Consider the following 144,179-nt stretch of genomic DNA (forward strand, 5'->3'; position numbering starts at 1 on the left):
GCGTGCAGAAAACTTCCGTCTGCAAAACAGGCCCCGAAATGGCCTCAAATCAAAAAAACAAGGTCGCCAAGGGCTAAAGCCCTTCCCGCAGCATATACTGCCCTCTTGCTTCACCGCGAAGGGCGTCTCAACCTGAGACAATGCACTCCTGCAATTTCCGGCTGTGCTACCTGCAGAGATCTGCTCCCAAAACAGGAAATGAAAGCAACACTGCTCCTCTTACCAGACCACCGCGAGCTTGGCTTGCTTTCTTGAGCTCCTTACCACGAACAAGGCTCTGATACCATGTCAAGATTATGGGAGAGAAGGAAGGAGTCTCGCTTGAAGCTTTCTTGCTTGCACAATGGGGGAAGACACACAAGGGTGGAGGCTGAAAACAGTTTTCCTCTTCTTAGTTGTGTAAGCCAAAAGAACTCAAGTACAAAGAAATAGAAGAACCCTATATATGGGTCTCAAACCAAACTCAACTAACTAAGGTGGCATACTAACTGAGCCACGAACTAGAGTAGATAAGGATAGCTATCATGTAGCTATTATTCATGGGCGGTGTACCAACCGCGTCTGCAACTGACAAGTCGGTGACATAAATATACAACGGTCACCCTGGCGTATCACGAGTGGAGCTCGATATCTCAACATCTATGCCCATCTTCTAACAGGAGAGATCTCTCGCAGGGGTTAGGTCCATATACCCGGCGTGGCTAACAACCCCCTTGGATAGGGCCAGATAGTCGGAGGTAACTATTCCTGCCTCTCCCTCTAGGCTTTCAATGTGAAGAATTAAGTGTTTTCCTTGAATTAGTTCCTTTAGCAAAGAGAAAATAATGTACCTAAGTACAAGCACGAACATTTCAGAGGTCGTTTGTGCGACCGACTACTAAGGTGTGACTCCTTTTTTCCCGGATGCTCCCAACACCCGATCTTGGGTCTTTTCGCGACTTGACGAGATCTCAATAATTTCAATAAGATACGCAAGCAAATGTTCTTGGTAAGTTGACTTATACTTACCCCTTTTCCTTGGGTTTTACCTTAGGATATCTTAGTCCCTAACTCACGCATTAGCTGGTCAGTCAAGGCAACGGACATGCCTTATTTGCAACCCAACCAAGGGTCTTTTAACCTCTAATTCCAACCAAGCTCAGTTAACACACATGGCAACACATGATTCCTCATTTGAACTTTCAAGATGCAGTCTAGATGCATGCGATCCTTCCAATTTTCTCAGTGTGATTCTATGCAGGATTTCCCAACCATCATGCACGTTGTGCATTTAGTATAGTTGTACCCCTAAACGACTTTTATCCCTCTTTATTCCTAGCAATGAGTACTTATTTCTAATGCACCGGATCACATGTGACTTGCGTCTATGAAAGTCTAGGGTTTTGTCTAATGATGCAAGTGTATCTTATGGACAGAAATTAACATTTCATGTGTTTCTTTTAACTCTAAAATCATTAAATAGATAAGATCTCGAGCAAAAAAAAAAATCGAGGATCATAACTCAACTTTTTTTTTTGGATTAACAAGGACTGTAGACACCCGTCACGAAAGTTACCACATGAACAAGAGTTATGAGCCATATTAATCATTAGTGTTAGTGTCTATAGTATGGATGGTCCAAAAATACTAGATTTTTGGAAAAAACTAGCATATTTTTTATATTATTTATTGTAAATATGCTAAAAAGATATGAAAACTTCTAGAACATGATGTCACGTAAAAACACAGTTTTAAAGATTTAATGCAAAAAGAAGGATTGGTGAAATCACGCGCATTGTCGTGATTGCAGTTTATAAGCAGCAAACAATACTCCAAACGGGGAGAAGAATAAGGAGTGATCTGGAAGATTTCTAACAGGTATCCTCGAGTTTTACCCCCCCCCCCCCTTCAGAGCCAACAAAACCATCAAATTTGCAATTTGAGCATCAGATTGCATCTTGGAAGCTTCAGATTGCTGATTTTGCTAAGATGCCTTCCATAAAGAGCTCTTCTTCTTAGTCACAACCCTTATTCTCTAATTTAGCTATAAATAAGAGTCATGGGGAGCATTTGAGAGAGGTTCTAGCAAGAGGGAAGAGGCCTTCTCAGGAGTATAGAGTGAGAGGAAGGAAAAGAGAGGGAGGTAGAAGGATACTCCCCCGCCAAGAGGCTACAAGAGGAAGCTAGAGAGGGAGAGAGTTAGAAAAATAGAGAGAGAAGAAGAGGATCCCAAGAGGCTATAAGTAAGGGAATTAGAGAGAGAGTTAGAGAGGAAAAGAATTACCTCAGCCTCCCTTTGCCTCGATCTTCATCTTGGCAATCTTCTCTCATGATCTCCCATCCGAAATTCATTCCACCTTCTCTATCTCTCGAACCTGCTCACGAATGATGGCCCCAAAGCAATGAGGTCGAAAGACTGTGAAATCCACTACAACTGATCAAAGAACCACTATTGCTAGAGATACGAAAATGCTTGAGGTTGCCAAAATTGCCACTACCAATGGAACATCGAGTGTGGCGAATGCATACACAAGAAAATATGAAATTTCCAATGACGACGTGCCAAACAGGTTGTTCACAACTCAAAAATAGGCTATTATTTTCATATCATCACATAAAATAATAAGGTTTTTTTCTGAAATTAAGTACATAAAATGTTAGATTTTGCATTTATACTTATACAAGATGTTAGTGTCATCTAGAGAGTGTATTAATACATGCACAAATGGTTGACTGCTACCTATGATTTGTAGATAGATTAATTGAGATTATAATTCGTAGAATCATGATGGAAATAGTTGTAGGAGGTTATTGCATAAAATGAGTAAAGGATGTTATGCGCACTCGACATTAGTAAAATAACTCGGTATATTTATTGCCAAACATGACAATGGTTAGGAGTTGATTAACACTTAAAAAGTGAAAGTTTATTCAAAGAATCTTGTAAATCATCTTATTAAATTATTATCGTAATATTTTTCTAAGTACCAACTAAAGGAAATTTACTTATGTTGGGTAAGTTAGCCCAAAATAGGAAATTCATGTCTTGCTTAACAACATTGAAACATTTGTACTCAACAGTTCTTTATGGGAAGAAGAATCCTCATCAGAATGTAAGGTTACCTTGGGTTAAGGATCTACCTTGGCTATGTGAAGCTCTGAACTGCACAATGGTGTGATTGTCATTGTTTGCATGGATTGTTGTGTTTACTAGAATCTAGATCTCTAATTAAAAACATTGACAAATAGGATAAAAGGAAAGATCACATTAGGCTACCCCCAAGCTATCTACAAGACCCTACTCCAAGGGGGTCATGATTATCACTTCGAGATCACTCCGTAACGGAAAGGTCTATCTATAGGGATAGTCTCAAGCAGTAGGAAATGTGGATGCCAAGGGGGGCTTTGGCATAAAATTCCGCATCACTCCTAGAATTTGACAAGCCCCTTCATGACCCAGGATGGGATCTTGGAACCCTAATACTAGTTACAAGGGAGGAATCTTGGTGGACAGAATACCCTCATGAAATTTTGTATATCTTTCACAAGATCAAAAAGATGAAAATCATAAATAAACTTCCAATATAATAAAGGAATTTATTTTTTATTGAAGGGTTGTTTGAATTGTATGCGTGTTCGTGAAATAAATTACGTGAAGGAACTTGTGATTTAATGAACTAATCAAGGAAGTTGCTTGTATATGTTTCAATAAATGTGTTGTAGGTAATTAAAAAACTAAAGATGATACCATCATCAAAGGAAAGTGGGTGGGCGTGACTCCCAACGATTCTGCCGTCCAATAGTAGGGTAGTCCTGGTTAGTTGGGAGCTTTTTTAAATTGGCGATAGAAATAGGAAGACAATAATTTGACTAACTAGTCACTAGATAGAACCAACTTACATTGTTTTAGGGGGCTAGAATGGGATTTTGCCTTATGGACAGGAGGGTTGGCATAATGCACTCCCTTCTGTCTCCCATTCTCTTTGAACCAAGTGCAATGGCAAGTCTACTTCAGTTCGACTCATCTTGTAGGAAGTGGAAACTCGAAATTGCTGACACTAGCTGGCTGTTAGGAGGCCCATTTGATTATAGGAACCCAGAAATTTAGGTCTATCCTAGCGGGTTCGTCTTCCATTGCGATATAGACTCAGTAGGGCCAAGTGGCAAACCCCATGTTACTCTAAGGGAGCGTCGGGGTGGTGTCATTTTGGAAAATCTACTGATGGACTACTAAAAGATGTACCTTGGATTGAGACTCGCAGACACCTCACATACTAGTACTTCCTCCTAGCGGACTACGCATCGAGCTAGGGTTACTAAGACCCCGCCCTCATAAGGATATTGGACACTTCTTTGCAGAGAATATCCTCTAATTATTTTGGCTATCCATCTAGCCCATTGTTCAACTCTTTCTTACTTCTAAAGCTCAGCTTGATGGTCTTCTGACTTTATCTCATTGTCTTTTGGCATACACTAATGAATTGGTCCCTATTGACCGAGATTCAGAAACCCCCACTTATTAGCGGCTCCCGGCAAAACACCACCTGTCCGAACCTAAAACGGTCTTAGCATTGCCTCTAAGGCACTAGCCAGGCCTCACACGAGCTCGTAGCTAGGAGCATCTAAGAACTTTGCATTTGTAGCATTTTTCGTAATCCAACGAATAACTCCTTCCCCCACTCCTCAAAGGGAGTCCCTAAACATGCTGGTGTTATACACCATGTAGCACGCACATAGGCATCACCCCTCCCTTGATCACCAAGGCTCCACTATGGCTCTCCTAGACCTCGAGGATTGGCCCCAAGCTGCATCATGAACATGAAGCTCTTTCAAAACAAGTCCACTCTTTTGATAAATCAATCAAAGAGATGATATATAAACCTCAACAAATAAATCCCAAGGAATCAAATATCTAGCTCTACAGCTCGAGATACCTCACACTCTCAGTGTTGGGTCATCACTTACACAAACAGGTGCTATGCATCCAGGATATGATACCATGTGGTGCATTAATGCAAGTGTGAATATGACCATCATGCTCAAACAATTATTCAATGAAAATCAGTAAAATGAAAGTGTCAAGATAATTATTTTCATGATTTCATTTTCTATTCGTAAATACTTTGTTGCTTAGGACTAGCACCAAGTTTCCTCGTGCTACTAGTCCCTTTAGCTTCAAACAACCGCAAACTCTATATAAAATGCAACATCAAAACATCAGTTTTTAACATACTTCAACCACTCAACAAACCCCTTATCCCCTACCGTTTAAATTTTTACATGAGTTAATAGGTGTAGTATGGTTTTTTTATGTATTTTTCTTTATTAAAAGTGGTAAAAACTCACTCTATCAAAGAAATGGGGCTGAACTGAGACTAAACATCATGCTTTAGCTCCATTATATGATTACACACATTAATCTTTTGTTTAAATTTTTATGATGTAAAAAATCTAAATTTTTTCATTTTATTTAATTATATATATATTTTTAAATAGAAAATTAGTGATTTTCAAGTGTAGACTAATTACTCTTGTAGAAAATTATTTTCTAAGAATATTTCATTCCATGGGAATGGCAAATACACACCAAAACCCCAAAAATCACATATTTTCTCTTACACCACATAGTCTCGGGTTTTGCATGTTTTGCATACAATTATTATACGACTCATTTTTTATGATTCTTTCAACGTGACTGATCAAATAGAGTATTGCCAATCAAATCCAAGCATTACTAACCATTTCAAACAAGAATTCATCATAAGATGGTAAAATCTACATTTTTCTCATAAAATCACTCATTATGATGCTTGTATTTCGACGTTGGAGGCCCATTGACACTCTTCCACGGCCCTTGACAATCTATCCAACTCCAATTCATGTCTCTTTCCACTCTTGCTTCATTGTTTGTCCAAGAACATCCATCTCAATCCATCCCCCTCTCTTTTACATTGATCCATAAGAACAATCCACAAGAGGAGAGAAGAGAGAGGAGAGAGAAATACTAGAATGAGATCTTGCTGAATAGTGCATCAAATTCAATCATTTTTGGAGCGATGACAAGTGAAAAAATGGAGCATCTCATAGCCAAGATGGTTTCTCTAATGGTTGCATGCTCAGAAAATAAATTTTTAATGATTGGAGAGGGCACCGAAAAAAATGGTGCTCCCCCAACCCCCGTGCAAAAAAAAAGTTTTGAAGGAAACATTTTGACCAAATGTTGGAGTGTACCATTTCCAAAGGATAAGTTTTCACTCTCCCCCCCTTTGTTCCACAAGCTTAAACCAAGCTTAAAACCCAAAAAAACTGGTTCACTTTGGAGGTTTCACACTATAAGGAAAGTGGTTTTTTCACTTTTGAGGGGCAAACGTGCTCAGAATTGAGGTCTCGTCTGGATGACTGACTTTGTGACTTCAAAATCTATAAACCTGGCACCCGCTACACACTTTTTGGCTTCCACATCATATAGCCACTTCATAACGTGAAGCCTTATGGGGATTAAATGGGGTGTCAAATGGACTCCAATTGACGAACCAAAACTTGCGTTGGCTTCCTAGCATTGAACTCAATCTAAGAAAACTCTAGCTTATCGACCCACAACTGTTTCATTTTGCATGAAAATTTGGTCTTTAACAGCCTCCTAGGCTCTTTTCCCGCATAAAAAATGGTCTTTAAAATCCACTCTCACTGTTAAGATTTGTATGGCTTGATGGGATATTAAGGTTGGTTGTGCCATCCCTACAAGTATAGAAATAGTATTAAGAGGGACAACTATGGTATTGATAATGGTACCACTAAATGGTGGTGTTGATCCACCACTTCAGCTAGTCCTAAAAGGAGATGACTGCCACTTTAGGTATCAAGGGTAAACTACCACTTTTGAGGGTACTAGGACTATTCTTACTATGAGGAGCTATAAGGCCCTAACTTTAAGGGATATAAACTAGTACTATCCAAAGAGTATTTGCAAAAAAAAGAGAGCATATTTTATTAGCCATTCTTCACATTGCTTCCATTGAATTTGAGAGATCTCTAGTGTGCACTCATGTTCTTGCCTTAATAGCTTTTTCTTTGTTGTTTTGCGAAGCGTCATACACTCAAGAATCAAGTCGTACACCCTTACAGAAATCCTAAAGAATCTTGAAAAATGCACCACCTATTTGGACCTAAAATGGGCCCAATACTAGCTCTGATGGCTCTAGCCCAAGCTCCTAAACACACTAAACAACCCCACATGACCTTATGGCCAGGAGTGTCTGGGTACTATAAATGATTCTTCTAGCTATTGAATTTGTAAATGCACTTTTGGTTGTAGTCTAAGTAATTACCCCTCTTGACTCTGAGCAAAGAAGTTTCCCACACGTAGATGACTATCTCGCCTCAAATCACATACACAAAGGGACCTCCCAGCCGACTGGTGTGGCTTCTATGGCTCTCCTACACCCCAAGGATTAATCCTAGGATGCATCATCTAAAACCTATGAAGCATCATAGCATACATCTCTCTTGATATTTATTTTTCCAAGATAATTTTCATAACCTCAAATAATATTTTCCAAAGAATAAACGTGCTAACCTATGTCTAAGGATCCTGTTCCATTCCACATGGATCAACAAGTTTTTTTCAAGTAATTGCTATCATCTAGGAGGTTTATTCCAATATCATGATCTTTCCATTTAAGGTGGAATGCTCTAAAGTACACAAACAAATGAAATAAAGCATCGTATTTGATGTGCACAATCATATCTTTTCATGCTTTTCACCATACATATTGCAGTGATGTAGAAGATAGCACTGAGAAAACATGTGCTACTCTCTTCCTTACACAAAAAAACCAACCTATATGCATATGAAAAAGATAAAAAAATATGCACATTTAATCTCATTTTCCCCTTCTCACCACCTCCTATCGACAAATTTTGCAAGTATTGTCATATTCTTAGCTATATAGTGAATTGAGAAAAACCACATAGAAACACATCTTAACACGCAATATGAGGCCATGTCAAAATAGTCTCCATGCCATGGAATCCATACAAAATTTGCACAAATATATATTTATTATTTTACAACATCAAGTTTGATCTAATCATTCAATTCTCCTCAAAACCTCAATTTTCACCATTTAACTCATATGAATGCCTTTTAAAAACCAATCATTATTATAGAAAACACGTTGATCAAGCATTTAGAAAACATTTTTCTAATTTTTTCTCAGAGTAAGAATGCTTTGTATACATAAACACCATTTTTTTCTTTTAATTTTCAAATAAAACGAGACTTAATGAAAGATATTCTATAAAACCACATTATTTTTTATTATTTCGAGATCACTTAGGCAGCTCATTAATACTTCACACAGCTGGTAACACTCCTTTTATGTTCTTCTCTCCATTGCTTGCATCATATCACATTTCACCATCCATTTTCCCTCTCTTTTGTCAACCCATATGAACACCCACTATGGCAAGAGAGAAAGAGGAGAGAGAAAGACTAAAAACAAATCTTTTCATAGAATGCATCATTTCAGGCACTTCTTGTGGCAATTGAGAGCAAAGAAAATCAAGAACTCATAAGTAGCAATACTCCTGATAGATATGATGGCTGCAAAATCAAGATTTCATGGGACGTAAGGGAGCACCCAAAAAAAAAAGTCCCCTTCCCTCCCCCAATCACGAAGAATTTTGGAGTTTTTAGCCATCTTAGTCACTAATTAAGACTTATCTAGTTCATCTCATGCACATTCACATTTCCAAAAAGTGGTTTTTTTTAAATCAGAGGGGAAAACAAACTCAGATTCGAGATTTGAAGGTACATCTATATTCCTAGTGTCATTTTGTACTGACTTGACCTCCTAAACACTATTTTTAGCCTCTAGATCAAGTAGATTGTAATGCTAAAGTTGCACCTCTTTAAATAGGCAATCTAACAAACTCCAATTGATAAAATAAATGCTTCCAATGCATTTTAGGCCACTTGCTTTTGCTTTGAAAACTCTAGTATGTCTTCATTTTTACCACAAATGCTTCATTTTCTACTTCAATTTTGGCACTTAGTTTCATCTCTCAACATATAAGTACCTGAGGATGAGAAATAAATGTCATTTCATCCTATTCCCATAATTTTTCTAAGGAAGGAATAATGTTCCACTAAGAGAGTTTTAGTGACTAGAACTACAGGATTATTGTCCGTCAAGATATTGATAAGCTCTATTTGCTTATCTATAATCACCTCTCTAAAGTAATAAAGAAACTCAATGTGTTTGATCTTCATATGAAAGTCCGGATTATGTGCTAACTAGACGGCACTCGTAAAGTATGAATGCAACATAGGATTCATAGTCATACCAAGGTCTGCAACCATATAGCCTAACTATATGGTGTTGATCCGGGTTTTTTACAATCCGGATTACTACCACAAAATTTGGCCAAAACCCCTATCAAGAGCTTACCATATCACTTTGGGTTTACTCTTCAAGCACTAGGTATGCTACATTGCTTCTCAATTATGATAACTCTAGTAAATGGGGGGAACAAGTTCTTAGGAGGCATGCCAATGTAAAGGGTAAAAGGGATGGTTATCTTAGTGAAGATGGAAATGGATTACACCTAGGAGTTGAGTGAGTGCATAGATTTTTCAAAGGACTAGCCTCCAACTACACATGGGCTCTGCCTGCATCACTAAGATTTGGAATCTATCACCATCATTAGAGGACACCTCACCCTAGCACACAAGTCAATATCCACATCATGGTGTCATTTGGATCTTACATAAAAGCTTACAAGCATGGACCCCTTCTGTCACATGCTTATATGTATTTATATATATATGGGGGACTAAAGTCAAAGCAGCTTTTGGAAGTTGTTTTTTATAATCTCGATAACTCCCAAGAAAAAGCGAATTTCAAGAAAATTCCCGCGTTGCCGGATCGGTTTCAACCTGTCTACAAAGTTGCAGAAGAAACTTTTTTCAGATTCTTCACAGATTTGAAGTTACGAAGGCGGAGACTGCTGGCTACATGCAATTTGCTTCTCTCTTTCACCACACCAACTTTCCATTCTATCCTTCTTGTAAATATATTATAATAATGTGCTTTGGACACCCACCTCTTGTAATCTAGCTCCATTTCTCTATTTTGTCTACCACCACCCTTGGCTTCTTGCATGATGACCAAGGCGGGGACTTGTCCCATCCACTATTCTCCATATTTTCAAAGATGCCATACATCATCTAGGATTATGTTAATCAAGAGATTAGCTTAATCTAATCCCTCATGGAGGCTATATAAAGAGCCCATGGAGAATGAAGGGGGAAGAAGGACAATGACAAGCCCATGAGAGCACTCTAGAATACCCTCATCTCTTTGAGGTAAGCTATGAGTAAGTTCTTTATTATGTAGTATAATGGCAAGCTTCCTCTACCTCTTCTCCTATTATTTTCCTGTCTTCTCATCTTCTCATTCCATGTAGCATAATGGCAAGCTTCCTCTACCTCTTCTCCTCTTGTCTCCCTCTCCTCTCCTCTCTCTCTCTCATATTCCAATATGGTGTCTAGTACATATATTCTCTCTTGTAAATTTGTGTCTTGGTTCTCTTGATTCTCTTTGAGAAAAGGGATGTCCTAGCCCATCCTCCCTTTGGCTAGGTGGTGCCCCTCTTTAGTTATCTTAGTGAGGATTGGAGGATGGATGGGTAAGAGGCAACCCATTCATCATTTTAGCCCTCATTTTTGGTGCCCCCGCTGAGGACATTCTCAACCACAATTCTCTACCTCCTTATGTGGGATGATACAACACATGGTGGTGCATCCTCTACAACAAGTGCCCCAAGTGGCTCTTCTCCAACGCATTCACCAACTTTTTTTTAAGCTGCTCAAATTCCACGACTCCCACAATGGCCTCCCAAGGAAGCCCAAGAAAGGAAGTATGCCTATTGGATGACGACACGTATGCGAGTAAAAGGTGTTCACCTTAGAAATTCCATTCTCTCACAACGGAAAAAATCATGTTGCCATCAATTGCTAGGTTCTCATAATTGTGGTGAGTGTTTTGCAAACAAAGTGAAGGCCCTTCCGAGAGGTCCTCGTCTCCAAATCATCAAATCCCTCTCTCTCTCTGGCCTAATCCACATCAAAGGAGGACAACTATGCATGAACGGTGTGGAGTTTTGTAGAAGTGCAAAGTATAGAGACTACCTTCAACTGTTGTTAGCTCGAAGGTTGGGTGTGGTTGAAAAGGTGGCCATCACACCTTATGAAATATATGTCGTCGAGGATGGACACACTAAGGCAAGAACAATCACTGGTGAGCAAATTCTCTGTATAGCAAAGTTGGTGGGTTCCAGAAAGAAACACTCTGGAAAAAATCCTTCATAATTCAAGAAAGTGCATTCTCTCTACTCCCTTAAGTAGTCTCCACTCATGAATAATAATAATGGCCCGAATTTCTACACCTTCCACTCTGTACAAAACATCTGAGTTAATGTATGCATCAGTAGGAAGATTTTCTTCCAGCAGTGTCTTGTCATGTACTTTGGGGCTGAAAGATTAAGGGAGATTCTTGTATCACCAGAACCTATAATCTTCCCAATGCTAGACTACAATGCATTCTTCAATGTACATGTCTTTATCTTATTATAATAGTTTCTCATGAATCACCACAAGTTGTATGGACCTATCCGTCCACTTGCTATGCAAACTGTGCATATTGTAGCCAGCACAAAGCTTAGATTCCAAGGCATTATTAGAAGCATACTGGGGCCTAGACGTCTTGCTGAAATCAATGCATCTATGAACCCATTCATCCTTCCCCTCATAAAATACAACTTAAGTCTAGACGTGTTAATCTTCGTACTCTACTAAGGCAACATGGCATTTCTAAGTTTTTTTGGGCACAAAGGGGAGAAAGCTCTAGATTTTTTGGATGACTTAGAAATGGTCTTCCTAGTCACAGGCCGGGATGATGAAGCAATCAAAGTACGGGCCTTCTCTTTAGTTCTAAAGGGTGATGCTCGAGTGTGGTATCAAGCTCTCCCAGAGGCTACAAGGGGTAATTGGGAGGATCTCAAGACCGCATTCATGCACAAGTACCAGGATATAGAGCCACCTGAAGATATTTGGAGATAGCTCTTAGATCTTCACCAAACCGTACCAGGGGAGTACCAAGCCTACGAAGGCATGTTTATAAAATTGTGGGATAAATGGACAACCTCCTTAGCCGAGGGAGAAAGAGTACCTGATTGCCTTAAGAAAGATTGTTTTCTAGCCGGACTTCATCCTCTACTAAGGGAGAAGGTCAAAGGAAAGTTTCCCACATCCTATGAAGAATCAGTCACTTATGTCAGGGAGAAAGATAGAAAATTGAAGTATCAAGCCCAGTTGAAGGGGGAAGTTGAGCCCATGCAGGTTTTACCAACCATGTCAAGGCCTAGAGAAATGGCAGAGGCCCCACCTGAACCAGAGATGCCACAGCAAGAGCTCCTACAACGCATTACTAATCAACTTGAAAGCCTTTTGTTAAATTTGGTGCAAGGAGTACGGCCCCCTCCCCTCATAAATGAAGGCAATCGAGGTCCAAGGAGACAAGAAAGAGAGTATGTTTGCTATAATTGTGGGGAGACTGGCCATGGTATGTACTTTTGCCCTCATCCTAGGTGTTTTCCAGGAAATGGGTTCCAACCAAGGAGGGGACAACAAGTGACACCACCTAGGGAAAGGTTTGTTCCACCGAATCTAGGGCCTCCACCACCGGTTCAAGTTCTCCAGCATCTCTACCACTTGCAGAGGTGCCGCCCTTGCCTGTCCAGCCGCCAGAGAATCATGATGTCAGGATAATTAGTTTAGATGAGAGTGATGTCAAAGGGAAGGCCAAAGTAGTAGAGGTTGAAGCAATGGCGGTGAAGAAAGCCCGTAGAATTGAGAGAATGGAGCCTACACCACCAAAGGAGGTTGAAAATATGGAAGAGGAGGCAGGGTCATCAATGGCTGCAAAGACATGCAACAGTAAAAAGAGGAGGGCTCGCTCACGCCGACACATTGAGCCAGATGATTTTTCCATGGGTAAAGGTACTAGAGCTTATGATTTGCTTTTGCTGATGTGAGGAATCAAGGGCCAAAAATTTCATGGCCTCAATTACTACATCTATCTCCAACAGTGCGACGACAATGGTCAAAGATGGTAAGCATTAGATCCATGAAGAATAGACATGTGAATGCAATCCAGACTAGAAAGATGAAAGATATTGTGCCTCTAGTGGAAGCCGAAATCAATGGGCAGAGAGTGTCAAAGACATATATGGATGGAGGTGTAGAGATTTGTGTCATGATGGAAAAGTTGATGCATCATTTGGGATTAGAGGTAAATGAAACTACTAAATTTGGGGCCAAAATGGCTAACAATGTAGTAGTAAATTGTTTGGGAGTTATAAAGAAAGTCAAGGTAAAGGTGTGTGGAGTGCAATTGGAGCTTGACATGTATGTGATGCCAGTGAAGGGGGACGGCTATCTGCTCATTCTCGGGCGACCATGGCTAATGGGAATGAAAGCCAGACAAGATTGGGAGACAGGGGCTTTAGAGCTAAGGCCACAAAAGGGGCTGCATAAAAAATGGAAGAGCACTATCTACAACATGAAGAAGGGCCGACAGGAGGATCTTGTGTTAGAGACCACCGCTAATAAATGGAGTTCCAGCGAGGGTTGGTCATCTATGACAGAGGGAGAGTCTTCTAATGAGGAGGAAGAAAGCTCTCTAGAAGTGATGGGGATTACATGAAAACGGCCTTCTAGTAGTGAAATTCTGCAGCAGCTTCCAAAGGTCGAGAAGGAGGGGTTAGAAAAAATGTTGGCTAAGGATCTATCAGTTGAGGAGAAGGCAGCCTACATGGAAGTGGTGATAAAACACTCTGCACTTTTTATTTCTGATTATGAACACATCACAGGTGTGACAGTAGTACAACATCACATTAATCTAAAAGAGGGAGCACGGCTAGTGGTGCAGCGACTACGACGATTAGGAGTAGTTCAACAAAACGCTCTACTCACTGAGGTGCAATAACTTTTGAAGGCAGGCTTCATCTATCCAATAGGGGACTCAGAGTGGGTTTCACTTGTGGTGGTGATACCCAAGAAGAATGGAAAATGGAGGATTTGTGTGGATTACAAGCCGCTAAATGCTGCAACTAAGAGAGATCACTTTCCTCTTCCCTTTCAGGATGAAATACTCAACGAGGTGGCCGGGGGCATGAGAGATACACTGTTTGTGATGGGTAGTCAGACGAAAAACCACCTTCATTACACCTTGGGGTTGTTTTGCTTACAAAGTAATGCCATTTGGATTAACAAATGCCCCAGCTACCTTCCAACGATTCATGAATTATGTCTTCCAGCCATATTTTGGGAAATCCATTAGGGTCTTTATTGATGATTTTTGTATTTATAGTTCTAAGGCTCTACATCTAGGGAAGGTGGATGAAGCTTTCAACCGCCTCACACAAATGGGGGGGGGGGGGGGGGGGGGGGCAGTTAAACCATGAGAAGTGTCGCATTGGCGAAAGCAGTGTAACTTTGTTAGGGCATGTCGTAAGTGAGAGGGGCATTGAAGCAGATCCAAACAAAGTTAAGGCTCTATTGGCGGTGCCATCACCATCTTTTGTGAAGCAACTAACCTCTTTCATTCAGAAGGTGCGATATATGGGGCGGTTCATTCATCTCCTCTCCCAATTAGTATTTCCACTGCAACAGTTAACCCACTCTGAGGAGCTCCCGTGGAGTGATGAAAGCGAAAAGTGCTTTCATGAGGTGAAGAAGGCTCTTAGCACCCTTCCTATAATTTTACAGCCTTGCTGGGATCAAGAGTTTTTGTCAACCCGAGTTTTGGGGAAGATGCTCTAGGTGCAGTACTAATACAAAAGGATGCTAAAACTGGCCTAATGAGGCCAGTTTACTTTTCTAGCAGATTAATGACATCATCAGAACGAGGGTACAAGATGGTGGAGGTGATGGTTTTGTCTCTAATGTTTGCTGTAAGAAAGTTTCGTCCTTATCTTCTCCCTAGGCCGTTCACAGTGATCACGACAGAAGAGCATTTTCCCTATGCCTTACAGCACATGGATGTTTCAGCCAGAATCACTAAGTGGGTGATACAACTCCAAGAGTTTGACTACACCTTCAAGGTGGAAGATTCTACTCGAGCTTGCCTAGCTGATTTGTTGATCCATAGATGCCATCAAAAGAAGGAAAAGGAGAAAATAAAGGTAAAAGAGAAGATACCTCCTCTTGAGGAGCCGCCATGGGTGGAGAATGCCCATGCCCTCTACTTTGATGGGGCCTACAAGCGTATTAAAGACAGAATGGCAGCAGGAATAGTGGTGTTCAGTTCCGAAGGTGACAAAATTTATGGAGAAGGTATCAGCTTGGAGGATGTCCATTCTAACAATGAGGCAGAATATCAAGCCTTGCTTTTAGGTTTGAGGTGGTGTCTCTCACACGGTGTCACTCGACTTAATGTTTTTGGGAATTCTATGCTAATTGTTAAGCAAATGAAAGGAATCTGGGCTTGTAAAAATGATAAATTAGCAGTGAAAATGAGAGAATCTAAAACTCTCATGAGAAAGCTGAAATCTATTTTGTGCCAAGGCACACAAATGGCGACGCAGATGCTCTAGCAGCTGAAAAATTGAAAGAGGTAATGGTGGGCATCATTGCAGTAAAGCTTCCCTTGTTTCAGGGTAAGTTTCAACTACAAGATGTGCTTTATTTTCTTGAGCATGGTGAGGCACCTACACATATGAGTAAGAGTGAGAAAAGGTGGCTGGCTACTAAGGCCACTAAATACCGCTTGATAAATGATGTGTTGTATTGCAAAGGAAAGGATGAGGTGCTTAGAAGGGTGCCAACAGCAAATGAGATTATGGATGTGATTAAGAGCTGCCATGAGGGGATTTGTGGCGGACATTTTGCTCAAGAAATAACCAGTAGGAAGATTCTCCAAGCCGGTTTTGTGTGGCCTAGTCTACATCGAGATGTGCAACATTGGTGCTGCACTTGTGACTATTGTCAAAAGGCCGGACCAAGGAAGCTAGTGCATGCGAAACAAAATCCCATAACTACATATGGCCCATTTGAGAAATGGGGGATTCATGCAATAGGGCCACTCCCACAAACTCAATCTGGCAAGGAATACATCATAATGGGTGTGGACTACATGATGAGGTGGGCAGAGGCTTCAGCAACTAGTAGGATCACAGCCCAAGAAGTGGGAAAATTTGTGTTTGAAAATATTTGTTGCAGGTTTGGCACACCTTTGGAAATTATCTCTGATCGCTAGTTTCAGGGCAAACCTAGTAGGGGAGCTAATGGAAAGGCTAAAAATCAAGCACAGGCATTCTACTCCCTACTACCCATAGTGTAATGGTTTGGTCGAAAAAGTGATTGGGCTGATTTGTAAGATAATTACCAAGCAAGTACACATGCACCCCAAGCAATGGGATAAAAATTTAAGTGCAACTCTTTGGGCCTATAGGACTTCATTCAGAACCTCACTTGGCTATACTCCATTTCACCTCGTCTATGGCCAAGAGGCTTTGCTTCCTATAGAGGTGGAACTGGCCAATTTGCGTGTTTTAGTAGCCAGTCAAGAGAATAATAAAGATAAGAAGTTAGAGGAAAGGATCTTGGATCTAGAGAGGCTGGAGTTAGACAGAGAAGCAGCAGTCCAACACTATTCCATGTAGGCTGAAGAGAGGAGGAAGACATTTAATAAGAAGCTAGCTAGCAAACACATAAGGGAAGGATCACTTGTGCTACACTATGATAACCGCTTTGATAACAGAAAGGATGCTAAACTTGTGTTCAAGTGGGAAGGGCCATTCATGGTCATAAGGAGATATCCAAATGGCAGCTATAAGCTAGGTGACATGGATGGGAAGGTTCACAAGACAAGGGTAAATGGATAGCGACTGAAGCCTTATTTTCAAAGAAATATGAACACTTTGGAGCAGTCATTCAATGAAGAGCCACCAATGAGGGGGTGCAGTCCTCCTTGCTCTATTGGACCATCATTAGCAAGCTAGAGGCATGAATGCCTCTAGCCTAAGGGGAGGGCTAATGATTCGGGTTTTTTACAACCCGGATTACTACCATAAAATTTGGCCAAAACCCCTATCAAGAGCTTACCATATCACTTTGGGTTTACTCTTCAAGCACTAGGTATGCTACATTGCTTCTCAATTATGATAACTCTAGTAAATGGGGAAAACAAGTTCTTAGGAGGCATGTCAAAGTAAAGGGTAAAAGGGATGGTTATCTTAGTGAAGATGGAAATGGATTACACCTAGGAGTTGAGTGAGTGCATAGATTTTTCAAAGGACTAGCCTCCAACTACACATGGGCTCACCTCACCCTAGCATACAAGTCAATATCCACATCATGGTGTCATTTGGATCTTACATAAAAGCTTACAAGCATGGACCCCTTCTGTCACATGCTTATATGTATTTATATATATATGGGGGACTAAAGTCAAAATAGCTTTTGGAAGCCGTTTTTTATAATCTCGATGACTCCCAAGAAAAAGCGAATTTCAAGAAAATTCTTGCGTTCCCGATCGGTTTTGATCTGGTCTACAAAGTTGCAGAAGAAACTTTTTTCAGATTCTTCAGGGATTTGAAGTTACGAAGGCGCAGACTGCTGGCTACATGCAATTTGCTTCTCTCTTTCACCACACCAACTTTCCATTCTATCCTTCTTGTAAATATATTATAATAATGTGCTTTGGGCACCCACCTCTTGTAATCTAGCTCCATTTCTCTATTTTGTCTACCACCACCCTTGGCTTCTTGCATGATGACCAAGGTGGGGACTTGTCCCATTCACTATTCTCCATATTTTCAAAGATGCCATACATCATCTAGGATTATGTTAATCAAGAAGATTAGCTTAATCTAATCCCTCATGGAGGCTATATAAAGAGCCCATGGAGAATGAAGGGGAAAGAAGGACAATGACAAGCCCATGAGAGCACTCTAGAATACCCTCATCTCTTTGAGGTAAGCTATGAGTAAGTTCTTTTATTATGTAGTATAATGGCAAGCTTCCTCTACCTCTTCTCCTATTATTTTCCTGTCTTCTCATCTTCTCATTCCATGTAGCATAATGGCAAGCTTCCTCTACCTCTTCTCCTCTTGTCTCCCTCTCCTCTCCTCTCTCTCTCTCTCTCATATTCCAATATGGTGTCTAGTACATATATTCTCTCTTGTAAATTTGTGTCTTGGTTCTCTTGATTCTCTTTGAGAAAAGGGATGTCCTAGCCCATCCTCCCTTTGGCTAGGTGGTGCCCCTCTTTAGTTCTCTTAGTGAGGATTGGAGGTTGGATGGGTAAGAGGAAACCCGTTCATGTTTGCAAGCCTTAATGTTGAATGCTGAAATTACCTATGTTTTTTGGTTGATTTTTGTTATTTTTAGGGCTAAATGGTTGATTTTTTATGGATTTTTTGTGATGATTGATTGTTTTGGAAGTATTTGAGAGTGTTTTGGATGAGGTTGATTATCTTTTGGAAGCTCATTATGATTTTAAGTAGAGATATGAGGCTTTGTGATGTTTTGATAGGTTTTGTTGATGTTCTCATAGCTTCTGTTTTGTTCTGTTTTTCCTCTATATGAAGCATGGAGTAATGATTGATGAAGTTTGAGATTGTTTAAAATCTCATTGAATGGTTTTTGATAGTTTGGAATGGTTTTAGTATGAGTTATGTGATTTTGATGTTTTCTGTTGACCTTCTGTTGAGCTTCTGTAGAGCCTCTGTTTTTGTTTTGTTTTGTATGCCTCTATAAATGTTCTATTGGATGAGGGTGTACTTTGGGAAAATTTTCTAGCCTTGGGAAGAGGTGAATGCAAGTTCAAAAGAGATCAAGGAAGTGGAAAGAAGTAGGTGCTGAAGACTCGAGAGAAGATTGAAGTGACAGTGATGAGCTGTGAGGAGTCCCTTTAGTGGCTCTGGTGACCTTTCATATCAGACACACCTTTTGGAAGGGGCATCAACCACGACCAAAGAAGGATTATGATGAGTGATTATTGACTATTGTAGTGAGGACATGATGTACTATTGAGAGAGAGAGAGAGAGAGAGAGAGAGAGAGAGAGAGAGAGAGAGAGAGAGAGAGAGAGAGAGAGAGAGAGAGAAAGAGAGAGAGAGAGAGAGAGAGAGTCAGAGATAGTCAATTCTGTGCAAAACAATGTATCTATCTATGAGAGATTGTGAGAGAAAGCTGTGGAAACTTTGAAGATGAATCATATGTGATATTTTTCCATTCAAAGTGGAGTATTATTTTGTGTTTCCTATGTCTATCAATGAATTCTATGAAGAATATGAAGAGTATGATGGATTTTGTTAAAGTTAAAGTCGTGGGAGAATTGTTTTTAAGAAGCTGCGTGAAGATTTCTTGTTCTTAGTGTTGTTTTCTTTGTTGAGATCATATAAAAGATGAAAGAGATGGTTGTTGATGTTACAAGATAGATTTTCTTGCAGTAGAAACCCTATTTCCTTGGTGTTCCTTTTGGGGCTCCATATTTTTTGTGTGCAGTCAGGGTAAACTGCCATCAACAAGCATCAGAAGAGGCTAAAATTGAAGGAAATGGCATTGCCAAGAAAAGAAGAATTCAATGGATGTTTGCAAAGTTCCTTCTACTGCTGAAGAATTGGAGATTCTCATTACCAAAGGCACATTTCACAAGAAGTTCATCCCACAATGGTGGAAACATATTACCATCATGATGCAGGCTCTATATGGTGGACTATTTCCTCTTTTAGTTAAAGTGCAAGAGACGTGCATCTTGGTGGAAAATTGTTTGGAAACCAACTGAAGTGCAGAAACACAGAGAATGACCATCCATGGAAGATCTGGCATTCATTGAGAAGTTTCCAGACATCATCAACAAGTGGGAGATCGTGAAGAAGCTTTAGGAGTCATGGTCAGTGGAGGCTCACAAAAACAAGAAAGAAAACAGTTGGAATTTGTTCATGGATGATCAACATCAGGACACGTGGGACACATGATGCACTAACAATCTCCTGTTTGTCCAATTAATAACCCACTCAAAGTTGGTGGATAGATTATTTTTCACAATATACACTATTGAAACCATTAGAAGCTAGCATTATTATGATGATAGAACAACAATGATCCTCAGACGAATGAGTTTTGATACCTTCAAAATGGAATACCTTCCTCTTTGTAGCGGTTTGAAAGCTGAATTAAGAGACATAGAAAAGCAAGAAGTAGAATAGATGTTGGCCAGAGAGTCCTCTAGAGACTAAAGCCCCCTTTGATTCTGTTTTGTTGAGTAAAAACCAACTAGTTAGAGCCAACCCTCTAAAGAATGACCATCCATGGAAGATCTGGCATTCATTGAGAAGTTTCCAGACATCATCAAGTGGGAGATCATGAAGAAGCTTTAGGAGTCATGGTCAGTGGAGGCTCACAAAAACAAGAAAGAAAACAGTTGGAATTTGTTCGTAGATGATCAACATCAGGACACGTGGGATGCATGATGCACTAATAATCTCGTGTTTGTCCAATTAACAACCCACTCAAGGTTGGTGGATAGATTATTTTTCACAATATACACTATTGAAACCATTAGAAGCTAGCATTATTATGATGATGGAACAACAACGATCCTCAGACGAATGAGTTTTGATACCTTCAAAATGGAATACCTTCCTCTTTGTAGAGGTTTGAAAGCTGAATTAAGAGACATAGAAAAGCAAGAAGTAGAATAGATGTTGGCCATAGAGTCCTCTAGAGACTGAAGCCCCCTCTGATTCTATTTTGTTGAGTATAGACTAACTAGTTGGAGCCAACCCCTTGAAGAATGACCATCCATGGAAGATCTTGCATTCGTTGAGAAGTTTCCAGACATCATCAAGTGGGAGATTGTGAGGAAGCTTTAGGAGTCATGATCATTGGAGGTTCACGAAAACAAGAAAGAAAAGAGTTGAAATTTGTTTGTGGATGCTCAATATTAGGACACATGGGATGCATGGTGCACTGATTGTCCAATTAGCAACCCACTGGAAGTTGGTGTGGATAAAGTATTTTTCACAATATAAACTATTGAAACCATAAGAAGTTGGCATTATTATGATGATGGCACAACAACGATCCTCAAAAGAATGAGTTTTGATACCTTCAAAATGGAATATCTTTCTCTTTGTAGCGGTTTGAAAGTTGAATTGAGAGATGTTGAAAAGCAAGAAGTAGAATAGATATTGGCCAGAAAGTCCTCTAGAGACTGAAGCCCCCTCTGATTCTGTTTTGTTGAGTACAAACCAACTAGTTGGAGCCAACCCCCTGAAGAATGACACAATCAAGAGGTAAGCACTAGAACAAGTCCAAAGGTATGTGAGAAGAGAGAAGGAAAAAATCAAGGCCAAGACTGAGCTTGCAACAGAAGCCTCCTTTGATGCTCTAAAAGCACTCTTTATAGAATCCCCCATGGCAACTCAAGGTCCCCTTCCTAGTCAAATCTGTCTCGGAAATATTGATGATAGGCCAGCAAATGTAGTCCCATTGCCCATTTTTAAGGGAGAGTACAATGAAGATCTTGATCTTCATGTAGCAGATTTTATGGTAGCATGTGTAGTTCACAATGCCAGAACCCCCAAGCATTGGTTAGCAATATTCCCCACCACATTCAAAGACACAGTGTTTTAGTGGTATGAGAGACAAGCAACATGAAATTTTGCCATTTCTCACTAAATTCAAGCGTGAAGGTTTTGAAGAGCGAATGCAAGAGGAGTTCATGAGTCCTCTGGTGAACGAGTAGAAGCTTATGTCTCATAAATGCAATCCATACTGAAGAGATGGACCAACCATCATTTGGATGAATGCATCCAAAATGGAGTTTTCCTTAGAGGCCTACAACCAGAAGTTCACAAGTTTATGGAATTTAAAAGACCAGTCAATCAACAAGCTGGAGTGGAAGGTGCAAGACTGTATGACGAAGTTGAAGCAAGGTTGTCAATGACCTCAAGAAGAGGAGTCTTATGTCCTCCCATGCCAGGAATGGTATACCCACCAAATGCAATCCCAAGGACAATTCCCTACCTCTACCCCTAGATGCAAACAGTGCCATAGTACAGTGTACATAATCCATAGTGGCTGTAGATGACAATGCCTCAAATGATGGTTCAATCACAACAACAATGGCCTCAAACAATTTCTCCAATGGTGACTCAACAATAGTGGAACCCTACCAACTAGAATAAAAAACCCCAAATCTCAATAGGAGCTCTAAATTAGAACCAGAACAGAGGACCCTCTAGATCTAACCCAAGCAATGTATGCAGTAATCATAGAAGCTTCCCAAAACCCTACTACAAGTACTCCAGGAGGTGAAAATCTAAAGGATTACCTATCCAACTCAGTCGCAAGTATCAAGAAAGAGCTTATGGATCTAATTACAAAACAAATACAGACACTGAAGGTGAATACTTCCAATATATCCACTCCTGCAGGGAATGGGAGAGATGGGATGCGTTCTAATACATGGTGTGAAAAGTGTCATCAAGCGGACATTTAGCCACTAAATGCACCTGAAAACCAACCATTCTTGGAGCTTTCTATTCATACTGTTTGAGGAAGAATCATACAGAGGATATTTGCTCTCTAAAAGAGATACACGAAAGAAGAAAGAAAGATGAGGATGCAAGATTCAACTTGCTGGGATCCAAAATGACAATGCAAGACATTGGACCAAAGCCTAGGGAGTTCGGTCCTAATTTTGGTCCAACGAGATTTTCCTCTTAGAGTTACAGAGGACAACAGTCTAGCAGTGGCTAGAGATTAGAAGTGGAGTGTTAGAGATGTGGAGAAAAGGGTCATATCTCACCTATTAGGTCTATGGATTACAAGCCCTTATTCAGTTGATGCAAAGGAGAAGGTCGCACTGCAACTCCTATGAAAGCTACTTCTGATACCCAACATAAGACCCAAGAACCTACTTCCAATTTGGTGGAATTGGAAGTGTCCCACAATAACATATGCAAAGAAAGGAGAAATCGTAGTTCCAAAAGAAAGCGTTCCCTTTGCCAAGACCATAAAGTTCAACCTTCCTAGGGAAAAACAAAACAATATAATACAAAACAATGTAGTACATAGTACTACAAAGCCACAAAGAGCCACAGAGAAAGTTGCAGAGGCAAGACCAGAGGTTCAGGAGATAGAGGATGTCGAAGTACCTCCTCATGGAGAAGAAGTGTAGATGTTGCTTCTCTTAGAAGAAAAAGGGAAGATAAAAGTGGGCATCGCTCCATTTTCCAGCCAAGTAGAAAACCCGATGGATCCTATCAAAGAATATGATTTGGTTAAAGACCTAGACACTTTTAAACCAAATGTAACATTCTGACAGTGATGTTGTCTCCTAGATGTGGAAAGAAATTCAAAGGCATACTGACAAAAAGAAGAGGCCTAAGGATTTCTCCCTCCGTGGCAACCAAGTCCAATAGAGCCTCAGAACCTGTGAAGAAAGTAGATGTGGCTAACGCCTTCTTGGATCTAGGGTCCCCAGAGATTGGCATATGGATTAAAGGATGCTTTATAACAGACACATTGATTGATGGAGGCTCATTAGTGAATATAATGATGGACATGACAATGAAATATCTAGGCTTGCAAGGAATACAACCTACACATTGGCTTATTAGATTGGCAGACCAAAGCAGAATGAAAAATAATAGTGATTATTTCAAATAAATGCTAAACAAATAAGGAAAAATAGGAGAAAAATAGAAATATGCTTCATAAAAATTAAAAAAAATATAATGAGTTTTTGTGAATGTATGGTAGTGGCGGAGCATGAGGTTTAGCCTCAGTTTGCCCTATCTTTTTATCAAAGTTTGTGCTTTATTGCTTTTCATACATCAAAACATGACAAAATGAACCCCTATATCTATGTAACAAAAGCACTACCTAAACGTAGGGGGTGGGGTGTTTGAATGATGCGATTTGAGTGCCGTTTATTGATGATTTTGCTTATGCATATCATGATATAGAGTTTGTAGTATTTTAATTAAGAGGATAGTAGCATGAGCATTGTCTCGATGCTATCCTTACATCGCCACAATGAGTTAGTAAATGAGCATTGGAAAGCCTGGTTGTACAAGACACATTTTTGATTGAAAATTATGTTTGAGCACATTAGGATAATCCAGATTTGCATGTGCATATCAACCATGGTATCAGAATATGAAGAACTGAATGCATAGCACCTGTTTTCCATTATGATAACCTATGCTTGAGAGTGTGAGATAACCGAATCTATAGGCTGGTTGATCGGTCTTTGGGAATTGTTTGGTAAGGACGCATGGTATCTCCTAGAATATATTCAAGATGAAAGAGTGGAGCTTGTATTGTGTGTACTTTATGTTGAAGCGATGCATCTTGGGGCCCATTCCTGAGGTGTAGGAGAATCGCAGTGGAGCCGCGGCAATCAGTCTCGACAGGTGCTTCCTTATGTTCGTGCTATGAGGTAGTATGCCTAAATGTTATGGGATATCCCTCTGAGGAGAAGGGATGGTAAACGTTGGACTATGACCTAATACAAACGTAGAATCGTCATTAGCATAGTGTAGAGTGAGTCTCAGACACTCTTGGCCTACGAGGCCGTGTGGTGGGGTTGTCTGTTGTGTGCATGAGGTCCGGCTAGTGCCGTAGCCAGTGCTGCCGGCACATTTTAGGTCCCATTAGAGGTGCATTTGCTAGGAGCTGCCAAAAGTGGTGGTTCCGAATCTAGGGTTTCTAGGGACCAAATAGTTGGTTTATGTCCTCTGACAAGAACTGTCAAGCCAAAATATAAAAAAGGGGAACGTGCTAAGAGGGCTAGACGGTGATCGGAGATTCTAAGGCACTATTCTTCTCAGAGGAGTAGCCCGTTACGCATAAGCAACAGTGGTTCTAATAACCTAAGTGTCATAAGTAGCCCTTTGAGTGCAAGTGGAAGTCTTAGTACTTCCTCTCTTCCAATCAATCAACCCACTTCAAGTGGGGGGTGTAGTTTTACCTACACAAACTCCTATTTTCAATCCGGTTGTAGCCATGGCACAATCCATCACAATTCCAGTAGGGACACTGGATTTACCAGCATTAGGAGCACCTTTGCCCATCTTCCATGGGTTAGCAGAAGAAGATGGAGAACTCTATATTAAGGAGTTTCAAATGCTCATGTTCAACTATCGAATCCAAGATGAAGGACACCTAATGATGTTCTTCAACATGACATTAAAAGGAAGGGTACTAGTATGGTATCACGGTCTAGAGGTCGGAACCATAACTAGCATTGACCAATTCTTCACGGCCTTCTGTAGAGAGTTTGCTCTTGAGAGGGGTGGACAGTATTGGTTGCATGTCTTGAATGCAACATGCCAAGAGCCAAATGAGAATGTCCAGGCCTATGCCAAGAAACTAAAGCAAGTTCTTTGCAAACTTAATACTTATATCCCATTCCACTATCTATTGCACAGTTGCAATATTTCCTACATGGATTAGATTTCAATATCCAGGTGCAGCTTAGTAGAGTTGCTTTGGCCGACATTGACATTGCTATTACCCAAGCAGAAGGAGTAGAGTCACGCTTGCAAGCCGCTTATGTAGCAATGATAAATTGGAATGACAATAATTTGGCACTAACCAACGGGAGTCAAGGGGACCCCATGTTAAATGCAAATGGAAGAGGGAGTATCATGCCAACTTTGCCTATGTTACCAGCTCCTCCCACTACAATTATGCCTATAGCTAGTTAGACGGCCCAGTGAGTGGTGGAGGCCAAGAAACAAACCCAAATATTGTCCTAATAGGTCAATGACCAATTCCTAATCAAGTGGTTAGGCCGATGGGACAACATACTGATGATCACAGCTATGAGTCGAGTGCCTCTAATGTCTTTGGCAAAGTTAAGGACATGATGAAGCACTACACCGATATAATTTCTGAGCAATATAGACAAAAAGCTGTGGACGTCAATTTTCTTAAGAAGTAGCAGAATTTGATAGGGAGTCAACGTCCTGAAGAGGGTGCCCCCTCAAGATTTAGTTGTAAGTGGTGTAGTGGCTAACATTTCCCTAGGAATTTTCTGAATGGCAAATGCGATATTTGCATAAAGTCTGGCCACTTAGATGCTACTTATTGGAGTAAGATCAATTCCCTCTAACAAGGAAGTAAACAACCAGGTCCAATTGATCATCGCACATAAGGGAATAATCTCCAGCAAGATGAGGGACCAAGACAAATATTGCAACAAGGAAAGGCTATTGTAGAGGAGTTGCCTCATGGCAGTGGAGTTAGTCTTATTGAGGACATACATGTCAATGACACCGAAACTTCTAACCTACGAGCTGTAACAAGAGATCAAAAGACTAGAGAGGGTGACAAAGGAAATGTAGAACCTGTCGAGGGACACCCTAAGCAAGATGCTAGGGGAAAGCAGTCCTGAATCGTGATATGGAAGGTGGACCTCTAAGGCCTACTATGAGAGTAAATTTGATCCCAAGAAGGATAGAGGATTGCCAAGAAAGAAGGCAAAAGTTAAAAAAGAGGCACCAAAGCCGGCCCAACGACCAAAGGAGAGTATGGTTTGGCGTGAGAAGAGAACTTGGCTAACTACCATGACTTTGACTTAGCAAGTTCTCTTTGCAAAGTGAAACTAGATGTGAATCTTCTACAATTGATTAAACTGTCTCCAGGAGTACACAAGGAATTCAAGAAAATCCTGCGTATTGGGTATATTGTAGAATCTTTGGGCATAGCTAGAGTGGAAGATGATTGGTTCAATCATGCTAAAAAGCATTGCCCTAGGGTTCTAGCATATGTGGATGGAATATTAGTAGAGCATGCCATCGTGGACATTGGATCCTCCATCAATATCATGAGTTCAGACTTGCTGGAGAGGCTAGGTCTAGAAATCCAAAAAGATAGCTCCACACTTCTTAGGATGGCTGATGACAGTTTAAGGCAACCAGAAGGTTGCATCACTAAAGTCCACATTACTGTTGCAAGCGTGGAATGATATCTGGACTTTAAGGTGATAAGGTTTGTAGGATGTCCTAGCTATCGAGTTTTGCTAGGCAGGCCATGGATTTTACGAATGGACTGTCAAGTCAATATACCTGTTGGTCGAGTGATTCTAGGTAGAGGTGCCAATCGTGTAATAGTGAATGCTTATCCTGAGTCTCCTCAGAGTGAGAGAGCTCCTTTATTCTCTATTGAACTAGAAACAGTAGATGATCCATTTGATAGTGAGATGCCATCGAGCGATGGATCTAAAAAAGGGTCCACTACAAAAGACATCTATCAGATAATATTGAATGAGCCAATAGAGCCTCAAGATTGAATAAGAGACACAGATGTTATTGAGTTGGACCTTGGTATGCTTAATGATTCGCAGCCAATCAATTTAGGTTCCATGCTCAGTTCGAAAGAGAGAGAGGACTATGTGTCCTTGATTCAGGAGTTACCTGACATCTTTGCTTGGAGCAATGATGAACTTGGAGGCATTCCTCCCAGCCTGGTTGTGCATACCATTCCTCTAAAGGAAGGAAGTCGGCCTGTACGTTAGAAAGTAAAGTACATGCCTTTTGAGCTAAGGGACGGGCTATTTGAGGAGCTACAAAAGTTGCGAAAAGCAGGTTTGATCTTTTGTGTTCAGCATACTGAATGGTGTTCACCAGTTGTGATCGGAAAGAAGAAGAATAATCAAATCAAGCTCTGTATAAACTTTAGAGAGTTGAATAAGCACACTATTAAAAACTACTACCCATTGCCCTTTATTGACCAAATTTTGGATCAATTAGCGGGTAGGGAAATATATTCGTTCATGGATTGCTTTGTGGGGTATAACCAAATGGCGATTGCTGAGCAAGACAAGTTGAAAATGACATTTATTATTGTCTTCGGTACCTTTGCATACCATGTGATGGCATTTGGTTTATGTAATGCACCTAGTTCGTGGCAAAGAATAGCCGACAAGACCTTTGGTGACATCTCCCCAGAGGAGTTGAAAGTATTTATTGATGATCTAGGGGCAGCCACTATAAGAGAAAGGTAATTGATTATTTGGCAAAAGTGTTTTGAGCATTGCAGACAATTTTGCATAGCTCTCAACCCATGGAAGTGCATCTTTGGAGTGCCTTATGGGCTATTGTTAGGTCATGTGGTTAGTTCAGTAGTAGGGATTGTGACTCTGACCCTGAAAAGATTAAGGTCATAGTAGCTATGAGTCTGCCACGTACTCCAAAGGAGGTGCATAGCTTTCTGTCATTGGTAGGGTATTATCGGAGGTTTATCAATGCCTTGGCAGAAAGAAGGTTGCCATTGATGAATCTATTGTCCTTTAATTGTCAGTTTGCAATGATGCTTGCAAAGTATCTTTTGACGATGTGAAGCAGGAGCTTGCCAAAGCACCTAAAAGGGGCAAAATGTTCTATATATTTTTAGGAGCCACCATGTATAGTATCAGCTCTGCTATTATCCCAAAATTGGGAGGAAAATTGGTACCATTTGATAGCTTTTTCTAGTTGGAAGTTGGGCATATCGGAAATTAACTATACCTATATGGAGAAGTTGTGCCTTGCAATGGTATTTGCGACCAAAAATTTTAGGCATTACATTCTTAATGAGAAGGTGGTTTTTTATACGAAGGCGAAAGGGCTTCGATTGTTGCTAAATAAATTATGGTCACCTAATCATTTAACAAAGTGGTTAATCACTTTGCAAGAGTTTCATTACGAGACTAAGAGCAAGCCGCCAAAGTTACAAGGCATTTAATGCCAGGAGGCATATTTCACGGTGGATTCCGTGAGGTTTTACGGTGGATTCCGTAAACTTTGATGACCGGGGCTCACACACAAAGTGGATTCTTTGTGCGAGAAGTTGATGGGGACGCCTATCCTTTTCGTGCGTTTCATTAATTTAGTGTGTACATGGGTGATTCCATAGCGGGTGATTCCGCAAAATGCATATTAAATTAATAAACGTTTATGAGTTTAGAGTACGCACTCGTAATAAATTAAGGTTAGGATTGATTTCTAACCAGTTGATTTATTTATGTAGCTGAAGGCTGCTAGGTATTCACTTTTGTCGGTTTAATTGTATTATTTTACTAACGATTGTGAATGCTTCAGTTGATGTGTAGAGATAGCAGCAGTGGCGGAGGAAAGCATTGGAGGATAGCGAGTATTCGATTTATCACTTATATTTTGATGGGCGCATACCTTAGGCATGGTGCCTATATTTTGTCGCGCCTATTTATTGAGGCGTTGGATATTTGTTTATTATTTTGTATGCGCATGGGTGCATGATTATGTTATTTGTACTTGGACATTGTAGAGATAGCAGTAGTGGCAGAGGAAAGCATTGGAGGATAGCGAGTATTCGATTTATCACTTATATTTTGATGGGCGCATACCTTAGGCATGGCGCCTATATTTTGTCGCGCCTATTTATTGAGGCGTTGGATATTTGTTTATTATTTTGTATGCGCATGGGCGCACGATTATGTTATTTGTACTTGGACATTGTATTGGGTACGCTTGACTCTTTGGGCACCGCCCATTAGCTTTATTTCTATTTTGTGCTAAAGCAAACTCAAAAGCTAAAAGCTTGCTATTTTGTAATTTGGGCTATTATTTGAGCTTGAAGATGATTAATACATAAAATACATGCTTTGTGGAGCGCTCACACAAGGCATGGGGGGAGATTGCACCCAATTGGTCTCCTGTTCATGTCGTGCATGCTTTTTACCTTGAGTTTTGTGCAAAAAGTAGAGTTCTTTTGTTCTTGGGGACCTTCCGACATTCACTACGCGAGTGTACAGCATCCAATCTGCGCACCAGCATTGTAGAGTGTTTTATGGATTTCGGAGAGCCAAAAGAGGTCTTGGCTGAAGGAAGTGATATGGAAATATTAATTAAGATTGATGCGATGTCTATTCCATCCTAGTATGCTGCTATAACACATTATCTATCTACAGGAGAGATTGGAGATACTCTATCAAAATCTGAGAAGAGGAAAATTAAATAGCAGGCATTGAAATTTTCCTTGATCGTAGAAACACTATATCGGTAGGATGTCGATGATATCTATCGTTGTTGTGTGATGCCTAATGAGGTTCCATTTATCTTGGAGGAGTGCCATGATTCTGCTTGTGGGGGGCACTTTGTTGGGTAGTTGACAGTACAAAAGGCTTTAAGAGCTAGATATTGGTATTCGTCCATCTTCCAGGATTCATTTGAGTATGTTAAGAGATGTGATACATGTCAAAGACATGACAATAGAGAGAATAGGAAGCGACCACTTACGCCAATTATGGCTACCCTCCCATTTGAGAAGTGGGGCATCGACTTTGTGGGTCCTATTACCCCATTGTCTACTACTTAGAAGAGACATTATAGTAGCCAGTGATTACTTTACAAAGTGGTCAGAAGCACGGGAGACGAGACAGGACAATGCAAAAGAGACTGCAAGTTTCCTACTTGAGCAGATCATTTTCCATTTCGGTCTGCCAAAAGGAAATAGTATCGGATCATGGAATCTATTATTTGAATAAGCTGATTAAAAGCCTGACTGAAGCTTGGAAAATTAAGCATAACAAGACAACCCCCTATAATCCGCAAGAAAATGGGCAAGTTGAAAGTACTAATAAGCAGCTTGTGGGTATCCTGTCCAAGATAGTGTCTGAAAAGAAGCATGAATGGGATACAAAATTGTATATGATAGTGTGGGCGTATAACACAACGTTTAACCAAGCCACTGGCCACACCCCATTCAAATTATTTTATGGGGAGGAGTGTGTCTTGCCCTTAGAAATTATTTTATGGACAAATGTTGACAAGTATCCCTATGGGATTTAATGACGAAGGTGGGATGGAGCCATCAATTCATCCTCTAAGTATGTTGAATTTTCATTATCATAATTACGAATAGGGGAGTTCTTGATGGCTGACTGTGTAAACCCATTGTGGATGTATACATTATACTTTGATGGAGCCCAAGGGCCCTAATAAAAAAAGGGAGTGTTGGAGCAGTTATCCGAGATCCCAGTATGTTGAATTTTGATTATCATAATTACGAATAGGGGAGTTCTTGATAGCTGACTGTGTAAACCCATTGTGGATGTATACATTATACTTTGATGGAGCCCAGGGGCCCTAATAAAAAAAGGGAGTGTTGGAGCAGTTATCCAAGATCCCCGACGTAGAGTTACAATGAAATTAGCTATTTATCTGGGGGTAGGATTCACTAACAACATGGCGAAGCATAAAGCCCTGATTATGGGACTGAATATTTCCAAGAAAGGTGGTATTCAACAATTGTTAGTAAAAGGGGATTCCCAGCTGATCTTAAATCAACTCAGTGAGACATACACAGTCCGGAATCCTATCCTTTGCATGTATTATCGAACTGCTATGACCCTACTTGATGACTTTGAGAGCGTCTCTCTTCAACTAATTCCACGTTCCTGGAATCAGTTTGCGGATTCCCTAGCAAATTTTTCTTATGAAGAGGACCTCTTCTTCAACTATGGTCCTAGTCCGGATGTTGTTATTGATAATGAGACATGACCTAGTTGTTTGTGGGGTATTTTATCATATCACGCATTATATGGCATGTGATAGTTGGTATGGGTAATGCGAAGAGTGGCCGTGACCCATCTATGACTATTATCTTGGACCCATAGGTTGAATCGATGACATGTTATGTGTACGCCTCTTGCCATATATACAGGATGGATGGGTCACAACTTGATGCATTTAGTTTAGGCCAGAGAGCCCTATTTTTCCCCTTGGAATGGAGTGTATTTTCATATATATGCTTTCTTCAAATGAGGGATATATATGCGCTAGCTTTCTTGATTTCTTTAGGCCAAGAGGGCCAATTTCTTTAAGGTTTTAATGTTTGATTTCTTTAGGCCAAGAGAGCCAGTTAGTTTGTAGTAAAATGTGCTATTTCTTTAGGCCACGAGGGCCATATGTCTGTTTGGTGTAGGTACGTTTAATGGATTTTTGTTTAGTGATTGCATCATACAGGTTGACGAAGTCGCTAGAGGGAGCCTTTACTGCGGAGGAGATTATTGTGGCAATTCCAGGTGGTTTCGTCCCCCTTCCCGAATCTTTTCCCTTAAGCAATTAATGATACATGTGTATGCACGGGTGCTTTCTTTTTGTTTGTTGGGGACTGGCAATCAAGGCATGAAGTCCCAAGTTTAGGTTCTGTATGTTTGTGGGAGGTCTGAGTAGTCATTACCTCCTGCAAAGGCATTGTCAAGCATTGAAAGACTTGTTTTTGAAGGGAGTTCTAGTGCCCTGTTCTACTGACCAACTAGGCGGCTCTTCTAGGAGTTCCTATTAGTGTGAGGCAGTTATAGAAGCCTGCTAAAAATAACCTGACAAAAAAATTAAATATATGAAGGAAATATATGAATATACAAAGGTGTGTAAAAAGGGGTTCTAACCCCTATAAAAATAAGAAAAGGAAAGAACGGCAATTTCTTGAGCAGTTGTTCATGGCCTTGCGAAGGCCTGGTAGGTTCTTGGGGAGACGAATCAGACCCGGGGCCAATGCCTTGTCTTCCTAAGGGTGGTATCTAGCTGAAAGCAAATAAAAATAAGGAAGGTTGGAGCGGAAATAAAAGTGAGTGTCAAAAAAGGGTTAAGTGCCGCCTTGCGAGGGCTTGATAGGTTCTTGGGTACCAAGATAGGACCTGAGACCGATGCCCTGCTCTCCTTGGGTCACTACACTCAGCTGTCTCCTTTTTACATGACCACGTATGGAAAAAAACAACCTAAAAGGAAAATGTGCTGCAAGATAATATTTCTTGATTAGGCTGCTATAGGAGTCCTCACCTAAGAGGAGCTCCTAGTTGAGTTGTCCTTCGTTAGGATGGTAGTTCAGACCACCACTTAGGATGACCTCCTTGATAGTTCTTTTTTCTAGTTTAGATGTGTTGGGACAGTTGGTTAGCGACTTGTTTCAGGCTTTTCTATCAGATTATGCTAGGCCTACTCCTCGTGGATTTCATGCCTCGGTTTTGACAGGGGGTAGGGTGAGAGCTGTGATGTGTTTTGTTGCATATTTTCTATATTAGCTTCATGCTCTTTGTGGTTGTGTTTATGTGCAGATCTATTCGTGGGATTCGAAGAGATGTCGCCATATCCCATGGTTGCTAATGAGTGGTGGATTTTGTCCGAGAAACATGCTCAAAATTAGCCAAAAAATCCAAATTTCAAGGGAATAATAAACTTCGTCAAAGGCGACAACTGCAGTTAGTTCAATTTTAAGTGGCAAGTTAGAGTCGAGTTCCTAAAGTGCTTTAAAGATACACCCACTGGCGGTTCCAGATTTTTCATAATTTTTCCATCTATGGGATTGGATCTCGAGAAGTGCGAGGCAGTGCGGGACCTCAAGACAGTTTAGTAGAAATTTATAGATTCAAAATTCGATGCCGGACACGAGAATTGCGGTGCCCGAAGTGGAGGACCAAGAAAGGGTCAAGTTTAAAGGGACTTAAGGTGCAAAAGGGTGTGACCCTTGGGGGATCCCCTTGAGGCCCCCTAAAAACTTGATTTCATGGGGGGGGGGGGGGGGGTTTCAACGTGGAGAAAAAAAAAACCATGAAACCACACGACGCTTTCTTGGAGGGGGAAGGGCTATGGAGCCTCAACACAAGCCTATAATTTGATCATATCAGCCTGATGCATCCTTCCTTCGCCCTCCATCGCCACTCTCTGCTCCGCCAATGGCTACCTGGACATGGAGATCAGAAATAGTCTTTCTCTCTCCTCCCTCTCTCTTCCCTCTATGGGCTGTTCATGTGCACTATCTTGAAGGAGAAATCGGGAAGGAGATTGAAGCAAATGATGATGGAGATTAATGGAGATGCTGAAGATTGATGTGCAGCATGGAATTGAGCACAATGGAGGCTTTGTCCACTGGTCACGCAGTCATTTAATGTGTCTCAGGTTTCGTAGAAACATGGTATGATTATTTTTTATGAAGGAAATGAAGGTTTTTTGATATTTTATGATGGAAATGATGTTCTTATGCGATGAAAAATTGTTTGAGTGCTAGTTGCATCATGTTTAATTGTTTTCTATTAAAAAATTTTGATTTCATAATGATTTACATGCGCTATTTAAATCTTGTAAAATTCGAAATGCGGTTTTTAAGAGTAAAATGATGGTTTTGTTGTTTCGGGTGGGTGAAATGTGTTCCTATGGGAAAAAATAGAAAATAAATTGAATTTTAGTATGTTGAAATGATTGTTTATAATGAAAATTAGAAAATAATAGTGATTATTTCAAATAAATGCTAAAAAAATAAAGAAAAATAGAGAAAAAATAGAAATATACTTCATAAAAGTAAGAAAAAATATAATGAGTTTTTGTGAATGTATGGTAGTGGTGGAGCATGAGGTTTAGCCTTAGTTTGCTCTATCTTTTTGTCAAAGTTTGTAATTTATTACTTTTCATACATCAAAACATGACAAAATGAACCCCTACACCTATGCAACAGAAGCACTACCTAAACGTAGGGGGTGGGGTGTTTGAATGATGCGATTTGAGTGCCATTTATTGCTGATTTTACTTATGCATATCATGATGTAGAGTTCATAGTATTTTAATTAAGAGGATAGTAGCATGAGTGTTGTCTTGATATTATCCTTACATCACCACAACGAGTTAGTAAATGAGCATTGGAAAGCCTGATTGTGCATGACATGTTTCTGATTGAAAATTATGTTTGAGCACATTAGGATCATCCACTTTTGCATGTGCATATCAACCATGGTATCAGAATATGAAGAATTGGATGCATAACACCTATTTTTCATTATGATGACCTACACTTGAGAGTGTGAGACAACCTAATATGTAGGCTAGTCGATTGGTCTTTGGGAATTTTTTGGTAAGGACACATGGTATCTCCTGGAATACGTTCAAGATGAAAGAGTGGAGATTGTATCGTTTGTACTTTATGTTGAAGTGATGCATCTTGGGGCCATTCCCCGAGGTGTAGGAGAGTCACAGTGGAGCCATGGCAATCAGCCGAGAGGTGCTTCCTTATGTTCACGCTACGAGATAGTATGCCTATATGTTATGGGATCTCCCTTTGAGGAGAAGGGATGGAAAACATTGGACTATGACCTAATACAAACATAGAATCGTCCTTAGCATTTAGTGCAGAGCAAGTCTCAAATGCTCCTAGCCCGTGAGGCCGTGTGGTGGGGTTGTCTATTGTGTGCATGAGGTCTAGCTAGTTGTTAGATATGCTCAATGTCCCACCCTCATAAGGTGGCACCAATGATCCATGGTGCTCAAAGTTGTAAGGCCCCCATTATGAGGAGAAGCCATATGTGAGCCCGGACATTGGTTGAGTCCTGACTTGTATGTTAGATGAGGTCTATGTGACCGGATGGCAAAAAGGTGACCCTTGTGGGTCTAATCTTTGGGTTAGATAGAGTAGTTAAGCTGGTAGCAACTCGAGGCACATTGCATCGAGTTGCAGGGTAAGAGAGTTATCAGGGGCCCTGGCCAATGGTAAAGGGAATATTCCCTAGAATATTCATTGGCCAAGTAGTGGAGGTGCACATGGAAGGTCAACAAACACATGGGCACATGGAAGGTCAATAGACACATGTGCATATGGAAGGTCAAAAGACACAGGTGCATATGGAAGGTCATCCATCATGACCCCCTTCACAAGCTATAAAAGCTAAACCCCTTCACAGCCATCTATTATCTATCTTTCACCCAGTTAGAGTTGCTCTTCACCTATCTTCTGTCTAGATCGCCATCTAAGCTTCACAGTGGAAGCGCACGGGTGGACAGAGCCATCTTTGTATCAGTTGTTTGGAGATAAAGAAATTTTGTTATTCTCTTCTTATTTGTTGTGTACTCTCTATCTCTTTCTCAGATTTTGTTCCGTGAAATTTTTTACATGGTATCAGAGCCAAGGGGGCTCTAGGGATCGAAGAGTGCGTAAGAGGCAAAGGCTTCAACAGCAAAGATGAACGATGTCGTCTTTTGCAAGTGGTTTTGGCGCATCAGGAAGAAGTGGTGCAGGAGGTGGTGCTGCTATACCAACTATTCAAACACTGAGGATTCGTCCACCAACCTTCAACGAAGGCAAGTTAGATGGTACAAACTACACCTTGTGGAAGTTCAAAATTACAACTATCCTTGATTCTTATGAGCTTTTGGAGACTGTGCTGGGGACTGACACAGAACCACAGCCTACCCCTGACCCATCAAATTCTAGTGTGATGATTCCTTCGAATGCAGATCTTCTACAAGCTTGGAAATGAAGGAATGCAGATGTAGTGTGTGCCTTAGTTACAAGCTGTTCTGACAGTGTTCTGACTTTGTTTCAACATACAACCAAAGCATCAGAGGCTTGGAATGTACTGAGGAGTCAATATGAAACACGAAACCAAACAAGGATTCAAAACTTGGAGAATCAACTAGCAGCAGAGAAGTTTGCTGAAGGAGAGACGGTTGAAGCATTCATCACTCCGATTAAGAATCTGCGTGACTAGATGGCTGGTACTGGGATACAAAAGACTAGCGAAGAGCTAGCTCAGAGGGGTCTTCAGATTTTTCCACAAAATTTTGATGGACTGGTAACTACCCTTAATACTCAAGTGAGACCTCAAGCTTTGAATTTTGAGGAGTTTTGTGCATTATTGATGGAGGAGGAGTTGAGGCTAAAAGCCCAAGAAGGAAGCAACAATGGAGATGTTGCATTCTCTGCCAATGCAAAAGGCAAAGGTGGTTCCTCCACCAAAAATGATGGGGAAAAAAAGAAGAAGGGCAGTAAGAAGAAGTTTAACAGAGAGTGCTTCTACTGCAAGAAGAAAGGACATGCAATCACAGATTGTCGTGTCAAGAAGGTAGATGAAAGGTTGGTAAAGGGAAAGAGATAGTCAATACGACTGAAGCAGAGTTGGAGTTATTCATGGCAACCATTGAGGAAGTGTGCTTCTTTATGCAAGAAGAATCTACCACTGACTAATGGGTGTTGGATAGTGAGGCCTCCCGTCACATGATCAACAAGAAAGGTATATATAGTTCTATGTAGCCTCTACAAGAATCCATCACTGTGAGGTTGGAAATGATGCAAAATGCCATGCTGCAGGCACACGTACTATTTCTTTTGTTGCTGCAAATGGTGAAGTCAAAAAGCTTTCAGATGTGTTGTATGTTCTTGAAATTAGGAGAAATCTATTATCAGTTTACTGCCATAACTGATCTTGGTCATGAAGTGAGGTTCAAGAAGACAGGTGTAGAAATTCTTGACAATGCTGCCAAAATTGTTGGCAAAGGAGAAAGAAAGAACAACCTGTATGAGCTAAGTGCTCTTATAGCCACCGATGGAGTGGGCACAAGTAAGCTTTGGCATGAAAGGTTTGGACACATTGGATTTGTAGTGTTGAAGGAGATGCAAAAGCAAGGTATGGTTGCTCACCTACCTACAGTGATTGAATTGAAGGAACCATGTGAAGCTTGTATGATGGGCAAGCAACAAAGAAAGGCATTTCCACAAAAGAAAGAATAGAGCACATGCTCCTCTAGAGTTGGTGCATGCTAACTTGTGTAGTAAGATGCCTACACTGGCCTTGGGGGGATCTTCTTATTTTATGTTGATTGTCAACGACTACAGTAGGAAGATGTGGGTGTACTTCCTTCGTGATAAGGCTCAAGCTTTTGATAAGTTTAAAGAATGGCTAAAACTTGTTGAGAATGAAGCAGGGAAAAGTGTGAAGAAATTTAGAACGGATGGTGGTGGTGAGTTCACTCAAAGGAGTTTGAAGACTTTTTGCAAGAGCAAAGGGATCAAGTGTCAATTGATGACGCCTCACACACCTTAGCAGAACGGTGTTGTGGAACATAGGAATCGCACCATTGTGGAGATGGCAAGATGCATGCTACAGGGCAAGGGATTGCCTAACCATTTTTGGGCTGAAGCTGTTAATACTGCAATCTACATTCTAAATCGGAGCTACAGAAAGGCTCTCAAGGAAAAACACCTCATGAGGCTTACACTGGTAAGAAACCATCTGTCTCACATTTCAGAACTTCGGATGTGAATGTTATGCACATGTTCTAGATGAGAAGAGAAACAAGTTAAAACCAAAAAGAAGAAAATGTATCTTCTTGGGTTATAGTGATGAGCAGAAGGCTTACAAATTATATGACCAAAAGGCAAAGAAGATCATCACGAGCCGTGATGTGGTGTTCAAGGAGGAGCCACATACAGTGGAGGAGGAGAAGGCAAGTTCTTCCACTTTATCGTCAAGCAAAGAAGTAGTCCACTATGAACCTGTCCCGAGAGCTGTCCTTATCCTTAAGGAGGAGGAAGCATCATCTTCAGATTATGAGGAAAAATTTCACCAACCTGACATCACCTCAACGGAAAAGCCATTTCCGCGTTGGGTGAAGTTGCTCTATGACCACAATAATCCTATGCCTGCATCTGTTGAGGAGAAGGTAGATGGACCAAGGAGGTCTCAGAGAGAATAGAAGAGCAAAGGAGGGCTTCTGCTCACATAGTCAATATGGCCTTGATGGCTGAGATTATGAGAGAAGTAAAGGAGCCAACTAACTTGGAAGAAGCACTTGTAGATCCAGCATGGAAGGCAGTTATGCAAGCTGAGTATGACAGCATAATGAAGAATGACACTTGGGAGTTAGTGGATTGGCCAGCAAAGCAGAAGGTTATTGGCACCAAGTGGATCTGGAAGGTAAAGTACAAGACTGATGGTACCTTAGAAAAGTACAAAGCCAAACTGGTTGCCCAAGGATTTTCACAGGTTGAAGGGTTTGATTTTCAAGAGTCATTTTCCCCAACTGCCAGAATGGCCACTATTCGCATAGTACTTGCAGTGGCCGCCCACAAGCAATGGTCAGTTTACCAAATGGATGTTAAATCAGCATTCTTAAATGGTGACCTCAAGGAGGAGGTGTACGTGGCTCAGCCACTAGGGTTTGAGGCCCCCATTCTGAGAACAAAGTGTGTGAGCTGAAGAAGGCATTGTATGGGCTAAAACAAGCCCCCAGAGCATCGTACCAGCGGATAGATAAGTTCTTTTTATGCTTAAACTTCAAAAGATGTGCCTCAGATGCTAACTTGTATGTTTATAGGGATGGTAAAAAGTCTGTAGTGATTTTCCTATATGTGGACGACCTTCTTATTACAGGTGACTATGAAGATATGATCAACCAAACTCAAAAGGCTTTGAGTTCTGAGTTTGAAATGACAGACTTAGGCTTGCTGCACTATTGTTTGGGGGTTGAAGTCTGGCAAGAGCCAGGAAGGATCTTCATCTCTCAGAAGAAGTATGCATGGGAGATCTTGAAGGCATTTGGCATGACCGAGTGCAAGGAGATATAGTACACCTATGGAGGTGAATGCAAAGTTATCCATTGAGGATACATCAGCACTAGTAGACATTGGGAGGCACAGGAGGTTTGTCGACAGTCTGATGTACTTGTGTAATACTAGAACAAATATCAGTTTTGTTGTTGGTGTTTTTAGCAGGTTCTCAAACAAACCTCATGAGAGTCATTACAAAGCTGGGATGCGGATGCTCGGATACTTGAAGGAAACTCTTGACTATGGTATCACATACAGTTCCGGAACTTCCCTTGTGGGGAATTGTGACTCAGATTGGGCAGGAGACAGTGATTCCAGGAAGTCTGTTTCTGGTTATTGATTCTCTTTAGGTTCATGAATTTTCTCTTGGATTAGTAAGAAGCAGCCAACAATGGCATTGTCTTCTATCGAAGCAGAGTACAAGGCAGCTTGTTTTGCTGCATGTGAAGCAGTATGGTTGAGAGGGATCCTATGGCATATGGGAGTGGAGGATGAAGAACCAATTGTGCTGAGATGTGACAATCAGAGTTGCATTGCCATTGCCAAAAATCCAGTGTTTCATGCGCGCACCAAACATATAGAGATCCAATATCACTATGTGTGTGATTTGATCAAGGATGGGATAGTGGAGAGGAGAATGGAGTGGATATCTTCACCAAAGCACTTGCGAAGGATTTGCTTGAAGTTCATCTTCAGAGACTTGGCATTGGGCCGAGGATATAGTTCACGTGCGGGTGGACATTGAGGGGGGGTGTTAGATATGCTCAATACCCCACCCTCATAAAGTGCCACCACCAATGATCCATGGTGCTCAAAGTTGTAAGGCCCCCATTATGAGGAGAAGCCATATGTGAGCCCGTACATTAGTTGAGTCCTGACTTGTATGTTAGATGAGGTCTATGTGACCGGATGGCAAAAAGGTGACCGTTGTGGGTCTAATCTTTGGGTTAGATAGAGTAGTTAAGCTGGTAGCAACTCGAGGCACATTGCATCGAGTTGCAGGGTAAGAGAGTTATCAGGGGCCCTGGCCAATGGTAAAGGGAATATTCCCTAGAATATTCATTGGCCAAGTAGTGGAGGTGCACATGGAAGGTCAACAGACACATGGGCACATGGAAGGTCAACAGACACATGTGCATATGGAAGGTCAACAGACACAAGTGCATATGGAAGGTCATCCATCATGACCCCCTTCACAAGCTATAAAAGCTAAACCCCTTCACAACCATCTATTATCTATCTTTCACCCAGTCAGAGTTGCTCTTCACCTATCTTCTGTCTAGATCACCATCTAAGCTTCACAGTGGAAGAGCACGGGTGGACAGAGCCATCTTTGTATCAGTTGTTTGGAGACAAAGAAATTTTTTTATTCTCCTCTTATCTGTTGTGTACTCTCTATCTCTTTCTCAAATTCTATTCACTGCACCGTGTAATTTTTTACACTAGTGCCATAGCCAGTGCCAGCCCATTTTAGGTCCCATCAAAATTCCTACGGGATCTCATACCCTCTGCTGTTGGAAAGACCTTGGCTTTTTGAAGCAAGAGCAAGGATGGATTGGTTCAAAGGAACCCTAACCCTAGACAGAGGACCCAACAAAGTGGCATTGAAGTTGTATGGATTGTAAAAAGGCAATGGATCCACATCCATCGAAGTCATAATAGACTCCTCCAATGAAGTAACAAATGGACATTAGGAGATAAAGAGGTTGTCAAATAGATCTTTCCCAAGAAAACAAAGGCATAGTCCCTAATAGTGGGCACTGTAAGCAAACTACCAAAGGAAGCAAAGTCTTTGTCCATGGGAGAATACCTCCTGTGCCGAACCCAAATTGATTTTTAAAATCACCTTTGACAATGAAATAGAAGCATGGATGTAATGTTCTCCCTGTTACATGGAAATCACAGAGACAGAGCCAGATATAGGGACAGGAGCAGAGATAAAGATAGACACAGAGACTGAAGCAAAAGCAAAAGCAGAGGACATAACAAAGAGCTTGTTCTTCTCTTACAAAGCTGTCATAGAGGTAGAAATAGAATCTAAAGACGAAAAAGATAATGCAGAAGAAGATTATGAAAGTGAGCTAGATGAGTCTGTCTTCCTTGCAGAAGTTAGAGATGAGGAAGAAGTTTTTGAAGTTCCTAAAGCCTCAGAAGCAGAAGATCCCTTTCTGTTCGATAGAATGATTATGGTACCCTTTGGACTAATTAATGATTCATGTCATAAGGAACGTCTTTATAAGAAATGGATTAAGAAGAATAGGCCTTCCTTCAGTATTGACTCTTCGCCCAAAGTCACCCTTCTTGTGAGAAGATGATGACGATGCACCTTGCCAACAACCCCCAACCTTGTAGTTTAAATGAAACACAGAAGGTTCCTATTATGTGACGTTCTTGGATGCTTCCTCAGAAGACGAGTCCTTGAGCCAAGAAGTAACTCATCCCCAACCCAAACCTGAAATCGCAATGATATCCATTTATCTTCCCAAATAGCGAGCTAAGCCTCCATTAAAAGAGGACATCAATTCCAGTGAATTATTAGAAGAGGAGACCACCCCTTTGAACGAGTCACATCTCTACCCAGATGTAGTCTATGGGACATTTATCCATGAAGTGCAAGGTGAAAAGCAATTGACATTCATGGATGCTAAAGGTACTAAACATCACCTAAAGGTGGGTCTAAATCTTCTAGAAGAAGAACGATTGGTCCTGTGAGACCTACTAAAGAAGAACTTAGACATGTTTGCATGGTCGTACAAGGATCTAAAGGGGATAGTATTCCAACACCACATCGACCTAGAGCTTGATGCCAAACGTGTGAGGCAAAGACAGAGGTGCACGAATCCAAATTATTATGCCCTACTAAAGGCCGAATTACTAAAGCTCCTTGAAATTGAGTTTGTTTTATCCAGTGACCAACAGTGAATGGGTTTTGCCCATTGTGGTAGTACCCAAGAAGAATGAAAAACTACAAATATGTGTGGACTTCCAGAAGCTAAACTCCAAGATAAAGAAGGATCATTTCCCTATCCCTTTTATAGACCAACTATTGGACTCTGTGGTAGGCCATGAGCTCTATTCCCTCTTGGATGGATTGAGCGGATACAACCAAGTCCAAATCGTAGAAGAGGACCAATCCAAAACAATCTTCACAACCAAATAGGGAACCTATGCTTACAGAGTGATGCCATTTGGGCTCTGTAACGCTCCTACTACCTTCCGAGTGATGATGACTGCCTTCCAGAATCATCTACATGATTTCATTGAGGTGTATCTTGATGACTTGTGTGTCTATAGCCTAATCCGTGAACATTGGGGACATCTAGAGCAGTGCTTTAACAGGAGAGTATGGGATTTCTCTCAACCCCAACAAATGCATCTTTGGCATCTTATTAGGAGTTTTTCTGCGCTATATTGTCTCTACAAAATGGATAGCAACAGATCCTACCAAGATTGAGAAGATTTCAGTCTTGACAGCCCCTACCAACTTTAAACAATTGAGGGGATTCCTTGGCCACATGGGCTACTATAGAAGATTTATTGTACGCTTTGCGAGAAAGGCAGTCCCTTTGCATAAACTCCTAAGAAAAGATGTCTAGTTTACATGGACCAATGATAGGGATGATGCGTTCAACACCCTAAAGTAGTGTTTGATTGAAGCACCCATCCTGAAACCTCCTGATTGGATGAAGGAGTTTCATGTGTACACTAATGCCTCAGTTGAAGGCCTAGGTGCAGCCTTAGGCCAAAAGGGCCCCTCTAAGTTAGATCAACCTATCTATTATGCAAGTTAGAAAGTAATCAATAGAGAGAGAAACTAATAGTGATGGAGCTAGAGTGTCTAGCAATGGTGTATGCCTTTGAGAAATTCTGACACTATCTACTATTAACGCATTTTAAATTCTACTTCTGATGAACAAGGCCGATATGAAGGAAATAATGATGAGATGACTCCTTTTGTTTCAAGATTTTGAATTTGAAGTGGTTACCAAATCCAATCGCTCTCATGTCCTGGCTGATCATCTGTCATGAATCCCTCAAAGCAATGATGAAGAAGAGCAAGATGATCCAAACCTTCGTGATGCTTCCTTGTTTCTAGTCAAAATAGTTACCCCATTGTACGCGGACATAGCCAACCTCCTTCCAACCCAATAGAACCCCCCGGGTATCTCGAGCCATGAGAAGAAGAAGCTTCTATTGGAAACACCCTGTTAGGAGGTGCTTTGTACAAGAAAGGCAAGGAGGAATTCTTGCAAACATGTGTTGTAGGAGAAGAGATTGACATAGTATTGAAAACATGCCATGATGAGCCCTGTGATGGACACTTCGTGGGAGAAGCAAAAACCAGAAAGGCCTTGCTTGTACGATATTGATGGCCGACCCTCCACAAGAATGCCTATGAATACTGCAAATGGTGTGATTCTTATCAGCAAATGGGAAAGCCTACCAAATCTAGTCCCATGCCGTGCAACCTATTCTTCCCCTAAAGTCATTTGAGAAGTGGGGAATTGATTTTGTGGGCCCTATTGATCCGCCAACTGGAAGGAAACAAAATAGATACATCTTGGTCTGTATAGACTACATAACCAAGTGGTGTGAAGCTAAAGCTCTAAAGTGGGATGATGGCAACAACGTGGCCCTATTACTGTACAAGAATATCATCACCCATTTTGCCAGTCCCCTAGAGCTCGGTCGTCGGTGACCAAGGTGCTCAGTTCCTCAACAAGATTATGGAAAAGTTGATAGAGTTGTACAAGATCCATCATCGTAAGTCCACACTCTATTAGCCCAGAGCCAATGGCCAAGTCCAAGTTACCAATCACATCCTCTGCTCGATTCTGACAAGACTGATAGCCGTACATCATCATGATTGGGATGATCAATTTATAGAGGCCCTCTAGGCATACAGAACCTCCCATAAGGTGGCTATAGGACAAACTCCTTTCCAGTTGGTGTATGGAACAAAAGCTGTTTTTCCTGTTGAACTCGAGCTACCCTCTTTGCACGTGGTCATCAAAGAACGCTGGGGAGATGATGAGCCCCTGCAATGCTATCTCTTGCACTTGGAATGTCTCGATGAGATTTGTAGGATGGCCCTACAGTGAATGGAAGCCACACAAGCTTGCAGAAAGGCCTATCATGACAGCTTCATCAAGTAGAAGGAGTTCAAGGAAGGCGACTTAGTCCTCACTTATGATTCCCGATTTAGCAAGTTTTCAGGTAACCTTCAACAACATTGGATGGGCCCTTATAAGGTACTTGGCATCAATTCTAATGGCTCAATCCAAGTCCCAAACAGTCGATGCTTTGGATGATCCCTTCCTAATTAATAGTTATCGCCTCAAGAAGTATTACTCTCCCTAGGATCATGACATCACCGTCGATAGCTTCCTCATTCCTTGTATGACGGTCGATACGCCTTTACCTAATGCTCTTGATAACCCTGTTCCTAATATTGATGATGTGATTTTGTTCTGATAATCCCTTGTTGCAGCCACCTTCCCCTGCCCCTTGGCTTCCTTTCCATCTAATACAACAGAGGTGGTGAGGTTGTGCTACAGAGTGTTCCTACCATTCTACTCTTCAAAAATAAATTTTAAAAAATAAAAAAAATAAAAATATACCGGTCATGGGAGAAAAGGACTTCGACCCCTGTCATGCCGATTTGTTCTTCGAGAAAAGGTGGAAATACCCTCAGGAGTAGGGCAAAAGAAAAGAAAAAAAATAAAAGTATTATGGGAGAAAAGGAAGCAATTCCCTGTCATAAGCCTCATTCCAAGAAAAGGTGGCACATACCATTGGATGGGAAGCTAGTTGTGGAAAAGGTGGTAACACCCTGCATTCCAAGATCACCAAATCTCTAGCTAAACTCTTCAAAAGAAGTTTTCAAGCCACCTCCATTGGTGCACTGAATCGTGAAACCTCATCAGTGCTTCTGATTCCTAAAATGATAGAGGGTGGGGTGAGTGACTAGTCCTTACTCTTTAATATCCAACAGAGAGATGAGATGTATGAATGGAATGTTGCATGCACGAGATGGGCCTCTCAATGCACAAAGCAAAAATTTGTTTATGTGCACAACACTATAAGGCTTCCTGGCCTTCCTTCTTACACCATATGTTGGCACACGACAGGATGCACAATGCACTATCAATTGTGCATAAGGCATACACCCTCTACACAAGTGACAGTGAGGATTACATCAATGGATTTCAAGAATGGGACGCCCTTCTGTATCTATCAACAGAGCGTGAGACAAAGGGGGGTCCGAGTGTGAATGATGTTTTCCCAAAAAATTACTGAGAGGTGCGGATTGAGGGACGATACAAAATTTGGCATCAGGTACGTTCTCATCTCCCTATGCACATACGAGATGGGTAAGTCCTTGCCATAACCACAAGACACGTCACCCTATTCGGAACACTGCACTATAAGGCTCACTTGCCTTTCTGCTTGCACCTATGCCCGATTTGGTTGGACGCACTAATGCACCATCAACTCACACTGGCATACTCCCTTTGAACCATCTCCCTTGTTGATTTCTAAGGTGGTGGGTTTCCATCATTATTTAATCGTGCAATGTTCGTTGTGGGGCGAGCGACTGTTCTTTCATTCTTATATGAGTGACTGTCAGTTGAATGTACTATCCTTTGCCTTCAACGATTTCCCACGATTCCCTCATCAAAGCTACCTCCCTAGGTACTCCTACGTGATCCCCGCTACATTGAACGTGTGCTCTGAAGACACTTTTGTACCTCTTGCAGAAGCTGACAGCGATACATCACGTGACATTGACAATCAACTTCCATCCTCGACAACAACATGAGCCAAGTTTTTCTAACCCTACAACTTTTATTTTTTAGTGACGGTCATGTTTTAAGTGTGGGGATGTCTACAGTTGTTGGTGGTCTGATGTGTAGTCTTAAGTCCTTGACATTCAATTCACCTTTCTTAGTAAGGTCTTAAGTGTGGGGATGTGTCCCTACGCATTTATGTTGCATAACTTCATGCATATACTACAATCTGATAATGCATATATGCCATGTCTTCATTTTACTCTGATGGGGTTCCTTCCCCACCCATCCATCCTTCTTTACCCCCTTCCTATGTCTATTCCTTTTCTGGTTCCCGTTATTCCTTTTTTTGATGTTTTTCCATGTGAATGCATCCTTTGTTCACTGAAACGCTCATCCAACCTAATAGCCCTGTTTGTCTCTTTGACTCGGCTACTTTTTCTTTTTATGGCCCCTTATCCAAGCCACAGATCATGAGGTATTAATTTTTGAAGAATTTTATGTCCATTTTGTGTGTTTCCATGCAAATGTGTCTTCTTCACGTCGGAACAGCAATCTAATGCACCAGCCCTACCCTCCACCTTCCCGTGGACATTTCTCCTTTTTCTTGCCTATCATTTTTGACAAGAGAGGGGGGAGAGATGTGCAACGGAGAGTAGTCCACATCAAATATGGAGGCTCAAGCATTTATCTTATTCTTCTATCTCACTTCTTCTTCTATTCTCTCAGAGTCTACAACAAGTGGTATCCTCAAAAGTGATAGATACCCCCTACTTAAGGACACTTTACATATGCTTCTACTTTAGATACATACAACTATAGGATATGACTTAGGATATGTCATATTTAGCAACACTCCCCCTAAAGCTCAGAATGAGCTTGCACACATAAGACTCCAAGTGCACTCGTAAAGCACTCAAACTTATCTTTACCTAAAGATATCAACAACTTGGTCATTTGTTTTCACATGGACCAAGTCAATCTCTCCATCAATGACTTTTTCTCTAATGAAGTGATAGTGTACTTCTATGTGTTTTGTTCTTGCATGGTAGATTGGGTTCTTTGCCAACATAATGCTGCTAACATTGTCACAATACATAATGACTCCACCATCAATCTCTATCCCCATGTCATATAAAATCAATCTCAGCCATGATTGCTCACATGCTGCCAATGCAATGCCTCTATACTCTGCTTGAGTGCTTGATAGAGCAACTGTAGGTTGCTTCTTACTACTCCAACTTATCATGGATGAACCAAATGAGAATGCATAGCCACTAGTAGATCTTCTATCAATAGAGCTACCTGCCCAGTTTGCATCTGAGTATCCAAACAATGTAGGCTTGATTCCTTTTTCATAAAACAAGACATAGCCAACTATCTTCTTCACATACTTAAGAACTCTTCTCACTACATCCAAATGTGATTTGCATGGTTTCTGCATAAACTGACTTATAGCATAACTCAAGTCTGGTCTTGTAATGGTCAAGTAGTTAAGACTACCAACCATCTTTCTGAACATAGTGACATCCTCAACATAAGGTCCATCATCCATCAACTCAACATTTTGATCTAATGGCGTATCAACTGGTTTGCATCCTGTCATGCCATATTTTTCCAACATCTCCAATGCATATTGCCTTTGTATTAGCCATATACCATGAGGTGTATCAATAACCTCAATACCCAAGAAGTATCTCAACAAACCAAGGTCCTTTATATCAAACTCTTTATGTAACCCATGCTTGACTTTAGCAATCTCCCTCTCAAATGTACCTATAATAATGAGGTCATCAACATAGATGACAACAACAACCATACCATCTTCTGTATGCCTCACATAAAGTGAATAATCAACTTTTCTTTGCTAAAATTCCATACTGCATAAGAATTTTCTGATTCTATCACACCATGCTCTTGGTGCTTGCTTCAATCCATATAAAGCCTTATTCAACCTGCATACATAATGTGAGTATTTTGGATCTATATAGCCCTCTGGCTGATGCATGTACACTTCTTCTTCTAAGTTTCCATTCAAAAATGCATTTTTCACATCCGTTTGATAAAGCTTCCAACCATAGATAGAAGCCAAAGCAATCACCAATCTCACTGTCGTCATTTTAGCTACTGGACTCAATGTTTCTTCATAGTCCAAACCATAAGTTTATGCATATCCTTTTGCAACCAGCCGTGCTTTATACCTCTCAAGAGAACCATCCGCCGACTTGAATTTGACCTTATAAACCCATTTACATCCAATGGATTTCTTGGCATGAGGTAATTTCACCAAATCCCAAGTCTTGTTTTTCCTTAGTGCATCCATCTCTTCATCCATTGCTTGTCTCCACTCTTTGCTCTCTACTGCTTCTTCAAAGCAAGTAGCCTTCACATGTTGTACATAAGAAACCATGTATGCATAATCATCTTCATGAACCCATTATAAGTCAATCTATCAACCCAGATACCTTACCCTTTCTAACCTTCTCAATTGAGGTGCACTACCATGTGTCTCAACTCATCTAGCATGTGGTGGAACATACTTTCCTGCACTTCTAGTGCCAAGTATTTTAACATGCAGAATGCCATACTCACCATTTATAGATTCATCTTCTGAACTCTTAGCCATAGGTCTCTTTCCTTTTGCAACTTCTGCACTCCTTTGTGCACTTCTCAATCTACCACTCCATGGATTGTAACTGCCACTGCTTTCCACATTCTCTTGAGGTTTTGAAGCATCTTCCACATGCTGATTTTCAGCCTTGTTGTTTGCTGAAATTTTCCTTCCATAGCCATCATCATCACTGCAATTTTGGCTTGTACCATGATTCATATTCATTGAATCTGACATCCCTTCTTATGTATACTTCCTTACTCACTAGATCATAGCATTTGTATCCCTTCTTCTCATCAGAATATCGAAGGAAAATGCATTTTACAGCCTTTGATTCCATCTTCTTTCTCAAATCATCTAGAACATGAACATAACAAACACATCCAAAGGCTCTAAGATATGCAATAGTGGGTGTCCTGCCATACATTTTCTCATATGGTGACATATTATGAGTCAAGGCTATAGGTATTCTATTCATAATGTGAACTGCAGTATGTACTGCTTCTGTCCAATATGACAATGGCATGTTCATTTGGTTCATCATTGCCCTTGCAATCTCTGCAATGATCCGATTCTTCCTTTCAGCCACACCATTTTGTTGAGGTGTGTACCTGCAGGTCAATTGCCTTTTGGTACCACGATCTCTCAAGAAGTCACAAAACTCATATGACATGTACTCTCCACCACTGTCTGACCTCAAACATTTTATGTAGCATCCAAACTACTTTTCACTCATAGATTTAAATTCCAAAAATGTTTCAAATGCTTCACTTTTATGCTGCATAAAGTCCACCCAAGTCATTCTGCTAAAATCATCAATGAAAGTGATATAAAATCTACATTTTTTGCTTAGGGAAACATTCTGACATGGACCCCAAATATCTGAGTGTACCATTTTCAAAGGATAGCTTCTTATTCTCCCCCTCTTTGGAAATGGTAATCTGGACTGCTTTTGCCAAATTGACAAGCCTCACATACACGATCAAAATTCACATATCCAAAATGCGGTAGACCACGAACTATCTATCTTGATTGCATTTTCTTCAATGTTTGCAAATTGACATGACCAATCCTTCTATACCATAGTTCCACATCCTTATCTTGCCCATGCCCTTTCTCAACATACATAGAGTTTTGAATCACTAAAGTGCCTGCATCCAAAGCAAATAATATTCCTTTCTTTGTTGAGATATCGAGCTCCACTCGTGATATGCCAGGGTGACCGTTGTGCATTTATGTCACCGACTTATTAGCTGTAGATGCGGTTAGTACACCGCCCATGAATAATAGCTAGATGACAGCTATCCTTATCTACTCTAGTTCGTGGCTCAGTTAGTATGCCACCTTAGTTAGTTGAGTTTGGTTTGAGACCCATATATAGGGTTCTTCTATTTCTTTGTACTAGAGTTCTTTTGGCTTACACAACTAAGAAGAGGAAAATTGTTTTCAGCCTCCACCTGTGTGTGTATTCCCCCATTGTGCAAGTGAGAAAGCTACAAGTGAGACTCCTTCCTTCTCTCCCACAATCTTGACATGGTATCAGAGCCTTGTTCGTGGTAAGGAGCTCAAGAAAGCAAACCAAGTTCGCGGTGTTTTGGTAAGAGGACCAGTGTTGCTTTCATTTTTCTGTTTTGGGAGTAAGTCTCTGCAGGTAGCACAGCCGAGAAGTGCAAGAGTGCATTGTCTCAGATTGAGACGTCCTTCGCGGTGTAGCAAGAGGGCAGTATATGCTGCGGGATAAGGGCTTTAGCCCTTGGTTGCCCTATTTTTTTGATTCGAGGCCATTTTGGGGCCTCTTTTCGAGGCGGAAGTTTTCCGCACGCACTCAAGAAAAGGCCCTGTTTTTGCTGTGCGACCAATGTTCTACAGGTCGGTGAAAAGTTACCATAGAAATTGCATCGTATGCCTGTGCGTAAAGACATTGGGAGTTACAGAATCATCCTTGTTGCCTGTTGATGCAAAATCGTCACTAGGAAGTGACTGTGTGGTCAAATACCACTTTCGTTAGTTTTGCAGATTTGCCCTTGTGAGGCTGAAGCTGTGTTTTTTGCAGTGACAGAATTTTTTGCAGTGTTCTGTAATGGCGTCTGATTCTCTTTCACAGATTGTCACTGAAAAGCTTGACAAGAACAACTTCCAAGCATGGAAGTTTAGAATGACGAATTTCCTTATGGAAAAAGGATATTGGGAATTCGTTGCAGGAAATGAAGAAGAACCAGTTCTTCCTGATGTTCCCAATCAACAGCAAATGCAGGCATTTAAAGGATGGCATGAGAGAGCTAGAAAAGTTATGTACTGGCTGTCTATCAGTATTTCAGACTCTATGATTGTGCATATTCAGGATGCAAGTACGTCAAAGGAGGCATGGGATACTCTGTCAAAAATGTATAGCACAAATATGCAAGCCAGGAAAATGCAGCTCAAGCAAGAGTTGCACAATGTGCAAAGAGAAAGTATGAGCATCAATGACTACCACGTGAAGGTGAAGAAGATTGCAGATGCACTTGCTTTCATTGGGTCGCCAGTGGAAGATGATGATTTAGTTTCTGTGACCTTGAATGGTCTAGGAAAGGATTATGCACAGTTCCAAACATCCATTTCCGTCCGTGAAAGATTTCCTGATTTTGAGGAGTTGATTGCTCTTCTAATTTCTGAGGAGCAGAGAATGGTGGTGCATCTTCTTCAGGAGAAACTTCAAAAGAAGCTGTCTTCTACTCAAATACTGGAAGAGATAGAGGCAGAGGTAGAGGAGGCTGATCTGGAGGCCGTGGTAGAAATCAAAATATACAGCAAACTCAAGAAAACCAGTCCTATGGAGGAGGACGTGGTAACTCTAGAGGCAGGGAGAGCCAAAGAGGTCGTGGTGGATGGCAAAGAGGCCAAAATGCAAACAGCAATATTGAATGCTACTACTGTGGTAAAATGGATCATATGGCTAAAGACTGCTATAAAAAGCAGAATGACATCATGAATGGAAAATTGCAACAAGGGAATTATGCATCTTCCAGTAGACAGGGTGATGACATAAATGAGCATTTGTTTATGGTGCAGCACATGACCAATTCTGTAACAAGTGTAGAAGAAAGCATCGATGTGTAGTATATTGACTCAGGTGCATCAAACCACATGACAGGTCATGCAGAATGGATGCAGGATGCAAGGAAAATGGAAAAACCAGGATTTGTGGAGACTGGTGATGATACTGCACATCCTATTGTGCAGATTGGAAAAATTCCTTTGTCTATGCAGGATGGGAAAAAGAAATACCTGTCGGATGTATTTCATGTCCCCAATATCACCAAGAACCTGGTTTCTGTTGGTCAAATGGTTGAGCAGGGCTTGCAAGTCAGATTTAATTCTCATGGATGCTTTGTTCAGGATATGAAAAATAGCTTGGTAGCAAAAGGAAAGAAGAAAGGTAGAATGTTTACGTTGGAAGCAGACATGCCTGAATTGAGTGCAGTAATGTTTGCACATGGGACTGGTGTAGTTGCAGATATTGATATCTAGCATAAATGCATTGGTCATGTTAATGTACAGCGACTTAAATCAATGCAAGCCCAAAATATTGTTGCAGGATTGCCTAAATTCAAGGTTGCAGAAATGCATAAGGTATGTGAAGCCTGTCAATTTGGAAAACAGGCAAGGAAACCATTTCCTAGACATGTTCAAGAGAGTAAGATGCCATTGGAATTAATGCACTCTGATGTGTGGACTACTAAAGCTGCATCTATTGGAGGCTATCATTATTTTGTCACTTTTATTGATGACTATAGCAGAAAAGTTTGGGTGTATTTTATGAAAAAGAAAAGTGAAGTTTTTAGGCATTTCAAAACTCTTAAAGCTATGGTTGAAAAAGAAACAGGCCTGCAAATAAAATGCCTAAGGTCAGATGGAGGGGGAGAGTACCTCCCAAATGAGTTTGCAAGGTTCTTGCAGGAGCATGGCATAAAGCAGCAATATTCATGTAGTCATACCCCACAGCAAAATGGAATTGCAGAAAGAAAAAACAGGCATATTGGAGAGGTATCTCGTGCCATGCTCAATGAAAAAGACTTGCCAGATTTTTACTGGGCTGAGGCAGTTGCTACAGCAGCCTACATAATGAACAGGACTCCCACTGCAGCAATACATGGCATGACTCCAAAGGAGAGGTATACTGGTAGGTTGCATTGCCTATGTTCATGTGCCAGATGAGTTGAGATCCAAGTTGGATCCAAAAGTTGAGAAGTGCATCTTTATTGGTTACTCTCTGCAGCAAAAAGGGTATAGATGCTATAACCCTTCTACTCGTAAGTTTACAGTGAGCAGAGATGTTTTTTTTTATGAGATGAGTAGCTGGTATAAACTAGTAAATGTGATTGATAATGTAGATGCAGAAAATGGTAATGCTGCACAGAATTCACAGCAGCAGTCACAAGATATTAGTGGACCTGGAGTGTCCTCTAGTAGTAGTTCACATTCTTCGCCATGGACAGGCAGATTGAGATCAGGAGAATCTTCTCAAAGCAATGCAGATAGTGGTATGCAGATATCACGAAAAGGAAAAGAGAAGGTAGATCAACCCATGTTTGATGTGAATGCAGGTCACTCTTATGTGGATGGTGAATCCAGTGGCTCAAAACATAGCATTAATGATGAGTTGGGTATTCCTTCTATTGTTATACCTGGAGTAAGGAAGACCAGGGATGTTTTGAGAGCACCTGGGAGTGAACCTACTTTGCGCAGGTCTACCAAAGCTAGGTATCCTGTGGATAGGCTGAAATATGATGGATTTACAGCCATTCACTATGCATATATGGTCAAAGTGATATAGGAACCAGAACCCACTTCTTTTGAGCAAGCCATGGGAAAAGAAAAATGGGAGAAAGCCATGGATGAAGAAATGGATGCTTTGGAAGCAAATGCTACATGGGAATTGATACCTTTGCCTAAAGATAAGAATGCAATTGGTTGTAAGTGGGTTTATAAGGTGAAGCACAATGCAGATGGTTTTGTAAACATATACAAGGCAAGATTAGTAGTCAAGGGGTATGCACAAACATATGGCATTGATAATGAAAAAAAATTCAGTCCGGTTGCAAGGATGGCAACCGTAAGAGGAGTCATTGCTATGGCTGCATCAAAGGGATGGTCTTTACATCAGATGGATGTAAAGAATGCCTTCTTGCATGGTGATTTGCAAGAAGAGGTCTATATGGAGCAGCCACCAGGTTATGTGCATGCTATTCATCCTGAGTTTGTTTGCAGGTTGAAGAAAGCCTTGTATGGCTTGAAGCAAGCACCTAGAGCATGGTCTGACAAGATAGGACAGTATCTTGGCTTTCATATTTCCAAGGCAGATTTCTCACTTTATGTGAGAAAAACACAGAAAGATATTATGCTGCTTGTCATTTATGTTGATGATTTGATTATCACAGGTGACAGTGATGAAGATATCCTTCATGTGAAAATGCTATTGAAGCAGAAGCTTGAGATGAAGGATTTGGAAGAGCTGCGTTATTTCTTGGGCATTGAGGTGATTAGATCACCAAGTGGGATACGACTCTTGCAGAGGCAGTATGGATTGGACATGCTATCCAAATATGGGATGACAGGCTGTAAGCCTATTTCAGTTCCTTTGGAGCAGAATGTGAAGCTGAGCACAGATGTAGGTGAGCTTCTGGAAGACCCTACTATGTACAGACGCATAGTAGGAAGTTTGATTTATATGACTATTACCAGGCCATATTTGAGCTATGTTGTTGGATTGGTAAGTCAGTTTATGCAGGCTCCAAGGAAACCGCATTTAGATGCGGCTAGATGCATACTCAGGTATGTGAAGTCCACATTGCAGTATGGACTACTTTATGAGACTGGGGTTCAGATACAGTTGCATGGATACACTGATGCTGATTGGGCTGGTAGTATTTCTGATAGACAATCTACCAGTGGATATGTGTTCTCTTTTGGGAGTGCTGCAGTCACTTGGAGCAGCAAGAAACAGCCTACAGTTGCCTTGTCAAGCACAGAGGCTGAGTACAGGGGTGCAGCAATGGCTGCATGTGAGGTAGCTTGGTTGCATAAGCTACTTTATGATATGCATCAGCCTATAGATGGGCGAGTTGTCATTTATTGTGACAACATGAGTAGTATACACTTGGCAAATAACCCAGTCTATCATGCTAGAACAAGGCACATTGAGGTGCATTATCACTATGTGCGGGAGAGGGTTTTACTAGGTCTTATTGATCTAGTTTATGTCAGCACAGAGGATCAGATAGTTGACATATTTACGAAGGCATTGGGCATAGAGAAGCTGCGTAAGTTCAAAGACCTGCTTGGTGTGCAGGAATTGGGATTGAGCTCGAGGGGGAGTGTTGAGATATCGAGCTCCACTCATGATATGCCAGGGTGACCGTTGTGCATTTATGTCACCGACTTGTTAGCTGCAGATGCGGTTGGTACACCGCCCATGAATAATAGCTAGATGACAGCTATCCTTATCTATTCTAGTTCGTGGCTCAGTTAGTATGCCACCTTAGTTAGTTGAGTTTGGTTTGAGACCTATATATAGGGTTCTTATATTTCTTTGTACTAGAGTTCTTTTGGCTTACACAACTAAGAAGAGGAAAATTGTTTTGAGCCTCCACCTATGTGTGTATTCCCCCATTGTGCAAGTGAGAAAGCTACAAGTGAGACTCCTTCCTTCTCTCCCACAATCTTGACATTCTTTCTACCATGAGCAATCAACTTGCCATGTCTTCCATTATGGAACTCCTCAATGAAACATCCAAACTTATTGAATCTCACTTGCAATCCTTAATCTCCAACCAATGCTAAGTTCTTAGTTATTGTGGGCACATAAAGTACACCACCAAGCTTATTCTCAATCCCATCTTTAGTAACAAGTGGCACACTACCAATATGAGTAATTTTATGTAAAGTATCATTGCCAGTGGTGGCAACATATTTCTCATTTTGCATTTTCTCCTTGCTATCAAACCACTCAGCATGATGAGTCATGTGGTTTGTAGCTCCTGAATCCAAAAACCAGTCATTCTCACGAAGAGGGTGAGTTATGCTCCCAAGCACATGCTCCATAGCAAATAGGTGACCTCTAGGCGATCCACCTCTAGGTCCATAACCTATACCACCATAAGTGCTTGCATAGTGGTAATATTGGGTCCTTCCATGACCTCTAGACATGGCATTCTATTTGTGATAACAATCCCTCTCAAAATGACCAAATTTCCCACAATAATGACAAGTGCCATCTCTCTGTGAAGGACTAGACCGTCCTCTACCTCTAGGGAAAGATCTCCCCCTGCCTTTGTGCATGAAGTCACCAAGACCAAAGTTACCTCTTCCACGAGAAAAACCATGATTACCACGACCAAGTGAAGATCCTCTAGCTCTAGATGAGCTACCATGACCTCTTTGGTGATAGAAAACACTATCTCCACCTGCATTTTTGCCACTACTAGATGCATTCAATCCCAACTTGATTTCTTCTATAAGTAGCAATCCAATAAGCTCCTCAAAGCTAGGCATAGAGCCTCCTCTAACTGAACTAGAGGTATCCAAATATTTGAAAGTTGGTCCAAGTCCATTTAGTGTGACTGACACTAAATCATCATCATCAACAGGTGCATTAATGGATGCAAGGTCTTTTGCAATTAGCTTGATTTCTGCCACATAGTCACTGATACTACAATTGCCTCTCCATGCACCATGTAATCTCTACTTGAGTTGTATCTTTCAAGACTTTGTACATGTTCCATACATTTTTTCTATGATTTCCATGCCTCCTTACAAGTACTTTCCTTTTTTATATGAGGAATTAGGGTTTCTAGAATACATATGGAGATCCAATGTAAAACCGTCCTATTCTTCCCTGTCCAATCCTTGTACGCTTTCTTTTGCTCTTCAGTTGGATGTTCAGGAGCTTCTCGACATTTATCATCACTTGTTATGAGGGCCCATAGACCTCTACCCCATCAAAAAATTCTCCATCTTATAAGACCAAACACTATAATTGTATTTGGTCAATTTGTCTCCCACAATCTAGTAATCTGTGCCATGTCAGACATTATGACTGCTGCAAATTCAAAAAAACCAGCAATACAAACTGTCCAAAAATGGTATTCAGTAGCATTCCCAAATACCAACATCAATGGTTCAATTGAAGACCAAAAAACATAAAAAATAGCCCAAAAATGCATGTAAAAAAGGCTTCTAGCAATGTGATTATCATACATGTGTCCAAGAACTGTCCTATGCACCCATCCATGATGGCAACATGTCATACATTCAATTCCCAACAAGAAACATCCAATTCAAATCCTAAACGATGTCCATATGACCCAAAATGCATCAAAACATTGGTCTAAAATTGAGAATTTTTCCTGCATTTTTTTGCATTTTTTTGTGCCAAAAAGGAAGTACATATAAAATGAGGCTACATAGATTTTCCCAAACTTTTTGAGAAAAAATTAGCTTCCAAATAGTCTCCTGTAAGTTGCATAGGACCTGCCCTTGACTTCTACACATTCCCAGAACAGATGTTGAGTAGATTCTTCATGCATTCTACAGCTATTCCAGATATGTCACTGAAAGGATCGTCCAACTGTTGAAGAACAATATGTGATACTTTCCGTTCCATTTCAGGATCAGCCTTGAATATATCTTTATGTAGCTCATTTAGAAGATCTGATGTGGCCATATGTTAGTGATCCTTATCCTTTGAAGCTATCTTTTCAAGAATAAACCCAATGGCAATGCCTGCCATTGTGATCAAGGTAATTTCAATTCAATGGTTAGTTAGCACGTGTTTTATCAATCAATCCAATAATTATTATGGAACGTTATAGGTATGATGTCAACTGCGATCGATTCATCTGTCAGCAGATCGTCCTGCTTCTCCTCCCTTCACAAATGGCCTGCGCTCTTGCTTGATCATAAGCATGATTCTGAATACATCTGTTATTCCAAAACTCTGCATATGCAGTTTTAGTTGCCTCTTTGCTTGGGAAGCCCCATATCAACAAGCTCCATCACTCGGTGTACTAGCTTGCATGCAGGAGATTTTTCAACTCCTGCATCATTCAAAGGGCAAAGCCCTTTCGTACTAAAATGTAGACACTGATCTCCCTTTGAACAAGGTGTACTTACACTACGTGCAATGGTGAAATGAGTATACATAGTGAGTAGGTCATTAAGCTTTGGGGTAGTTACTCCAGGCTCATTGCCAAAGCTTCTATTGAGAATAATGGTCGTTTCTTACTGTTCTTCGTTTTTTGCAAGGAAGTAGTATCTGCTTAAGTAATTCGTTTGCTGAGGCTTGGATATACAATCTATAGAGCTGGTGAAATGACACGTTGCAGCTCCATCGTCACCCGAAACATACCCAGCCGCACTCAGCATACAAGCTGCAATATCCCCAGACCTTGTATATGTCTTGCAAGAGAGTATAAGGTGAATGCCACGAAGGGATTGGGCATACTTAACAATGGCTGATATTGGTGTATCATTTGCTGCTCTAATACCAATTGACAAGAGAGGGGGAGAGATGCACAAGGGAGAGTAGTCCACATCAGATATGGAGGCTCAAGCATTTATCCTATTCTTCTTCTTCTATCTCACTTCTTCTTCCATTCTCTTAGAGTCTACAACAAGTGGTATCCTCAAAAGTGATAGATACCCCCAACTTAAGGACACTTTACATATTCTTCTACTTTAGATACATACAACCATAGGATATGACGTAGGATATGTCATATTTATCAACAATTTCGATGTACGGGTTGTATGTTATTAATTTTTCTGTCAATTCGGGGTCTTTTGTGTGTATTTTTTACTATTTTTTCATGTGAACTTGCCTTAATTACCTCCGAATTGACTTTTGATTGCATCTCATGTCCGGCTTGGCCCTCTGCATGATTTTTCCTTTTCCCTCATCTCCTTCCAGTCTATCGATTTTATTTTATGAAATTTTTAGTGCGTTTTTTTGATCTGTTTTCTTCTTTTTTTTTCATTTGAATGCCCTCTCACACCCTCGAAATTGTGTTTTGACTAGACGAACCTATTCCACATCCCGTCCCCTACCATTTTTCCTTTTCGTTCCCCTCCTCCGTTCCAATGCATGAAATTTTTTGTATTAATTACTAACTCCATTTTTATTTGTGTTTTTGCCGTTTTTCCCATGCGAATGGACCTTCCCATCCCCGAAACCGGGTTCGACCTTTCCCATCCTTTCTGTCCTATTCTTGCAAACATTTTTGTGTTCACTTTGTCACATTTTGACCACCAGATCTTTTCATATTAATTTTTATTCCTTGTTTCGGATATGTTTTTCTAGTTTTTTCCACGTGCCCAAGTTCTATCTCTATCGGAATGGCATTCTGATGTGATAGACCTATCCAACACGTCATTCCGGATATTTTTCCTTTTTTTTGCACTTCATTCTGGTAGATAGATTTTTCGTAATTAATTTTTATCTTTTTTTGCATCTCGAAGTCGCGTGGGCTTGCGTGTGAACGCCCTCATTTACATCTTTCAATGCAGGTGTCACATTCGTTCCATCATCTGCCACGCATTCACTCCCTGTTTCTAGCCTTGCAATTTTTTTTACCCCTCGCCCGTGCACATGCACGGGATGGGAGGAGGACCGCGTTTCTCTTCTCTTCTTCTTCTTTTTCTTATTTAGAAAAAAATATTTTTTTCCCTCCCTCTAAGCACCCTCCCGCGTCCCCTCACCCCTCCTCTCCTTCATCCCTCTTCTCTCTCCCTTTCTTTCTCTCTCTCTCTCTCTCTTTCTTTCTTCCTCTCTCCACGACTCCTTCTCCTTCTCTCTCCCCTCCCTCCTTCCTTCCCCCTCCTCCTCCTCCTCCTCCTCCTCCTCCTCCTCCTCTTCCTCCTATTCCTACCCTCGTCACCACTGGGCCTCTCGCCCGCCTCCCACCCCCCATTGTCGATGGGCGCCCCGTCTCACTGCTTGCCCTCCCCCCTATCCCCTTATCCCCCTCATTAACCCCTCCCCCCCCCCCCCCCCCCCCCGCCACCCTTTACCCAACCTGTCTGCCCTATTCCTGCAAATATTTTCTATGTTTACTTTGTCGCGTTTTGACCACCAGATCTTTTCATATTCATTTTCATTCCTTATTTCAAATATGTTTTTTTTGTTTTTTCCACGTGCCCATGTTCTATCTCTGTCAGAATGGCATTCTAATGTGATAGACATGTCCAGCACCACACCATTTCGGATATATTTCCTCTCTTTTTTTGCACTTCATTCAGATGGACAAATTTTCCGCGATTAATTTTTATCTATTTTTGCATCTCGAAGTCGCATGGGTTTGCATGCGAATGCCCTCATTTACATCTTTCAATGCACTTGTCGCATTCGTTCCGTCATCTGCCATGCATTTGCTCCCCGTTCCCAGCACTGCAAATTTTTTTATCCCTCGCTCGTGCCTATGCACGGAATGGGAGGAGGACCGTTTCTCTTCTCTTCTTCTTCTTTTTCTTATTTAAAAAAAAATATTTTTTAAAAATTATTTTTTTCCCTCCCTCTAACCACCCTCCCGTGTCCCTTCACCCTTCCTCTCCTTCTTCCCTCTTCTCTTTCCTTCTCTCTCTCCCTCTCTCTCTCTCTCTCTCTCCCCCCAACCCCTTCTCCTTCTCTCTCCCCTCCTTCCTTCCCCCCTCGCCTTGCTCCTCCTTTGTGAGAAATGCGGGATCTAGAGCATGGCAAAGACGGAAGCTATGGAGGATGGAAGGAGAAGTGTGGACTCATAATGGAAAAGACACTGTTTGTTACACAAGTGAATTAGGTTCCAAGATTGAGACTTGGACTCATAAACACAATCTTGTGTATGTGGACAATGACACTGACACTTCACTGAAAAGAAAAGAGTACTACAATTGCTTTTAAGAAAAGGAAGCAAGTACAATGCTTTATAGGAAAGTAGGAAACTGCAGTAGGCACCATTGTGCATATGGGATAGGTTAGCCTGCATATCCTTGACCCTGAAGCTCCATACAAAGAGGCTGTTTGAGTGAATGTGATTGCTGATTCTCAACACCCCTCCTCAATCACAACTAGAAAGGCGCAAAGTGTGTAGAGGCTATAATGAGAACCACCTGCAAAGTGTGGGCATACCACAAACATGGTAGACACCAGAGGCTGTTGCAGAAGAGGCTAAGTGTGGATACCATAAACATGGTGGACATTCCAGAGGTTGTAACAGGGGCCTCACAAAGTGTACAGGGACTGTAATGCCAAGTTACATAAGGAGTTTTACAAAGCTTATGGCAGGAAGCATTAGGGCAAGGAAGTACAAGGCTTTTAAAACAGTCTATCAGAGTTATGAGAGTAGAAGGACTGATGAGTCTTGTCCTTCCGATCCTGGGTGTCTTCATCTTCATCTTCTTCTTCATCTTTTGGTCCATGGTCTTCTTCTTCTTTCACAGCTGCAAGATAGGCCTTTTGGGACCTCTTCCTAGCATGACAAAACTTTTCAGTATGTACGGTCCTTTTGCAAAAGTCACAGAAGAGCGGTTCCTTTTTACCTTTGTATCTGTTGTTTACATATAACATTTGTTCATCCTTTGAAGTGCTGGGCTCTTCTTTGCTTTTGAGTTTCTTTTCTTCTTCTAACAGAGATGCTTGGATATCAACAAGTTCAGGATTTGGCATGTTGATTAAAGTTGTTGATACATTATTATATTCAGGAGGCAAACTCTTAAGTAGAACACCGATGCAAACATCTTCATCCATTTTAATGTTGATTCCTGCAAGTTGGGTTAGGAGTCCTTCCATGTAATTGAGATGTGTGGCAAGTGATGTGCTGGACATCATTTCAAGCCTGAAGAACTCAATCAGGAGACCATACTTTGATGATTTAGATTGTGCACCGAATAGGGTGTCAAGTCTTTTCCATGTATCCTGTGAGGTCTCACAGTTATCCACATGGTGGATATAACTGTCGTCTAGCTCCAATTTGATAACGGCCTAGGCTCTGTCATCATTCTTTTGCCAAGTAGTTGCAAGGTCCGCGTCCCGATGTTTCTTCTCTTTGCCATTTGTGATGGCCCAGAGACCCTTTTTCATCAAGATGAGCTTGATGCGGGTTTGCCAGGTGTGAAACCCGACTCCTTTGAATCGAGCATTTGGAGAGTCTTTTCCCATGTTGAGGTTGCAAGATCAACAGCAAATCAACACCAGAATTCTGAGATTTTATCAGTAGAAGAGCAGAATGCAGTGTGTCAAGAGACACAGTTAGTGACAGTGTGAAAACACACTATGTCAGTGTTGATGTTGAGCTTGATTCTTCTTGTTTGATCGTTCTTCAATCTTCTCAGGTCCTTCCCCTCCTTGATTTGATGCTGGGTCAATGGATTAGAGTGATAGAGACTTGGGTTAAGTGTCAGGAGAAAGAAAAACTGAGAAAAAAAATCTTGAGAAATTTTGGCTATGGTGGAATTAGGGTTTATGAGACAGGGGCCTGGTTTTTTCAACATTGCAAGAGCTATACTTGATCATTTTTAAAAATTTTTACATGCCTAGGAAGCTGACTTCATGGGCTATCAAAGCCCCATGATAATCGTCAAGATCGTGGACTGTATGAAGCACGCAGGCACGTCGAACAGATTCGGCGCAATTCAAGACAGGTTTCCACGATTTCCACAATACTGGGGTCAGTGCGTAGCAATGTCATCGATTCACGTGCCAGGACGAAGCGCCTTGAGTAGAAGAACAACTCCCTAGAAGAAATCAAGAGCTGAAATGGCCAGGTTGAGGAGTTATTGAAGCTCCAAGTAAGGTAGGTCCTGTCTGGCTATGGTAGACACAGAGCAGAGATTGAGGATTTTCACAATGCTGAGCTTCAGATGGTCAAATGTCCTGGATTGATGTGATGCAGGGAAGCTTTGTGAGTTGGGGAATACTTTTCCAGAAGGAAGCTCCAAGAGATTTGACCTATGGAGTGAGATATAAGCAGCTGAATCTGACAGGGTGCTGCTGGCTATGGCTGCCATGGAAGCTTCAGTGAGAGTAGAGTTGGGAGATGAAGTCATGAGCTGACACTGAGCTAGATTGAGGTTGAGAGGAATCAAGAGAGGCTGGAGAAGCAATGCCATGCCCAACTGGCCTCTGATACCATGTGAGAAATGCGGGATCTAGAGCATGGCAAAGACAGAATCTATGGAGGATGGAAGGAGAAGTGTGGACTCATAATGGAAAAGACACTGTTTGTTACACAAGTGAATTAGGTTCCAACATTGAGACTTGGACTCATAAACACAATCTTGTGTATGTGGACAATGACACTGACACTTCACTGAAAAGAAAAGAGTACTATAATTGCTTTTAAGAAAAGGAAGCAAGTACAATGCTTTATAGGAAAGTAGGAAACTGCAGTAGGCACCATTGTGCATATGGGATAGGTTAGCCTGCATATCCTTGACCCTGAAGCTCCATACAAAGAGGCTGTTTGAGTGAGTGTGGTTGCTGATTCTCAACATCCTCCTCCTCCTCCTTCTCCACTTCATTCTCCTCCTCTTCCTCTTCTTTCTACCCACGCCGCCACTGGGCCTCTCGCCTGCCTCCCACCCCCCATTGTTGCTGGGTGCTCCGTCCCGCTGTTTGCCCTCTGGCCTCTACCCTCTTCACCCCCTCATTAACCCCCCTGCCACCCTTTACCCAACATGTCTGACCTATTCCTGGAAATATTTTTCTGTGTTCACTTCGTCGGGTTTTGACCACTGGATCTTTTCATATTAATTTTTATTCCTTGTTTCGAATATGTTTTTTGGTTTTTTACACGTGCCCAGGTTCTATCTCTGTCAGAATGGCATTCTGATGTGATAGACCTGTCTGGCATGTCATTTCAGATATTTTTCCTTTTTTTTGCACTTCATTTCGGCGAACGGATTTTCCACAATTGATTTTTATCTATTTTTGCATCTCGAAGCCGCGTGGCTTTGCGTGCGAATGCCATCGTTTCCATCTTTCAACGCACGTGTCACATTCGTTCCGTCATCCACCACACATTCGCTCCCCATTCCCGGCACTACAAATTGTTTTACCCCTCGCCCATGCCTACGCACGGGATGGGAGGAGGGCCGTTTCTCCTCTCTTCTTCTTCTTTTTCTTATTTTTTTAAAATTTATTTTTTAAAAATATTTTTTTTCCCTCCCTCTCACCACCCTCCCGTGTCCCCTCACCCCTCCTCTCCTTCTTCCCTCTTCTCTCTCCCTTTCTCTCTCTCTCTCTCTCCCTTTCTTTCTTCCTCTCTCCCTGACCCCTTCTCCTTCTCTCTCCCCTCCCTCCTTCCTTCCCCCCTCCCCTTCCTCCTCCTCCTCCTCCTCCTCCTCCTACCCCAGCTACCACTGGGCCTCTCACCTGCCTCCCACCCCCCATCACCGCTGGGCGTCCCACCCCGCTGCTTGCCCTCCCCCCCTACCCCCTTCACCCCCCCCCCCCCCCCCTGCATTATTCGTTCCCACCCCTCCCCCATTACCCCTCCCTCCCCCCACCCCCACAAAAGCCCACCCTAACCCCCCATATGCCCCCCTTTCCCACCCACCCCCACTTACCACACCCTTCTCCCCTCCTAAGCCCCCTTTCCAACACCCCCCCTTAAACCCCCTTTCCCCCCCCCGCAGGTCCCCCTTTTCCCCTGCATTTCCACCCCCACCCCGAGCCTCATTGCTGGCCACGGATCACGCCCTTAGTGTCTCCGTTTTTTGTGTTGTTCGTGTGTTGGATCATGTACTGGCATGCTGGAATTTTCTGTGTGTTGGTTGTTGTTGTTCACACATTGTGCATACGTGGTTGCGTACATGTCATGTTCAAGCGCTCGTTCATGTGCTAGGACGTGCGTCTTGTTTCGTCTGTGCCGTGGAGTTGTCGTTCGCATGCAGCTGTTGTTGTCGGGTACCTTGATGTCCCGATGTTGATTATTTTATTCACATAAATTAGGAAACCCCTAAATTCATTCAAAAAAGGAAGAATGTGTAAAAAATAAAAAATAAATTCATTAAAATGCTAAAAATGACACAAAAAATCAGTAAAATGTTGAAAATGACACTAAAAAGTTAAAAAAATCTAGTCAATTCTTCAAATTTTAATATTAAATTTTAAAACTTGATGAGCAAATAATAAGGGTTAAAAAAATAATAATAAACCTTATAAAAACCCTAAAAATTCATAAAAATGCCATTAATAAGGCCCAAATTTATGAAAAAAACCTTAAAATTTACTGAAATAATTTATCAATTTCCAAAAAAAAACTTGAGAATGTTTCTTAACTGATAATGTAAACAAAAAACTAGAAAATAATTAAATACCTTTAATTTCACAAAAAATGCATAGAAATGATTGAAAATTTATTTTAAATAAGCAAAAAATTTCGAAGAAAATTTCAAAAAATCATATTCGCCTTTCCTTATATTTTTGGATCACCCACATGTGCTTAAATGATTACCATTAATTCGAAACAATTATATTTTTATAAAAACACTTATTTTTTATGTAAATTCTTTGTTTTTTAAAAAAATCATTTTTTGCTTTGGAAATGGTTAGCAAATTTTGGAAGATTATGAAAAATCAATTGGACCTCTCTGCTTAGCTTTCAATCTATATTTGGCTGCATGAATAAAAGTTAAAAAAAAACAAAAACAAACAAAAAATATATTAATCACACAAGTCATCCTATAACCAATTTAATCCTAAACCCAACTCCAAATACATACACACAAATATTTCAAAATAAAATTAAATTAAAAAAACAAAAGCACACAAACATATTCATTTAAATATAAAACAAACCAAAATAATAATAGTAATAATAATAATAATAATAATAATAATAATAAGGATAACAAAACCCACAAACCTAACACATAATTACCTTAATCCCAAACCCTCTTTTGTCCCTATTAATTTTTATATTTGAATGTGGTGTTTTGTAAATGCCACGATACTGATTGTTATCTAGTCACCTTGCTATTTTCACTTGTGAAATTTTATGTTCTACGGATTGTTTGGATAAGGACTTGTGTGCTTCAGACCACCTTGCAGGTGTCAACACTCCGCCAAGTTCTTTCTTTTCCTCTTTTCCTCCCTCACGTGCACATTAACACACCAATAATTGTAATAAAAATCACCCGATCACTGCACCCACAAAATTAACACAATGTACTTTCCTAAATTTGTAATTAAAATGAACCTGACTGTTAATTATAAAAGGAATCCCCGGTGTTGCATGTGCACTTTGGCACAATAACCTACCTAATTTCTAAAATTAATCCACAATGCATGCGCACACACACTATTCAAACACAATTAATCTTTGTAATTGAAAATGAATCCCCAAAGTCACGCATGCATGCACTTTGTGCCAAAGATCATGTAATTTCTAAAAATGAATTGCATTAGTAGAGACCCCTAGTCCATTCAAGTCAAAATGAGTGAGGTTGGGCTATGCAAACGACTCACCATGCATTAACGGATTAATTTAATAATAAACCAAGCTTAATTGATCATCTAAAAAAATAAATTCGATAGCGGTCACTCACTTCCTTCACTATACCTTAGGTATACGCCAACGTTTATGGGGATTGGGATTTCTTAATCAAAGATATCGATCATATTTGTCTGAGTCTATTTTGATGGTCTGAATCTGTGATTCTGTTTTGAGTCTAGTCAGTGTCTGGGCTACGGTATGCTTGAGTTTTGTTCTTTTGGAGTGCTTGATTACGAGGTTTCAGGGTGCCTGATTGTTTACATTGCATGAAGCTTTCAATCACATGAGTGCATAGGTCATGTCGAATTTTTTACATAGGATGTGGATAGCTTGGGGAAGTCTGGTTCGGTCTTGTTTGTTCTTCTATTTCTTTTTCCTGATATTTTTCTTAGTGGTGGTTTGTTTGGGTTTTGTAAGAATTTTCCTATTTTTCTTGGTTGTGTGTGTGTGGATATCCTGTGTAGTCTGAATGGCATCTTCCTCTACTCCCCCAATTGTGATCCAGTATGTGCCATTGCTGGTACATGACTATTCCTTTCTCTTGGAGGCAGATTGTATTCATTGTGCTGGTCTCCATTCATTTGTAGCACTTAAGTTTTTGCCAATGGACAATAAGCTCTGCTACTCTTTCTTGGCATCATACCAAAAACAGTCTAGTTTGGTCTATGACCACCGACGCTTCTGCCTATCCATTGCCAATATCAGTGAATCATTATGTCTGCCTCCTTCAACTTCCTTTGTACCTAGTGGCAATCAGTTATTGACCGCCGAGGAGATCCTTTCACTTCTTCAGAAGGAGACATCTACCTTTGGTTTCCAGAAAATTTATTACTAGCTCTCGGGTTTCTTTTTCTTATATCTCCTCTCCGGTGTGGAAGCAACTATGCCAATTCCTATAAGACAAATTCATGTTCGAAAAGCCTACTTCCAAATGTCTATCCAATGAACTTTTTACCGCATTTGTTTGGATCCTTGAGGGAGCCAAGTTTAATTGGGTTGCATTCATGTTGGCCAAAATGGATCAACATTTTTAGAGAGTCGGAAAAGGTCAAGGTAGTAATGTTTCTTATGGTGTCTTTCTTTAAAAGATTATTACTTTTTCCCCTCCTCATGGTGGTGTGCTAGTGGTTGTGATCCTGCTCCTCTTCCGAAGCAGCCTCCATCTTTTATTCCATCTCCTCCTCCATTACAACCAAATTCAGATATGGAGGATGAGTCCCCACCCAGGTTTTTTTGAACTAAACACAGACGTACCATAGGGCTACCTAGTCCCTCTTCATCTTCAGTTGAAAAACCTCATGTGCAAGACACTACCCCTCCTGTTTCTAGCAGTTCCCTCCCTTCATTCCTGTCTTGTCCTAACTTATTTGCTACCCAATGGGATGGACAGCTAGATCAACAGATTCCCTCTTCTTTAGAGATGATGTTGGTTAGATCTTTGCTTTCCCACTTGATTTTTGGTGTCCAGTCTTCACTAGAGACTTCCCTTACTTCCTATCTTCAGTCTATTTATATGGGGGTTTATAATTCATTGCAAGAAAAATTTGATTCCCTAACTAGTCAGTTGAGCAAATCTTTGGAGGACTTGGCATCTGAAAAAGCTACCCTCAGTGACATTCGCAAACAGATGGCCGATGCTACTGCTTTGATGGATTCCCAGCAAGCCCAAATCAAAGAGTTAGAAACTAAAGCAGCTACTTTGGAAGCTGAGAATGTGTCTTTAACTCAAGAAAATAATACAACTCTTGAGGACATGATAGAGTCAGCTCATAAGTTGGGTACTTGTGAGGGTGAATTGCAACATTCCCAAGACATTGTTGAATCCCAAAAGAAGCTTATTGAAGAGCTTAACTAGCAAATTGTTGTTCTCTCTATCCCTTTTCCAGCTCCGGTAGTTTCTTCTATATTATCTTCTAAAGAGGAGCTTGATCAATTGCAGCAAAATGCTAAGCTGTGTGATGGGTTTTCTACTAAGATAGAACACCTTTAGCAACGAATGAATTGTGTGCAGGATGACTTTACTTGCCATGTTGAATTAATATCCCCTCCCCCCTCCTTCTAGAGTAAGTATAATCAATAGAGGTTTTCCTTATATATTTCCTTAAGCAATGTGGATTTGGAACCTCTAGAGGATGGGTGGTCAAATCTATGGACTGCAGATTTGCTAAGAGCTATCGTTGATAGATTTGTGGATGAGCTAGTTTGACATGAAACCCAGTTATTGTCTTTTATGTATCTCACAGGACATCTACAAATTCATGATGAGGAGGATCTGAATGTTTATATGGTGGATGTCATTTTGCAAGTAGTCATGTATGTTCATTCAGTGGAGCCCTTGTTAGCAGAAAGCTTGAAGACTTATCATTAGCAGACATCCTGGTGTAGAGGGCATGTTTGGCATCCGCCTTTGGAGGATGATGCTTTAGAACCTCATAGTTTATGAAATGTCTTTCATAAGTCTAATATCCAACCATTGAAAACTCAATTGTTGAGATATATTATTGATCATCCATTGTTTACTGATTCCTTTTTCCAAGCTTTTAATTTTCGTTGTTCTATTTATTTGTTGGATCCTACTAATCTTCTTTCCTATTCTCTCATGTCCTATTGCTTTCCTTTATATGTTTTCCTTCTTGCTTCTAGCCCTAATATTATTCCTCTTTTATCCTTTACTCCTTTTGGATTCCCTCATATTCATGCTTTTACTCTCTGTCCTTTTATTGCTGATCCTACATCATCTCCTACCCCTTTTAAACTTCCTCCTATAGTTCCTCCTACTCCTATTTTCTCAGTGAAATCCCTTCAAACATTTTTGATGAATTCTCCATCCTTTCCATCTTCCTTATCCCTTCACTTACCTTCATTTTATGATTTGTCTTATCCACCTTTGCAATGTTCCCCTCTTATTCCATTACCATCTCCATATGATTCTATTAACCTTCCTCCCCAATTAGTGCTTGTTAGATACACTTGGATATGACAGTGACATTCTTCGTTGAAGGTAATGGACATTGCATGATTCTTTGAAACGACCGGGCCTCTTATTCTAGGGTCATGGAAAACGTCTGCTACATGTTCAACTTCTTATCTTCATTTTGCTCACGGGTGCATGTTCAATCTAAGGATACTTTAGTACTCCTTGCTACTCACTTTTGTTGGTATCGTACTTTCATGCATTAACAATCTCATCTAAATACTTGAAAGAGCATTCTACAGGTGATCATAAATCCAAATGTGGACATGACTATTGCTCAAATGGATGTCTTATATTACTTTTCACAAGCTTTCCCTATGAGGTTCCTTATTTTTTTGGAAAGGATGTGTTGTTTACAATTCCTACAGAATGTACCTTCGTATTTTGTAGATGAGAGTAAAGCTCTGGAGTGTCTCAAGCTTAGAATGTAGTTTAAAAATAAATATCTTTGTCCTACTTCAAAGTGAAGCATTTCTTGGTTGTATCATCTTTTCTTAATGAAAAACTTTTTCTTTGCTCTCCATTTTTTGGAGACATGTGCCATTTAGACTACCTGGCATTGTGACTATATGAGTTTTGTATATGTTCTGTGAAGTATGTGGTGTGGTGTATTATCCTCTTATGTGGAGTTGAAGATGAAGATGGACCTGATTATTGAGAAGCTGATGGATGGTGGTTCATGATTCTATCTGATTGATGGACAGAAGAACCTTTTATATCATTTACAAATTTGTCATGGTTTTTTGTTGTTTATAAGATATGTTAATGCATAAAGGGTTTTTCTTTCGTTGTATTCTTTATTGATATAGATGATAAGTTGGGGTCGTGGTTGGGTGGTTTCTTGAAGATGCTAAAGAAGATCGAGTTGAGCTCTTTAATGAACTTGTATTCCATTTTTCTTAGGTTGTGAGGACGCTTCTTTATTAAGTGTGGGGATATGTTGAATGCTGAAATGATATGTGTTTTTTGGTTGATTTTTGTTGTTTTTGAGGGCTGAATGGTTGATTTTTGATGGATTTCATGTGATTATTGATTATTTTGGAAGTTTTTGAGAGTGTCTTAGATGAGTTTGATTATGTTTTGGAAGCTCATGATGATTTTAAGTAGAGATATGAGGCTTTGTGATGTTTTGATAAGTTCTGTTGAGGTTCTGATAGCTTTTATTTTGTTCTGTTTTTCTTTTGTATGAAGCATGGAGTAATGATTGATGAAGGTTGAGATTGTTTGAAAGCTCATTGAATGGTTTTTGATAGTTTGGAATGGTTTTAGTATGAGTTATGTGATTTTGATATTTTTTGTTGACCTTCTGTAAATCTTCTGTTGAGCTTCTGTAGAGCCTCTATTTCTATTTTGTTCTGTTCTATATGCCTCTGTAAATGTTATGTTGGATGAGGATATACTTTGGAAAAGTTTTCTAAACTTGGAAAGAGGTGAATGCAAGTTCAAAAGAGCTCAAGGAAGTGGAAGAAGGAGCTGTTGAAGACTTAAGAGAAGACTTGAGTGAAGAGATAGTGATGAGCTGTGAGGAGTCACTGTAGTGGCTCTAGTGACCTTTCATATTAGACACACCTTTTGGAAGGGGCATCCATGACCAAATAAGGATTATGATGAGTGATTATTGAGTATTGTAGTGAGGAGATGATGTACTATTGAGAGAGAGAGAGAGAGAGAGAGAGAGAGAGAGAGAGAGAGAGAGAGAGAGAGAGAGAGAGAGAGAGAGAGAGAGACCAATTCTATGCAAAACAATGTATCTATCTATGAGAGATTGTGAGAGAAAGCTATGAAAACTTTGAAGATGAATCATATGTGATATTTTTCCATTCAAATGGAGTATTCTTTTGTATTTCCTATGTCTATCAATGAATTCTATGAAGAAGATGAAGAGTATGATGGATTTTGTTAAAGTTAAAGTCGTGGGAGAATTGTTTTTATGAAGTTGTGTGAAGATTTCTTGTTCATGGTGCTGTTTTCTTTGTTAAGATCATATAAAAGATGAAAGAGATGGTTGTTGATGTTACAAGATAGATTTTCTTGCAATAAAAACCCTATTTCCTTGGTGTTCCTTTTGGGGCTCCACTTAATGGGTTGCAATATACTCAGCCTCGATAATAGACAAGGCCATGCATTTTTATACCCTGGATATCTAAGAAATAACACCTCTAGCAAAGGTGAAGACATAGCTAGAGATGGAATTCCTACTATCTGTGTGTCTTGTATAATTAGAGTATGTGTATCTTAGAAGTCCAATATCCTAGCCACCGTAATAGATGCATATATCTACAATACCCTTGAGGTATCTCTGTCAAGATTGTGGGAGAGAAGGAAGGAGTCTCACTTGTAGCTTTCTTGCTTGCACAATGGGGGAATACACACAAAGGTGGAGGCTGAAAACAGTTTTCCTCTTCTTAGTTGTGTAAGCCAAAAGAACTCTCATACAAAGAAATAGAAGAACCCTATATATGGGTCTCAAACCAAACTCAAATAACTAAGGTGGCATACCAACTGAGCCACGAACTAGAGTAGATAAGGATAGCTGTCATGTAGCTATTATTCATGGGCGGTGTACCAACCGCATCTGCAACTGACACGTCGGTGACATAAATGCACAACGGTCACCCTGGCATATCACGAGTGGAGCTCGATATCTCAACACTCCCCCTCGAGCTCAATCCCAATTCCTGCACACCAAGTAGGTCTCTGAACTTGCGCAGCTTCTCTGCGCCCAATGCCTTCGTGAATATGTCAGCTACCTGATCCTCTGTGCTGACATAAACTAGATCAATAAGACCTAGTAAAACCCTCTCCCGCACATAGTGATAATGACCTCAATGTGCTTTGTTCTAGCATGATAGACTGGGTTATTTGCCAAGTATATACTACTCATGTTGTCACAATAAATGACAACTGGCCCATCTGTAGACTGATGCATATCATAAAGTAGCTTATGCAACCAAGCTACCTCACATGCAGCCATTGCTGCACCCTTGTACTCAGCCTCTGTGCTAGATAAGGCAACTGTAGGCTGTTTCTTGCTGCTCCAAGTGACTGCAACACTCCCAAAAGAGAACACATATCCACTGGTAGATCGTCTATCAGAAATGCTACCAGCCCAATCAGCATCAGTGTATCCATGCAACTGTATCTGAACCCCAGTCTCATAAAATAGTCCATACTGCAATGTGGACTTCACATATCTGAGTATGCGTCTAGCCGCATCCAAATGCGGTTTCCTTGGAGCCTGCATAAACTGACTTACCAATCCAACAGCATAGCTCAAATCTGGCCTGGTAATAGTCATATAAATCAAGCTTCCTACTATGCGTCTGTATATAGTAGGGTCTTCCAGAAGCTCACCTGCATCTGTGCTCAGCTTCACATTCTTCTCTAAAGGAACTGAAATAGGCTTACAGCCTGTCATCCCACATTTGGACAGCATGTCCAATCCATACTGCCTCTGCAAGAGCTGTATCCCACTTGGTGATCTAATCACCTCAATGCCCAAGAAATAACGCAGCTCTCCCAAATCCTTCATCTCAAACTTCTGCTTCAATAGCATTTTCACATGAAGGATATCTTCATCACTGTCACCTGTCATAATCAAATCATCAACATAAATGACAAGTAGCATAATACCTTTCTCTGTTTTTCTCACATAAAGTGAGAAATCTGCCTTGGAAATCTGAAAGCCAATAGTGACAAGATACTGTCCTATCTTGTCAGACCATGCTCTAGGTGCTTGCTTCAAGCCATACAAGGCTTTCTTCAACCTGCAAACAAACTCAGGATGAACAGCATGCACATAACTTGGTGGCTGCTCCATATAGACCTCTTCTTGCAAATCACCATGCAAGAAGGCATTCTTTACATCCATCTGATGTAAAGACCATCCCTTTGATGCAGCCATAGCAATGACTACTCTTACGGTTGCCATCCTTGCAACCGGACTGAATGTTTCTTCATAGTCAATGCCATATGTTTGTGCATATCCCTTGACTACTAATCTTGCCTTGTATCTGTTCACAGAACCATCTGCATTGTGCTTCACCTTATAAACCCACTTATAGCCAATTGCATTCTTACCTTTAGGCAAAGGTACCAATTCCCATGTAGCATTTGCTTCCAAGGCATCCATTTCTTCATCCATGGCTTTCTCCCATTTTTCTTTTCCCATGGCTTGCTCAAAAGAAGTGGGTTCTGGTTCCTGTATCACTTTGACCATATATGCATAGTGAATGGCTGTAAATCCATCATATTTAAGCCTATCCACAGGATACCTAGCTCTCGTAGACCTGCGCAAAATAGGTTCACTCCCAGGTGCTCTCAAAACATCCCTGGTCTTCCTTACTCCAGGTGTAACAATAGAAGGAATACCCAACTCATCATCAATGCTCTGTTCTGAGCCACTGGATTCACCATCCACATAAGAGTGACCTGCATTCACATCAAACATGGGCTGATCAACCTTCTCTTTTCCTTTTCGTGATACCTGCATACCACTATCTGCATTGCTTTGAGAAGATTCTCCTGATCTCAATCTGCCTATCCATGGCGAAGAATGTGAACCACTGCTAGAGGACGCTCCAGGTCCACTAATATTTTGTGACTGCTGCTATGAATTCTGTGCAGCATTACCATTTTGTGCATCTACATCATCAATCACATTTACTGGTTTATACCAACTACTCATCTCATCAAAAACAACATCTCTGCTCACTGTAAACTTACGAGTAGAAGGGTTATAGCATCTATACCCTTTTTGCTGCAGAGAGTAACCAATAAAGATACACTTCTCAGTTTTTGGATCCAACTTGGATCTCAACTCATCTGGCACATGTACATAGGCAATGCAACCAAAAATTTTCAAATGAGAAATATCTGGTTTCCTACCAGTATACCTCTCCTCTAGAGTCATCCCATGTATTGCTGCAGTGGGAGTCCTGTTCATTATATAGACTGCTGTAGCAACTGCTTCAGCCCAATAAAAATCTGGTAGGTCTTTTTCATTGAGCATGGCACGAGATACCTCTCCAATATGCCTGTTTTTCCTTTCTGCAATTCCATTTTGTTGTGGGGTATGACTGCATGAATATTGTTGCTTTTTGCCATGCTCCTGCAGGAACCTTGCAAACTCATTTGAGAGGTACTCTCCCCCTCCATCTGACCTTAGGCATTTTATTTGCAGGCCTGTTTCTTTTTCAACCATAGCTTTAAGAGTTTTGAAATGCCCAAAAACTTCACTTTTCTTTTTCATAAAATACACCAAATTTTTTTTGCTATAGTCATCAATAAAAGTGATAAAATAATGACAACCTCCAAGAGATGCAGCTTTAGTAGTCCACACATCAGAGTGGATTAATTGCAATGGCTTCTCACTCTCTTGAACCTGTCTAGGAAATGGTTTCCTTGCCTGTTTTCCAAACTGACAGGCTTCACATACCTTATGCATTTCTGCAACCTTGAATTTAGGCAATCTTGCAACAATATTTTGGGCCTACATTGATTTAAGTCGCTGTACATTAACATGACCAATGCGTTTATGCCAGATATCAATATCTGCAACTACACCGGTCCCATGTGCAAACATTGCTGCACTCAATTCAGACATGTCTGCATCCAACGTAAACATTCTGCCCTTCTTCTTTCCTTTTGCTATCAAGCGACCTTTATTTTTCATATCCTCAACAAAGCATCCATGAGGATTAAATCTGACCTGCAAGCCCTGTTCAACCGTTTGACCAACAGAAACCAGATTCTTGGTGATATTCGGGACATGAAATACATCGGACATATATTTCTTTTTCCCATCCTGCATAGACAAAGGAATTTTTCCAATCTGCACAATAGGATGTGCAGTATCATCACCAGTCTCCACAAATCCTGGTTTTTCCATTTTCCTTGCATCCTCCATCCATTCTGCATGACCTGTCATGTGGTTTGATGCACCTGAGTCAACATACCATACATCGTTGCTTTCTTCTGCACTTGTCACAGAATTATTCATGTGCTGCACCATAAACAAATGCTCATTTCTGTCATCACCCTGTCTACTCGAAGATGCATAATTCCCTTGTTGTAGTTTTCCATTCATTATGTCATTCTGCTTTTTATAGCAGTCTTTAGCCATATGACCCATTTTACCACAATAGTAGCATTCAACATTACTGTTTGCATTTTGGCCTCGTAGGACTGGTTTTCTTGAGTTTGCTGTATATTCTGATTTCTACCACGGCCTCCAGATCGACCTCCTCTACCTCTGCCTCTACCTCTTCCAGCATTTGAGTAGAAAACAGCTTCTTTTGAAGTTCCTCCTGAAGAAGATGCACCACCATTTCTCTGCTCCTCAGAAATTAGAAGAGCAATCAACTCCTCAAAATCAGGAAATCTTTCACGGACAGAAATGGATGTTCGGAGCTGTGCATAATCCTTTCCTAGACCATTCAAGGTCACAGAAACTAAATCATCATCTTCCACTGGCGACCCAATGGAAGCAAGTGCATCTGCAATCTTCTTCACCTTCATGTGGTAGTCATTGATGCTCATATTTTCTCTTTGCACATTATGCAACTCTTGCTTGAGCTGCATTTTCTTGGCTTGCGTATTTGTGCTATATATTTTTGCCAAAGTATCCCATGCCTCCTTTGGCGTACTTGCATCCTGAATATGCACAATCATAGAGTCTGAAATGCTGATAGATAGCCCGTACATAACTTTCCTGGCTCTCTCATGCCATGCTTTAAATGCCTGCATTTGCTGTTGATTGGGAACATCAGGAAGAACTGGTTCTTCTTCATTTCCTGCAACAAATTCCCAATATCCTTTTCCCATAAGGAAATTCGTCATTCTAAACTTCCATGCTTGGAAGTTGTTCTTGTCAAGCTTTTCAGTGACAATCTGTGAGAGAGAATCAGACGCCATTATAGAACACTGCAAAAAATTATGTCACTGCAAAGAACATAGCTTCAGCCTCACAAGGGCAAATCTGCAAAACTGATGAAAGTGGTATTTGACCACACAGTCACTTCCTAGTGACGATTTTGCATCAACAGGCAACAAGAATAATTCTGTAACTCCCAATGTTTCTGCGCATAGGCATACGATGCAATTTCTACAGTAACTTTTCATCGACCTGTAGAACAGTGGTCGCACAGCATAAAACTGGGCCTTTCCCTGAGTGCGTGCAGAAAACTTCCGCCTCCAAAACAGGCCCTGAAATGGCCTCAAATGTTGCCCTCTTGCTTCACCGCGAAGGGCGTCTCAACCTGAGACAATGCACTCTTGCAATTTCCGGCTGTGCTACCTGCAGAGATCTCCTCCCAAAACAGAAAATGAAAGCAACACTGCTCCTCTTACCAGAACACCGCGAGCTTGGCTTGCTTTCTTGAGCTCTTTACCACGAACAAGGCTCTGATACCATGTCAAGATTGTGGGAGAGAAGGAAGGAGTCTCACTTGTAGCTTTCTTGCTTGCACAATGGGGGAATACACACAAAGGTGGAGGCTGAAAACAGTTTTCCTCTTCTTAGTTGTGTAAGCCAAAAGAACCCTCATATAAAGAAATAGAAGAACCCTATATATGGGTCTCAAACCAAACTCAACTAACTAAGGTGGCATACCAACTGAGCCACGAACTAGAGTAGATAAGGATATCTGTCATGTAGCTATTATTCATGGGCGGTGTACCAACCGCATCTGCAACTGACACGTCGGTGACATAAATGCACAACGGTCACCCTGGCATATCACGAGTGGAGCTCGATATCTCAACAATCTCATGATGCTCTTCATAGCATCCCAATGTTGCTGGCTAGGTATCGCCATATAATGACCACAATTCTCATTGTAAATGTTGTTTCAAATCTAATGGCTATCATGGCATACATTAGTAATGCAATAAAAATGTATATAAGATCTTGAAAATCTCAGCCTTCTCATCATTTGACTAGGGACATTGACTAGGGACAAATCTATCTAACTAGCCTTTATACGAGAAAGTACCAAGCAACCAATAGGATTATTGCCTTGCAAATAGAATGGCTCTAGCACTTTTTGTATGTACCCTTTCTTGAACAAGTAGAGAAGCCCCTTAGAGCGATTGCATATAATGCACATACCAAGTATGTGAGAGGCATGCCCCATATCCTTCATCTCAAATCTCTTCTTGAGCTGAGTCTTTAAAGCAACCATCCCATCATGAGTACTCCTAGTAATCAACATATCATCAACATATAGTATCAAAATAATAAGGCTACCAACACAAGCCTTCTTCATGTAAAGACAAGGATCCATAGAAATGCAAGAACAACCTTGCAAATGCATAAAACCATAAAAAAATTGGTACCATTCCCTAGGTGCCTGCTTAAGTCCATAGAGACTCTTTCTCGACTTACACACTATGTGTTCCTTGCCCTTTTCCACAAAGCACTCAGGCTACTACATATAAATATCTTCATGTTGGGGATTAAAGGCCGCTTGTACTTATCTAAGAGTCATGTTGATGGCCTAGTCGTCTACATTTACTTGTACTTATTACCCATAGACTTGCACACTGCAAGTGGTGACCAATTCTCACTATCACTTTATTTTTTATTCTTTTTATGGACAATGGAATAAGGGAAGGCAAGTCACACATTATGATTGTTGGAGTTGCCACATATTATCTTGCTCTCCCTTGCTTGAACCTCCATAAGCTCTTACTTCCTCTTGCTTCTACTTGTGCTCTCATCTCTTGCTCCACCTTTCAACTGGTATCAAAGTGGAAATTTGAGGAGTTGCACTAATATTCACTTCAACCTGAGAAGAGAGCCTCATTCATACCTTCCATGGAAGCCACTCATTGAGGTATGCATCGACCTTATTACTTCTTCGATCAACCCCACCCTTTCCAATATTGTTCAAGGCCTTCCTGTAGAACTTTTGAGCTTCGTAAGTGAGCATTGAGCTCACTAGTAGTAGCAAAAAAACAATAGCCATTAGTGTGATCTCTACCTCATTTTCTACCCCTATTTTCATGATATGTTTCACCTCTTCTACCTCTTGTTGTTCACTCTATGGAAGACGGATATGGTATTCACTCTATATAGGATAGATCTGATGTCCATTATGTGCAAGACAGAACTACTATTCATTGTGTGGAATACATTGTTAATGATGCAGGATCTAGAGCATGACAAAGGTGGTAGCTATGGAGGATGGAAGATAAAGACACAACTCATGTTGACATGACAATGTAGACAACTGTTACACAAGTGAATTAGGTTTCAAGATTGAGACTTGAACTCATAAACACAATCTTTTGTATGTGGACAATGACACTGACACTTTACTGAAAAGAAAAGAGTACTATCATTGCATTAAGAAAAGGAAGCAAGTACAATGCTTTATAGGAAAGTAGTAAACTGCAATAGGCTCCACTGTGCATATGGGATAGGTAAGCCTGCATGTCCTTAGCCCTGAAGCTTCATATGAAGAGGCTATTAGTAGGTGTGATTGTCTGAATCTCAACACCCCTCCTCAATCACAAGCAGAAAGGCACAAAGTGTGTAGAGGCTGTAATGAGAACCACCTGCAAAGTGTGGGCACACCACAAATATGGTAGACACCAGAGGCTATCACAGAAAAAAAGCTAAGTGTGGGCACCAAAACATGGTAGACATCCAGAGGTTGTAATAGGGGCCTCACAAAGTGTACAGGGACTATAATGCCAAGTTACATGGGGAGTTTACAAAGCTTATGTTTGAGACATTAGGGCTAGGAAATACAAGGCTAAAAAAGTCTATTTGAATAGAAGGACTGATGAGGTTTGTCCTTCTCCTGGTGGTCTTCTTCTTCCTTTGCTCCATTTTCTTCTTCTTCTTTGACTGCAACTAGATAGGCCTTTTGGGACCTCTTTCTTGCATGGCAAAACTTCTCGATGTGTCCGGTCCTTTTGCAGAAGTCACAGAAGAGCTGATCCTTCTTGCCTTTGTACCTGTTGCCAGCATATAATGCATGCTCATCTCTAGAGGTACTTGGTTCTTCCTTAGTTTTTAGCTTCTTTTCCTCTTCTAATAGTGATGCCTAGACATCAACAAGTTCAGGATTTGGCATGTTGATTAAGGTTGTTGATACATTATTATATTCAGGAGGCAAACTCTTAAGTAGAACACCAATGCAAACATCTTCTTCCATTTTAATGTTGATTCTTGCAAGTTGGGTTAGAAGTCCTTCCATGTAATTTAGATGTGTGGCAACTGATGTGCTGGACTTCATTTCAAGCCTGAAAAACTCAATCAGGAGACCATACTTTGATGATTTAGACTGTGCACCGAACAAGGTGTCAAGTCTCTTCCATGTATCCTGTGAGGTCTCATAGTTATCCACATGGTGGATATAGCTGTCGTCTAGCTCCACTTTGATAATGGCTTGGGCTTTGTCATCATTCTTTTGCCAAGTAGCTGAAAAGGTCTGCATCCCGAGGTTTCTTCTCTTTGCCATTTGTGATGGCCCAGAGACCCTTCTTCATCAAGATGAGCTTGATGCGGGTACCAACTCCCTTGAGCCGCACTGTCAATGAGTCTTTTCCCATGTTGGAGAGCTGGAGCAGCAGAAAATCAGTTTCAAGATTCTCAAATTTTACAAGTGAAAGAGCAGATTACAATGTGTCAAGAGACACAAGTAATGGTAGTGTGAAAAACACACTATGTCTGACTTGATGTTGAGCTCGAATCTTCTTGTTTGGGTCTTTGATCCTTTGTCGATCTTTCCAGGTTCTTCCCCTCCTTGATTTGATGCTACGACAATAGATCTGAGTAACAAATGCTTCAGTTGATTGAGAAGAAGCAAGAGCTTGAAGTGAAGGAAGAAGCTTGAACTAAAGTGGCTATGGTGGCTTCGTCTTTAATTCTTCCAAATGTTCAAGATCTCCCCTCCTTGATGATTTGATGGGAAGGTTGATCAAATCAGAGTGGCAAGAGCTTTGTTTGAGTCCTGAGGAGAGAGAAACTGATGGATTTTTTAGCTTGAAGTTCAAAGCTATGGCTGCTTGAGTTTAGGGTTCCTGGACCCGACTGGTTTTTCCACTGTAGCAGCTCATAGGAGTAAAATTTTTAAGAGCTCTCTTAGCTGGAGTTGGCCCACTATATGGTCTACTAAAGCCCCATAAAAGCCCCTTCAATGGTTGCCCCTATGCTGAGCTACAGTAGGTCGTTTAGGCAGCTACGAAAAACTGTGCCAATTTGGGGAGATCAGCAATGGCGAGCAGTATGACGCACAATGTTGACGTTTTTTGTGTTGGGCAGTTGCGCCTAGGAATGTAGAGGATATTCTCAGAAGAAAGCGTGAGGAGATAAGGAATGTAGAGGAAGATATGGAGGCTCCAAGTACTGCAGGTCCAGTTTGGCTATGACAGACACAGGGCAGAGATTGAGAAAATTGTCAATGCTGAGCTCCAGGGTGTGCAATGCTTAGGTGTGAGGTGCTAGGAGGAGCTCTGGAAGTAGAGGAACATTTTCCCAGAAGGAACTACAGTGAGATATGACTTGTGGAGAGAGATCCAAGAGCTCGAAACAGGCAGGGTGCAGACTGGCTATGGCTACCAAGGAAGTTCAAGTAGAGATGAAGGTGAAAAATGGAACCATGAGCTGGTCTTGAGTTGACCTGAGGTTAAGATGAGCTGAGAGAGAGTAGAGGAGAGCTAAGCCATGCTCAGCTGAGCTCTGATACCATGTTAATGATGCGAGATCTAGAGCATGAAAAAGGTGGTAGTTATGGAGGATGGAAGATAAAGACACAACTCATGTTGACATGACAATGTAGACAACTGTTACACAAGTGAATTAGGTTTCAAGATTGAGACTTGAACTCATAAACACAATCTTGTGTATGTGGACAATGACACTGACACTTTACTGAAAAGAAAAGAGTACTATCATTGCATTAAGAAAAGGAAGCAAGTACAATGCTTTATAGGAAAGTAGTAAACTGCAATAGGCTCCACTGTGCATATGGGATAGGTAAGCATGTATGTCCTTAGCCCTGAAGATCCATACAAAGAGGCTGTTAGTAGGTGTGATTGTCTGAATCTCAACATACATACCTACTGTTTTACTATGTTGTGCACAACTTGTTGCTATTGTTCACTGTGTTGAGGACAAACCTACTATTCATTGTGTTTAGGGAGGCCTACTATTCAATTTTATGCAGGATAGACCTATTGTATCCTATTTGGGTAGTAAGTATTTGCTTGATTATTGCTCTATTGATGCTTATGGGCCAAGTTTTTTATATCTAAATGATATATTAATGCTCAAGAAAGGCTTTTGTTTAGCTCAGCAATTGGAAGGTTCTTTATTGTTATATACGGTGGATAGAAAGCTTATAGGTTAAACTCTTCTGTATTGCATACCTATGTGCACTTTTGGGATGTTATATATATGTGTTTATGCTTGGAATTGATTATAATGCTTGGATATGCTTATGTATTGCATGCTTACATGCACTTTTGGGAGACTACATGGACGTATTGATGCTTAGCATTGATTATTATACTCGATATGCTTATGTTGAGCTCTAAGCCTTATATTTGAGCTTTCTTGGATATATTATTGTAGTGGCTATTTAGCTCCATGGTTTTCCACTTATGGGTTTGAAGGATTATTGTGGGTATTTTCTTCCAGATGTATTGATTCATGTCTTTGAGCACCTAGATGTTATGAGACACATGTATTGAGCTTTGCTTTGCTCTTGGACATTCTAGATTTTCTTTCATGGGAGCACCTTGCTATTTTCTCATTGTGGATCTTGATTTATTTGAGACAATGGGAGTTTCTTGCTAATGGATATATGCTCAATTGGCTTTAATATACACTGTATTGTAGACATTGATGATTGTGGGCTGATTTAGCTTTGGTTTATACACATGGCACTTCCTCCTATCAAACAAGTTTATCAATTTGGATATATGCTACTCTCTTGTTTGGGAGTGCATCTATATTCTTGACATCTTTGGGTCTCTAATAGCATTTGATACCTTGGTGATTTATGTTGAGATATCGAGCTCCACTCGTAATATGCCAGGGTGACTGTTGTGCATTTATGTCACCGACGTGTTAGTTGCAGATGTGGTTGGTACACCGCCCATGAATAATAGCTACATGATAGCTATCCTTATCTACTCTAGTTCGTGGCTCAGTTAGTATGCCACCTTAGTTAGTTGAGTTTGGTTTGAGACCCATATATAGGGTTCTTCTATTTCTTTGTACGAGAGTTCTTTTTGGCTTACACAACTAAGAAGAGGAAAACTGTTTTCAGCCTCCACCCTTGTGTGTATTCCCCCATTGTGCAAGCAAGAAAGCTACAAGTGAGACTCCTTCCTTCTCTCCCACAATCTTGACATGGTATCAGAGCCTTGTTCATGGTAAGGAGCTCAAGAAAGCAAGCCAAGCTCGTGGTGTTCTGGTAAGAGGAGCAGTGTTGCTTTCATTTTCTGTTTTGGGAGCAGATCTCTGCAAGTAGCACAGCCGGAAATTGCAAGAGTGCATTGTCTCATGTTGAGACGCCCTTCGCGGTGAACCAAGAGGGCAGTATATGCTGCGGGTAAGGGCTTTAGCCCTTGGTGACCTTGTTTTTTTGATTTGAGGCCATTTCGGGGCCTGTTTTGGAGGCGGAAGTTTTCTGCATGCACTCAGGAAAAGGCCCAGTTTTATGCTGTGCAGCCACTGTTCTACAGGTCGGTGAAAAGTTACTATAGAAATTGCATCGTATGCTTGTGCACAGAGACATTGGGAGTTGCAGAATCATCCGTGTTGCCTGTTGATGCAAAATCGTCACTAGGAAGTGGCTGTGTGGTCACATACCACTTTTGCCAGTTTTGCAGATTTTCCCTTGTGAGGGTGAAGCTGTGTTTTTTGCAGTGACAGAATTTTTTGCAGTGTTCTGTAATGGCATCTGATTCTCTTTCACAGATTGTCACTGAAAAGCTTGACAAGAACAACTTCCAAGCATGGAAGTTTAGAATGACGAATTTCCTTATGGGAAAAGGATATTGGGAATTTGTTGCAGCAAATGAAGAAGAACCAGTTCTTCCTGATGTTCCCAATCAACAGCAAATGCAGGCATTCAAATCATGGCATGAGAGAGCCAGGAAAGTTATGTACTGGCTGTCTATCAGTATTTCAGACTCTATGATTGTGCATATTCAGGATGCAAGTACGCCAAAGGAGGCATGGGATACTTTGTCAAAAATGTATAGCACAAATACGCAAGCCAGGAAAATGCAGCTCAAGCAAGAGTTGCATAATGTGCAAAGAGAAAGTATGAGCATCAATGACTACCACATGAAGGTGAAGAAGATTGCAGATGCACTTGCTTCCATTGGGTCGCCAGTGGAAGATGATGATTTAGTTTCTGTGACCTTGAATGGTCTAGGAAAGGATTATGCGCAGTTTCGGACATCCATTTCAGTTCGTGAAAGATTTCCTGATTTTGAGGAGTTGATTGCTCTTCTAATTTCTGAGGAGCAGAGAAATGGTGGTGCATCTTCTTCAGGAGGAACTTCAAAAGAAGCTGTCTTCTACTCAAATGCTGGAAGAGGTAGACGCAGAGGTAGAGGAGGCCGATTTGGAGGCCGTGGTAGAAATCAGAATATGCAGCAAACTCAAGAAAACCAGTCCTATGGAGGAGGACGTGGTAACTCTAGAGGCAAGGGGAGCCAAAGAGGTCGTGGTGGATGGCAAAGAGGCCAAAATGCAAACAGCAATGTTGAATGCTACTACTGTGGTAAAATGGGTTATATGGCTAAAGACTACTATAAAAAGCAGAATGACATCATGAATGGAAAATTGCAACAAGGGAATTATGCATCTTCTAGTAGACAGGGTGATGACAGAAATGAGCATTTGTTTATGGTGCAGCACATGAACAATTCTATGACAAGTGCAGAAGAAAGCAACGATGTATGGTATGTTGACTCAGGTGCATCAAACCACATGACAGGTCATGCAGAATGGATGGAGGATGCAAGGAAAATGGAAAAACCAGGATTTGTGGAGACTGGTGATGATACTGCACATCCTATTGTGCAGATTGGAAAAATTCCTTTGTCTATGCAGGATGGGAAAAAGAAATACCTGTCCGATGTATTTCATATCCCGAATATCACCAAGAATCTGGTTTCTGTTGGTCAAATGGTTGAGCAGGGCTTGCAGGTCAGATTTAATCCTCATTGATGCTTTGTTGAGGATATGAAAAATAAAGGTCGTTTGATAGCAAAAGGAAAGAAGAAGGGCAGAATGTTTACATTGGATGCAGACATGTCTGAATTGAGTGCAGCAATGTTTGCACATGGGACCGGTGTAGTTGCAGATATTGATATCTGGCATAAACGCATTGGTCATGTTAATGTACAACGACTTAAATCAATGCAGGCCCAAAATATTGTTGCAGGATTGCCAAAATTCAAGGTTGCAGAAATGCATAAGGTATGTGAAGCCTGCCAATTTGGAAAACAGGCAAGGAAACCATTTCCTAGACATGTTCAAGAGAGTGAGAAGCCATTGGAATTAATCCACTCTGATGTGTGGACTACTAAAGCTGCATCTCTTGGAGGCTGTCATTATTTTGTCACTTTTATTGATGACTATAGCAGAAAAGTTTGGGTGTATTTTATGAAGAAGAAAAGTGAAGTGTTTGGGAATTTCAAAACTCTTAAAGCTATGGTTGAAAAAGAAACAGATCTGCAAATGAAATGCCTAAGGTCAGATGGAGGGGGAGAGTACCTCTCAAATGAGTTTGCAAGGTTCTTGCAGGAGCATGGCATAAAGCAGCAATATTCATGTAGTCATACCCCACAACAAAATGGAATTGCAGAAAGGAAAAATAGGCATATTGGAGAGGTATCTCGTGCCATGCTCAATGAAAAAGACCTGTCAGATTTTTATTAGGTTGAAGCAGTTGCTACAGCAGTCTACATAATGAACAGGACTCCCACTGCAGCAATACATGGGATGACTCCAGAGGAGAGGTATACTGGTAGGAAACCAGATATTTCTCATTTGAAAATTTTTGGTTGCATTGCCTATGTACATGTACCAGATGAGTTGAGATCCAAGTTGGATCCAAAAGCTGAGAAGTGCATCTTTATTGGTTACTCTCTGCAGCAGAAAGGGTATAGATGCTATAACCCGTCTACTCGTAAGTTTATAGTGAGCAGAGATGTTTTTTTTTATGAGATGAGTAGCTGGTATAAACCAGTAAATGTGATTGATGATGTAGATGCACAAAATGGTAATGCTGCACAGAATTCACAGCAGCAGTCACAAAATATTAGTGGACCTGGAGCGTCCTCTAGTAGTGATTCACATTCTTCGCCATGGACAGGCAGATTGAGATCAGGAGAATCTTCTCAAAGCAATGCAGATAGTGGTATGCAGGTATCACGAAAACGAAAAGAGAAGGTTGATCAGCCCATGTTTGATGTGAATGCAGGTCACTCTTATGTGGATGGTGAATCCAGTGGCTCAGAACAGAGCATCGATGATGAGTTGGGTATTCCTTCTATTGTTACACCTGGAGTAAGGAAGACCAGGGATGTTTTGAGAGCACCTGGGAGTGAACCTACTTTGCGCAGGTCTACCAGAGCTAGGTATCCTGTGGATAGGCTGAAATATGATGGATTTACAGCCATTCACTATGCATATATGGTCAAAGTGATACAGGAACCAGAACCCACTTCTTTTGAGCAAGCCATGGGAAAAGAAAAATGGGAGAAAGCCATGGATGAAGAAATGGATGCCTTGGAAGCAAATGCTACATGGGAGTTAGTACCTTTGCCTAAAGGTAAGAATGCAATTGGCTGTAAGTGGGTTTATAAGGTGAAGCACAATGCAGATGGTTCTGTGAACAGATACAAGGCAAGATTAGTAGTCAAGGGGTATGCACAAACATATGGCATTGACTATGAAGAAACATTCAGTCCGGTTGCAAGGATGGCAACCGTAAGAGCAGTCATTGCTATGGCTGCATCAAAGGGATGGTCTTTACATCAGATGGATGTAAAGAATGCCTTCTTGCATGGTGATTTGCAAGAAGAGGTCTATATGGAGCAGCCACCAGGTTATGTGCATACTGTTCATCCTGAGTTTGTTTGCAGGTTGAAGAAAGCCTTGTATGGCTTGAAACAAGCACCTAGAGCATGGTCTGACAAGATAGGACAGTATCTTGTCACTATTGGCTTTCAGATTTCCAAGGCAGATTTCTCACTTTATGTGAGAAAAACAGAGAAAGGTATTATGCTACTTGTCATTTATGTTGATGATCTGATTATGACAGGTGACAGTGATGAAGATATCCTTCATGTGAAAATGCTATTGAAGCAGAAGTTTGAGATGAAGCATTTGGGAGAGCTGTGTTATTTCTTGGGCATTGAGGTGATTAGATCACCAAGTGGGATACAGCTCTTGCAGAGGCATTATGGATTGGACATGCTGTCCAAATATGGGATGACAGGCTGTAAGCCTATTTCAGTTCCTTTGGAGCAGAATGTGAAGCTGAGCGCAGATGCAGGTGAGCTTCTGGAAGACCCTACTATGTACAGACGCATAGTAGGAAGCTTGATTTATATGACTATTACCAGGCCAGATTTGAGCTATGTTGTTGGATTGGTAAGTCAGTTTATGCAGGCTCCAAGGAAATCGCATTTGGATGCGGCTAGACGCATACTCAGGTATGTGAAGTCCACATTGCAGTATGGACTATTTTATGAGACTGGGGTTCAGATACAGTTGCATGGATACACTGATGCTGATTGGGCTGGTAGCATTTCTGATAGACGATCTACCAGTGGATATGTGTTCTCTTTTGGGAGTGCTGCAGTCACTTGGAGCAGCAAGAAACAGCCTACAGTTGCCTTGTCGAGCACAGAGGCCGAGTACAGGGGTGCAGCAATGGCTGCATGTGAGGTAGCTTGGTTGCATAAGCTACTTTATGATATGCATCAGTCTACAGATGGGCCAGTTGTCATTTATTGTGACAACATGAGCAATATACACTTGGCAAATAACCCAGTCTATCATGCTAGAACAAAGCACATTGAGGTGCATTATCACTATGTGCGAGAGAGGGTTTTACTAGGTCTTATTGATCTAGTTTATGTCAGCACAGAGGACCAGGTAGCTGACATATTCACGAAGGCATTGGGCGTAGAGAAGCTGCGCAAGTTCAGAGACCTGCTTGGTGTGCAGGAATTGGGATTGAGCTCGAGGGGGAGTGTTGAGATATCGAGCTCCACTCGTGATATGCCAAGGTGACCGTTGTGCATTTATGTCACCGACGTGTTAGTTGCAGATGCGGTTGGTACACCGCCCATGAATAATAGCTACATGATAGCTATCCTTATCTACTCTAGTTCGTGGCTCAGTTAGTATGCCACCTTAGTTAGTTGAGTTTGGTTTGAGACCCATATATAGGGTTCTTCTATTTCTTTGTACGAGAGTTCTTTTTGGCTTACACAACTAAGAAGAGGAAAACTGTTTTCAGCCTCCACCCTTGTGTGTATTCCCCCATTGTGCAAGCAAGAAAGCTACAAGTGAGACTCCTTCCTTCTCTCCCACAATCTTGACAATTTATGCTCTATCTTGCATTGCTAGTTGCATTGCATGTTTGAGTTGCTACCCGCATATATCGATGGTAGTGGAAGATTTGCGTCTTGGCCTTTTGCCTACAACTATACACTCATTTATTGCAAATTTGTGACCAGCCATGCTAAAACTTTAGTTTTGAGTAGTCCTTTGAGATTTGACACTCAGGTACTCTATGACATCTATTTTGTGGACAGTTATACCTTGGATTATACCTTGTCTCCTGAAGTTGGTTTTGGGTCAATTTTGGGGATATTTTATTGCTATTATTGTATTCTATTTACTCTTTTCTTTGTAGCTATCATGGCATCTGCTACAAGGAATAATTCCATTTTTAGCATAGACAAGTTGGATGAGACAAACTTTAATTATTGAATAACGTAGATTTGGCATGTATTGGTGTAAAAGAAGCAAATCCTACCATTGAAATCCTAAGACATAAATCTTGAGGAGTTTGATATAGAAGCATGGGTTGATTTGGATGAGCTATATAAGTCCACCATAATCTTGTCATTGTCCAATAATGTTTATTTCAATGTTACTGAGATAGAAGGTGGTGCATATAATTTATGGCAAAAAATATAAGATCTTTATGACAAGCACAGTCCTATATCTCAATTGTATTGATTAAAGAAGCTTGTGGATATTGTTTTGAAGGAGGGCACTCCTATGTCCACTCATTTGAATGAGTTCCACTCCATTATCAATCATCTCATCTTGTAGGGCATTAATATTGAGGATAATATAAGGTCTCTATTCTTGCTTGTTACAATACTTGAGTCTTGGGATACATTCATACTACTATAAGTGCCAATGCCATTGAGGGTGGGTTTAAATACTTTGATGTAGAGGGAACTTTGCTTATAGAAGAAATGAATAGGAAGAATATTGATGTAGCCCCTACTTTTCATGCACTTACAGTTAGAGGGAGACATAATGGTAAAGTAAATAATAATAGTGGTAGAGACTCATAGCCCAATAGGAGAAAGTTTGTCTTTGAATAATCACGTAGTAAGTTCAATAGTCCTAAGTCCTCTCTCACTTGTCATTATTGTAGGGAATAGGTTCACATAAGGCCATAGTATCATAAAATGCATAATGATAGGCATGAAAAAGGCAAGGGGAAAGTGTAGGATAATGCCAATCTTTTGATGATTATAGTATTATTAAGTCCAATGTTAAGATTAAGGAGGTCAATGCCATTACATACAATTCAAATGATTGCATCCTTGTTGCTTCTTCACTTTGATGCTACTCATTGATCATCTTACTCTTAGTGTTGGCTTCTTGATTTGGGGGACTTCTTTCTAGGTTACCACACATCATCATTTGTTTTATCCTACCACATAGTTCTAGGTTTTGTTAGGGTGGATGATGAACATGTATGTGATATTGTTAGCATAGGTGATGTGAGAGTGTAGTTTGATTATGGTGCTCCATTTGTGCTACATGATGTACGTCATGTCCTGGCTTTGAACTAAAGCCTTCTCTCAGTTGGACAGTTAGATGATGATGGGTATCATGTATCTTTTGGTGATTTTGCATGAAAGATTATACATGGCAACTTGATGTTTACTAGAGATGCCAAGATTGTTGGAAATCTATATCTCTTAATTATATCTCGATTTGTTGATCATATTTTGGCTATAATCGATCTTCCACATGTATCTCTTTGACTCATCGTCTTTTTTTGCAGGATTGATTAGTGGCAATTGTGGTTATTTCCTTTCGTATGCTTGTTGACACAACACTTGGTGCAAGTCATGGTTCGTGTTTTCTTGGTTGTGGAGATTGGTGCTCTTGATTTTAGGCTATAAAGATATTGTGGAAACATTATGTGTGAGTTTTGACAAACAGATCCAATTGTTATTAGGGTAGTAACCTTGCTCCCTAAGTTGCCAAGTTGTAGATCAGGATTGTGAGGTCAACATCACCTTTGTGCTTGGTCAAGGGTTGATTTTTGTCAGCCATGAGCACATGATTGGACATGTTTCTTTTTAATTGATAGCTTTAGAACTCACTTTTGATTATTCATATTGGATGGAAGTACATGACTAATTGGTCTGGTGTGGTCTACCTAAGCTTTAAGTGATTCATTTAGAAGAGTATCATTGCTCTTTTTAAGGGGTAAATTGGGAAATGTTGAAGGCTTTGGTGGCTTTTCTTTCTAATATGAAGTAGTAGCATCTTTACTAAAGGTTGCGATTATGATCTTGCATTGGGTAACTCTAGATGGATGTGTTGCATTTTGAGATCAACTATACACTTGGTGAGTCATTTAAATGGGCATCCTAACAATACTTTAATATTAACTCCTTTGGTATTAGGAAACACATAAAATATGGTAGGTAGGCTTTCAGTCCCATTGGTCAACATGAATTTACATTTCCCTAATAGTGCTTAAGGAGTTCCTCCGTATGGATTCAACTTTGCAATGGTTGGAGCTAGTGGCAACGGCCAATGCTCATCTAGTCATTATATATCATAATGTTACAATCAGCACCTTCCTCAATTAGGGAACTGGCTATGTGAGATTTTCTTACCATCAATATGACTCTTAGATAAGATGCAAGTATGGGGTTTTCATCTTCAAGGTCAAGCTCAATGTAATTCTAGCCACTCGTATGGAAATAGGTGGTAGTGTCATTGGCAATTCATGTACTGGGATGTACTAGTGGATAATATTTCTTGATCCGACTTCTATTGAAGAAGCCTATGCCTTTGTTTCTCAATGTTTTAAGCTCGACAATGTTGGTTCTACTAATTGCATGCACTCAGAAAGGGCCTAGGCATCAGAATTTTATTTTTTTCTTATGTCCCTTGATGAAGTAGAGAAACACAAGATTGCCCTTCTCAAAATCCTATTACTGATGTGTTTGTCAAACTAGACCATTTGTCTTCTTTTTTTTGCAAATAAGAGCATTTGTTTCTAGTAATTGGGTTTTTGAAAATCATTCTAATTCCATTAAGTGGTTGGTCCAAGCTTCTTTCCCTTCCCATAGTTCATCTATAGGCACTCTCAAGCTACAAACAAAGAATTCAAGTGGCATGATTTCATCAATACAATAGATCAATCACAGTCTTGTAGACTATATGATATGCCCATAGTGCATCAATTTATTATCCTAGTCACTTCAAGAAGCAAAGAATGTTTTGGTTGGGATGTTTATCAAGATTTTTTTTGTAGCTTCAATTTGACCGTTTCCTTGCAGGTTGTACATGGATGATTTTTGGCATATAATCATGGATGTGGATAGTAAGTGTGCAGTCACCTCACTAATAAAGTGCATATCCTAGTCACTAAAAATCTCAATGGGATAGCTAAGCCATGAGATCACCTACTCCCATAAAAATTTTATTGTTATTCACACCTCATTCTTTTGCATGGCTCTATGGCTCTAGTCTCAGCCCATTTGGTCAAGTAATTAATAGCAATCATAATATACCTATCCTAATATACCTATCGTGTGAATATTGAGCTACAAGACTTTTCTATCTCTCACTTTTCAAATGGTTGTCACGCAATTACTAGCATTAGCTCGATGTTATCCTTTCTGATTGGTACTCTTATGCACTGATATTTGTCATTGCTCTTTGATGAACCTTGCAATATCACGAAATAGGGTTGGTTACCATAGTTGAGACTATAAGTTCTTCTAAGCCATGGAGTCTCTATCAAAGTGAACCCCTACAATTCTTGCATGCACTTCAGCCAAAACTTTGTGCATCTTGTGTTGAGGAACAGAACATCTCTGGAAGATAGCTTGGCTAACCAATAAGATTGTTCAACAATTAGTTAATATGGTTACACTTTGATTATGAATCAATGAAGTCAAGTATTTTCTATTGGTTGATCAGATATTCTATTTTCCAAGATCTCAACAATGTCATCAATCTAGTAGGTGTGAGATTGACTTATCAGAAATCATTTGCTTTAGATATTTTGAAAAAATATGCATCAAAAGGTCATCTGTGATACCCTTTTCTACTAGCTTTCCATTGGGTATTTGAGATAAATTATCAACCATGTAATGCTACTTTTCTTTTCGTACTACTACTAAGAAGTCAAACTTGAGAAGAAATAGCAATCATCAAGTTATGCAATCACTAGCACATGGTTTGTTAACAAGATACAATAGAGCCTCATGGTCCATGAAGAAAGTGAAAGGTGTTGCTACTAGTTAATGATGAAACTTCTTCACTACAACAAATACAATCACTAATCCTTCCCTCTTAGTGGTATAATAGTTCATCTTGGTGTCCATGAGCTAGTGACTAGCAAAGCTCATTGGATAATCCAATTTTTGCTCACTAGGCTAGCACAACACTAATCCACATGAAAGGTTATCTTCCAATCTAGGGCTTGTGGGATGGGTGCTAAGGTTAGATCCTTTTTCAATGTCTCATAAGAATGTTGCCATTCTTTCTCCATTAAAAAATGATCATTGTATGGAGGTAAAAAATTAGTGTGTATTTTAGTACAAATCATTGATAATATCCAGTGTGGCTGAGGAAGCATCAAGCTTCCTCATAGTTCATATTGGTGGTGGAAATTTAACAAATAACTCTGGCTTTTGAGAGGTCGGTTTGGCAATTCTATTCTTTGATACTATTTTCCTAGAATGCATCTGTGTTTTACCAAAAGTTGGTACATTAAGGTATTTAAAGAGCGACTATACTGCTTACACCATTCAAAGACTACATGAAGATTCTCGAGATGTTCTACCCAATTGGTATGTATGTAGAGGTCATCTACAGATACTTCCAACCATTTACGAAGCATATCTTTGGAAATCATACACATTAATTGTTGAAAATGTATAGCCATATTAGTTAGACTAAATGGCATTATAATATATGTGAATATGCTCCATTTAGTAGAAAAAGTTGTTTTGTGTCTATCACTAAAAGAATAAAGAATAAAGTGATAGTTATGGGTGCCCACTACCTATAGTGTATAGGAGTGTGATTGTGGTGTGTATAGTAAATATAAGGTAGTGTAAGCACATGTGGTTTATCCCCAACAACCTCCCACTTAAAGGAAAATGTGTCTCGAGTGAGGAGAGAACAAGAAAAAACAGACACAGGACAAATGTACATAAAGTACAATAAGATAAGGAATAGACTTTGTCTCATCCTATGCCCATCATCTTCCTAAGGAAGGCAAAATGCTCTATTAGAGACTTTTAGTGAGCAAATGTATAGGATTCTTATAAATTGAGATCTTGATAAGCTCAATAGACTTGTTATCTATCACCTCCTTGATAAAGTGATAGCACACCTCAATGTACTTTGTCTTTGCATGGAAGATTAGATTCTTGGCCAACTAAATAGCACTCATAGAATCTGGATGCAATGTAGGAGTAATAGTAATGCTAAGGTCTACCACCGGCTTGATATCCTATCCATAGGGCCTCCTTGAAAGCCTCAGTGGTTGCAATGTACTTTGCCAAGGTAATAGAAAAATCGGTTCATTTCTGCACCATGGACATCTAAGAAATGTTTGCTCTAGCAAAAGTTTAGAGGCGAAGCTCAACCGCTAAGACCCACGGACCACTTATTGTTCAAGCATTTCAAGCGAGCATTGATGTGGCTACCTCTCACATAGCCGACGCACCATCCCTCTCTAAGAGTGTAGTGAGCTTACCTTGATGCTTGATTGACATTAGGGCCAAAAACGTTTCAAAAATGGCACTTGTAGAAAAATGATTAAGTTACTAATTAGTTGAGGTTTTAAAATAATGAACCCTCCAAATTTGGCCATTCAGATGTGATTAATAAGAGAATTTATTATTCATTTGAGAGGTCATCCATTAAATGCCTAAGGACGTTAACTCATGTCAGAGGTCACTTTTCGGCCGTTATTATTTCTTTTTGAATATTCTACTATCACGTTTCCCACCAAAATCACGCTTCTTTTTTCATCTACATTCATTTGAATCATCGTTCTCTTCTCTTCACTTTGTTTCTTAGTTCTTAAAGCAGATTTTATTCTGTCGTAAAATTGTCACCAAAATCACGTCCGGTTCTTACTAGCAGTCTGCATTGGTCTCCCTTCGTCTCCTTTCACAAAATCTTGAGAAGGTGATCAACAATCAAAAGAGTCTCTACACAGAGGATCAATACCACTTACTTGCCGATTGAGCTATAGAGATATGGTCCTCCATGGACCTGAGACGAGATCATCTTGTTAGTTTTCAGCAGACCCAACTAGGTTGGGACATCCAAGCCGCATCTTTACTTCGACCCCTAAGACATCCATTCTGTAAGATTTTGTTTCAACAAAATCCAAGCTTTTTCTTCAATCTCTTCAATTTGATTTGTAAGAAAATGGGTAAAAGAGTCCCATGGTGTTGATACAAATTAGTAGGGATAGATATGCTAAGGATAATCCTCAAGCTAATAGAATAGAAAGTGAAAAATTTCACCTTAATCTTGGCACTTGAAAATAGAATATCTTCATTATACAGTGTTGTAATATCAACTTTTTAGCAAGCACTAATGGATAAGACAAGGATAATATATTATAATTAGAAGAAAGGAAGTACTTTGATTTTTGGGAGACAAAAATATTTACCTAGTAATAGATTAAAAATGTTTACTATTCAATTTTTAGTCTCTTAAAATATAAAAAATATTAAACAAGTAATAGATAGAAGTATTAGTGATATTGTGTATCATATCAACTTTAGGACTAAGACAATTTTATGTGTACAGGATGCTTCGAAGAATATGAAGGATACAACTTCTTACTTGATATTAGCTCTTGGGAGTCTTTTTCTCATCATACCCTCAACTATGATTAGCACTATGGGGTTTCAAGTTTCAATATCCTCAATTGTGATTCTTATTAGCACTATCAGATTTCAATACCTAAATGGTGGCTTGATGTCATGGGATGATACTACTCATGCTATCATATCCTAGCAAATCTCTTAAGATCTCTTCCCTTGATTTGTAAGAAGAAATAGAAAGGACTTGCCTCTATTTCTTTCTCTCAGAACTCTGATTCTAATGCATACTGATTTTATAATTGAAAGCATCACTACATTATTGATGCTTTATCCTTGTATATCTTTTTTCAAATGTAATATATCTCAATTTTACAAAAAAAAAAGACCATCAAAATAATCTTTGTGATTATAGGTCTCCTTTACTCTATAGCATTCATGATCTTATTTATTTTTTAAAAATAGTTTAAAGAGTATTATATGATGTTATACAAAGTTCTCTACATGAAATAACATGAACTTTTGATAAGTCAATGGAGTTAGATAAATAAATTATTAATGGAGTTATTTATATAATAATATAAACTATTGATCAATCAATGGAGTTGAATAAATAAGTCATTAATAGTCAAATTCTTATATGAAACCCATGATAATAGATATAATTATTCAATATCTCTTCAATATTTTTCTATAGCTCAAAAGGATAGAATATACTATTTAGTAAAGATAAGCTATATTTCATAACTCTCTAAGAAGATACCATCTCTAAAATAAAAATATTTTAGTGAATTGATATAATAATTAGCAAATAAGTTATTAAAAATATATATTATCTCAAAAATATATAACTATTCATATCTCTTATATATTTTTAAAGCTCTTAAAAAAGATAGAATATCTATAGCAAATATATACTAATGCAATATCTATTCAAAAAGATAGTCTATTTTGGATCCAAATTATATAATAATAGGTAGAAAAAAAAGCAAAGGAATAGCCCAAAAAATTTTAAGCTTTAGGATAATAGTCACATGTGACTCTTTGATAATGTTATAATCTTTATTTTTAATAAAACCTTACACCTATTAAAAAAATAAAAAAATCATAAAAGCATTAGACACTTAAATTTTTTAGAAAGTTTTTAAGAAATTTTTGAGCTCATTTGTTATTTTAAAGCTATTTTAAGAAAAAAAGGAGAAGAGGATCCTCCTTATATGTTGTAAGGGATAAGGGGAGCTGAGTGTGAATGGTCTTGAGGGGAAGGGGAAACCCTAACCCCAAAAAAACACAAAAAAAAGGCCATCATGATATGCTGTGAATAGGGGGGTTGGGTGATCCCCCTATTCATGCCATATCATGATGGCCTATTTTTTTGCGGCCTTGAGGGGAAGGGGAAACCCTAACCCCAAAAAAGTATTAATTTTTTTTAAAAAAAGGCCATGATGGCCTTTTTTGTGATTTCTTTGTGCTTTTTTTGGGTTAGGGTTTCCCCTTTCCCTCAAGACCATTCACACTCAGCTCCTCTTATTCTCTATAGCATTAGGAAGATTCACATGTATACACTCTCAAGACCTCGTCCCCTTCCCCTCCCCCTTCCCCTTCCCCCCCCCCCCCCCCCCCCCAAATGCCACATTGGATTACAAAGCATGATAAGATGCTCCCCCTTAATCTACAAAAAGATGCCTTTATAAATCAAGCTATAATAAAATGCAATATATATTATTTCTCCTTGGCTTGGAAGCTCACTTCCTTGAGCAGAAGAGAATCTAGATTGATTTGTTAGAGCTGATCAAGTACTCTAGGGGAGATTGGAACCTTGGCAATTGTCTACTTTGTCCTTGCCATCATTGTTGCGCCTGAGAAAATTACAGGAAGAGTAAAAAAAAACTATTCACTAGTATGGTCGATACGACATGGAGAGGATAAGTTGATACGACGCGAGAGCAGCAAAGCCAAATTTTTGCAGGGTCCTATTCACGCTGTATTGTGGAGCAGCTCATACGGTGCGAGCATGGCAAAGCATAATGTTTGGTACTATACTTCTTGCTCCGTATCGTGGATGACCTGATATGGTGCGAGAGTGGCACAACGAAATCTCCGTAGGGGTCCTCCTCGCTCCGTATCGTGGAAGAGTAAACATGCGCGTGCAAAGTACACCCCTCCCCCCTGTAATGTCTTTTTTTTTTGTGAGACCTTAAACCCATCAAAAAATTTCCAAAAAAATTTCATAAGGTTATTAGGCTGTGAAAAAAAATTAGAAAAATTTTAAGATTTTTTTGAGCTCGTTTGCTATTTTAAAACTATTTTTAAGCAAAAAATGACCTAAAAATGACCCAACCCTTTTTCGCGCCGTATCATGATATGCTATTTTTGGGTGATTTTTAAATGATTTTTTGGTCATTTTAGGCCCTTTTTTGCCAAAAAATAGTTTTAAAATAGCAAACTAGCTCAAAAAAATCTTTAAAATTTTTTAATTTTTTTCACAGCCTAATAACCTTATGGAAAATTTTTGGAATTTTTTTTATGGGTTTAAGATCTCACAAAAAATAAGTCATTACAGGGGGGTTGTACTTTGCATGCGCATGTTTACTCCACGATATGGAGTGAGGACTCCTCCTACGGAGATTTCATTGTGCCACTCTCACGCCATATCAGGTCATCCACGATATGGAGCGAGAAGTATAATACCAAACATTATGCTTTGCCACGCTCACGCCGTATCAGTTGCTCCACGATACGGCGTGAATAAGAAGGACCATGTGAAGATTTGGCTTTGCTGCTCTCGCATCGTATCAACTTATCCTCTCCATGTCGTACCGACCATACCAGTGAATAGTTTTTTATTACTCTTCCTGTCATTTTCTCAGGCAATAGTAATGATAAGGACAAAGCAGACAATTGCCAAGGTTCCAATCTCCCCTAGAGTACTTGATCAGCCAACAAATCAAGGATATTTCTGATAGATTTTCAAGAATGTTGACTAAAACTGGTCTGCAAAAGAAATGGTAGCTTGCAACGATTCTTTCTCTTTAGGAGAGGCAGTTGAAGACTTTGTTATTGACTTTATGAATTATGCTTACATTGTTGCTACTCATGCTCATAAGATCACCCTAATGAACAAAGATTTTAATATGATTAGCAGAATAAGGTATCAAGGATGATATTTGCAAGAGAAAAATCGATGTACTTGGCCTTGTTAATTATAAGAGAATGGGTGAGGTGTATGGGCAAATGGTTATCAATCTTTCTTGCACTTCTGAGGAAGAGGACTATCTTAGCATATCTCATGAGGACAAGTCCATGCTAGTTGTAAAAAGGATATTTAATTGTTAGATTCTGTAGTTTATTGTTGCATAAGGTAAGGCATTTTGACTCTTAAAAATTTTAGTATATAGAATGATTGTGCTATTGATTGCAAATAACACGCCTTTATTTTTGCTTTAGGGCATTGATTGCATCTCTTAGCCAATAAATTCTAAAATTATGTGTATTGTTGATCCACTGTTATCAATGGAATTGTTTTCGAGATCTGGTTCAAATATAGCAATGTCTTTCAAAGCTTTTGACTCCATCATAAACTACCATATTTTTTTTCATTACATCGGATACACTCACCAGAGAAATTATCCTCATGAACTCTCTAAGTGGTATCCATGGCCAAGGAAGAATGTGGGTTGAATGGAATACTGCTTGCTTTTTGGTTAATTATTTATTTTATTTGATTGTCTATTTTAGTTACATGTTTCCATTTGCAGTGCTGGCAGGCTCGTGACTACCTTCTTGGACACCACATATGAGGATATTGTTGATCCTAAAAAACCGTATAACTCTCTCTAACAAGAAGTACCATCGCAAAGTCATACATACACTTGTGGAAAGAGAGTGCTTTTCAAATGTCTGCAAGAGAATAGATTCAAAGATACTCAAGATAGATGGAGTGAATGTAAGTCTCTTTCATATTGTTGGCTTTTTTAGGGACCCTTTTTTAGTTTACCAACTTGTTACATTTTTTCTCATAGTGCTAAGATTACCCTAACTCATATATGCAGTGGATAAGGAAGCAATGTATTGAATTGATTTTGGATAGGGTAATCACACTAGTTGATTCCAACTCCCCTCCACAAAGCCACGAAACATGTATAATAAAAGAACCCACAATCTGATCAGCATAGATAATGTCTGCAAACACCTTATGAATCACATGGAAGGTTCCACTTAAGCTTTCCATAGGTTGCCATTCAGTACTTGTTGACACAAATATATCTACAACCAAGAATTCATTATTAGTACTTGCTTAAATGAAAAAAATTACATACGTTATCACCTCAAGTCTTACAATGTGTTTGTTGCGAAACACGCTCGTTTAGAGGCAAGTGCATATCCTTCGCTATGTAAACATGTTGCAGTTTAATAAACCACCCTTCATGCATAATTTTAAAAGAAATGATACGTCCCTTCCAATGATGTTTAATATCCTCTCGTTTTTCTCTTTTCACCTTATAAGAGTCCTTGCAAGAGGGCAGCATGGCAACCTAATCATTTATACTAAAGATCTTTGGCTCCCAATTTTCATCAACTCTGTGGCCATAGACAGTGCAAGAGTTTACTAAACGAGAAGAGCGCCTTTTGGACGCCATACTTAAATTAAATTCGAAGAGAAAGAAGCTCACAGAGAAAGATGAATGAACTAAAAAGTCGAGAAAGAAGCTCACCGAGAAAGGTGAATGAATTAAAAAGGAATATTAAGAAGACTAATGAAAATATATTGGGCGCCCAAAAGTTCTCAACTTTCAAAAAAATCATCATTAACTTCACAGCAACTGTATTATGTAATTTGTCAAATTTTATAAGTAAATAAGGACTTCGGGACTACCAAAACATGTCAAACTTTGGAGATTTTGGCTAAAAAGGAGGAGAGAATCACGAAGTGGACTCTAGTATCTCCAAAAAAGAGGAGACAAGAATACCATATTCTTGCACACGTGGCAAACTCTCTTTGGCCCTTTTCTTAATCCCGTGATTAACAAAAGTGTATTTTTTGAAGCGTTTTTGGCCCTAATGGTTGCTTCCTCTCTCAAGCACTCCAATAAAGCTCCATGATTCTTGATGTAAGCTCAAGCATCCTCAAACCTCTATCCTCTATAGCCGTGCGCAAGACACGAGAAGAGAAGAGAAGAAGAAGAGAAGAGATGGAGGAGGGCTTCACCTCCGAAATCCCTCACCCTCACACACTCCCTCACTCACTCACTCACAAGAAAGCAAGAGAAGAAAAGAAGAAGAGGAGAGAATACACTTTGCCACACACCAAAGAATTATCTCTCATTCATCTTTTGAACTTTATATACAAAGCCCTAAATCCCACTTAGGCAGTCATCTCCTTTTTACATGGCACTAGGCCCTTTTTTCCATTGTCCTCCTATTTTCCTAGCTTCTTTCCTACCGCCCATCTACCTTTGCAATTTTCACCCGGCACTCTTAAAATAAATCATGGTACACTTTGCACTCTTTTACAAAAGCATTGACTTGTGCTTTTTCTTGTGCACCTTTCTCCTTGATTTAGGACTTCTATGCACTTCTTGTGTTTCCATATTTTTCCTAGTGCGCCTTTGTCTCCCATTTCACTTTTGCCTTGGTCTTATCTTCTGCTTTAGATTTTCCCAATTTTCCTCCTTGTTCGTCTAAGGGATAACATTGCCCCCTTCTAGACGAGTGCCTGTCCCATGGCACTTGTTGCTGGTGGTGAGGGGGATGGTGGTGTCGGGTGGCCAGGGGGTTCTTGAGGTTGTGGACATACCGTGTTGGGGTGTGTTGGCAAGATTTCTGAAATTGGAAGGCTCTTGAGTTTAGAATGAGCCTTGGTATTGGAGGGATTTATGGAACTGGAAGGCCCCTGAGCTGGGTAGGGGCCTTGGTATTGGAGGGATTTATGGAGCTAAAAGGCCCTAGCATTGGATATGATCCCTGGTGCTGGAAGGATTTATGAACCTGTTAGAGGGATTTATGTAACTAAAAGGTCCTTGACCTGGGTAGGGGTGCTAGTATTGGAGGGATTTATGGAGTTGAAAGGCCCTTGAGCTAGGTAGGGGCCCTGGTATTGGAGGGATTTATGGAGCTAAAAGGCCCTGGCTTTGGATATGATCCCTGGTGTTGGAGGGATTTATGGATCTGTTAGAGGGATTTATGGAACTAAAAGGCCTAGCATTGGATATGATCACTGGTGTTGGAGGGAGGTTGAGGGGCAAGTGCATCTTTGAAATTGAAAATGATGCTAGATGGATCCATCATTTGACTCTCCATGGCTAAGTTCTCCTGCACTGTTCCCATTGTACTTCTTCATTCACTTTCTGATTGTGGTTGTTGTGTCCACCCCTTGGTTGGTTGTGTTTTTCTTGATGGCACATGTCATAGGATGGGGAGGGCATTGCATGAATGATGGGGTCTCTAAAGCTGGTGGTGGGGCCTTCGATTGTACCTGGAAAGAAAATAAAGGTGCATTACCTGTGAGTGTGTGCCATTGTCATATGGTGATTGTCATATGCCTAACTCCCTAGGCATGTCATACCCTTGATGTGCCCTTAGTGTGACGTGGGGGATCAAAATGAGGCTAGGGGGTTAGGGGCAGAGCCGACTGACTGAAGTCACCGGACACTCCTAACTTGAGGACCCCTAGGTGCAATGGTTGTGATCCATGCATTTTTTTTTCCCCACAAGTTACATAGTTGTGATAGAGGTTAGTCCTTGTCATTGAAGTTAGGTGGAGAAGGGGGCTTAATATATTTACCAAGGAATCAGTGGGTTTTGAGATACCCCTTGAGGTTTAGGTTGACTTGAAGGGTGGTGGTGGAGAGGAATGGATGATTGCAGCGGGTGAAGTGGCTATCATTCATGTCCTCTAGTAGAGCTAAGCAAAATGAAGGCAGTAGAGTGGCTTGCATAATTAGCCAAGCCATCGCAAAACTATCTATAGCATTATGATCAAAATGGACCACTCGGAGGCCACGCTTCTATGGGGTGGGGTCTTGCCTAAGGATTATCCTAAGCAATCTAAGGTAATTACAAGTGGTAATAAAGGCGGGGTTAGGGCATGAAGAGAATTCATTAGTGAATTGGATTAGATTATCATACAAGTTTTATGATGTGAAGACGAGGGCATATTCATATGTAGTATAATGAGAATTATAGATTACAGAGAAGTCATAATGGTCATGGTGGACACTGGAGTCAAAATCCACTCCCACCCTTCGAGGGTAGGGCATAAATGTTGGGTCATTTTTCTCGAAGGGTTGAGTGTTACAAAAGGCCATCCAAGTGTCCAGGTTGGTGTCACAAACCCTTCTCCATGTAGGTTGGCATTCGTAGCCGGGCACAGAGGACCGTGGTACTTCAAAAACTTTATTTTGCCAAAATTCGGCATCTTCTGTGGCACATAATGTGGGGTTCTACTCTCTCTCCTCTAGCCATCTTTGTCCAATCCTACTTCCGATGTTAATCACCTCCTTCATTACCTTGATAGGTAACACTCTACTCAGGGTGGCCGGGGAATTGGAAGTTGAGGTCAAAGGGGCTCCTGGCCATTTCTTGCCTCTCCCAGATTATGAGGTCGGTGTGGAAGCTTGCTAGGGTGTCGTCTGGACATGGTGGGATAGGTGCTTGGGGTGCCCTCACTCCCTTAGCATTCCATTTTCTCCTTGTCTCCTCCACCATTTGCTTCCTTCTTTCTCTCAATGCTGCCTTTCTTTCTGCGAAGCTATGTATGTGTTGTTGCTCTTCAGACCTTAGGGAAAGAGGAGGTGGGACAAGCTCATCCTCATGTGGTCCCATTTCAAAGTTCATGTCCACCTCTCTTTGCCAACTTGGCTCTTGCTACTCCTCTTCGAGGAACTTGATTGCGTCCACTTCCTGTGAGGTAAGGCCTGCCAATAGGAGATAATGGTGTTGTTCATCCAAGCTTGGACAAACTCCACTAGGTTGTGGCGGCATCTGGAGTCTGGCCTTTAGTACCCTATGAGCCATTCCCAGTTTCATTTTCATTAATTCCATGGACTCTCCCTCCTCTGCCTGGGTGACGTCCAATAGGGTTTGTAGGAAGGCACGTTGTTGGGTATGAAAGCTCACTTGGGCGGCCTCCACTCTGCTTCCAACTAGTATCTTTTCTTTTTCGGCTTGAATGAGGCAACATGCCAAGGCTTTGACCCTTTTTTCGTTCTGAGTTTCCCATTCCTCCGCCCTCTTATTCATGTCTTTGAGGCTTTCCCCTTGCCTCTAGGCTAGTACTGTCAGCCTTCATTCTTGATCTTCCATTTCTACCATTAGCTTTTCTACTCTTCCTGTGCGAAGGTAGCTTCTTGGGTTAGTCTCTCACCTCTCTTTCATACCTACGAGCTCTTTCCTCCCTCATCTCTTCCGTGGCTTTAGTGATTTTCTCCATTTGAGCTTGTTGATTTTTGTAGAGTGCCACAATCTCTTCATTGTGCTGCCGTAGGCATCGTGTGGCCTCGATTTCTTCATTCAAGCACACCTGCCATTCATCTTCTACCTCCTCCTTAGCTTGTAGTTGCTCTTTTATCTCATTTACTTCTCTTTGGGCCATGGCCATTTGGTGTGTTCTCTCCAACTGGAATGCAGCCATGGCCTCCTTTTCAGCTTCCAACTTTCGAGGGTAGGGCATAAAGGTTGGGTCATTTTTCTCGAAGGGTTGAGTGTTACAAAAGGCCATCCAAGTGTCCAGATTGGTGTCGCAAGCCCTTCTTCTCAATGTAGGTTGTCGTTCGTAGCCGGGTACAGAGGACCGTGGTACTTCAAAAACTTTATTTTGCCAAAATTCGGCATCTTCTGTGGCACATAATGTGGGGTTCTGCTCTCTCTCCTCGAGCCATCTTTGTCCAAGCCTGCTTCCGATGTTAATCACCTCCTTCATTACCTTGATAGGTAACACTCTACTCAGGGTGGCAGGAAATTGGAAGTTGAGGTCGAAGGGGCTCCTGGCCATTTCTTGCCTCTCCCAGATTATGAGGTCAGCGTGGAAGCTTGCTAGGGTCTCATCTGCACATGGTGGGATAGGTGCTTGGAGTGCCCTCACTCCCTTAGCATTCCATTTTCTCCTTGTCTCCTCCACCATTTGCTTCCTTCTTTCTCTCAATGCCGCCTTTCTTTCTGCAGAGCTATCGGTGTGTTGTTGCTCTTTAGACCTCAGGGAAGGAGGAGGTGGGACAAGCTTGTCCTCCTGTGGTCCCATTTCAAAGTTCATGTCCACCTCTCTTTGCCAGCTTGGCTCTTGCTACTCCTCTTCGAAGAACCTGAGTGTGCCCACTTCTTGTGAGGTAAGGCCTGCCAATAGGAGATAATGGTGTTGTTCATCCAAGCTTGGGCATCTCCACAAGGTTGTGGTAGCATCTGGAGTCTGGCCTTTAGTGCCCTATGAGCCATTCCCAGTTTCGTTTTCATTAATTCCATGGACTCTCCCTCCTCTGCCTGGGTGACGTCCAATAGGGTTTGTAGGAAGACGCGTTGTTGGGTATGAAAGCTCACTTGGGTGGCCTCCACTCTGCTTTCAACTAGTATCTTTTCTTTTTTGGCTTGAATGAGGCAACATGCCAAGGCTTTGACCCTTTTTTCGTTTTGAGTTGCCCATTCTTCCGCCCTCTTATTCATGTCTTTGAGGCTTTCCCCTTGCCTCTAGGCTAGTACTGTCAGCCTTCATTCTTGATCTTCCATTTCTACCATTAGCTTTTCTACTCTTCCTGTGCGAAGGTAGCTTCTTGGGTTAGTCTCTCACCTCTCTTTCATACCTATGAGCTCTTTCCTCCCTCATCTCTTCCGTGGCTTTAGTGATTTTCTCCATTTGAGCTTGTTGATTTTTGTAGAGTGCCACAATCTCTTCATTGTGCTGCCGTAGGCATCGTGTGGCCTCGATTTCTTCATTCAAGCACACCTGCCATTCATCTTCTACCTCCTCCTTAGCTTGTAGTTGCTCTTTTATCTCATTTACTTCTCTTTGGGCCATGGCCATTTGGTGTGTTCTCTCCAACTGGAATGCAGCCATGGCCTCCTTTTCAGCTTCCAACTTTCGAGGGTAGGGCATAAAGGTTGGGTCATTTTTCTCGAAGGGTTGAGTGTTACAAAAGGCCATCCAAGTGTCCAGATTGGTGTCGCAAGCCCTTCTTCTCAATGTAGGTTGTCGTTCGTAGCCGGGTACAGAGGACCGTGGTACTTCAAAAACTTTATTTTGCCAAAATTCGGCATCTTCTGTGGCACATAATGTGGGGTTCTGCTCTCTCTCCTCTAGCCATCTTTGTCCAAGCCTGCTTCCGATGTTAATCACCTCCTTCATTACCTTGATAGGTAACACTCTACTCAGGGTGGCAGGAAATTGGAAGTTGAGGTCGAAGGGGCTCCTAGCCATTTCTTGCCTCTCCCAGATTATGAGGTCGGCGTGGAATCTTGCTAGAGTGTCATCTCTACACATGGTGGGATAGGTGCTTGGGGTGCCCTCACTCCCTTAGCATTCCATTTTCTCCTTGTCTCCTCCACCATTTGCTTCCTTATTTCTCTCAATGCCGCCTTTCTTTCTGCGAAGCTATGTATGTGTTTTTGCTCTTCAGACCTCAGGGAAGGAGGAGGTGGGACAAGCTCGTCCTCATGTGGTCCCATTTCAAAGTTCATGTCCACCTCTCTTTATTAGCTTGGCTCTTGCTACTCCTCTTTGAGGAACCTGAGTGTGTCCACTTCCTGTGAGGTAAGGCCTGCCAATAGGAGATAATGGTGTTGTTCATCCAAGCTTGGGCAAACTCCACTAGGTTGTGGCGGCATCTGGAGTGTGGCCTTTAGTGCCCTATGAGCCATTCCCAGTTTCTTTTTCATTAATTCCATGGACTCTCCCTCGGCTGCCTGAGTGACGTCCAATAGGGTTTGTACGAAGGCGTGTTGTTGGGTATGAAAGCTCACTTGGGCGGCCTCCACTTTGCTTTCAACTAGTATCTTTTCTGTTTCGGCTTGAATGAGGAAACGTGCCAAGGCTTTGACCCTTTTTTCGTTCTGAGTTGCCCATTCTTCCGCCCTCTTATTCATGTCTTTGAGGCTTTCCCCTTGCCTCTGGGCTAGTACTGTTAGCCTTCATTCTTGATCTTCCATTTCTACCATTAGCTTTTCTACTCTTCCTGTGCCAAGGTAGCCTCTTGGGTTAGTCTCTTCACCTCTCTTTCATACCTACGAGCTCTTTCCTCCCTCAGGTCTTCCGTGGGTTTAGTGATTTTCTCCATTTGAGCTTGTAGATTTTTGTAGAGTGCCACAATATCTTCATTGTGCTGCCGTAGGCATCGTGTGGCCTTGATTTCTTCATTCAAGCACACCTGCCATTCATCTTCTACCTCCTCCTTAGCTTGTAGTTGCTCTTTTAGCTCATTTACTTCTCTTTGGGCCATGGCCATTTGGTGTGTTCTCTCCAACTGGAATGCAGCCATGGCCTCCTTTTTAGCTTCCAACTTTGCTACCACGGTTCTCTTCTCCTCCTTGGCCTTGACGTACTCATTGTATCCTTCGGCCAGCCTCTTTGTTGTGGGGATGGAGTTTGTGAAGCCTGTCACCTTTTGCTTCTAAGGGTCTCGCCCTAACTCGGTGTCTACCGACAGCCGGTCTTTTGGTCACTACCAGGGGGTTCCTTCTCCTGATCCTTGGCCCATTTCTTTATTCACAAAGTATTGGACCCAAGATATTAGGTTTTTGGCATCCACCTAGGTCATAGAACTGGGAGTGTAGATGTCAGTGGTGGTAGCGGCCGTCAGGAGGGTAGGGATGGGGATGATCGGAGCCTTGCCCTTGCCTTCTTGCACTACAAGTGGCATGAACTCAGGCACATAGGCTTGCAGGTTCTCGCTCATTGTACCTGGGCTACTGCTCAATGGACCTGCGCGTGGCAAGGGCCATGTCTTCCTCCTCTTTTTTACTCAGCTCCTTCTTCTCCTCTTCCTGCTTTTTCTTTCTCTCCTCCTCGGCCAGTTTGGACTCCCTGCAAGCCCTTTGCAAGTCCGCCTTTTTTTGTTTCCTCCTCTCCTCCTCCTGCTGTTCTTGTGTAGTTTTCTTCTTTGACTTCCTAGACTCTCCCCGGCTAGTTTGCTCTTCTTGTTCCTTGCCTTCTTCTTCTTCACTCAGCATCCTTTTGCTAGGCTGTGCCTCCTGTTGGGGTGGCAACATGTTTGGTGTTTTGTCCACCCCTTCTTCTCCTTCTTCCTACTCATGTCCCAAGGCTTCCATGATTATCAGGGTGAGGATCCCACTGAATCCGATGGTTGCAGCCTTTGAAGATGAAGCTTTCCTTTTAGCCTTGGTGGTGGGAGATTCTCCTCCAGCAAGTTTCCCTCTCGTTGCCAAAGCTTTTGCTGAGGTCTCAATGGTCTTCCTCATGAACCTGTTGAGGTTGCCCTCATCCAACGACCTTGCTGTGACACTCTCTAGGAGGGGGGACATTGATGCAGCTCATTATGGAGTTGTATCTTCGACTAGAAAATAGCGCATGCACCAACTTGGCTTGGAGTTGGATTTCGGGGGATCAGGAATATCTGCCAAGCTGATGCCATCATTGGTGTGGACATTTACATTGTCCATCCCTAGTAAGGCATATGCGTCTCTTTTCAACTTCCTTTCTACTTTGTTTGACAAGCCCAATGCCTTTTCCACCAGCTCTGAGGTCAATTCAATCTGCACTTGGTGAGTTTTCTCTCCCTCATGCACAATTATGGTGCCACATTTTCTATGGAAAGTCCTTAGGAACTCTGCATAGTGGAAGTAGTCCACCCCCCGGCTCACTACTTCCACATATTTCTACAAATTGTATTGCTCAATGATTTGCCTTACCACCCATTCTTCAATGGCCACATCATCTAGGTTGAAGACATGATGGAATTTAAACTGGTTGAAGGCTTGCATTGCCACCAAAAGTCGATATTTTGCTTGTTCTTCCTCTGAAAAAGGAAATTTGCTGGCCTTTTCTTGGCCTGCCATGATGGGTGCCTGTCATGAAGCCATATTCACCATTAGTGGTTTTTAGAATAAGCAACAGGAAACAACTACATGCATGTTGAACTAAATTGCTTGCGTGCAGAAGTAGACTTTTTCCTCCCAATAGTCTATTGATTGTAACTTTTATTGACCTTTTTCTTAATCACAAGTTGTTGCATTTTACCCTTGCGATGTGTGCTTTTCCTTTATTTTTTTCTTTATGTGTTTGGTTTGATTCACCTTACCTCTTCCCCCTTTGCAATGAAAAGAATCCTTCCTAGGATGAGAGGGTTAAACACCATATTGGGGAATATGGGAATTTCCCATAAGTTTGGGATACGTGGTTAAATCTTTGGCTTCGTCAACACTTGAATACTGTAACTCCAAATCGAGCACTCTATAGCTCAATAGATTCCATTTTTCAAGTGTTTTCCAATCTGTTGGACAGAAGGGATACATAATTTCTCCTATAGGGGTGGGAGACAAAGATTAACTTAAAGATAAGTTAAGGAACTTGTTTGAACTTGTTTGTTAAATAGATTGCTTGCTCTATTTTTTTGTATATACTATAAGTTATGCGAACGAACCATGTTCCCTAAAAGGCTTAATTAATGAAGTTGACTTTAAGTGTCACACATAAATGTGGTAGGACCTAATTGGAAAACTAAATCTATTAAGGGAAGCGGGTGGGGGGAACCCCCAACGGGTTTGTCCTACGATAGGTGGTCCCAGAGAACTGGGGGGCTTCTCACAAGATTTTACCGTCATTCGACCTTTAGGTATTGTTAGGTTAGAACCCGATTCATGCCGTTTTAGGGGACCGGAATGGGACTATGCCCTACGGGCAGAGAGATTGAGCATCGCATCCCTCTCGTTTCCCATTCTCTTTGAACCAAGTGCGGCATGGGTCTACTTCGGCTTGGATATCTCTGCGTAAAGTAGGATATCTAGGATCCGATGCTAAAATGCTGACAGGAGACCTTGGCCACTAGGAGCCCAAATTTTAGGTCGATCCTAGTGGGTTTGGCCGTGAACGTTCCATTGTGAGGCGGATTCGAGAAAACCTAGGCGACAAAACTCAAAACATTCCATGGGAGTGCCGGGCAGTGACGCTTAGATTTGTTTCTCAATAGACCGTTAACACTGTGCTTGGACAAGGGACCCTTATAGTTGGTATCAGAGAGGAACTTCATAATGATGTGTGATTGATTGATGTATGGTTCATAGATATATCCTAAACAGAATAACCTAAATGGTATGGCTTGATTGTTAGACACCTCTTGCACCCACAAATGCTGACATGTAAGAGAAGAAATTGCTTCTCAAGCAAATTAAGACACTCGAGTTTGATGGAGAAGGAATAGGCGTCGCAGCTGAGGTGGAGATATGGATTGAGTCAATGGGTAGTATTTTCAAAGCCGTTGTTACTTGGACTCAGTTGAAAGATGATGTATGCAGACGATACCTTCTGCCAACCTACTAGACTTTGAGGATGAATGAAATTTTCAAGCTCAAGTAGCTAGAATTAACCTTGGAAGCTTACTACTCAAAGTTTGTAAACCTACTAAAATATGGGCCACCTATGGATATTTCACAGCAAGTATCCAAGTTTTGCCATGGCTTGAACACTCCTCTGAACCATCGTCTTGAAGCAATGCATCCAACGGACTTGCAACACGCATTACTCTGAGCGAATCCAATCGTCCAAGAACTTGGATTGGGAAATTGTGATAAAGATATTTATCGAGATTAGGGAAAGAGATGCCACACGTGTGGAGAGATAGGGCACATCCGTAGGAGATGTCCCTACTCTCAATGCTTCCATTGTAATGAGCTAGGACACATCCAAGCAGATTGCCATAACTTAAGTCCGGAAGACATTGAGCCTCCAAGAAAATGAAGCTAAATTTTTTATCGACATGAAATACAACTTGTATTGGAATAAACTTTACCCTTGTAACTATAGTTAACTTGAGTAATATGAGTTGCATCTATTTTGAGCCTAGAACTTGAAAATGATTAGAGATACTTTGGCAAGGAATGACATTTATAGCATGCAATGAATTTCTCTTAAGTCGTTTCTTCTCAACTAATATAGATTGGGTCTTACCAGAATGTCGAAGCTTGGAAGTATTCTTTAGTATTACAAGCAAAGCCAATTGTCCAAGGAGCTTAGTCCCGAACTAAGAAGAGGACAATCTGGGAACGTAGTTTCCAAGATAAAGGACACTCCAATCTGTTAAAAGGATTCTAGGACAATTTGGTCTAAAGAAGAAAATCCTACCAAGGACAACCAAGAATCTTGTGACCACAAGTGATAAAGTTCCGCGATGTTTCTAATGCAGGGAGTTAGGTCATTTCAAAAGGGAATGTCCAAAGCACCCTAAACACCAATGCTCCGAGTGCCACAATATTGGATATAACTACATCAATTTCCCCAACAAAACTCGAAGAGAACTTGAGCTTATAAGAAATGAAGTTGTACAAGCTCTAGTGATCCAGAATATACCAGGTGCTTAGGAAAAACCTAGAAGATATCCATGAGATGTAACTACAATAAATTTTCTCTTGTAATCAAGACTCAGATATATCAAATACAATAGGTTATTGTTTCAAAAGACCGCATGCCTATTAGTGATCAGAGTAGTGCAACGAAAGCATGGTGGGCCAATAACCCACCGGTTCCAAAATTATACCCCCAATTTCTCTCGAGATGAGGACATCTCAATTTCTCTAAGGGGAGGAGGATGTAATATTTTCACACAATAAAAGTTAGTCGGTTAGTTTGAAAGTTAGTTAGTCAATTAATAAGTTAGTAAGATTACTAACTAAAGACTAACTAAAGTAAAACACTAACTAACGTTAATAATTAAGGATTTTTATTTAATTTAAAAGATGTGTAAAAAAATTAAGAGTCATAAATATGATATTTTTCTCGGATTGACAAGGACCGTAGCCACCCTTCACGTAACTTACAACGTGAACGAGACTTATGAGCTATATTAATCACTAATATTAATGTGTATAGTTTGGATGGCCCAAAAATATTAGATTTTGGACAAAACTAGTATATTTTAGATATTATCCTAAAAAAGATATGGAGATTTCTAGAACTTGATGTCATTTAAAAGAAAAAAAAGTGATGTTTTAGTTAATTTTGGAGATTTTATCAAAAGAAAAAAAATAAAGAGAGGGATTTGTGAAATCGCACACGCCACAATTGCAATCTACAGACAGAAAACAACACTTCGAATAGAGAAAAGAAGAAGGAGTTGTTGAGATATCGAGCTCCACTCGTGATACGCCAGGGTGACCGTTGTATATTTATGTCACCGACTTGTTAGTTGCAGACGCGGTTGGTACACCGCCCATGAATAATAGCTACATGATAGCTATCCTTATCTACTCTAGTTCGTGGCTCAGTTAGTATGCCACCTTAGTTAGTTGAGTTTGGTTTGAGACCCATATATAGGGTTCTTCTATTTCTTTGTACTTGAGTTCTTTTGGCTTACACAACTAAGAAGAGGAAAACTGTTTTCAGCCTCCACCCTTGTGTGTCTTCCCCCATTGTGCAAGCAAGAAAGCTTCAAGCGAGACTCCTTCCTTCTCTCCCACAATCTTGACATGGTATCAGAGCCTTGTTCGTGGTAAGGAGCTCAAGAAAGCAAGCCAAGCTCGCGGTGGTCTGGTAAGAGGAGCAGTGTTGCTTTCATTTCCTGTTTTGGGAGCAGATCTCTGCAGGTAGCACAGCCGGAAATTGCAGGAGTGCATTGTCTCAGGTTGAGACGCCCTTCGCGGTGAAGCAAGAGGGCAGTATATGCTGTGGGATGGGGCTTTAGCCCTTGACGACCCTGTTTTTTTGATTTGAGGCCATTTTGGGGCCTGTTTTGGAGGTGGAAGTTTTCTGCACGCACTCAGGAAAAGGCCATGTTTTATGCTGTGTGACCACTGTTCTACAGGTCGGTGAAAAGTTACTGTAGAAATTGCATCGTATGCTTGTGCGCAGAGACATTGGGAGTTTCAGAATCATCCTTGGTTCCTGTTTATGCAAAATCGTCACTAGGAAGTGACTATGTGGTCAAATACCACTTTCGCCAGTTTTGCAGATTTGCCCTTGTGAGGGTGAAGCTGTGTTTTTTGCAGTGACAGAATTTCTTGCAGTATTCTGTAATGGCGTCTGATTCTCTTTCACAGATTGTCACTGAAAAGCTTGACAAGAACAACTTCCAGGCATGGAAGTTTAGAATGACGAATTTCCTTATGGGAAAAGGATATTGGGAATTTGTTGCAGGAAATGAAGAAGAACCAGTTCTTCCTGATGTTCCCAATCAACAACAAATGCAGGCATTTAAAACATGGCATGAGAGAGCCAGGAAAGTTATGTATTGGCTGTCTATCAGTATTTCAGACTCTATGATTGTGCATATTCAGGATGCAAGTACGCCAAAGGAGGCATGGGATACTTTGTCAAAAATGTATAGCACAAATAAGCAAGCCAGGAAAATGCAGCTCAAGCAAGAGTTGCATAATGTGCAAAGAGAAAGTATGAGCATCAACGACTACCACATGAAGGTGAAGAAGATTGCAGATGCACTTGCTTCCATTGGGTCGCCAGTGGAAGATGATGATTTAGTTTCCGTGACCTTGAATGGTCTAGGAAAGGATTATGCACAGTTTCGGACATCCATTTCAGTTCGTGAAAGATTTCCTGATTTTGAGGAGTTGATTGCTCTTCTAATTTCTGAGGAACAGAGAAATGGTGGTGCATCTTCTTCAGGAGGAACTTCAAAAGAAGCTGTCTTCTACTCAAATGCTGGAAGAGGTAGAGGCAGAGGTAGAGGAGGCCGATTTGGAGGCCGTGGCAGAAATCAGAATATGCAGCAAACTCAAGAAAACCAGTCCTATGGAGGAGGACGTGGTAACTCTAGAGGCAGGGGGAGCCAAAGAGGTCGTGGTGGATGGCAAAGAGGCCAAAATGCAAACAGTAATGTTGAATGCTACTACTGTGGTAAAATGGGTCATATGGCTAAAGACTGCTATAAAAAGCAGAATGACATCATGAATGGAAAACTGCAACAAGGGAATTATGCATCTTCTAGTAGACAGGGTGATAACAGAAATGAGCATTTGTTCATGGTGCAGCACATGAACAATTCTATGACAAGTGCAGAAGAAAGCAATGATGTATGGTATGTTGACTCAGGTGCATCAAACCACATGACAGGTCATGCAGAATGGATGGAGGATGCAAGGAAAATGGAAAAACCAGGATTTGTGGAGACTGGTGATGATACTGCACATCCTATTGTGCAGATTGGAAAAATTCCCTTGTCTATGCAGGGTGGGAAAAAGAAATACCTGTCCGATGTATTTCACGTCCCGAATATCACCAAGAATCTGGTTTCAGTTGGTCAAATGGTTGAACAGGGCTTGCAGGTCAGATTTAATCCTCATGGATGCTTTGTTGAGGATATGAAAAATAAAGGTCGCTTGATAGCAAAAGGAAAGAAGAAGGGCAGAATGTTTACATTGGATGCAGACATGTCTGAATTGAGTGCAGCAATGTTTGCACATGGGACCGGTGTAGTTGCAGATATTGATATCTGGCATAAACGCATTGGTCATGTTAATGTATAGCGACTTAAATCAATGCAGGCCCAAAATATTGTTGCAGGATTGCCCAAATTCAAGGTTGCAGAAATGCATAAGGTATGTGAAGCCTGTCAGTTTGGAAAACAGGCAAGGAAACCATTTCCTAGACATGTTCAAGAGAGTGAGAAGCCATTGGAATTAATTCACTCTGATGTGTGGACAACTAAAGCTGCATCTCTTGGAGGCTGTCATTATTTTGTCAGTTTTATTGATGACTATAGCAGAAAAGTTTGGGTGTATTTTATGAAAAAGAAAAGTGAAGTTTTTGGGCATTTCAAAACTCTTAAAGCTATGGTTGAAAAAGAAACAGGCTTGCAGATAAAATGCCTAAGGTCAGATGGAGGGGGAGAGTACCTCTCAAATGAGTTTGCAAAGTTCTTGCAGGAGCATGGCATAAAGCAGCAATATTCATGCAGTTATACCCCACAACAAAATGGAATTGCAGAAAGGAAAAACAGGCATATTGGAGAGGTATCTCGTGCCATGCTCAATGAAAAAGACTTGCCAGATTTTTATTGGGCTGAAGCAGTTGCTACAGCAGTCTACATAATGAACAGGACTCCCACTGCAGCAATACATGGAATGACTCCAGAGGAGAGGTATACTGGTAGGAAACCAGATATTTCTCATTTGAAAATTTTTGGTTGCATTGCCTATGTACATGTGCCAGATGAGCTGAGATCCAAGTTGGATCCAAAAGCTGAGAAGTGCATCTTTATTGGTTACTCTCTGCAGCAAAAAGGGTATAGATGCTATAACCCTTCTACTCGTAAGTTTACAGTGAGCAGAGATGTTGTTTTTGATGAGATGAGTAGCTAGTATAAACCAGTAAATGTGATTGATGATGAAGATGCACAAAATGGTAATGCTACACAGAATTCACAGCAGCAGTCACAAAATATTAGTGGACCTGGAGCGTCCTCTAGCAGTGGTTCACATTCTTCGCCATGGACAGGCAGATTGAGATCAGGAGAATCTTCTCAAAGCAATGCAGATAGTGGTATGCAGGTATCACGAAAAGGAAAAGAGAAGGTTGATCAGCCCATGTTTGATGTGAATGCAGGTCACTCTTATGTGGATGGTGAATCCAGTGGCTCAGAACAGAGCATTGATGATGAGTTGGGTATTCCTTCTATTGTTACACCTGGAGTAAGGAAGACCAGGGATGTTTTGAGAGCACCTGGGAGTGAACCTACTTTGCGCAGGTCTACAAGAGCTAGGTATCCTGTGGATAGGCTGAAATATGATGGATTTACCGCCATTCACTATGCATATATGGTCAAAGTGATACAGGAACCAGAACCCACTTCTTTTGAGCAAGCCATGGGAAAAGAAAAATGGGAGAAAGCCATGGATGAAGAAATGGATGCCTTGGAAGCAAATGCTACATGGGAGTTAGTACCTTTGCCTAAAGGTAAGAATGCAATTGGCTGTAAGTGGGTTTATAAGGTGAAGCACAATGCTGATGGTTCTGTGAACAGATACAAGGCAAGATTAGTAGTCAAGGGGTATGCACAAACATATGGCATTGACTATGAAGAAACATTTAGTCCGGTTGCAAGGATGGCAACCGTAAGAGCAGTCATTGCTATGGCTGCATCAAAGGGATGGTCTTTACATCAGATGGATGTAAAGAATGCCTTCTTGCATGGTGATTTGCAAGAAGAGGTCTATATGGAGCAGCCACCAGGTTATGTGCATGTTGTTCATCCTGAGTTTGTTTGCAGGTTGAAGAAAGCCTTGTATGGCTTGAAGCAAGCACCTAGAGCATGGTCTGACAAGATAGGACAGTATCTTGTCACTATTGGCTTTCAGATTTCCAAGGCAGATTTCTCACTTTATGTGAGAAAAACAGAGAAAGGTATTATGCTGCTTGTCATTTATGTTGATGATTTGATTATGACAGGTGACAGTGATGAAGATATCCTTCATGTGAAAATGCTATTGAAGCAGAAGTTTGAGATGAAGGATTTGGGAGAGCTGCGTTATTTCTTGGGCATTGAGGTGATTAGATCACCAAGTGGGATACAGCTCTTGCAGAGGCAGTATGGATTGGACATGCTGTCCAAATATGGGATGACAGGCTGTAAGCCTATTTCAGTTCCTTTGGAGCAAAATGTGAAGCTGAGCACAGATGCAGGTGAGCTTCTAGAAGACCCTACTATGTACAGACGCATAGTAGGAAGTTTGATTTATATGACTATTACCAGGCCAGATTTGAGCTATGCTGTTGGATTGGTAAGTCAGTTTATGCAGGCTCCAAGGAAACCACATTTGGATGCGGCTAGACGCATACTTAGGTATGTGAAGTCCACATTGCAGTATGGACTATTTTATGAGACTGGGGTTCAGATACAGTTGCATGGATACACTGATGTTGATTGGGCTGGTAGTATTTCTGATAGACGATCTACCAGTGGATATGTATTCTCTTTTGGGAGTGCTGCAGTCACTTGGAGCAGCAAGAAACAGCCTACAGTTGCCTTGTCGAGCACAGAGGCTGAGTACAGGGGTGCAGCAATGGCTGCATGTGAGGTAGCTTGGTTGCATAAGCTACTTTATGATATGCATCAGTCTACAGATGGGCAAGTTGTCATTTATTGTGACAACATGAGTAGTATACACTTGGCAAATAACCCAGTCTATCATGCTAGAACAAAGCACATTGAGGTGCATTATCACTATGTGCGAGAGAGGGTTTTACTAGGTCTTATTGATCTAGTTTATGTCAGCACAGAGGATCAGGTAGCTGACATATTCACGAAGGCATTGGGCGCAGAGAAGCTGCGCAAGTTCAGAGACCTGCTTGGTGTGCAGGAATTGGGATTGAGCTCGAGGGGGAGTGTTGAGATATCGAGCTCCACTCGTGATACGCCAGGGTGACCGTTGTATATTTATGTCACCGACTTGTCAGTTGCAGACGCGGTTGGTACACCGCCCATGAATAATAGCTACATGATAGCTATCCTTATCTACTCTAGTTCGTGGCTCAGTTAGTATGCCACCTTAGTTAGTTGAGTTTGGTTTGAGACCCATATATAGGGTTCTTCTATTTCTTTGTACTTGAGTTCTTTTGGCTTACACAACTAAGAAGAGGAAAACTGTTTTCAGCCTCCACCCTTGTGTGTCTTCCCCCATTGTGCAAGCAAGAAAGCTTCAAGCGAGACTCCTTCCTTCTCTCCCACAATCTTGACAGGAGTGAACTGAGAGCTTTCTAATCAAGTGTCTTGTAGTTTTACCCTCCTTTCTCAGAGCCAATGGAACCATCAGATTTATGATCAGATCACTGATCTTTCCAAGATCCCCCTCCACAAAGAGCTCCACTTCTCAGCCACAAGCCCTCTTCTCTAATTCACTATAAATATGAGGCATGGGGAGGCATAAGAGAGCATAAGGAGACCCCGAGAGGCTGCGAGAGAGAGGTAGAGAGAAGGATACCTCTCCAAGAGATTGTGAGGGAGAGCTTGAGAGAGAGAGAGAGAGAGAGAGAGAGAGAGAGAGAGAGAGAGAGAGAGAGAGAGAGAGAGAGAGAGAGAGAGAAGAGTCACCCCGAGAGGCTATAAGGAAGAGAGTTAGCTCAATTCCCTCTATTTCGATCCTCGACTTAACCATCTTCTCTTACACTCTCCCATCTCGAATCTATTCTACCTTCTTAATCTCTTGAGTCTACTTGCGGACAATGGCCTCCAAGCAAAGAATGTCGTGTGTGGATGTCAATCCTACAACCAGCAACGAAGCTTCGGGCGAAGGCATCACTGCCAACCCAATTGCAGTTCCGGTCGTAAGTAATGTATTTCCAAATTGATATATACTTGTTTTGATTCTCGTATGAGATACGTTAGGCCCCATACTATGATGCATGAGTATAGGTCATCCGAAGGGATAGATTTTATCTCACGTATTCAAAAGATCGAGCTTGCAAAGTGCATGTATTAAGGAAAGTTAATTGCACCTAGTTGCATATGGCTTGTTCATTGATAGAGCAATTACAAGGAGGAATCAGTCAAGGGTTATGAATGGCATAATCATGACATTAAAAAGTATGCATACAAGTGTTAAGTAAATTTTACATTGAATCGCTCTTTGACCCTAAGGGGAAGAACATATATGCAATGGTAATGTTATCGCGACTATTCTTGCATTGTTTGGCAAGAATACAATTGGTTTTTTGTTGGTTGATCTAACAAAATCCTAAATGCTTTTACATTCAATTGGTTGTTAGTTTGTTGTTTGGATGATTGTTTCAAGTGCTTGTGATTTATGCTAAATGCATGGCAAGGGTCTATGATGACAAGTTGCCATGGGGATAAAGGAATGTTTTCCTAGAAAATGATATTAGGGTTGAATGCCTTGTTGTGCTGGATTCCTAAAGGATTTAATTAAGGAAGGATATATTGCAGAGGTGGATCACCTCCATGATCGCACCGCGGATTAACCCAAAGAGGGCACTGCTCGATTCATGGGCCGAAGGTTGATGAGAGTGGAATTTTGGTGCTGGAAATTGCTTAAAAATAGCTTAAAAAATATGAATATCAAGGGAAAAATATCCAATATCCAAGGCGGCGGCTCGACCTAGGGCGATTTTAAGCGTCAAAGTGCTCTAAGGATGCCCGGGCAACACTTGTGGATTTTTAGTAATTTTTCCATGCGCCTGTGCTGGTTAGTGGAGCTATCAGTCAGTGCGGGATGCCGAGACGAGCTCACAGAAATTTTCAGACTGCGATTTGGACATCGTATGCGTGAGAGGCGGGGAAAAGGCCAAACGGCCGGTCAGGGTGCCCAAAAATTGAGGAATGAGGGGGTGCCTTTGTGAAGGGGCACCGCCCCCCCCTTCAAAAATTCATGATTGAGGGGGGGCGGCGGCTGTTCAGGCCGCCGAAAAAAACGGCGCCCCCCCCCCCCCCCCCCCCCCCCCAAATCAAAGAGAGAGGCTGAAAGCAAGTCATGAAGACAACTCCTCCAAGCCATTGCACTTGATTTCTGCTCCATATCGCTCTGCTCCACGCATTCAAGGGCAGCCTGTAGAGGGAGAGAGAAAATCAGTCTTTCTCTCTCCTCCCTCTCTCTCCTCTAAGAGGGAGTTCATGTAGGAAGAAGAAGGAAGAAGAAAGGATGGTGAAGGCTTGTCCGGCATGGATCGGATTGCTTCCCGGGCTAGAAATGGTGATTTGTGATCGTGCTGAACATGAAGTGCTGCCGATTTTCAGATTTGCAGCCATGGACATGAAACCCGAAACATGCAAATAAGCGGTAATTCAATTTTTTCAAAGGAAATTTGAGATTTCATGGCTTTTGATTGATAAAATGTTGTTCATGTGGGCTAAAAATTGTTTATGTTGTTGTTTTCCATGAGTACTTGTTGATCATAATCAGAAAATCAGAAAAATACTAAAACACGTAAAATATGGAAAATCAAGGGAAAATGATGGTTTTGAGCATAAAAATGGGAAAATGAATAGGAACACCAACATAAATTTTCATTTTTGCTGCAAGAAGGAACTAAGGGCCACAGCCCATAATCTATTTTGAATTTTTAGTAATTAAGTAATGCAAAAAATAAGGGAAAATACAAGGAAAATAGAGGAAAATCACTAAAAATAGGGGAAAAAATGCATTTTGGGTGCGAAAAATTAATGAAAATTAAGAACAATGTTTGTGAATGTTTGTGGGGACTGAAGCATGAGGATTTTCCTCAGTTCAACCCCACCTTCTTGTTCTAGTGTGTTTTTTCCGCTTTCTACACATAAAATGATGGCAAAATGCCCTATAAATCCATACAACAATGCAACATTTGATCGATGGGAGGGTAGAGTGGTTAAAATGTGTTTAAATGTGGAGTCAAATGATGAAAAGATTGCTGTCTTTTTTGCATGCCATATAGGTCGGTGAATAATTATAAAATAAGGGCCTAGTAGCACGAGGGTTTCCTCGGTGCTAGGTTTGTGCAACGCCGCATAAGAACGGTAGTTGAAAATCATTGAAAGGATGTTTTCCACATGTGCACAATATTGAATTTATAATTGTTTGAGCACTTGGCATCCACACTATGCATAAATCATGGAAATATTTAAAGGTATCAGAAATCCTGGATGCACAGCAATTGTTTTCATTAGGATCTTGACCCACGTTGAGTGAGAGATAGGACACCCTAAGCCATAGGCTAGTCGTGGGGTCTAGGGAAAAGACTATGGCTAGTCGTGGGGTCTAGGGAAAAGAGAAGTAAGGACAATGGTACATTCCTGTTTACGATTAAATGGTACCTTGAGTGGATTTTGTGCGAAATGTTTATATGTTAAGCGACGCATCGAGGGGCCAATCCCCAAGGTGTAGGAGAGTCGCAGAGGGGTGGTGGCATTCAGCCGTCGGAGGACCCCCTATGTCTGTTCTTCGTGCCATTAGGCAATGTGTAAGGGACTCCCTCTGAGGAGTAGTGGGTGAGAGAAGAGTGGACTACAAATGACGTAACACAAACGCAAGATGTTTAGGAAGGCAATGTATGTGTCATCAACGCTCCTGGCCGCGAGGCCGTGGGGTTGTTGAGCGCGTGAGATAGAGGTCCGGCTAGTGCACGAGCCAGTGCCGGCCCGTTCTAGGTTCCATCAGTGGTGCGTCTGCCAAGAGCCGCTTAAAAGTGGCAGTCCTCGAATCCTGGTTGTCTAGGGACCAACTAGCAGTTTATGCCAAAGGATACTGTGATTGATCCGTTATTTATTGATAAGCATCATCTAGCAGAAATCCAAAAGCAAGAGAGAGACGAAAGAGCTAGGCGACGTGCTGAAATTTTTAGGAGATATTCCCCTAAGCGTAGCGGTGCTGAACCCTTACGAGGGAGTGGATCTAGTGGTCTTGGTGCCACAAGCACTGAGTTAGGAGAAGGTTGAAGTTTTAGTGCTCCCCTTCCTTTCATAAGCCAGTCTACATCAAGTGCGGGAGGTGTAACCCCACCGTCCCCTATTCTAGTGCAAATCCAATCCTTGTCATGGCGCAGCCTATTGCAATTCCTGCAGGAACAACGGATTTGCCGGCTCTAGGTTACCCGCTACCCATTTTTAATGGGCTAGTTGAGGAAGATGTGGAACTCCACATTAGGGAGTTTCAAAAGCTGATGTTTAACTGTCGCATCCAAGAAGAAGGACATTTAATGATGTTCTTCAACATGACTCTCAAAGGAAGAGCCGCTATATGGTATCATGGTTTAGAAGCCGGAACCATATTGAATATTGATTCATTTTATGGAGCTTTTCGAAGGAAGTTTGCCCCTGAAAGGGGTGGACAATATTGGTTGCGTGTACTCAATGTGACCCGCCAAGAACCACACGAGGATATTCGTGGTTATCCGAAGAAAATAAAATATGTTTTCCGTAAGTTGGACACCTCTATTCCTATCCCCGCAACTGCCCAATTGCAATATTTCCTACATGCTTTGGACTTTAACATCCAATTGCAGTTGACTAGTGTCCCCTTGGGGGATATAGATACTGCCATTACATGAGCACAAGAGGTGGAATCCCGACTACAAGAAACCTATGCTTCTCGAGGTAATTCGAATATGGGTTTAGTATTGGGAAACAATGTGGCGATGGCCAATGGCAGTAGTAGCCAAGGGATAGCGATGGCTAACCCTAATGGGAGAGGGAACATGATACAGAATGTCCCTTTATTACCAGCTCCCCCTAGCATGTCGATGCCTACAGGCAGTCAAATGGCTCCAAATGGTGGAGGCCAGGCAGTGAATTCTAATACCATGCCTGTGGCTCAACAACCAGTGTCTAATCGAATTGTTAGGCCGATGGAACGACATGGTAATGACCAAGGTTATGAGTCGAGCGCTTCCAATGTTCTTGGCGAGGTTAAGGACATGATGAAGCATTATACCGACATGATTACGGAGCAGTATCGACAAATAGCCGTTGATGTCAACTTCCTTAAAAAACAACAAAATTTGATAGGAAGTAGATATCCAGAGGAGGGTGCACCTTCGAGGTTTAGTTGCAAATGGTGTGGTGGGCAGCACTATCCAAGAAATTACCCAAATGTTAAGTGCGACATTTGTGGAAAATTCAGCCATTTAGCAGCTACTTGCTGGAGTAAGATTAGTTCCCTCCAGCGAGGAAGTCGGCAACCAGGGCCTGTTAATCATGGTGCGCAAGGAAATGATTCCTAGTGAGAAGATGGGCCTAAACAAATACTTCAACGACCAAAGACTACAATGGAGGAGCTACCTAGTGGTAGTGGGGTTAGTTTGATTGAGGTTGTACGCGTTAATGATGCTGAAACCTCTAATTTGCGAGCTGTTCTTACAAGAGGTCAAAAGGGTAGAGAAGCCGACAAGGATAAGCCTGTCGACGAAAACCCTAAACAAGCGACAAAGGAATGCAAGTTTTGGATCCTGCCATGGAAGGGGGACCGTTGAAGCCCGTGGAAAGTAAAGCCGATAAGGAACCACCAAAGAAGAAGGTGAAAGTTAAAAAAGAGGCAATAAAGCTGGTTCAACGACCTAAAGAGCGGATGGTTTGGCGTGAAAAGCGAGCTCTATCGAACTATCATGAATTCGATCTGGTGGGCTCTCTTTGTAAAGTCAAGCCGGACGTGAACCTCTTACAGCTTATTAAGCTTTCCCCAGGAGTACGCAAGGAATTTAGAAAGATCCTACATACCGGGTATATTGTAGAACCTTTGGGTATTGCGCGAGTTGGTGATGACTGGTTTGAGCATGCTGAGAAGCATTGCCCAAGGGTTGCAGCCTATGTCGATGGGATATTAGTAGATTATGCCATTGTCGACACGGGATCATCTGTTAACATTATGAGTTCTGAACTGATGGAAAGGCTGGGTCTTGCGATCCAGAAAGATACCTCCACAATTCTCAGAATGGCGGATGATAGTTTGAGACAACCGGAAGGCTGCATTACTAAGGTCCATGTCACTGTTGCAAATGTAGAATGCCTATTGGACTTTAGGGTGATTCGTTTTGCAGGCCGTCCAAGTTACCAAGTATTACTCGGACGACCTTGGATCTTGCAAGCGGACTGCCAAGTGGATATACCCGCCGGTCGACTAATATTCGGTAGAGGTGCCCAGCGTGTGCTGGTTGATGCTTATCCTGAGTCCCCGTAGAGTGAGAGAGCTCCTCTATCTTCTACAGAATTGGAGACATTAGAAGATTTATCTGCCAATGAGACATCATCGAGTGATGAGTCCAAAGAGGGATCCACCACGGAAGACATCTATCAGATTACTTTGAACGAGTCGATAGAGGGCCAAGATTGTATAAGAGATGCAGATGTTATCGAGCTAGACCTTGGTACGCCTGATGATTCACGGCCAATTAAATTAGGTTCTATGCTCAGCACAGCAGAAAGGGAGGACTATGTGGCCTTGATTCAAGAATTCCGGGATATCTTTGCCTGGAGTTATGATGAGCTGAGAGGCATTCCTCCTAGTCTTGCTGTTCATACAATCCCGTTGAAAGAGGGCAGTCATCCTGTACGACAGAAAGTAAGGCGTATGCCTTTCGAACTGAGGGACAGGCTGTTTGAAGAGTTACAGAAGCTTCGGAAAGTAGGTTTGATTTTTCCTGTGCAACACACGGAATGGTGTTCGCCAGTTGTGATCAGAAAGAAGAAGAATAATCAAATTCGATTATGTGTAGACTTTAGGGAGCTGAATAAGCAGACAGTTAAGGACTACTACCCATTGCCATTTATTGACCAGATTTTGGATCAATTAGCGGGTAGGGAAATATATTCATTTATGGATTGCTTTGCAGGATATAACCAGATGGCAATTGCAGAAGAGGACAAGTTGAAAATAACTTTTATTACTGTATTTGGTACTTTTGTGTACCATGTGATGGCCTTTGGTTTATGCAATGCACCTGGTTCGTGGCAACGAACAGCGGATAAGACATTCGATGACATATTCCCTGAAGAGTTGAAGGTGTTTATTGATGACTTAGGGCCCGCCACCGTGAGAGAAAGGCAGCTGATCATTTTAAGAAAATGCTTTGAGCGCTGTAGAAAATTTTGCATCGCCTTAAACCCACGGAAGTGTGTTTTTGGAGTACCTTATGGGCTATTGTTGGGTCATGTGGTCAGTTCGGTAGGAATTGCGACAGACCCCGAGAAGGTCAAAGTTATAGTTGCCATGGGTCCACCACGCACTCCGAAAGAAGTTCATAGCTTTCTGTCTTCGGTTGGTTATTACCGTAGATTCATAAATGCCTTGGCAGAAAGAACGTTGCCGCTTACAAATTTATTGTCCTTTAGCTGTTCATTTGTATGGGGTGACCCTTGTAAGGTAGCATTCGAGGATGTGAAATAAGAGCTAGCAAGAGCGCCCGTTTTAAAAGCACCTAAAAGAGGTGAGGTGTTCTATATATTCTCAGCAGCCACCATGTATAGTATCAGTTGCTGTTTAGCCCAAATTTGGGAAGAGAAGTGGTACCACCCGATTGCTTTTGCTAGCCGGAAGCTGGGGGTATCCAAAATCAATTATACCTACATGGAGAAGTTGTGTCTAGCGATGGTCTTTGGGACCAAGAAATTCAGGCATTACATTCTCTATGAGAAAGTCGTGCTTTATACAAAGGCGGAGGGACTTCGACTATTGATGAATAAGCTACAGCCGCCTGATCGTCTAGCAAAGTGGTTGATCACTTTGCAGGAATTTGATTATGAAATCAGGAGTAAGCCACCAAGGTTGCAAGGCATCGTGGAATGTCTAGTGGACTTTGGGGAACCGAAAGAATCTGTGGCTGAAGGTAGTGACATGGAGTTGTTATATAAAATAGATACGGCATCTATTCCCTCCTGGTATGCTGCAATAACGCATTATTTATCGACGGGAGAGGCGGGATCCGAATTATCTAAAGCTGAGAGAAGGAAAATTAAGCAGCAAGCATTAAAGTTTGCCTTGATCGCAGGTACATTATATTGGCAAGGGGTTGATGACATCTATCGCCGATGTGTGATGCCTGATGAGGTGCCATTCATTTTGGAAGAGTGCCATGATTCTGCTTGCGGTGGCCATTTTGCTGGACGGCTTACAGCACAAAAGGCTTTAAGAGCAGGTTATTGGTGGCCTGCCATCTTCCAGGATGCGTTTGCGTATGTTAAGAGATGCGATATTTGTCAACGACATGATAGTCGAGAGAATAGGAAACGACCACTCACCCCTATTATGGCGATACTTCCATTTGAGAAGTGGGGAATAGACTTTGTGGGTCCTATTACTCCGTCGTCGACTACGCAAAAGAGATACATCATTGTAGCAACTGACTACTTCACAAAGTGGTCAGAAGCACGTGCAACAAGGAAAGACGATGCTAAAGAAACTGCTAGTTTCCTTTTAGAGCAGATAATATGCCAGTTTGGTCCGCTGAAAGAATTAGTGTCGGACCGCGGAACCCATTTCCTGAACAAGGTGATCAAAGGTTTGACAGAGATGTGGCAAATCAAGCATAACAAGACAACCCCATATAACCCGCAAGCCAATGGGCAAGTTGAAAGCACCAACAAGCAGCTTGTGGGCATCCTGTCCAAAATTGTATCGGAAAAGAAACGGGATTGGGATAAAAAGTTATATGTGGCAGTGTGGGCCTATAATACGACCTTCAAACGAGCCACTGGCCATACCCCGTTCAAGTTAGTATATGGGGAGGAGTGTATCTTGCCTTTAGAGATTGAGCTGCCGACTATTCGGTTTGCCATCAATCATTCTTTGAGTGATGAAGACGCACTTTTTGAGCGCTTGACGACACTGGCACATTTAGATGAGCTTAAGCTGCAGAGCTTATTGCACCAAGAAGTGGTGAAGCGCCGAATGAAGCAGCTACACGACCTCAAAGCCAAGAAATACACCTTTAAGAAAGGACAGCTTGTTCTGTATTATGACGCACGACGTGAATTATTTCCAGGCAAGCTAGAGCCCAAATGGGACGGGCCCTATAGGATCGTTAGAATAGGAAAGAATAAATCCACAGTTTTGTTAGCTGACCTTGAGGGGATAGAATTTAAAAATAAGGTTAATCTTAATAAGATTAAACCTTATTATTTCTGATTGCACTAATACTATGACTGCCTTGCAGGTCTAGGTGAGATCGATCAAACATCTGCAAGAAAATCATGGTAGAGGTTGATGGGTCATTTGATCCCTTATTTAGAACACCCATATTTAGAATAGAGGTATCATCAGGGAAAGCTCATTTGGTGGAGCAAAGGATATAAGGTGACTGAGCAAGAAGGCGGGACATTTATTTGGGAGATCAAGGTCTTCTGCCATCACTGCCTACAACTTTTAACGAGCATCCCTGTTGAATTCAATGATGATGGAGGGATGGAGCCTACAGTCCACCCGTTGAATATGCTGAATTTCGATTACCATAATTACGAGTAGAGTTCAGGATGGCGGGATATGTAAACCCTTTATGGACGTACACCTTGTACTTTGATGGGGCGTCCAGGGGTGCATGCAAAAAAGGAAGTGTAGGAGTTGTCATCCGAGACCCCCGACGACGCATTGTTATGAAGTTAGCTGCTTATCTCGGGGAGAATTTTACCAATAATATGGCCGAATACAAAGCCCTAATTATGGGTTTGAATATTGCAAAGAAGGGTGGTATCCGCCAGTTATTGGTGAAAGGGGACTCTCAGTTGGTTTTAAATCAACTCAATGGGACGTACATGGTGCGAGACCCCATCCTTTGCATGTACCATCATACTGCCATAGCCCTCCTAGACGAATTTGATAGAGTGTCTTTTCAGCTGATTCCACGAAATTGGAATCAGTTTGCCGATTCATTGGCTAATTTTGTGTATGAAGAAGACCTCTTCTTTAATTGTGGCCCTTGTCCCGATATATCTATTGATGGTGAGACAGGACCTGGTCGTTTGTGGGGTATGCTTTCTGAACATGCCCTCTTTGGCAGACGATGGTTGATCTGGGTGATGCAGAGGGTAAGCGAGAATCATCTGCCTTTATTATCTTGGACCCACAGACTGATTAGACGACATGTGATGCGAACACCTCTTGCGATATATGCAGGAGGGATGGGTCATAATTTAATGCACCTAGTTTAGGGCTACGAGCCTCTGTTCCCTTGGGAATGGTATGCTTTGATGTCTATCATAGTTGTTTCCAGGAGGATGTTATGCGAATTCATGTTTTATTTCATTAGGCTAAGAGGACCGATTCAGTTTTGTAGTGAAGTGTTTCATTTCATTAGGCCAAGAGGGCCATTTCCCTGTCTAGGGCGGGTGCACTTAAGCGGGTTTTTGTTTTAAGTGTTGTGCTGGACAGGTTTCGTGTTTCGTGGAATTTGGTGGAGCTTGGAGGAGCCTTGGTTGCGATGGAAGCTTCTTGTGGGCCAATCCAAGTGATATCTCTCCTTTACAAGTACCTTTCTCTCCTGTTATATGTGTCTTTGTACTTGTTGAGGGGATACATTTTTGTTGGGGACCGGCAACCAAGGCATGAAGTCCCAGGTTTCGGCTAAGTATATTTGAGGGAGGTCGGAGTAGTCATTGCCTCCTGTAAAGACATTGTTAGGCATCGGAAGCCCAGTTTTAGAAGGAAGTCCTAGTGGCCCTGTTCTGCTAGCCTGCTAGGCAGCCGTTCTAGGAGTTCTTGTTAGTTGTGAGGCAGTTAGAGAAGCCTGCTAAAAGATAATAATGATGATACCAAGAAACCCTGAACATCCCAAAAGATGAATATAAATACGAAGGTGTGTAAAAAGGGGTTCTAACCCCTAGCAAAGAAAAGAAAAGAAATGACAATATATAAGCAGTTGATCATCGCCTTGCGAAGGCCTGGTAGGTTCTTGGGGAGACCTAGGGCCGATACCTTGTCTTCCTCAGGGTGGCTTCTTGCTGGAAAAAAAAATGATGACAAAACAAGGTTGGAGCGAAAATAAAAGTGAGCGTTAGAAAAGGATTAAGTGTCGGCTTGCAAGGGCTTGGTAGGTTCTTGGATGCCGAGACAGGTCCTGAGACCGATGCCCTATTCTCCTTGGGTCACTACGCTCAGCTCCCTCCTTTTTACATGCCCAAGTATGTTCATCAAATACAAACCCTAAAAGAAGAACTGTACTGAAAGAAAATACTCCTTGATCAGGCTATAGGAGTCCTCGCCTAGTAGGAGCTCCTAGTTGTGTTGTCCTTAGTTGGTAAGTAGTTTAGACCACCATTTAGGGCAACCTCTTTGACAGGGTTTTTAGTTTGGCTGTGTTGGAGCAGTTGGTTCTTGACTCGCTTCGGATCTTCTATTAGATGATGCTAGGCCTACTCCTTGTGGATGTCATGCCTTGGTTCTGTCTAGGGGTCGGGGGAGCATGGTGTTGAGTTTTATTATATATTTGTTTTGTATCAGCTTGCTGCTCCTTTGGTTGTTTATGTGCAGATATGTTCGTGGATTCGACGGGCTGAGTCGCCCTATCCCGAGAATTGGGAGGGTGCCCAAAAATTGAGGAATGAGGGGGTGCCTTTGTGAAGGGGCACCCCCCCTTCAAAAATTCGTGATTGAGGGGGGGCGGCGGCTGTTCAGGCCGCCGAAAAAAACGGCGCCCCCCCCCCCCCCCCCCACAAATCAAAGAGAGAGGCTGAAAGCAAGTCATGAAGACAACTCCTCCAGGCCATTGCACTTGATTTCCTCTCCGTATCGCTCCGCTCCATGCATTCAAGGGCAGCCTGTAGGGGGAGAGAGAAAATCAGTCTTTCTCTCTCCTCCCTCTCTCTCCTCTAAGAGGGAGTTCATGTGGGAAGAAGAAGGAAGAAGAAAGGATGGTGAAGGCTTGTCCGGCATGGATCGGATTGCTTCCCGGGCTAGAAATGGTGATTTGTGATCGTGCTGAACATGAAGTGCTGCCGATTTTCAGATTTGCAGCCATGGACATGAAACCCGAAACATGCAAATAAGCGGTAATTCAATTTTTTCAAAGGAAATTTGAGATTTCATGGCTTTTGATTGATAAAATGTTGTTCATGTGGGCTAAAAATTGTTTATGTTGTTGTTTTCCATGAGTACTTGTTGATCATAATCAGAAAATCAGAAAAATACTAAAACACGTAAAATATGGAAAATCAAGGGAAAATGATGGTTTTGAGCATAAAAATGGGAAAATGAATAGGAACACCAACATAAATTTTCATTTTTGCTGCAAGAAGGAACTAAGGGCCACAGCCCATAATCTATTTTGAATTTTTAGTAATTAAGTAATGCAAAAAATAAGGGAAAATACAAGGAAAATAGAGGAAAATCACTAAAAATAGGGGGGAAAATGCATTTTGGGTGCGGAAAATTAATGAAAATTAAGAACAATGTTTGTGAATGTTTGTGGGGACTGAAGCATGAGGATTTTCCTCAGTTCAACCCCACCTTCTTGTTCTAGTGTGTTTTTTCCGCTTTCTACACATAAAATGATGGCAAAATGCCCTATAAATCCATACAACAATGCAACATTTGATCGATGGGAGGGTAGAGTGGTTAAAATGTGTTTAAATGTGGAGTCAAATGATGAAAATATTGTACCTTTTTTGCATGCCATATAGGTCGGTGAATAATTATAAAATAAGGGCCTAGTAGCACGAGGGTTTTCTCGGTGCTAGGTTTGTGCAACGCCGCATAAGAACGGTAGTTGAAAATCATTGAAAGGATGTTTTCCACATGTGCACAATATTGACTTTATAATTGTTTGAGCACTTGGCATCCACACTATGCATAAATCATGGAAATATTTAAAGGTATCAGAAATCCTGGATGCACAGCAATTGTTTTCATTAGGATCTTGACCCATGTTGAGTGAGAGACAGGACACCCTAAGCCATAGGCTAGTCGTGGGGTCTAGGGAAAAGAGAAGTAAGGACAATGGTACATTCCTGTTTACGATTAAATGGTACCTTGAGTGGATTTTGTGTGAAATGTTTATATGTTGAGCGACGCATCGAGGGGCCAATCCCCAAGGTGTAGGAGAGTCGCAGAGGGGTGGCGGCATTCAGCCGTCGGAGGACGCCCTATGTCTGTGCTTCGTGCCATTAGGCAATGTGTAAGGGACTCCCTCTAAGGAGTAGTGGGTGAGAGAAGAGTGGACTACAAACGACGTAACACAAATGCAAGATGTTTAGGAAGGCAATGTATGTGTCATCAGTGCTCCTGGCCGCGAGGCCGTGGGGTTGTTGAGCGCGTGAGATAGAGGTCCGACTAGTGCACGAGCCAGTGCCGGCCCGTTCTAGGTTCCATCAGTCGAGTGTTGAAAAGGCCAACCATGGGAATGATGTTTCACTCCTAGACAGCTTGCGGGTCAGGTGGAGCTCTAGACACCCCTTGCTAGGTCTAGAATGGAGTTGAAGACCTCCGTGGACCCCAACATTTGGGCATGTTGGGAGATCATATTCTAGATAAAGGATTGAATTTGTAGTGCCATGTGATTTGTACTAGTTACTCCTGCAAGGAAAAAAGGATACTTCTATTCGACAGAAGGGATACATAATTTCTCCTGTATGGGCGGGAGACAAAGATTAACTTGAAGATAAGTTAATGAACTTTTTTGAACTTGTTTATCAAATAGATTGCTTGCTCTATTTTTGTGTATGTGCTATAAGTTATGCGAATGAACCATGTTCCCTAAAAGTTTTAATTAATGAAGCTAAATTTAAGTGTCACACATAAATGTGGTAAGACCTAATTAGAAAAATAGAGCTATTAAGGGAAGCGGGTGGGTGGAACCCCCGACGGGTCCATCCTACGGCGACAGGGTGGTCCTAGAGAACTGGGAGGCTTCTCACAATATTTTACCGTCATTCGACCTTTAGGTATTGTTAGGTTAGAACCCGATTCATGCCATTTTAGTGGACTGGAATGGGACTATGCCCTACGGGCAGAGAGGTTGAGCGCCGCATCCCTCTCATTTCCCATTCTCTTTGAACCAAGTGTCGCATGGGTTTACTTCGGCTTGGATATCTTTGCATAAAGTAGAATGTCCAGGATCCGATGCTAGAATGCTGTGATAGGAGACCTTGGCCAATAGGAGCCCAAATTTCAGGTCGATCCTAGTGGGTTTGGCCCCGTGAACGTTTCATTGTAAGGCGGATTTGGGAAACCCTAGACGAAAAAACTCAGAACATTCCATGGGAGTGCCGGGTAGTGATGCTTAGATTTGTTTCTTGATAGACTGCTAAAAGCGTGCTTGGACAGCTGATGGGCGGGCACCTTACAGTTTCTCTTGTCCATGTGAGGCCTCCTCGTGTTTCATACAACTAAGGCCTGCACTATTTTTGTTGTGACATGGATGTAAGCTTTTTCTTGTCCATTAAATCCATCCTCGCATTTCATGTGTCATGCACATGTAGGTTATAGAACTTTCAATATCCTCTACGACCTTTCAATATCTTCCAAATGCATGTGTTTGCTGGAATAACATATATTACAAAGTCAAAATGTTTAGGGTAAATAATGTTGCCCATAAAGTAGTCTAAAAACTGAGTCGATTTATAAAAATTCAAATATAAATTACCACATATTGTTCATTGAATGATATAGCAAGAATATGCACATATGAAACGTGATGGGTGTTAGGTTTCTCTTGTCCATGAAAGGCCTCTTCACATTCCATACAACTAAGGCTTGCCATTATTCTATTGTGACGTATCAAACACAATTGGTGTTATGTTCACTTCTCCGAGTGAGACCTCCTCGCATTTCATACAACTTGAGCATGCATTGTTTCCCTTGTGTTGTATGAAACACGATATAATGTTAAGTTCCCTGGTCTAAAAAGCCTCTTCGTGTTTCATACGTCTTGTGCATTGCTTTATTGAAATTGGATTTAGACTATGTGATTAGTGTTTTCTTGCTACTTAATGATTGCAGATAAATTGATATTTCCAAGAAGATCTTTCCTAATTTGTTTGTATTATTATTATTTTGGATGTTTTAGATGGCTAGAACTAAGGCCATTGCAAGGAAGTAGACATTTGATCCTAGAGGTCTCGCTTCAAAGATCCATCACTCCTCCAAGCCTTTCAAACTTAGAAGGAAATCAAAGCCAAGAAGGAGGTTCTCACAGCATGTGAGGTGCCTTAAGGAGATTAGAAGTGTAATGAAGGCTTTGAATAATGTAATTCCAAAGTTGTCCTTTCAGAGGCTTGTTGGAGAAATCTATGACAAGCATAGTCTTGATATTTTTAGATGGACTAGGGCAACTCTTTATTGTATTCAGGGGGCTACATAAGATTTTTTCATTGAGTTTTTCCAAGATTCTTATATATGTGCTGCTCATGCACATAGGCTTACGCTTATGGATAAAGACATGATAATTCTCAGGAGATTGTGATATAGGTTTTCAAAGGTCTTTGAGCCAGTACCTCTTTCTGATGTGAAACCTTTTAATATTTTAGATGTGCCTCCATATAGAAAGAAGAAAAATGATCTTGGTGTGAAGGTTAAAGATGTTACACATGTAAATGACAAAAGACAACATGAGAAAGAGGAAAAGGCCACAACAGAGCAAGGAGATAAATGGAGGGAGTATAAAAGAAAGAAGGAAGAAGAAAAGGAAGTAGAATCTACCCTTCTTGAAAGGGTTGACCCTAAAGGCTTCAATGTTTCTTGCTTTTTACTGGGTGACATTAAAAAAAGATATGATATGGAATTTTTGGACTCTGATTGTGTTCAAATTCTCAAGAATAAAGTGGGAGAAGTAAATGACTCCATTCTTCTTGCTGGGATGAGGTATAGTTTTTACCAAAATTTGTTTTTACTCACCATATTTTTCTAGCAATAGACTTTCATGTTGATGCTTACGATCTCCATTCCTTTGCTAGGCGTGTAATGCATGAGCTCCCCTTTGATATACAACAAAAGATTGAGGTTCTCAATCCATGTATCTCATATTATATGAGGAGTGAGCTTAATGCAAGTTCTTTTGACCATTGTTTCAATTCAATTGACTTTGAATCTTTGGAGCTTCTTCTAATTCCATGCAATGAAAAGTAAGTAATTTGATATTTTGTTAGATTTTATGAGATCTTGTTTTTATATATTATTGAATTTTATTTAAAGTTCTCATTGGAGCCTAATTGGAATAGATTGTGTGGAGAAGCAATGTTTCTTCATCAATTCTATAAAAGGAAGCCATGGAAATGCCAAGTTGTAAGTTATATAATCTAGGGTCTCCTTAATATTTTGATCTTTTTATTGCAGGTAATCTAAATATTTTGATCTTTCTTTTGTAATAACACTAAATTTTATTACCTTTTTGGTACAGAGTTTACAAAAGATTGATTGAAGTGCTAGAGAAAAGGCCTCCCATGCCTTCTAACTTACTTGCAACAATGCAATATAGACAAGTTGTGGTAAGTTCTTGATTAATATGGTTGGAATATACTAAGAAAATTATTCTAAAAACTACCATACACAAGTTTCATAGTTTTACTTTATATTGTTGATTGCAGTGTCCTCATCACGATGATAGTTATTCTTGTGGCTGGAAAGTAATTGTAAATGCCAGAAGATTGGTTTAGTTTATTTATCTCAATGATGATAACCTTATAAAGGTAATGTGAAACATACTAAACTTTAAGATATAGTTTTATTGCAAAATAGTCCACTATAAAAAATAACAATGAAATAAAAATAATTTCTTACAAATGTATGATAGTTTACAAGGGATTGCTATACAAGTGAGCAGGTTTGGTATATAAGAGCAAAGCTCTTGAAGTACATAATGGCCAATTGTATACAACCGACAAGAATGGACAATAGTGGTGGCTTGGACATTGAAGGAGAGGAGGTGCATGTAACTACAGTAGGTGAAGTTATGCCTTCAACAACCAAAGCATCAAAGATAGGCAAAAGGACTCCTAGAAAGGATGTCCCTTCTCCTAAGAAAAGTTCTTAAAAAAAGTAGCTTTTCCTCAGATTGTAAGCCCTTGTTTATAAGTCATGGAGATGACTGAAAAAAAAATTGTATATGTATTTTATATTGATAATAAAGATATATTTTCTTCAATATCCTTCCATTTTATGTTCTTCTCTCTCCTCGTTGATATCTGTAATTTTTTTTTTACAAATGTTTATTAATCAGGAAGCGAAATCAGATATACATCTAAGTGGATATAATATGAAATAAAAATTGCCTCGTTTGTTATTAAGTTGAAACAAAAATGAGTATGGTAGTTCAATATCTTGAATCTATAAATCCATCCTTACTTGATGTAGTGTAGATGACGATCTAACCTTTAGCATTACAATAATGTCTTCATTGTACCAAACATCAAGATCCATTATAGGATCTTTGCTAAAATTATTGGTTCAAGGCAACTCGACTACTGCCATCATAATGCCATCTACTATAATAAAAGCTAAGGATGAAATTTTAGGTAGAAATCATATATTTACAAGCTATAGAGTCTTGATCTATCTTACATATAATTTTTCCTTCTGCCCTAGTGTACCATCCCTCATCAATAAATTGTATAACATGATCATATGTTAGTCTCTTCACTGAAAGTATAGCCTTTGATTTTCTTATCTCAACATTAGAGAAGAAGTCAACAAATATATTAATAGGCATGAACAAAGCAACTTTGCTTAGTCTACTTGAGATACTAGGTTTTAATGCTCTATGTATCTCAGAAAATATTTTACATCTATAGCCCTCACTAGTAGTTGGGACTTGGCAAAGGCCACTCAAAGCTTCAAATTTTTGGCAAAGGAAGGGGGGATATTGATCTCCATTGGTTACGCTGCATGGGACAATATAAGAATGGTCATATAAGAATATTCCATTCTCTGCAAGCGATGTCTTCTTTTTACATTTGTACATCTCTTTTCCAATCAAGCCATGTGTAACATCAATCACATCAATGATAGACTCGACCAGTTGCCATTCCTCAAGATTAGAGGGATAGACATCTACAAGACAAATGAACAAATGTTATAATGGAAAACCTTAAACCAAGTTCAAGAAAAAAAAGACTCCAAGAATTAAATCCTTACAATTTGGTTTATGTATTGGAAGATTTAAACTTCCAAGTTTCAAATATAGCTCTCTATGCATAAACACATGTTGCACCATAACCTCTTTTATGCTATTCTTATTTACTCCAAGCTTGAAATCTCGGATTCTATCCTTCCAAGCAGAGATGAATGAGCTCTCATATCTTCACCTTTTCCCATGTTTTTCCTATTGCATGGTGATCCAACTGCCTTTGCTAATGATTGTAGGTATCCATCTTCCATCTTTTTGGAATGAGTTAAACACTGATATGGATGTGATTTGGGAGTTTGGACGCCTTGTTGAAGGTTTGAATTTCTGTGTCCATAGCATAGAGAGAGAGAGAGAGAGAGAGAGAGAGAGAGAGAGAGAGAGAGAGAGAGAGAGAGAGAGAGAGAGAGAAGACTAGGCTACCACAAATGAGGGAAAAACACGAGAGGGACAAAAGAGAGGGAAAAAAATATGTGCCAAGCTTTTTACTAATTTGAATTTGGAGTAAACCTGTCCTTATCATTAATTCAGACATATCATTAAATAAAAGTGGTCGGGACTGTATTCATGCAAAGAATGTTATAATCACGAATATAAGAGGCTAAAAATAGATATTGATAATACAAATTTGTAATTTTACTATATATGTATATTTTTGTAAAATAAAAATTTGCCTTTTTTAAATAGAAGTTTCATTATGGAGACTTTGCTCCTATTGGTCTAGACACTCTCTTTCTAACTCCTAAAAGGCATTTTTGAGACCTCAAAACTCCCCTAATGACACATGCACTCCTTTGATTATTCTCTTGGAGCCGCCAAGCCTAAAATCCATTATCATGCCCTTTTAGCATGATAAGAAAGGATTGACCATTGAGGATCTCTTTTACATTTTTTGCTACATAATTATCCAAATTCCCTTTCTTATGGTCAAGGAAACCCACATGTCTTGCTTATTAAGCATATTATAAGTGAGTATAGACTCAATGGAAGCACTATGTTTTTGGCACCAAGTAGATGCCTTCATGGAGGAGAAAGATGGAGAGCAGAAACATGTGGAAGAGTGGAGAGAAAACAAAGAGGAACTCGAAGGGCTGTGCAGTTTAGGGAAGAGAAAAGGAAATGAATGCTGAAAGATTTCAAACAAGATGATTCCACCACCTTTTTTTTACCTCAAAAGGAAAAATGGCTAAAATGTGATAGTAAAACATTATTATCGAAAAATGACTATCGCTCTAGCCCATCTAAATGAAACTGATAATTAATCCACTTTATTGCTAGAAAGTGAAAATTATTTGATCCATTTCAATAAAACTAACAATTTCAAAATGCCAAAATTATTTTTGAAAAAAAGTTATATGACAGAAGCCTTCTCCTCATTGTGGAGCGTACTCTCTCTCTCCTCCCATTAAAGACTAAAAAGTGACCTCAAACTCCCACTAATGGAATTAGAACCCCAACCTTTCAAATGCAAATGTTTGAATTTCTAGTTTCACTATTAGATATGGTTTACACATTAGAATCATGGCTCACTCATGAAATGTTTCTCATAGTGCTTTCGAGGCTAGGGTTGTTGAGCCTGTCCATATTTTTGTTTGCCTTCTAATGTTATTGTATTCACATAGGGTGCAGCATGAACACTATATGCAAGTGTTTCTGCATGGCCTAGTTGCCCTTGATGGCTAGCATGGACCCTTTGAGTTCTATGGTCTTTATTTTTTAGCTATTATGTGTAGGCTTCCTTCATGTTAGAATTTTTCTTGGCCTTTTGCGTTCTATCTAAGCTGTTAGATTTATCTCTAGGTTTGTTTTCTTTCTAATGTAGTCATTAGAAGTTCCCTTATTCAAGTCATTCTCCTTGCATGTTCTTGTTGATGGTGCCTTAGTCCCTCTTGTAACTATATGGATTTTGGTATGGTTCATTATTTCATTGTTTTTGTATTGCGATTGCAGCTCTTGTTTTGCCTTACTTTTTTTGTTTGATATGGTGACATGTTATTTTCTTTTGGGCTCTTTGTTATGTTTTCTCTCATTAGACACATGATGTTCATAGTTCTTTCTTCCTCGAATCTTATGTTAATTGTGTGTTCAAAAAGGGATTCCATTGTTCTTATTGGGTTATAGTTCAAATGTGCTAGTTGCAACTCATGCTCAATCATGCTTTTTCACTCTTCCAATCAAAATTATGTTATGAACAAAAAAAATTTCATCGCTATGTGTTGCAGTCATTGTCCTTATACTATACGTTTGTCGGATTATTTAACTACATTTGGATATTCTTCACATATGTGCAACCTCTCTCAACTCAACTATGGTTAGTTAAACCAAAGAGGCACAATTGCGGCCATTTTTGAGAATTTGATTCTAGTCTCATTCTAGCCTAGGACCTCTAGTATATCGTTGGGCTACAAGTAGTTGCGACTTCTATTCAAGTTGTTCCACAAAGTTTGGCTTCAAGTGTAGCTTGGTTTGCACTATTACTTATAGAAGTTGTACCCCAGGAGAATGAAATTCTACTTCATTTTGCCCATGGTCTCTACACTAAGGATACTTGGTTGATGTTAGATAGAGGTGGCCTCTTAGAAACAAGATCGTGCATCAATGGCTCATTTAGTTAGGCATAATTGATTTTCTATTCATAAATTGGATACAATGTGACAGCAACCCAAGTTAGTATGGACACCGAGATGTCTAGGATTGATGAGGCTCTTAAGCTAGTTTTTAAGCTCTTCAAAAGGGCAGATATCATAGCTTCCCACCCACTAGGGGTGATGTAAATATTCACTATCGAATATAATATTACTCTTGAATTTTAAAAAAAGAGTAAATCAACATTTTTGTTATCATCTTTAGGAGTCCTTTTTAGATGTTAATATCTCCTCAATAATCATGTTTTTACTATACCAAAAATGGTTTATTTGCAAATAAAACTTTTGACCATGATGTCAATACTTTATGTATAAGATGTTTAGCCAAGAAATTTAAGGGCTTAAATAATGCGGCCAAATTTCTTTAGTATAATGGCCACACAAGTTTTTAAATAGGAGAGTTAAATCATTAGTTAAAATAAATAAAAAATTAACAAAGTAATTCATAACTGTAACATCTTTTGATTTTTCCTCATGTTTTTCATCAAGGAAAATAATTTTGGCCATATAGTTAACTCAATCCTCCTAAACTTTGTTTATAAGTGTTTCTTATTATGTCTACACTAGTTTTCCCACCCAAATTTCTACCTAAACTAGACATGATATTGAATTAAGAAATGATTAAATCCATTTTTTTCCACTTTTGCACGCATCATGAATCAACATGCACATTTAGGTGATATTGTGCACTTATTGGTGAGTTAAGAAATTGTTGTAATGGAAGAATTCGCACAACAAACCCATATGATATACACTAGGGGCCAAAACTTCAAGATGATTGTGTCTCATTTTTTATTGATAAATGTCTCAATTCAGCTTCATATTTGCAATTTCCAACAATTGATGTAAAGATGGTTACTGATGCTATAGGTGGTTTTCCAAAAATGGACCAAGAAAAATTTACTAGTTGTAATAAATGCATTTATGGCTATATACAAAGAAAATGATCATGAATCTAATAACATGTCACCTTTTGAGGATGTTGATATGATGAATGTTGAATATTATATTCATTGATAAATGTCTCAATTTAGCTTCATGAAATTTCCAACAACTGATGCAATGATGGTTATTGATGCTATACGTGGCTTTGCAAACTAGCCCAAGCAAAATTTAGCAGTTGCTATAATATATGCTTCTATGGATATATACAAAGAAAATGATCGTGAATCTAATAGTATGTCACCTTTTGAGGATGTTGATATAATGAACACTCAAGATTGGATTCAAAAAGTTTATAACACTAATACAATATTGGAAAGAAATGAACAATTCATTGCAAACTGCAAATGTTTAAGAGGAGATATTTTTCTCAGGATTTTGGCCAAAAACATAGGGTGATAGAATATGTATAGAGGTAGATAATATATATGTATGAGTTTCTTAGACTAGAAGAGTTGAATAAGTACTATTGTGGTCCTCTTAGCAAACATCCCAAAGTTGCATTTCAGTCAATGGTGGAGATTAAGAAGGTTGACTTTGTGTTTGTTCTATCTTCCCACCCAAGAGATCCAAAATGGCTTGGTGTTGCACAAATTCCTCTAGATGCAAATAGAAAATCTAAAACAAATTAGAGAAGGTATGTAGATAATACTAGGCACCAATTTGTAGTCATCAAAATGCCTTGGAGATAAAGGCGTGTCTTAATTATTGGGATAAGTATTGGACGTGAAACAAGATAGATCTCAAACTATAGGAATCAATAGATAACATTATCTTAATTTGGATTACGAAGGATACATATACACCCAAAAAAATATATAGTTTCCTGTAAGTGATGTGTATAAGGCCAAAAAAAGTCTAAACGAAGCATTTGATTGAAGATTTCCATTGGGGAACTAAGGATAGCTATAGTAGAATTTTCAACCTCTCACCAATGAGCACAACAAAAAATACATTTCACTACACCAAGTTTCAAATTAACAAAATTGCCAAAATCATGAAATTTATTTTTATTTGATATTCCCAAATTCATTGGAAAATTTCAAATTTCCTAATATGGAGTTACCAATGCATGGAAGAATAAGGTTATGATGCTTAAAAGAAACAAAATGATAAAGGCAAGGCTCCTATACCTTTAGTGAGCGGGGTTGAAATTGAGGAGTTAGGTGACCTTGCCATCAATTACTATTGTTGCTTTAGCAAGCCATGAATGGTAGACTTAGTGGAATGCTTATTGCTTCAAGCATTTTGAGCAACATGGCTATGATTGCCTCTCATGTAACATTACCCCCCTCCCAGAGTTTAGCTTGTTCCATGGCACTCTATAGGTGGGATCCATGTACAATCAGTGCCGGGTGGAGATGTAGAGGGTAACCACCAGTATATTTGTGCTTTGGGCCATTGTTGTTAGGGATGGATTAGCTCTTTGGATTATTCTTTGGAGATACGTTTGTTGTCAAGGTAAGGAAGAGAGAGATTAGGATAATGTGGCCCACTAACGTTGTTGATTTAATCAAGCTACTCTTCAAGCTGAGTTCTCACCAGAGAAAAATATGTACACTTCCTAGGAGGGTGTCTACCTTATCGTGTTGTGACTGTTGTACATGTGTGGATGCAATTGGTGGGAGATGGTTGAACCCTAAGAAAGCTTGGAGTGTTATCCCACACTTAAGAACCTAGTTGGTGCTGAGGGACGTGTGGTGCAATGCTCAAGGTGACTCGTCTACCGATGTTCTTAGGGTGTCCTATCTTGAGGTGCATTGAGTTTGTGGAGTGGGGAAATGGCTAGGGGGTTAGGCCCCCTAGGTGTTATGCTTGTGCTTGGGCTCTTTTTCTTTTTTGTTTTATTTTATTACCTCTTTTTTGTCTCTTTTTTTAATGAGAAAAAAAAATATACACGAAAATGATGAGAACTTCATTCTAGTATCTCTTTGATTTCTCGATGTTTGTTGGGTGAGTCACTGTAGAAATCTTTCCAATGCTCTATTCATCATGTAGGTTTTTGTGTGTTTTGAGGGGTATTGATGGGAGAAAGGGGTGACTACAATTGGTGAATTGACTAGCATTCATTTCCTCTAGCAATTCAAAGTAGTACATTGGTAGCAATGTAGCATAAAAAGGAGCAACCTCACTATGGTATATCTATCCATTCCTATGTTCACATCAAAGAAGATTGGGTGGAGACCCTCTTCTTCTAGAGCCTTCTTTTGGTTGAGTAGTTGGAGAAGTAACCTTAAATAATTACATGTAGTAATGAAAGTAGAGTCTAGGCAAGTGGATAAATCCTCCATGATTTTTTTTGTGATATCTCGACTTTGATTTAAAATCCTCTCAACTTCTCAAAAAAATAGACTTGAAGAATTCTAAAATCATTAAATAGAGAAGATCTCGAGCAAAAAAAGTGAGGATCGTAAACCAATATTTTTTTCTGGATTGACAAGGATTGTAGCCACCAATCATGAAATTTACCACATGAACGAGAGTTATGAGCCATATCAGTCATTGGTATCAGTATCTATAGTATGGATGGTCCAAAAATACTAGTTTTTTGGACAAAACTAGCATATTTTTTATATTATTTATTTAAATATCCTAAAAATATATGGAAACTTCTAGAATAGGGTGTTATGTAAAAAAAAAAAGTGGCTTTTTTCAGTCACATTTGGAGATTTAATGCAAAAAGAAGGATGGGTGAAATCTCACCCATCGCAATTGCAATTTATAGACATTAAACATCACTCTGAAAAGAATGGGGAAAATAAGGAGTGATTTGGAAGATCTTTGAAGAGGTTTCTTGGAGTTTTACCCCCCTTTCGAAGCCAATGAAACTATTAGATTTGCAATTTGAGCATCAGATTGCATCTTGGAAGCTTTAGATTGCTAAATTTGCAAAGATCCCCTCCATAAAGAGCTCTTTTTCCTAGCTGTTAACCCTCAAATGAACGAAGGTGGAAAATCCGGAAAAGCTAAAGCAGAAGACAAAGACAAGGGCCAAGGCAAAGAGAAATGGAAGACAAAGACGCACAAGGAGAAGAGTCCTAAATAAGGGAGAAAGGCGCACAAGGAAGAGCGCAAGTCAAAACTTTTGTAAAAGAGCGCAAGCGCATCATGGTTTAATTCAAAGAGCGTCGGGCTCTCACCCGTGCAATTTGTAAATGTAGATGGGCAGTGGAAAGGAATCTAGGAAGATAGAAGGACAATGGGAAAAAGGGCCTAGGCTACGGCCGGCCATGTAAAAAAGAGGAAAAGGGGATGACCGCCCAAAAGGGATTTAGGGTTTTGTATATAAAGTTGAAAAGTGAATGAGAAGCTCATTCTTGTGTGTGGCCAAAAGTAGCTCTCCTCTTCTTCTTCTTCTTCTTGTTCTTGCTTGCTTGAGCTTGTGCTTGAGAGAGGGAGTGTGAGAGTGTGAGGGAGTGAGTGTGTGAGGGTGAGGGACCGAGGAGGAGAAGCTCTCCATCTTCTCCTTTCTTCTTCTCTTCTTTTCTCTTCCCTTGTCTTGCTCACGGCAATGGAGCTTGGAGCATGGAGCTTGAGGATGGAGCTTGCTTGAAGCTTGCACTTGGATCGTGGAGCTACCGGAGTGCGCGAGAGAGAAGGTAACTCGAACGGCACAGAGGTAAGCTCACTACACCCGTAGATATGGATGGCGTGTCGGTTATGTGAGAGGTAGCCATTAGTGCTCGGCTTGGAACGCTTGAAACAATAAGCGGTCTGTGGGTCTTGGCGGTTAAGCGAAAGCTCCCACATTTTGGTTTCGTTGCCGGGACAACGGATTCAAGCCTTAAGCACTTGGGTGCTTTGAATCGAGCATCAAAGTAAGGGTTTCCCCGAACCAGTGCTTGAGATAGGTAGGAAATGAGGGGGTTGAAGATGGTATTCGATCTCCTTGGTAAGTAGGTTTTTTGCTTTTTTGAGATTTGTGTGTGAGATGGAGTAGTGTAGGTATTTACCTTGTGATTTGGATGCATTAGAGTAGGAGAAAACAAAGAAAAACAAAGAAAATAAACACCAGGGTTTACTGTTGCAGAACAGGGTAAAAATCGTGCAAAAATTGGTAAAACACTTGCTAGTGATGCCTAAGATCGGCATGTGAGTGATTGGGGGCACCAACACCATGCTCGAGAAGGGGTATAAGAGCCAAGAGGCCAAGGGAGAGCTCATTTGTGACCATTTCAGTTTGAGAGAGAGAGAGAGAGAGAGGGAGCCATTGCACGATCTGCTCCGATCTAGCCATTGACGAGTCTACCGCGCTAACCAGGTACATAAATCCCTTCCCCTATCATCCTAGATAGGATCTGGAGGTTTGTGCTCGGAATGGTTGAGTAAATCACCAGAATCGAGCAAGATTGGCATCGCGCTGTTTCCATCGCACCACGTTCGGCCCGTTCGAGCGGTCGTTTCTGGGCCAAGTCCCAGAATCAGCCCTCGGCCCCTTACCATTCGGCCACTCGGCCCAAAACCCTAGTCGGCCCTCGGACCGCGGCCCTCGGACCGTTCGAGGCAACTGTCCGAGTCAACCCACTCGACCATCCAAGCGACCCGTCCGAGTCTCAAATTCGGCCCTCGGCGACACCCGGGATTCGGCCCTCGGCCAATTGCCGTTCGGCTCGTCCAAATTATCCTGTCTGAACTTGTCATTCGGCCCGTCCGAATAAAAATCATCCGAATCAGATCTGGAGATTCGGCCCTTGACCCCAAGCCATTCGGCCTGTCCAAGTGACCCACTCGGACCTTGCAATTCAGACCAGTTGGTCGGAGTGCAATTTTCTGTCAAATCTGTCAGAAATTTGACTCGACCCGGCAACTACGCAGCAGCGCAACTTGTCAAAATCCTTCGGGTGCTCAAAACTTGGTTCTGGCACACGTAATAGGAAAAAACCGTAGCGACAGCCGCTTAGGAGCTAGAGGTAGGCAATTGCGAGACACAAAGACTTAGACGCAAACCGCTGAGTTGTAAAACCTGATTGGCCAAAAACGAATACTGCAACATATTAGAAAGCTGCTGAACCCGCCAAGACGACCAGAAAATTGACCAACAAACCTATCAGGCCTGTAAAGGAAGGTACCCACCCTGTATATCAGAAAGTAAGGCGTATGCATTTTGAATTAAGAGACATATTGTTTGAGAAACTACAGAAGTTGTGAAAAGCGGGTTTGATCTTCCCTGTTCATCATACTGAATGGTGCTCACCAGTTGTGATTAGAAAGAAGAAGAATAATCAGATCCTGCTTTGTGTAGATTTTAGAGAGTTGAATAAGCAAACTGTTAAAGATTACTACCCGTTGCCGTTTATTGACCAAATTTTGGATTAACTAGTGGGTAGGGAAATCTATTCTTTTATGGACTACTTTGTAGGGTATAACCAAATGGCGATTGTTGAGCAAGACAAGCTAAAAATGGCATTTATTACTGTCTTTGGTACCTTTGCATACCATGTGATGGCATTTGGGTTATGTAATGCACTAGGTTTGTGGCAGAGAACAACCGACAAGACCTTTGGTGACATTTCCCCCGAGAAGTTGAAAGTATTCATTGACAATCTGGGGGCAACCACCGTAAGGGATAGACAGTTAATTATCTTACGGAAGTGTTTTGAGCATTGCAGACAATTCTGCATAGCTCTCAACCCATGGAAGTGCGTCTTCGAAGTCCCTTATGGGCTCTTGTTAGGCCATGTGGTCAGTTCCGTAGGGATTGTGACTGAGCTTGAAAAGATCAAGGTCATAGTTGCCATGAGTCCACCGCGTACTCCAAAGGAAGTGCATAGCTTTCTGTCATTGGTAGGGTATTATCGGAAGTTTATCAATGCCTTGACAGAAAGAACGTTGCCCCTGACAAAGCTATTGTCCTTTAATTGTTAGTTTTCATGGAGTGATGCTTGCAAAGTATCTTTTGATGATGTAAAGCAGGAGCTTGCCAAAGCATTTGTTTTAAAAGCACCTAAAAGGGGTGAAAAGTTCTATATATTTTCAACAGCAACTATTTGACCCAAATTTACGAGGAAAAGTGGTACCATCCAATAGCTTTTGCTAGTCAAAAGTTGAGCATATCGGAAATTAACTACACCTATATGGAGAAGTTGTGCCTTGCGATGGTATTTGCAACCAAGAAGTTTAGGCACTACATTCTTTATGAGAGGGTGGTTTTTTATACGAAGGCGGAAGGGCTTCGATTGTTGTTGAATAAGTTACAGCCGCCTGATCGTTTAGCAAATTGGTTAATCACTTTGCAGGAGTCTGATTACAAGATTAAGAGGGAGCCGCCAAAGCTTCAGGGCATTGTTGAGTGTCTTGTGGATTTTGGAGAGCCAAAAGAGGTCGTGGCTGAAGGAAGTGAC

The sequence above is a fragment of the Lygodium microphyllum genome, chromosome 6 (genome assembly GCF_053477565.2).
Source record: "Lygodium microphyllum isolate KBCC chromosome 6, Lygodium_microphyllum_v1.1.10, whole genome shotgun sequence".
NCBI classification, from domain to species: domain Eukaryota; kingdom Viridiplantae; phylum Streptophyta; class Polypodiopsida; order Schizaeales; family Lygodiaceae; genus Lygodium; species Lygodium microphyllum.